Source organism: Schistocerca nitens, chromosome 5, assembly GCF_023898315.1.
Source record: "Schistocerca nitens isolate TAMUIC-IGC-003100 chromosome 5, iqSchNite1.1, whole genome shotgun sequence".
NCBI lineage: Eukaryota > Metazoa > Arthropoda > Insecta > Orthoptera > Acrididae > Schistocerca > Schistocerca nitens.
The window spans coordinates 325,606,893-325,751,071 of NC_064618.1; the positions used below are offsets into that span (position 1 = coordinate 325,606,893).

At 40.7% G+C, this 144,179-nt stretch overlaps 1 protein-coding gene across 2 annotated transcripts; it reads left to right on the plus strand.

Moving 5' to 3' along the window:
• Window positions 1-50,788: 50,788 nt before the first annotated feature.
• Window positions 50,789-99,269, plus strand: LOC126259470 (ATP-dependent Clp protease proteolytic subunit, mitochondrial). 2 transcript variants are annotated; one of them, XM_049956299.1, is made up of 6 exons: window positions 50,789-50,934; window positions 51,137-51,310; window positions 61,928-62,019; window positions 86,243-86,435; window positions 89,936-90,041; window positions 99,049-99,269. In XM_049956299.1, exons 1-6 carry the CDS (start codon window positions 50,899-50,901, stop codon window positions 99,174-99,176), a joined length of 729 nt encoding a protein of 242 aa, XP_049812256.1. In that variant the 5' UTR covers window positions 50,789-50,898; the 3' UTR covers window positions 99,177-99,269. The 2 variants fall into 2 exon arrangements, with proteins under 2 accessions (XP_049812256.1, XP_049812257.1); XM_049956300.1 differs by having other exon boundaries at window positions 50,836-50,969.
• The last annotated feature ends 44,910 nt before the right edge of the window (window positions 99,270-144,179 follow it).

The window sequence follows — 144,179 nt, forward strand, 5'->3', positions numbered from 1 at the left end:
ATACAGGGTGTCCCAGCTATCTTGTCCACCCAAAATATCTCTGGAACAATAACAGCTATTGGAAAACGACTTTCACCGGTATCAATTTAAGGCTGGGGCCCATGAATGTACATATTTGGAAACATTCTAAACCGAAAGCATATGTGTTTTTTAACACAAACTTATGTCTTTTTAAATGGACCTCCTATATTTTTTCTTCAGCAATCCATAGCATGACAAAGCACATACACAATGGCGTTGATTGCATCGCAATATTCCCATTACATCCCGAGATATTGAGACGCGAAGTTGACGCTTGAAACACCCGACATGCGCTGCTAGCGCACGTCCTGAGGCTCAGGCATGAACCCCATGCTGCCCGTAATCGCGATGTGATTGACATGCGTAATTACACTTCCATACTTATCAAGAGGTCCGAAACGAATAATACGGTCTGCTGCCATCCTGCATTAACGTCGTACGTTCCAGCAGGTATTTATCCCATAGGCTAGGGGTGATGCGGTTCTCTAACATATCTGTGTACCGGAACGTTAGTCCCAAAGTTAACTTCGCTTATCGTTAATCCGTTACTAAAAAGGTAATGCCGTTCAACGTTAAAACTTTACATTACTGTAGATCTAGCGCAAGTGACAGTTAATCATTCACTCGTAATAGTAAAATTCATGTTGATGGTTTTAGTGAAACGAGCAAGTGGACTAAAAGTTTTACCGTTGTTTAGGTAAAAATGTTTTGATTTGGGAAGTTCAGGTAGGACATAGAAGATGAATGTAAACATGTTTAACCAATTAGTTTTATTATCACATAATTATATAATTATTGAAACTGAAGAAACTGCAAAAAGGTGGGAATTTAAGGAGATGGGACCTGGATAAACTGAAGTACCAGAGGTTGTAGAGAGTTTCAGGGAGAGCATAAGGGAACAATTGACAGCAATGGGGGAAAGAAATACAGTAGAAGAAGAATAGGTAGCTCTGAGGGATGAAGTAGTGAAGGCAGCAGAGGATCAAGTAGGTAAAAAGACGAGGGCTAATAGAAATCCTTGGGTAACAGAAGAAATATTGAATTTAATTGATGAAAGGAGAAAATATAAAAATGCAGTAAATGAAGCAGGCAAAAAGGAATACAAACGTCTCAAAAATGAGATCGACAGGAAGTGCAAAATGGCTAAGCAGGGATGGCTAGAGGATAAATGTAAGGATGTAGAGGCTTGTCTCACTAGGGGTAAGATAGATACCGCCTACAGGAAAATTAAAGAGACCTTTGGAGAGAAGAGAACCACTTGTATGAATATCAATAACTCAGATGGCAACCCAGTTCTAAGCAAAGAAGGGAAGGCAGAAAGGTGGAAGGAGTATATAGAGAGTTTATACAAGGGCGATGTACTTGAGGACAATATTATGGAAATGGAAGAGGATGTAGATTAAAATGAAATGGGAGATAAGATACTGCGTGAAGAGTTTGACAGAGCACTGAAAGACCTGAGTCGAAACAAGGCCCCGGGAGTAGACAACATTCCATTAGAACTACTGATGGCCTTGGGAGAGCCAGTCATGACAAAACTCTACCATCTGGTGAGCAAGATGTATGAGACAGGCGAAATACCCACAGACTTCAAGAAGAATATAATAATTCCAATCCCAAAGAAAGCAGGTGTTGAAAGGTGTGAAAATTACCGAACTATCAGTTTAATAAGTCACAGCTGCAAAATACTAACGCGAATTCTTTACAGACGAATGGAAAAACTGGTAGAAGCGGACCTCGGGGAAGATCAGTTTGGATTCCATAGAAATGTTGGAACACGTGAGGCAATACTAACCTTACGACTTATCTTAGAAGAAAGATTAAGAAAAGGCAAACCTATGTTTCTAGCATTTGTAGACTTGGAGAAAGCTTTTGACAACGTTAACTGGAATACTCTCTTTCAAATTCTGAAGGTGGCAGGGGTAAAATACAGGGAGCGAAAGGCTATTTACAATTTGTACAGAAACCAGATGGCAGTTATAAGAGTCGAGGGGCATGAAAGGGAAGCAGTGGTTGGGAAAGGAGTGAGACAGGGTTGTAGCCTCTCCCCGATGTTATTCAATCTGTATATTGAGCAAGCAGTAAAGGAAACAAAAGAAAAATTCGGAGTGGGTATTAAAATTCATGGAGAAGAAGTAAAAACTTTGAGGTTCGCCGATGACATTGTAATTCTGTCAGAGACAGCAAAGGACTTGGAAGAGCAGTTGAACGGAATGGACAGTGTCTTGAAAGGAGGATATAAGATGAACATCAACAAAAGCAAAACGAGGATAATGGAATGTAGTCGAATTAAGTCGGGTGATGCTGAGGGAATTAGATTAGGAAATGAGACACTTAAAGTAGTGAAGGAGTTTTGCTATTTGGGGAGCAAAATAACTGATGATGGTCGAAGTAGAGAGGATATAAAATGTAGACTGGCAATGGCAAGGAAATCGTTTCTGAAGAAGATAAATTTGTTAACATCGAGTATAGATTTAAATGTCAGGAAGTCGTTTCTGAAAGTATTTGTATGGAGTGTAGCCATGTATGGAAGTGAAGCATGGACGATAACCAGTTTGGACAAGAAGAGAACAGAAGCTTTCGAAATGTGGTGCTACAGAAGAATGCTGAAGATAAGGTGGGTAGATCACGTAACTAATGAGGAGGTATTGGATAGGATTGGGGAGAAGAGAAGTTTGTGGCACAACTTGACTAGAAGAAGGGATCGGTTGGTAGGACATGTTTTGAGGCATCAAGGGATCACAAATTTAGTATTGGAGGGCAGCGTGGAGGGTAAAAAGCGTAGAGGGAGACCAAGAGATGAATATACTAAATAGATTCAGAAGGATGTAGGTTGCAGTAGGTACTGGGAGATGAAGAAGCTTGCACAGGATAGAGTAGCATGGAGAGTTGCATCAAACCAGTCTCAGGACTGAAGACCACAACAACAACAACATGTTTATCTAATGCGTTAAGTGACAAATTGTTGCAAACAAATGTTTCTTAACATCACTGGGTAAAATGGCTCTTTGTAGAAACTTCCACTGTGGTATCAGAACTACATACTAAACATAGCGTTCACATCTCATGCTCAAAGTGATGCCCATTGGCTTGCATACATAGGGTCACTCTGCGGCTGAAGGATGCCCTACTTCGTGCTACTGTTTCCTCTTTGGTGGCTGTACAAGCATCAATAATGCGTTGCTTCATGTCCTCTGGTGTTGTTGGTTCATGTTGGTAAACAGCATCCTTCACTGCTCCCCAAAGAAAATAATCCAGCGGTGTAAGGTCCGGAGATCGGGCAGGCCACCTAACTGGGCCACCTCGTCCAATCCACCTACCAGGGAACTTACGGTTCAGAAGTCGTCGTGCTCGTAAGGCGTTATGTGCAGGGCATCCGTCATGCTGATACCACATGACCATTCTCCGGTTCAGAGGTACGGTGTCCAAGAGAACAGGAAGATTGTATCGTACAAATCTGGAGTATTGTCTGCCATTTTGGATGCCATTTATAAAGAAAGGTTCGATAATGGTATCTCCAATAATCCCACACTAAGCATTAACTTTCCACGGACGTTGATGCTCTACCTGACGGAGCCATTTTGGATTGTCTGCGGACCAATAATGCATATTCCTCATATTGACAATTCCTTTGTTGGAGAATGATGCCTCGTCGGTAAAGAGAACATCTGCAAAAAAATTTGGATTAGTCAGAAGTTTTTGCTGAGCCCACCGGCAAAATGTTACCCTATTGCGGAAGTCATTTCCATGAAGATCCTGGTGTAAATGAAAGTGGTAAGGATGAAATTTATGACGTTTAAGAATACGCTGTGCACTTGATTTCGACACACCAACTTCACGTTCAATTTGACGTGTGCTGATTTGAGGATTCACAGCTATGGTAGCGAGCACAGAAACTTCAGCACGTTCATCTGTGCGTGTTCTAGGACGATGTCGAGGTCTTGGATTTAAGCTTCCCGTTTCACGTAGACGAGATGTGAGACGACCAAACATCAGGCGCGAAGGCGATGGCTTGTCAGGGAATCGTCTTCTGTACAGTCGTTCTGCCTGAACAGCATTTCGTCCACCTATAGCAGGGTACAGTACAGGTATGTAGAGAAGGGTAGAAAACAGACATATTAACTTAATAATCATAATGTTCGCTAACAGTACTATCAACAAACAAGCAATCTCATAACGTATTTCCCGTCAACGTACATTCTCCATAGATCAGCAGCATTTCTACCATATCTTCATGTGTGTACATTATACTGTACAGTATAAGTTCCACAACACAACGTTTATACACAATGTGTACTACCTCCGTGCCGTCACTAGATTACTCTGATGCACGACTACACTGGCAAGCGGTGTACTGCATACCAAAGCAACAACAAATGGGATGCACAGAGGGTGGTGGAGTACAGGAGTTTGCATGGGTCGCAAATCATAAACAAGGCGAAGTGGTAACTGTGGCAGTAGTGGGAACTACGTTGGACACTTGACTAGGTAGAGCCAGGCCCTGCGCGACAGGCACAATGGGTCATATAACGCATTAGATAAACCATATTTTGGGTGTGCAGCATAAATAAGACAACCTGACGGGTGTACACCGATCGGTACTGGTTCATATTGTGTACGTAGATACGTAAAACGTGCAAGAGGGAAACCATTATGTGCTTATGAGAGTTGATGGCAGCAGACCGTATTATTCGTTTCGGACCTCTTGATAAGTATGGAGGTGTGATTACACATGTCAATCACGTCGCGATTACGGGCAGCATGGGGTTCATGCCTGAGCCTCAGGAAGTGCGCTAGCAGCGCATGTCTGGTGTTTCAAGCGTCAACTTCGCGTCTCAATATCTCGGGATGTAATGGGAATATTGCGATGCAATCAACGCCATTGTGTATGTGCTTTGTCATGCTATGGATTGCTGAAGAAAACATATAGGAGGTTCATTTAAAAAGACATAAGTTTGTGTTAAAAAACACATATGCTTTCGGTTTAGAATGTTTCCAAATATGTACATTCATGGGCCCCAGCCCTACATTGATACCGGTGAAAGTCGTTTTCTAATAGCTGTTATTGTTCCAGAGATATTTTGGGTGGACAAGATAGCTTGTACACCCATATACACTCCTGGAAATGGAAAAAAGAACACATTGACACCGGTGTGTCAGACCCACCATACTTGCTCCGGACACTGCGAGAGGGCTGAACAAGCAATGATCACACGCACGGCACAGCGGACACACCAGGAACCGCGGTGTTGGCCGTCGAATGGCGCTAGCTGCGCAGCATTTGTGCACCGCCGCCGTCAGTGGCAGCCAGTTTGCCGTGGCATACGGAGCTCCATATCAGTCTTTAACACTGGTAGCATGCCGCGGCAGCGTGGACGTGAACCGTATGTGCAGTTGACGGACTTTGAGTGAGGGCGTATAGTGGGCATGCGGGAGGCCGGGTGGACGTACCGCCGAATTGCTCAACACGTGGGGCGTGAGGTCTCCACAGTACATCGATGTTGTCGCCAGTGGTCGGCGGAAGGTGCACGTGCCCGTCGACCTGGGACCGGACCGCAGCGACGCACGGATGCACGCCAAGACCGTAGGATCCTACGCAGTGCCGTAGGGGACCGCACCGCCACTTCCCAGCAAATTAGGGACACTGTTGCTCCTGGGGTATCGGCGAGGACCATTCGCAACCGTCTCCACGAAGCTGGGCTACGGTCCCGCACACCGTTAGGCCGTCTTCCGCTCACGCCCCAACATCGTGCAGCCCGCCTCCAGTGGTGTCGCGACAGGCGTGAATGGAGGGACGAATGGAGACGTGTCGTCTTCAGCGATGAGAGTCGCTTCTGCCTTGGTGCCAATGATGATCGTATGCGTGTTTGGCGCCGTGCAGGTGAGCGCCACAATCAGGACTGCATACGACCGAGGCACACAGGGCCAACACCCGGCATCATGGTGTGGGGAGCGATCTCCTACACTGGCCGTACACCACTGGTGATCGTCGAGGGGACACTGAATAGTGCACGGTACATCCAAACCGTCATCGAACCCATCGTTCTACCATTCCTAGACCGGCAAGGGAACTTGCTGTTCCAACAGGACAATGCACGTCCGCATGTATCCCGTGCCACCCAACGTGCTCTAGAAGGTGTAAGTCAACTACCCTGGTCAGCAAGATCTCCGGATCTGTCCCCCATTGAGCATGTTTGGGACTGGATGAAGCGTCGTCTCACGCGGTCTGCACGTCCAGCACGAACGCTGGTCCAACTGAGGCGCCAGGTGGAAATGGCATGGCAAGCCGTTCCACAGGACTACATCCAGCATCTCTACGATCGTCTCCATGGGAGAATAGCAGCCTGCATTGCTGCGAAAGGTGGATATACACTGTACTAGTGCCGACATTGTGCATGCTCTGTTGCCTGTGTCTATGTGCCTGTGGTTCTGTCAGTGTGATCATGTGATGTATCTGACCCCAGGAATGTGTCAATAAAGTTTCCCCTTCCTGGGACAATGAATTCACGGTGTTCTTATTTCAATTTCCAGGAGTGCATATACTATGTGATCAAAAGTATCCGGACATCTAGCTGAAAATGACTTACAAGTTGGTAGCTCCCTCCATCGGTAACTCAGGAATTCAATATGGTGTTGGTCCACCCTTAGCCTTGATGACAGCTTCCACTCTCGCAGGCATACGTCCAATCAGGTGCCGGAAGGTTTCTTGGTGAATGGCAGCCCATTATTCACGGAGTGCTGCACTGAGGAGAGGTATCGATGTTGGTCAGTGAGGCCTGGCACGAAGTCGGCGTTCCAAAACATCCCAAAGCTGTTCTATGGGATTCAGGTCAGGACTCTGTGCAGGCCAGTCCATTACAGGGATGTTATTGTCATGTAACCACTTCGCCACAGGCCGTGCATTATGAACAGGTGTTCGATCGTGTTGAAAGATGCAATCACAATCCCCGAATTACTCTTCAACAGTGGGAAGCAAGAAGGTGCTTAAAACATCAGTGTAGACCTGTGCTGTGATAGTGCCACGCAAAACAACAAGGGGTGCAAGCCCCCTCCATGAAAAGCACGATCACACCATAACACCACCACATCCAAATTTTACTGTTCGCATTACACTCGCTGGCAGATGACGTTCACCGTTGATTCGCCATACCCACACCCTGCCATCGGATCCCCACATTGTGTACCGTGATTCGTCACTCCACACAATGTTTTTCCACTGTTTAGTCGTCCAATGTTTACACTCCTTACACCACGCGAGGCGTCGTTTGGCATTTACCGGCGAGATGTGTGACTTATGAGCAGCTGCTCGACCAAGTTTTCTCGCCTCCCACCTGTCATAGGACTTGCAGTGGAACCTGATGCAGTTTGGAATTCTTGTGTGATGGCCTGGATAGATGTCTGCCTATTGCCGGCCGGAGTGGCCGAGCGGTTCTAGGCGCTACAGTCAGGAACCGCGCGACCGCTACGGTCGCAGGTTCGAATCCTGCCTCGAGCATGGATGTGTGTGATGTCCTTAGGTTAGTTAGGTTTAAGTAGTTCTAAGTTCTAGGGGATTGATGATCTCAGAAGTTAAGTCCCATAATGCTCAGAGCCATTTGAACCATTTGAACCATGTCTGCCTATTACACATTACGGCCCTCTTCAACTGTCGGTGGTCTCTGTCAGTCATCTGACGAGGTCGGCCTGTACGATTTTGTGCTGTACGTGTCCCTACACGCTTCCACTTCACTATCACATCGGCAACAGTGGACCTAGGGATGTTTAGGAGTGTGCAAATCTCGCGTACTTACCAATGACACAAGTGAACTGACCACATTCGAAGTCCGTGAGTTCCGCGGAGCGCCCCATTATGCTCTCTCACTATGTATGATGACTGCTGAGGTCGCTGATATGGAGGTCGCTGGCAGTAGGTGGCAGCACAATGCACCTAGCATGAAAGACGTATGTTTTGGGGGGTGTCCGGATACTTCAGATTAATATAGGGTGGTCCATTGATAGTGACCGGGCCAAATATGTCACGAAATAAGCATCAAACGAAAAAAACTACAAAGAACGAAACTCGTCTAGCTTGAAGGTGGAAACCAGATGGCGCTCTGGTTGGCCCGCTAGACGGCGCTGCCATAGGTCAAACGGATTCAACTGCGTTTTTTTAAATAGGTACCCCCATTTTTTATTACACATTCGTGTAGTACGTAAAGAAATATGAATGTTTTAGTTGAACCACTTTTTTCGTTTTGTGATGGATGGCGCTGTAACAGTCACAAACGTATAAGTACGTGGTATCATGTAACATTCCGCCAGTGCGGACGGTATTTGCTTCGTGATACATTACCCGTGTTAAAATGGATCGTTTACCAATTGCAGAAAAGTCGATATCGTGTTGATCTATGGCTATTGTGATCAAAATTCCCAACAGGCGTGTGCTATGTATGCTGCTCCGTATCCTGGACGACATCATCCAAGTGTCCGGACTGTTCGCCGGATAGTTCCGTTATTTAAGGAACAGGAAGTGTTCAGTCACAGGTGAAACGTCAACCACGACCTGCAACAAACGATGATGCCCAAGTAGGTGTTTTAGCTGCTGTCGCGGCTAATCCGCACATCAGTAGAAGATAAATTGCGCGAGGATCGGGAATCTCAAAAACGTCGGTGTTGAGAATGTTAAATCAACATCGATTGCAACCGTACCGTATCTCTATGCACCAGGAATGGCATGGCGACGACTCTGAACGTCGTGTACAGTTCTGCTACTGGGCACAAGAGAAATTACGGGACGATGGCAGATTTTTTGCATGCGTTCTATTTAGCGACGAAGCGTGATTCACCAACAGCGGTAATGTAAACCGGCATAATATGCACTATTGGGCAACGGAAAATCCACGATGGCTGCGACAAGTGGAACATCAGCGACCTTGGCGGGTTAATGTATGGTGTGACATTATGGGAGGAAGGATAATTGGCTCCCATTTTATCGATAGCAATCTAAATTGTGCAATGTATGATGATTTCCTACGTAATGTTCTACCGATGTTACAACAAGATGTTTCACTGCATGACAGAATGGCGATGTACTTTCACCATGATGGATGTCCGGCACGTAGCTCGCGTGCGGTTGAAGCGGTATTGAATAGCATATTTCATGACAGGTGGATTGGTCGTCGAAGCACCATGGCCCGCACGTTCACCGGACCTGACGTCCCCGGATTTCTTTCTGTGGGGAATGATATTTGTTATCGTGATCCGCCGACAACGCCTGACAACATGCGTCAGCGCATTGTCAATGTATGTGCGAACATTACGGAAGAAGAACTACTCGCTGTTGAGAGGAATGTCGTTACACGTATTGCCAAATTCAGTGAGGTTGACGGACTTCATTTTGAGCATTTATTGCATTAATGTGGTATTTACAGGTAATCACGCTGTAACAGCATGCGTTCGCGGAAATGATAAGTTCACAAAGGAACATGTATCACATTGGAACAACCGAAATAAAATGTTCAAACGTAACTACGTTCTGTATTTTAATTTTAAAAACCTACCTGTTACCAACTGTTCGTCTAAAATTGTGAGCCAGATGTTTGTGACTATTACAGCGCCATCTATCACAAAGCGAAAAAAGTGGTCCAACTAAAACATTCATATTTCTTTACGTACTACACGAATATGTCATAAAAAATAGGGCTTCCTATTTTTAAAAAAAACGCAGTTGATATCCGTTTTACCTATGGCAGCGCCATCTAGCAGGCCAACCATAGCGCCATTTGGTTTCCCCCTTCAAGCTAGACAAGTTTCGTTCTTTGCAGTTTTATCCTTTGACGCTTATTTCGTGAGATATTTTGCCCGGTCACGATCAATGGCTCACCCTGTATATATATTTGCAGTCTTTCCTTCTTTACTAAGTTCTGGCTGCCAGTAATATCAAATCGTTCGACTTCTATTGCCAAAATAATGAACACAAAGGTCGAACAGTTGTTTAACCGAGTGTACCTTGCTGTCTTTCGCTTTTAATCACTATTCATCCAATTAACGCAAAATATTTTCACTCATTTGTGGAGTTTACTTACAGGAGTTGGACAAAAATATGGAAACACCGTGAGAAATGCAAGCTTGAACATAAACACAGGCGCTAGCCAAGCCTGCAGGTTGCGTTGTTGTATTTTACCTCGTACGTCCTCAACACGCTGCAATTGTCAGTGGTGTTCAGAACAGTGTTCTGTGTAGTTGTGAGTGAGTGCTGTACGAATGTGTCGTAGCTGAGTGACATCGAAAGTGGGCAAATTGATGGTGCTCGTGTGGAGAGTGCTTCCGTAACCAAGTGAGCTGAAAGTGTTTGGTGTTTCAAGAAGCACCGTATAGAAGATTTGTATCGCATACGGAGAATGCGAAAAAACATCACCACGCCTACATTTACTTCTTCTGTCAATGATTCTCCCCATCCAAGAGAACATAATGCGGTCTGCCAAGGAGGAAAACCTTAACCCACTCACAAACATTGTTTGATATCCCTTGTTAATACGTTGGTGTGGTGTCGAGTAAATTTTTTTTCGGAAGTCATCAAACTGTTTTATTTCCTTGATCCATAGGGATTGGAAAAAAATGTGGAAACAGTAAAAACACAACACATTACCAGGCCTAGTGTGGTGTAGGAAAAGTGTTTGTGTGCACAATGGCTTCCAGTCGTCTCGGAATGGATAAATACAGGTCCTGTATGGGTTTCAAGGGGATCATACACCATTCTTTTTGCGAAAAGGGGAAAGTTCAGATAAGGGTAGTGATCACGCACCCTCTTTCTCAAAGCCTACCACAAAGCCTCAATAATACTAAGATTTGGTGACTGTGGTAGCCAGGAGAGATGCCACAATTCGTCCTTCTGCTCACAAGACAAGTCCTGCACGATGCGAGCTGTTTGAACAGGGATCCTGTTGTCTTGGAACACAACATTACTACTGAGGAACAAACATTATAGCACGGGACGGACCTGATCAGCTAAAATGATGACACAATCTTTGTCAGCAAGCGCTGTTGGGCTGGGCTAGCTCTTGAATGGATGACCATTCGGTCTGTCGGGCGCTGTTGGCAAACGGGGTGTACTCTACCCTTGTGAGGCGAGCTGAGGAGCTACTTGACTGAGAAGTAGCGACTCCGGTCTCGTAAACTGACATACAGCCAGGAGAGCTGTGTGCTGACCACATGCCACTCCATATCCGCATCGAGTGACGCCTGTGGGCTGAGAATGACACGGCGGCCGGTCGGTACCGTTGGGCCTTCATGGCCTGTTCGGGCGCAGTTTAGTTTAATTTAGTAATGGTATCTCACAGAGTAAATATGGGGGCCAAGCAATACTACGATATGTCTGCCCAAATAGTCATTGAACCCACGCAACATTGCACTCTTGGGACATAAACTCGGCCAGAAATTGGAAACAGCGTGGGACAACACTTTTTTCCATTGCTCCACGGGTCAGTTTTTCTGGCTTCGGTGCCAGTTTTCCTCTTGCGGGCATTTCTACATCTACATCTTCTTGGTTACTCTGCAATTCACACTTAAGTGCCTGGCAGAGGGTTCATCGAACCATTTTCATAGTACTTTTCTACCATTCCACTCTCGAATGGCGCGTGGGAAAAAGGAACACCTAAATCTTTCCGTTCGAGCTCTGATTTCTCTTATTTTATTATGAAGATCATTTCTCCTTACGTAGGTGGGTGTCAACAAAATATTTTCGCAATCGGAAGAGAAAGCTGGCGATTGAAATTTCGTAAATAGATCTCGCCGCAAAGAAAACCGCCTTTGTTTCAGTGACTGCCAGCCCAACTCGCGTATCATATGAGTGACACTCTCACCCTTATTGCGCGATAACACGAAACGAGCTGCCCTTCTTTGCACTTTTTCGATGTCCTCCGTCAATCCTACCTGGTAAGGACCCCACATCGCGCAGCAATATTCCAGCAGAGGACGGACAAGTGTAATGTAGGCTGTCTCTTTAGTGTGTTTGTCGCATCTTCTAAGTGTTCTGCCAACAAAGCGCAGTCTTTGTTTCGCTTTCCCCACAATATTATCTATGTGGTCTTTCCTATTTAACTTGCTCGTAATTGTAATTCCTAGGTATTTAGTCGAATTGACAGCCCTTAGATTTGTGCGATTTATCGTATACCCAAAATTTATCGGATTTCTTTTAGTACCTATGTGGATGACCTCGCACTTTTCTTTGTTTAGTGCCAATTGCCACTTTTCGCATCACACAGAAATTCTCTCTAGATCATTTTGTAATTGGAATTGATAGTCTGATGATTTTACTAGACGGTGAATTACAGCGTCATCTGTAAACAATCTAAGGGGGCTGCTCAGATTATCACCTAGATCATTTATGTAAATCAGGAACAACAGAGGGCCTATGACACTACCTTACGGAACGCCAGATATCACTTCTTTTCTACTCGATGATTTACCGTCCTCTCTGAGAGGAAATCACGAATCCAGTCACACAACTGAGACGATACTCCATATGCACGCAATTTGTTTAATAGTCGCTTGTGAGGAACGGTATCAAAAGCCTTCTGGAAATCTAGGAATATGGAATCGATCTGAGATCCCTTGTCGACAGCACTCATTACTTCATGGAAATAAAGAGCTAGCTGTCTTGCAAAAGAACGATATTTTCTGAATCCGTGTTGGTTATGTATCAATAAGTCATTTTCTTCATCGCCGATAAGTGGTTTTGGAACTTCAGCTCGCCCTGTTATGCCCTTCTTATGGAGCCCCCTTCATGTTTTCGTATTAATAGAGTTCGCGAGTGCGAGACTCTGGTCTGCACTGACTCTTGCCCCTGTCATCCTCTTATTTTTCGTCAGAATCCTCTTCAGTAAATGTCTGTCACGAACACACGACCCACATTCGTCCACGTTGTAACTTACCGGGCAGCGCAGCGGGTTTATAATCGCATATCTATAACCAGAGATTTTCTCCCCCCAGGGACTGGATGTTCTATTATCCTTAGGTTTGTATCGCCATACTGGACATATCACTATTGAGATGGCTATATGGACACGTCCATACATATACTACGTGATCAGAAGTATCCGCTTCGATGCGCTGCCTCTTGAAACGCCAAACACTTCGGCTCCCTTGGTTGCGGCGGAAACGCCCACCAATACGAGCACCAACAATCTGCCCACCGAATTCACTTGGATCCGACACAACGCACTCACACCTACACAGAAGCACTGTTTTGTTTACGACTAACACCTACAAGGTGTTGAGGACATAGTGCAGGTGCCGTTCGTCATCAAATACAGTATAACAGCACAACCTGCAGGTTTGGCTAGCAACTGCATTTTTGTTCAAGCGTGCATTTTTCGCGGTGTTTCCATATTTTTGTCCAACTCTTCTATACTGTTATGTGAAACGCTTCATTGGCAAATTGTTACAAACATTTTATTTTGTTTTGTAAATAAACTGCCTTTTCCTGCTGCTAGTTACTTTATTTATCCCATTCGCGTTTCGCCTTCCCCTGTTCTAAGGCATCATCAGTGGGATCTATAACGATACAGTTTTGTTAGTTTTAGATTATTAAACAGTTCACTTCGCGATTTTTTTTCTAAGAAAGTAATTACTTACGATTTGCTGATTTGCGTTTCTTCACATCTGGTATGGAGCTCTCACTACCACTTTCATCACTGCCACATAATAACGTAAATATTGCGATTCCATTAAGTGTTTCATCCTCTTTGGTATGTTTACCTATTTCTTGCCAACCTAAAGAAGTATATGTTCGAGACTAACTTCTGTTTATGATGTTTATACCGTGTGTCTGTATGAGTGAGAGATAGAGAGGGGGATACAGCCGACGAGGTTTTTTTTTTTTTTTGGGTGGTGGTGGTATACTAGCTGTTAGCGAGTGGTTGAAAACTTTGGTGGTGACAGCTGATTTGACTTTTCGTTTAAATATTCTGTGGAGGGGTTCATGGATGAGCGAGTGTAATTATATTAATACTTTGCCTGTTGGCGCTGACAACTCTACGCAAACGCCGCTATTCTCGTTCGTCAAGTGAAGGCCGTCGGGCATTGCTTTGTCCGCGGTGAGAGGTAATGTCTGAAATTTGTATTCTCGGCACTCTCTTGACTCTATGGATCTCGGTATATTGAATTCCGTAACGATTCCCATGCGTCTAGACCCAACTACCATATCGCGTTCAAAGTCATTTAATTCCCGTCGTGCGGCCATAATCACGTCGGAAACCTTTTCACATGAATCACCTGAGTACACATGACAATTTGGCCAATGTACTTCCGTTTTATACATTACGTACGCCTCTCGATAAAGATTCGTATTCTGTCGGTTATACGAGCGGAATTGGGGTAAGTCGATTTTCTGAGAGCCATTCAGTACACGGGATTGCATTTCACCGAGCACTAGCCCAGCATGTAGCACCTGCGCCACCTGACTGACTAAAGATTTGCCTCAAAGCTGACACACGGAAGAGGTATAAGTGCTACGCTGGAACACGTGCGTCTCGTGGGTATGCGAGCTTCACGTCGTAATGGCGAAACTTAAGCCCTGTGCTTCGTCATCCTGTTCTGGCAACACTTAGACGTCAGTGAAGCTGTAATGTTGAAGAATAGTCGGGCCAGGTGCTTATTCCTTTGTTTAAATGCTCGGGGATATGTATGTGGAAGTTTCCAAAAGCAGAACCTATATTTAGCTGCAGACGAGCGCAAGTGCAGAAAGAAAGTGGAATCTACAACAGCAAGAGAAGGACAGTGCTTTGCGACGATATGAAGTACCATTTTTGTCCCTCTGTAGGTCTAGTTGTGTAACTGCATTTCTAAGTTGTTTGATCGTATTTCGCCAACTGGCGGTTGTCTTCCCAAGAACAAAATTGGAAATTTGTGTTTAAGTTCTATGGGACCAAACGGCAGAGGTCATCGGTCCCTAGGCTTACACACTACTTAATCTAACTTACACTAACTTACGCTACGGACAACACACACCCATGCCCAAGGGAGGAGTCGAACCTCCGACGGGGGGAGCCGCATCCCGAGGACAGACGTCACGCAACAAGCAATGATGCTAAGGCTGATTTTCTACTGAAACAACATACACTGGCATTGTGTGAATTATACTGTTATTTCGATTTTTAGGTGGTTGTCTCTCGAAGCTGCCGTTATAAAAGTTATTATTTTACACTGAGGCGACAGAAGTCATGGCATAGCGATATGCACATATACAGATGGCGGTAGTGACGCGTGCACAAGATATAAAACGGCAGTGCATTGGCCAAACTGTCATTTGTACTCGGGTGATTCATGTGAATAGGTTTCCGACGTGATTATGGCCTCACTACGGGAATTGACAGACTTTGAACGCGGAATGATAGTTGAAGCTAGACGTATGGGACGTTCCATTTCGGGAATCGTTAGGCAATTCAATATTCCGAGATCCACTGTGTCAAGAGTGCGCTGAGAATAGCAAATTTGAGGCATTACCTCTGACCACAGTCAACACAGTGGCCGACGACCGAAGGCTGCAGCGGCTGCGTAGAGCTGTCAGTGCTAACAGACAAGCAACACTGCGTGAATTAACCACAGAAAGCAATGTGGGAAGTACGACCAACATACCCGATAGGAGAGTGCGGCGAAATTGAGGGTTAATGGACTGTGACAACAGACGACCGACCCGAGTCCCTACAGCACTACATCGACTGCAGCACCTCTCCTGGGCTCGTGACCATATCGGTTGGACTGTAGACGACTGGAAACATGTGGTCTGGTCAAATGAGTCCCAGTTTCAGTTGGTAAGACTTGTACGGTTTGAGGGTGCCGCAGACCTCATGAAGCCACGGACCCATGTTGTCGAAGGGCACTTTCCAAGCTGGTGGTGGCTCCTTAATGGTGTGGGGACTGTGCCCTGGTTATATTTAGCTATGCGTGCGGAGTGGCCGCGCGGTTTGAGGCGCCATGTCACGGATTGCGCGACCTCTCCCTCCGGAGGTTCTAGTCCTCCCTCGGGCATCGGTGTATGTGTTGTTCTTAGCATAAATTAGGTTAAGTAGTGTTAACTATAGACACCGATGACCTCAACAGTTTGGTCCCTTGGGAATTATTGGAGACCATTGTTCCCATCGATGGAAATTTTATGGATGACAATGCGCCATATCACCGGGCCACTATTGTTTGCGATTGTTGTGAAGAGCATTCTTGATAATTTGGTACCCAGAGTGCCCGTCATGAATCCTTTCAAACATTTATGGAATATAACCAAGAGGTGAGTTAGTGCACAAAGACCTGCACCGACAATACCTTCGCAATTATGGACTGCTGCAGAGGCAGCACGGCACAATATTTCTGCAGGGGCATCTAACGACATACTGACTCCATGCCACGTCGAGTTGCTGCATTAGGCTGGGCAAAAGGAGGTCCGATACGATATTGGGGGGTATCCCACGACTTTTTCACCTCAATGTATATACCGTAATTTGTCTTTAACAGTATTGTAGCGCTCTGTATTCCAGGTTTCTAATCACTTGTACTTATTTTAGAGCGATAGCTTCATTTTTCGCGTTTAAAAGTTTCAAACGGGGCTCTTCATGAAGACCTGGTGAGGCAGTCTTACCTGTGGGAGATGTAAAAGTCATTTGAGTCTTCGTGATGAACAAACTATAATGCCAAAAAATAACTGAATTTTGCAAAAAAATTATCAAAATTCCTCTATGTTGTCTGAATTTAATCACACACATATCGGCGCAACAGATTGGTTTACGGATACATTGGATACATGCGTTGGCAGATCCGGCGCCTTCGCCAGGCTACAATGAAAAATCACAGGTAAAACTTGTAAATCCTAAAGACTGAGTATTCGCTTTGAAATGCGTATAGGTAAATAAAGAACCAATATACATGCATGTGATGAACTCATATCCATAAAATACGAAAGTTATACTGTCTCTGAGTGCCGCTGAAACTATTATTCGTTCGTTATTTTTCTCGGCGGTGATAAATGTACTGTTATAACAGTTTTTTCCTGTCGTAAAACTTGCAAATTCAGAATGTTTTTATTTGTAAAGAATGCTCGGAGATAATGTTGTAAACATTATAAATACATATTCATTTTTCAAATTTTTCGCTTCCAGTTTATTTACATGTAGCTCCTTTATACAAGTTGCGATGACAACTGATTTTATCTTTTCATTGTAAGTGGTTGCTGGAGTCTAGCATGCATTGTACGTTCAAGATCACTCCTCCTCGGCTTTCAGATGCTTTTTTCTTCATTTACTGCCTGTGGTTTCAGTGTACACTTAACTTTTCGACTTGGCTTTGTGTTATGTATAATCTACAAAATTTCACGGTCGCTGTTCGAATTTTGACCTCGTCATGTGTAGTGTCTACAGATAGAGACTTTGACTGGCTATTAAAGCACGACCAGAGTGTCCCGAGTTCAATCTCAAGCACTGCTTCAATTTTGAATAAAAATCATTAGCAGCGTTGGCCAAAGACGTCCGCTATGATTCATCATCGTTGTGCGGATGAGCGGACGGGGAGGTTCGGGGCACCCTTGGGGTGGGAAACTACCCCTGAAAGGCGGAGGAATCAGCAGTGATCAATAGCATCACGATGCAGAAGGGAATGGAAGCCATTCCATTAAAGATACTTCACGTATACCCACAGGACGTATGGCGTGTAATTAAAAATGTCGCATGGTGGTCACTTCGTTGTCGAAATAGTCCAGATTAGTCCTCCGTTCGGATCTATGGGTGAGGATTGCCAAGGGGGAGGTGACCACGAGAAAAGGATTGAATTACCAACGAACAGGAAAAACTCTTCGAGTAGGAGCGTGGAATGTCAGAAGTCCAAATATGCTAGGGAAGATAGAAAGTTTGAAACTGAAACTACAAAGCTCAGTGTAGATGTAGCGGGTATCAGTGAAATGAAACCGACAAAAAATAAGGAATTCTTGTCAGACGAATATAGGTTAATACCAACAGCATCAGAAAATGGTGCAACTGGCCGCTGTGACCGAGCGGTTCTAGGCGCTTCAGTCCGGAAACGCGCTGCTGCTACGGTAGCAAGTTCGAATCCTGCTTCGGGCATAGATGTGTGTGACGTCCTTAGGTTAGTTAGGTTTAAGTAGTTCTAAGTCTAGAGGACTGATTACCTCAGATGTTAAGTCCCATAGTGCTTAGAGCCATTTGAACCATTTTTGAATGGTGCAACTAAGGCGGATTCGTTGTGAATAGGAAGATAGGGCAGAGAGTGAGTTACTGCGAACAGTTGAATGGTACGACTACTGTCATCAAAATCTGCAGGAAACCAATGCTAATAACAATATTTCAGGTTTGCATGCCGACATCACAACCAGAAAAGATAGAGAAAGTATATGAGGATATTGAACGGGTAACTCATTATGTAAAAACAGATGAAACTCAAATAATCATGGGTGATCTGTGCGCTGTAGCAAGGTAAGGAATAGAACAGAAAGTTACAGGAGAATATAGGCTCGGTATTACGAATCAGAGACGAGTTATGCAGTAAATTTCGGCTTGTAATAGGGAATAAGCTGTTAAAAATCACAAGAAGAGGATATAGATTTGGAACGGGCCTGCTGAAAACACGGACGATTCCAGCTGGATTACATCTTGGACAGACACATATTCCGAACGCAGATATTGCACTGTAAGGCGTATCCAGAAGCAGCTGTAGACTCAGATCACAATTTAGTAATGACGAAGAGAAAAAATTTGAAGAAATTGAAAAATAAATGGTCGTCGGAAGGATGGATCCAGCATACAGAAAACCCGAAACAATCTTTGATGAAATTAAAAGCGTAAACATTGACAGTACAAGTGGAATTTCACTGTTAGACGCAGAAGATAGAGCAGACAGATGGAAATGGTACCTTAAAGGCCTGTACGAGGGGAAGGAATTGGCTTATATGATAGAAGAAAGTGGGAGTCGATATGGAATACATAGGCGATCCATATTGGAGTCATAATTTTATAGAACTCTGGAAGAATTGCTTTCAAGTAAAGTGTAAGACATAGATATCATTCCAAAAGAATGGGGTAAACGACTATTCAAGATTGTTTGTAGAACTCATGAGTCTGGAGATATTTGAAAAAAGTGAGTGCGAGAACTATCAGACAATCAGCTTAAGAGCTCATGCATTCAAGTTGCTGACAACAATAATATATAGAAGGACTAGTTGTTACAAGCGGCTGTGCTCGCATATCAATTGTTTGGTTGTGATGAGTGATTGTGAATGAGTAAATAAGCTGTTGTACGTACAATAACATCAACTGCTTTCACGTTTCTGTCTGTTCAGGTAAGCATACCTCGTGATGTGCACTCTCCCTGTTACCTTACTCCCGCCACAGTAAATATACTTTAAACAATGAGTACATCAGATAGAATAATTTTTAACGTGTTTTGTGTTCATTGATGTAAAGAAAGAAAAGGTTTCAAGCTACCTAAATTTCATCGAAATCGGTTCAGTCGTGAAACTGTAACAGGCAGAGTTACTTGTGCATTTGTAATATGAGTATGGACGAAAACGAAAACTGAGATTCTGTTAGATGACGATCAGTTTAACCTTAGAAGAGTAGAGGGACCAGTGTGGCGGTTCTGACGTTGCGCTTGACAACAGAAGTAAGACCCAAGAAAAGTCAAGACACATGAATAGGTTTTGTCGGCCTACGTAAGCGATCGACAATGTAAAATGGTGGACGACGATATAATCATGTGGAAAATAGGTGTGAACTACATGGACAAACGAGTAATATAAATATGTACATGGACCAAGAACGAAAAATGAGAATTGAAGATCAAGAACGAAGTCCTCGGATTAAAAAGAGTGTAAGACAAGGACATACTTTTTCGCCCTGATTTTCAATCTATACATCGAAGTGTCAATGACGGAAATAAAAGAAAGGTTGGAGAGTGAGATTAAAATTCAGAGTGAAACACACACATCAATAAAAGTTTTGCATCACTCCGGTTCCCAGAACCTCCTGAAGATAGACGTTGACTGTGGATATTCTATCACAGACACAGTCGCTTTGACTGATCAGTGAAGTCACTAAATCTGCCCAAAGATGTAAACAACCATGGATGAGCAACGCCTATTAGACGGAGGGGGTCCGACAGCCGAACAGTTTCAGTCATTCCACCAAGAATGAGGTACACGGCTCGTGTTGTCTGTACTTCACCCATGCGTAGACGGTCAATACCGTGGTTTGATCGCGTCCGCATTGTTACTTTGTGCCAGGAAGGGCTCTCAACAAGGGAAGTGTCCAGGCGTCTCGGAGTGAACCAAAGCGATGTTGTTCGGACGTGGAGGAGATACAGAGAGACAGGAACTGTCGATGACATGTCTCGCTCAGGCCGCCCAAGTGCTAGTACTGCAGTGGATGACCGCTCCGTACGTACGGAGGGACGCTAACAGCAACGCCACCATGCTGAATAATGCTTTTCGTGCAGCCACAGGCCGGCCAGTGTGACCGAGCGGTTCTAGGAGCTTCAGTCTGGAACCGCGCGACCGCTACGGTCGCAGGTTCGAATCCTGCCTCGGGCATGGATGTGTGTGACGTCTTTAGGTTAGTTAGGTTTAAGTAGTTCTAGGGCACTGATGACCTCAGATGTTAAGTCCCATAGTGCTCACAGCCATTTGAACCATTTTTTTGCAGCCACAGGACGTCGGGTTACGACTCAAACTGTGCGCAGTAGGCTGCTTGATGCGCAACTTCACTCCCGACGTCCATGGCGAGGTCCATCTTTGCAACCACAACACAATGCAGCGCGGTACAGATGGGTCCAACAACATGCCGAATTGACCGTTCAGGATTGGCGTCACGTTCTCTTCACTAATGGGTGTCGCATATGCCTTCAACAAGACAATCGTCGGAGACATGTTTGGGGCAACCAGGTCAGGCTGAACTCCTTAGACACACTGTCCAGCGAGTGCAGCAACGTGGAGGTTCCGTGCTGTTTTCGGATGGAATTTTGTGGGCTGACGTACGCAGCTGGTGGCCATGGAAGGCGTCGTAACGGCTGTACGATACGTGAATGCCATCCTCCGACCGACAGTGCAACCATATCGGAAGCATATTGGCAAGGCATTCGTCTTTATGGACGACAGTTCGCGCCCCCATCGTGCACATCTTGTGAAAGACTTCCTTCAGGATAACGACATCGCTCGACTAGAGTGGCCAGCATGTTCTCCAGATATTAACCCTATCTAACATGCCTGGGATGGATTGAAAAGAGCTGTTTATGGTCCATGTCACCCACCAACCACTCTGAGGGACCTACGCCAAATCACCATTGAGGAGTGGGTCAATCTGGACCAACAGTGCCCTGATGAACTTGTGGGTAGTATGCCACGACGAGTACAGGCGAGAATAAATGCAAGAGCACGTGCTACTGGGTACTAGAGGTACAGCAGTCTGAACTACCACTTCTGAAGATCTCGCTATTGTTGATACAACATGCTCTGTGTGGTTTTCATGAGCAATAAAAAGGGCGGAAAATGATGTTTATGTTGATCTCTATTCCAATTTTCTGTACGGGTTCCGAAACTCTTCGAACCGAGGTGATGCAAAACTTTTTTGATGTGTGTAATATCAAAGAGAATATTCGCTGATGACATTGTTGTCCTCAGTGAAAGTGAAGAACAATTACATAACTTCTTGAATGGAATGAAAAGTATAATGAATATAAAATATGGGTTCGCGTTGACTTCCTTCGGCACGTCTCAATCATAATCCGATGAGATATGAGATAGTCGGGCGACGTCTCGCGAGCGTGTTTACGTTAACTTGCTTCCCGCTACGAGCTGTTTTTGTCATCGCATCCTTCTGCCTGCCGTGCAGCGAAATTCTCTACTCGTCTTGTTCTTCGCCACCTGCTGAGTCTCCGATCTCGAGGTAATCTGGGCTAGCTTTTCGTTAGGAAATGGCTAGCTTAAACAGGCTGTTACTACTGCCGTGCTCACGACGGCAAACAATGGAAATTCGAAATAACTACAATACTTGCTTCCAAAGACATTTCACACATGTTGATACGTGTCCCTCTTTGCGTTTACAATTATGTAATTCACTATTTAAAGACAAACAGCAACTTTTCGGTGATTTAATTGTGAAACTAAGTTCTATAAACGCAGATCGTAGACGATGTGCTAGGTCCACAACTTGCGTCGGCGATTTTTTCTCAAAGTTCGAGGCTTTGCTGTGAAAAACTTACAAAAAAAATACAATTCAAAGTAGTGGCCATCGCTGGTCACTACTTTCTCCCATCTTTCGCGCAGCAAACGAATCAAGTGGTGAAAGAAGTGGGCGTCTTTTGAGGAGATCCATATGTCGATTCAATTTTGCACTTGTTCATGTGACTGGAGGTACTTGTCAGCCAGGCTGTGTGCCATCGATCGAAAAAGGTGATAGTCAGAAGGAGCAATGTCTGGAGAATGCGACGGGTGGGGTAGGACTTCCCATTTCAACGTTTCCAAGTATGTTATGACGGGTTTTCTAACATGAGATCGAACACTGTTAGGCTGTAAAATTCCCTTGTCTTCTCTATCGCTATATAGTGGCCGTTTGTCTTTCAATGTTCGGCTGAAACGCATCAACTACTTTTGATAACGATCTCCCGGATTGTTTCCGTCGGTTTCAGTACTTCGAAAACCTTCTCTCTACCACGCCATACTGATCTTTGACGTCATAATCGCCGTTCTTGAAGCGTTGAAACCATTCTATGAACGTTCTCACCATAGTTCTTACCCAGCATTTTATGAGCTTCGGCCGCAGATTTCTTCGGGTTAAAGCAGAAAATTTAAATTTCCCGCTAATGACGAGAACTGGGCTCGTAAGTCGACTTATTAAATAGAGAATAACTTCATGATACAATTGCAAAGTGACTATTATTCTTATGGTGTTCAAAATGGTTCAAATGGCTCTGAGCACTATGGGACTCAACTGCTGAGGTCATAAGTCCCCTAGAACTTAGAACTACTTAAACCTAACTAACCTAAGGACAACACACACATCCATGCCCGAGGCAGGATTCGAACCTGCGACCGTAGCGGTCGCACGGTTCCAGACTGTAGCGCCAGAACCGCTCGGCCACCAGCGGCCGGCCTTATGGTGTTATGTTTACAAACGCCTAAGTTTATTGTCTGGCACGATCTACCACCTGAACCACCACTTGCTGCTACTGCTATCTATTGCAAAACGCTGGAAGCAAGGTTGTAAACCTAACATTAGAAAATCTCAAGACGAAACAATAAATTAACATCACGGCTGTCATTGTTTGATTACAAGATGATAAACATATACGGTTTCTGCTTTGATTAGTTATTTAATGGATGTCAGACAATTTTGGACATCATATTGTAGACAAAAACGTACAACTTCGAGTTTTAAGGTACAGCGAAGGTCTCTTTACAGTGTATTTTGAAAAACAAAGGAAGAAGGGATGTTCTGTTTTCTCGATGTTTCTCCAGTGTTTGCACACTTTCTGGACACATGTACCCCATGTAGGTTATATTTATCCATTTAATTAGTACTTAAATACTTTCGTTTATGACGCAGTTTACCGGGATAACTCACCACCATTGTACTTGCTGTTCGGCCTCTTAGCCCCGCGTGAATGACGTACCTTGGCGAGGATTGCGGACAGTCGGGTGACTCAGCGGCGATCTCTGACTCACGGCAGATAACGAGAAGATCCATTGACCTCTTGCATACTTGACTCGCCCCGTTCACTTCCGATGGACACTCAGAAGCGCGTACCTGACAACTCGTACCGTGCATTTATCTCCCTAGGTTTTCATTAACCTCCTCTCTCGGTGTACGAAGAAATGGAAGGCAGCTGATTCACTCCGGCACCGTTTTGATCTACCGAGCAATAAAAAGTGCCATCGTTTGCGAAATGGTTGGAGGGAGAGGAATCCCATTTACGCTTGTGACTCTCAGCGAGTTAATTAGCAGACAGAGAAAGAAATAGTCAACATTCTTCTGCACTGAGAATGCAGTCGAGGAAGTCGCCGTGACACAATTTGCTCACCTCCTGGATAACGGTACTGGTTTGTCTTCTTCATCTTTGACAAAGTCAAGGTTACTAGTATTTTGATTGTACAATACGCTGCATCTATTAAAAAAAAATCACCTACTTCATCACGAAAAGGAAGCAAGAATAAAACGGAACGTCACGTCGTTACCTGTATCAATAAAAGGCTAATCGCAAGCTCAGACTATATGAAACAAAAAATCTGCCTCACCTTTTCAAAGCAATCCTACCGCATTTATCTTAAATAATTGAGAGAATCCACCAAAAACCTAAATCTTGGATCTGAACATGTACATGATGAAGTGGTGATAATGACGACGAGAATCGTTACCTAGTTAGATTGAAATTCAGAGGACTGTCGCGTTAAACTGACGCTACGAAAGTTAACGCACCCCATTATAGCGGTTTCATTTATGAACGTACCTTGTGTTAGGTGGCGCATTGGTTGGACTTGTATTCGGCAGGAGCTATATTTAAACCTCATACCGTCATCTTGAAGTTTTCTTTGGTTTCAGTAAACTGATTTAGTCAAATGCTGGGACATTTCCCCAGATAAGGTCTGGGACGATTTCCTGCCTTCGTGACTGTTCAGTCCGAGATAATATTCCGCTTATTACAATGTCGATGTCAACGGGAGGCTGCAACTTCTTCCTTCGTTTCTTTGTATCTAGTTAAGTCACATTAGGCTACTTAAACAGAAATTCGAATAGTCGTGATTCGATCTCCACGTCGATTCAGAAGTTTTTCTGGCGCTCAACATATCTTTCAGGCCTGACAATGTTTTATGCCATTGTGACATATCATGTTTAAACTGTGAGTCCTCTATAATTGGGTAAGCAGTTCTATTTCTGTACTGGAAAAGCCAACGGAACACTGCCTCCAAAAGCAGCAAGCCAAACAATGATAAACATTACACTTTTTGCTCGACGAAATACGCTTCCTTATACTCCCCACGACACAACGTACACCTGAACTACAGGCTGAAAATTATTGAACTATATGGGAAAGAAACGTCAACTAGTTGCGAACTACATCGTGCACACACTTTATTCAACATGTAAACGTCACTGCAGATATTCGCATTTAGGTTATGACATGTTCGATATACCTGCCGTTATTGGCGATGATGTGGTGCAAACGAACAGCGAAATTCTGCATTACCCGCTGAAGTGTCGGAACATTGATGCTGTCGATGACCTCCTGAATCGCTGTTATCAGCTCAGTAATGGTATTGGGGCTATTGCTGAACACCTTGTTTTTAATATAGCCTCACAAATAGGAGTCGCATTTGTTTGGATCTGGAGAATATGGCGGCCAATCGGGGCCCATGCCAGTGGCTTCTGGATATCCCAGAGCCAGAATGCGGTCCCCAAACTGCTCCTCCGGGACATCAAACATTCTGGTGCCTCGATGGGGTCGAGCTCCGTCTTGCATGAATCACATCTTGTCGAAATCAGGGTCACTTTGGATAATGGGGTTAAAATTTTCTTTTGAAACTTTCATGTACCGTCCAGTAGTCACCGTGTCATCAAGGAATATCGCACCGATTATTCCGTGACTGGACAATGCGCGCAACATAGTCACCTGTTGAGGGTGAAGAGACTTGTCGATCGCGAAAAGCGGATTCTCAGTCCCCGAATGCACCAATTTTGCTTATTGACGGACCCAGCCAAATGAAAGTAGGCTTCGTCGGTAAACTACAGTATATCATATTCATAACAAGGTGCTGTTGGTAAATTCTGTGAACAATAGTGTTGGCGAAACACAGTCGCTGTTCCATGGCCTTGGAGTTTAATGGCTGATGGGTTTGAATTTTGTATAGGGAGAGATGCAGGTCTTCAACAACAACTTGTCGCAATGTCTCCCGGTTGATTCCCACCTGTTACGCAGCTCGCCTGATGGATTTCCTGGGGCTGGTTTGAAACACAGCGCGTGCGTCGTCGATTTTTTTCGGGCGTTTTCATCCTTTTTGGACGACCGACATTGTCAACACTGTCATCACGAACACTACCCGTTCTCTCAAACTTGCGAATCAAAATCTTCATTGTTAGCACACTTGGACCGGATCAGTTCAGCTTGAAAACGGTCGTAAACTTCCTTTGAGCCCAGTTGGGCTGTTATTGCTCACATACGCTCAGGCAGGCTGTACAGTGACATTTTCACGTGCAAATGCCCGACAACAGCAAGGTGCGTGCGCCTCCGCATACTGATTCCCATCACGCCCCGCGGACAACCATGCAATTTGAACGTCCTGCTAACACTTGGTTCAAGAATCATAAAAGAAGGTTGTATACCTGGAAGAATCCTGGAGATACTAATAGGTATCAGATAGATTATATAATGGTAAGACAGAGATTTAGGAACCAGGTTTTAAATTGTAAGACATTTCCAGGGGCAGATGTGGATTCTGACCACAATCTATTGGTTATGAACTGCAGATTGAAACTGAAGAAACTGCAAAAAGGTGGGAATTTAAGGAGATGGGACCTGGATAAACTGAAAGAACCAGAGGTTGTAGAGAGTTTCAGGGAGAGCATAAGGGAACAATTGACAGGAATGGGGGAAAGAAATACAGTAGAAGAAGAATGGGTAGCTCTGAGGGATGAAGTAGTGAAGGCAGCAGAGGATCAAGTAGGTAAAAAGACGACGGCTAATAGAAATCCTTGGGTAACAGAAGACATATTGAATTTAATTGATGAAAGGAGAAAATATAAAAATGCAGTAAATGAAGCAGGCAAAAGGGAATACAAACGTCTCAAAAATGAGATCGACAGAAAGTGCAAAATGGCTAAGCAGGGATGGCTAGAGGACAAATGTAAGGATGTAGAGGCTTGTCTCACTAGGGGTAAGATAGATACTGCCTACAGGAAAATTAAAGAGACCTTTGGAGAGAAGAGAACCACTTGTATGAATATCAAGAGCTCAGATGGCAACCCAGTTCTAAGCAAAGAAGGGAAGGCAGAAAGGTGGAAGGAGTATATAGAGGGTTTATACAAGGGCGATGTACTTGAAGACAATATTATGGAAATGGAAGAGGATGTAGATGAAGAGGAAATGGGAGATAAGATACTGCGTGAAGAGTTTGACAGAGCACTGAAAGACCTGAGTCGAAACAAGGCCCCGGGAGTAGACAACATTCCATTAGAACTACTGATGGCCTTGGGAGAGCCAGTCATGACAAAACTCTACCATCTGGTGAGCAAGATGTATGAGACAGGCGAAATACCCACAGACTTCAAGAAGAATATAATAATTCCAATACCAAAGAAAGCAGGTGTTGACAGATGTGAAAATTACCGAACTATCAGTTTAATAAATCACAGCTGCAAAATACTAACGCGAATTCTTTACAGACGAATGGAAAAACTGGTAGAAGCGGACCTCGGGGAAGATCAGTTTGGATTCCGTAGAAATGTTGGAACACGTGAGGCAATACTAACCGTACGACTTAACTTAGAAGAAAGACTAAGAAAAGGCAAACCTACGTTTCTAGCATTTGTAGACTTAGAGAAAGCTTTTGACAACGTTAACTGGAATACTCTCTTTCAAATTCTGAAGGTGGCAGGGGTAAAATACAGGGAGCGAAAGGCTATTTACAATTTGTACAGAAACCAGACGGCAGTTATAAGAGTCGAGGGGCATGAAAGGGAAGCAGTGGTTGGGAAAGGAGTGAGACAGGGTTGTAGCCTCTCCCCGATGATATTCAATCTGTATATTGAGCAAGCAGTAAAGGAAACAAAAGAAAAATTCGGAGTAGGTATTAAAATTCATGGAGAAGAAGTAAAAACTTTGAGGTTCGCCGATGACATTGTAATTCTGTCAGAGACAGCAAAGGACTTGGAAGAGCAGTTGAACGGAATGGACAGTGTCTTGAAAGGAGGATATAAGATGAACATCAACAAAAACAAAACGAGGATAATGGAATGTAGTCAAATTAAATCGGGTGATGCTGAGGGGATTAGATTAGGAAATGAGACACTTAAAGTAGTAAAGGAGTTTTGCTATTTAGGGAGTAAAATAACTGATGATGGTCGAAGTAGAGAGGATATAAAATGTAGACTGGCAATGGCAAGGAAAGCGTTTCTGAAGAAGAGAAATTTGTTAACATCGAGTATAGATTTAAGTGTCAGGAAGTCGTTTCTGAAAGTATTTGTATGGAGTGTAGCCATGTATGGAAGTGAAACATGGACGATAACCAGTTTGGACAAGAAGAGAATAGAAGCTTTCGAAATGTGGTGCTACAGAAGAATGCTGAAGATAAGGTGGGTAGATCACGTAACTAATGAGGAGGTATTGAATAGGATTGGGGAGAAGAGAAGTTTGTGGCACAACTTGACTAGAAGAAGGGATCGGTTGGTAGGACATGTTTTGAGGCATCAAGGGATCACAAATTTAGCATTGGAGGGCAGCGTGGAGGGTAAAAATCGTAGAGGGAGACCAAGAGATCAATACACTAAGCAGATTCAGAAGGATGTAGGTTGCAGTAGGTACTGGGAGATGAAGAAGCTTGCACAGGATAGAGTAGCATGGAGAGCTGCATCAAACCAGTCTCAGGACTGAAGACCACAACAACAACAACGTAAACCATTCAGAACTTATGACGATTTTATTTCATATAGGTCAATAACTGTCACCCTGTAAATAGTCTCATGGAAACTAGGACGTGTCAGTCCTCATCCTTCATAACAGGAAGTTGTACTATTTCATTTAAACCACAAGTTTCTACGAGGAAGAGAGAGACCAGAAAACACTTTGCATATTTCAAATGAAGCTACCCGTGCCGTACCTTCTAGTTAGATGATGCATAGGTGAAGTCCCCAGGAAGAGATGAAACAGAAAATGAGTTAACGTATGTGAACCTTTCTTCACAGAATCTGTTGATGGATAACGGTGACGACGACAGTCCCAGTACGCCTATGACTAACAATAAGATGTTGATTTACACGTAATGTAGTGAGACAGTCTTTTCATTATAATGAATTCTGCACAAACGATGGTGAATTAATGACACTCATGATAAATGCGTTTAACACACAGGTAACAGACGAACTGAGACGCAGTCGTCCATCAAGAAGCATTTGCGTGCCACAATGTAGCGTGAGTCATAGCTCACCATCAGCGCCCAGCTTTGTGAACAGGGATGCCCGTGCTCACGTCCAGGTTGGCAAGATGCCCTTTACTCTACTTCTTCACAAGTTTCGATTGTAAAGAAAAGCTTCGAGCTCTCTCCACAACACAACCTTCGCGGACTCACAACCTCTCGATATTCGCCAGTTTCCAGCTAATTTTAAAAATCTGTCCTGAAGCATAAAATTCATAACAGTTTTAGATTTCAGACCTAGTAGAAGTGACGGCGTCGTTTGGGTGCATGTTGCGGTCCTAGTTTACAGTCTGTCTATTGACGTCTGCTATTATTCATAGTACCAAGTTTCTTTCTTTGAATGCTGTATACGTCAACGTATTTCGGTGCCAGCGTTAGCAAATTTGGTTGGCTGGGAGACATACGGACTCTTACTGCTATATCAACATCCGTACGGTGTGCGGCGGAGAGCATTATGATTTACCAGGCCGGCCGCGGTGGTCTCGCGGTTCTAGGCGCGCAGTCCGGAACCGTGCGACTGCTACGGTCGCAGGTTCGAATCCTGCCTCGGGCATGGATGTGTGTGATGTCCTTAGGTTAGTTAGGTTTAAGTAGTTCTAAGTTCTAGGGGACTGATGACCACAGCAGTTGAGTCCCATAGTGCTCAGAGCCATTTGAACCATTTTGATTTACCAGTATCGTGTGCCCTCTCCCTCCAATTTCATTAGCGGAAACGAAGAATGTCGAAACTTGGCCTCCTGGTTATTACTCAAAATATAAGTTGGAGAGAATGACACGAAGTTCTAACCAAAATTTCTGAGAATTGAGTATTGCTCCCAAACAGTCAGCAGTACAAACTTCGGCTGTTAAGCACCACTAGTGGTCTTTCAGCCATCGAGAGTAGATGATAAAGACCGCAAATGACGTCATTATAGAGAAACTATGGCCAACGATAATTTCAGGCCTGAGTGCACGTCAGCAATGCAATGTTCGTGGCCAACGATGAAGACTTATCAAAGCCCTTTGTTTAAATTTTTGACGATTTAGTAGAAAAGCTTTAGCAAAGCACTTTGATAAAAGTTAGAGCGAGGGCCTAACTCTGATCAAAGTTCGCCATTGTCTACATGTGGTTTCGCTTTCTTTAGAGCATTTAAGCCATAAAATGACGGAGTATATTTGATATATGGCTACCACCACAGTGATCATTGCAAAGTATGAAAAATATGAAATTATTCACGATACAAAGCACGCTGACTACAAAAACCGTAATAAGGAGTTGGAATCTTACAAAGAAATAGCTGCAGCAATCAGCTGCTTTAGAACTGGCTACATTGTGGATGACGTTAAGCAAACATACAAAAAGAAAGGGTGTGGCAGGAGATGTGATAACCCAAGTGTGTTCAAAGTGTACATAAGTGCACTATATGTTTTATTTGCAATCTAAATAATCTAATTGACTTCCATAAATTCCTTCTTATGTGACTTATATATTGTTTCACACGTGTCTGAAATAATACGAAAAATGGTACACTGTGCGATGCGAGCACTATATTGCAAGCTGAAATAGCTTTCGCCTATCGCTAAAAATCTTAATCTAACCCTGAGACGATCTTTAGCAGAAACAGCCCTCATGGTTTAATAGTGAAGCGCATCATTAGTTACATATGCTTTGCGAGAACTTATTTTTGTGATCAAGTACAAATATTTACATAGGTATTTTATGTGATGTTTCGGAAAATCGGACAAAAGATCTTTGTCCGACTTCAGTAAACCATAAAAAGACAACTGCAGGAAAAGAATGGCAGAAAAACACACGTACAAGCCCTACACAAAATGCCTAAGTAAATGTTTCCTCTTGATAATGAGAATAAATTCCTGAAACGCGTCATATCAACCACAATAAAATATTTAACTAGTGACGGGTTTCATTATTTGAATCAGTTACAAGCTTTCCAAATACGTCGATGATAATGAATTAAAATAAACAATAGCATTTCTTAAATGAGTATCATGTGTGAAATATTCGGGGCCACTTTCATGAGGGTAAATTGAAATCCTTTTCCGCCCATTCTCAAATAATTTTCGTTGTTTATGTCCTCTCATGTAGCTCATGAAGCAAGTTGAGCTTCTTTTCTCGCCATTCATGATTTCAGTCACAATCGTTTTCATTTCTCTTTCTTTCCAAGTAGTGTGCTCATCACCAACAAATGCTGTTGCACAGGGATTAGCTGTTCGGCTTCCATTCCCGAACAATTACGACGAAAAATTTCAAGAGTGAAGTAGTTTAGTCAAAGAAATTTGACGAAATCTTCAACAAAGATCTTCTACAGGGTAGCAGGTCCCTAGCTTCATGTGTTTGAGTTGGTCGGCAGTAACATTACATCGCTGATGTCACACAGACGTGCTGAGCTCCTGCATTTATCATTGACCACGAGAGATGACCAGTGACGTCAACCATTTGTAGGAGATTCTGGAATACTGTGGGGACTGTTCCTTTATTAGAATAATTAGATCTCGTGCAGCATTTGGTTGCACCGAAAGACATGTGAAAGGAAGTAATATTTCGTTCCACAGGTAAAGTTGTTTAAAAAACACAACAAAAAAATTGCGAGCACATTTTTCGAGAGTAAGTCAGTGAGTTCACTGGCGGAAGCTTAGGAATGGTATTGTTGACAAGACGAAGCGAATGGTCTTCAGTAGCGAAGCAAATACTTTCTGGCTACGGAGTGACTTTTGACCTTTGGGTCAGCGGCAGGGGCAAATGCATGACGTCATCAGTGACGTTTGATTTTGACCACATACCGTCATCAGTGATGTTGAATGCGTTACGTAATCATACTCCCTTCTCCCTCTCCTCCCCTCCCCTACCCTCCGCTCACTGCCAAGTATTTTATCGGCAAGTAAAACAAAACCAGGCAATCACGATGTAGCCCCAAAGCCCCCATCTTGTCCATTTCAAAAGTATGTGACTATCTGAATTCTGCGTGAATTGGCGTCATATTCAAAAGTAACCAAATGCTATGTATTATGCATCAAACACACGTAATGATATCGCCAACACTGATGTAGCTTATAGAATCTCCACACCTAAAATGTCTGTATTAATTATAAAAATGCATGTGAGACTACAGCTAATCGGACTTGCAGGGTAAGCTGCACTTACAATTACAATGCACCGCAAATATTAAATATTTTCACATCTTAATTGCCTGTATTATTGTTCTACAACTACACTAAACAGGTACAAATGGTTCAAATGGCTCTGAGCACTATGGGACTCAACTGCTGAGGTTATTAGTCCCCTAGAACTTAGAACTAGTTAAACCTAACTAACCTAAGGACATCACAAACATCCATGCCCGAGGCAGGATTCGAACCTGCGACCGTAGCGGTCTTGCGGTTCCAGACTGCAGCGCCTTTAACCGCACGGCCACTTCGGCCGGCAAACAGGTACATTTGGCAAGGACTGACTAACACAGTCACACAGTCCAAACTACATGACACACTTTGATGAAGTAACATTCTGAACAGTTGTTGTTGTTGTTGTGGTCTTCAGTCCTGAGACTGGTTTGATGCAGCTCTCCATGCTACTCTATCCTGTGCAAGCTTCTTATCTCCCAGTACCTACTGCAACCTACATCCTTCTGAATCTGCTTAGTGTATTCATCTCTTGGTCTCCCTCTACGATTTTTACCCTCCACGCTGCCCTCCAATACTAAATTGGTGATCCCTTGATGCCTCAGAACATGTCCTACCAACCGATCCCTTCTTCTGATCAAGTTGTGCCACAAACTTCTCTTCTCCCCAATCCTATTCAATACTTCCTCATTAGTTATGTGATCTACCCATATAATCTTCAGCATTCTTCTGTAGCACCACATTTCGAAAGCTTCTATTCTCTTCTTGTCCAAACTATTTATCGTCCATGTTTCACTTCCATACATGGCTACACTCCATACAAATACTAACAGTAGTAATACATATTTATATAAGTAGGAAATGAGAATTGCTATCCTTTCAACTACTTTTCAACGTCGTCCGAACGTTATAGTTACTCGATTTAGTGCAGTTTTTGCACTGTCAACCACCCATTTTCAACTACCTTTCAAAGTCAGTCAATCATTATAGTGAGCTATGCTAGAGTAAAAAATCTCATCTTCCAGTACAAAACATTTGGCATCTTATACTGACAATGCTAACTTATTCTGCCATAGAGTGGAGACTACATGACACTTCAATAAAATAACATAATAACCAGTAGATGGTGACTACCATTACCATTATCGTGGTAACTATCATTACCCCAAATACATGGTGGTTACTATTTGGGGTAATTATGATCAACGGACATGGTGAAGGCCACTACCCCTCAGCATGGTATCTACCATTACTCCAAATCCGTGGTGGGTAGTAGGCAGTAATGATGGTCAGCTGACGTGGTTACTGCGATTACTTCTTGGTGACTACACATTATTCTGAATGTATGGTGAATACTACTGGGGATAATTATGGTCAGCTGACATGGCGACTGCCATTACTCCTCAGTCGTGGTGACTACTATTACCTTTAATGTGTGGTGGATACTATTGGAGGTAATGATAGTCAGATGATATGGTGACTGCCATTCCCTTGATCATGGTAGCTATAATTACCCTAAACACATGGTGCATACTGTTGGGACAACGATGGTGAGCTGACATCGTGATTGTGTGCCATAACTTGACAGTGGGTGTCGGTTACTGGATCTTAAAACTGTATTGTAAGACCAGCAGCTGCCAGTAACTTGATAGTTGGTATGAAATTGTAACATATTGTCCCATACATCACCATTGTTACAGACAGGAATCAAACGAAATTTTAACAAATTAGTTCATAGGTGTCATGTCTAGCTGATGAACTGAACATGATACGAATTCCAATTAAGTTCGTTCCCCGTCTTCTCAACGCCAATCAATGAGGCCGTCAGGTTCAGCTGTGTACTGAACTGTGAACAACAATTCTAGATAATCCAAATTTCTTGCCCTGGGTCGTAACTGTCAACGAATCTTGGGTGTTAAGCTATGAACCTGATACGAAACAACAATATTTGCAGTTGAAAACACCACCCTCTCCATAGCCTGAAAAAGCATGCCAAGTTCACAGCAATATCAGTTCCATGCTAACAACCATTTTAACATTTATGGAAGTGTCAAATGGGTCAAATGGCTCTGAGCACTATGGGACTTAACATCTATGGTCATCAGTCCCCTAGAACTTAGAACTACTTAAACCTAACTAACCTAAGGACAGCACACAACACCCAGCCATCACGAGGCAGAGAAAATCCCTGACCCCGCCGGGAATCGAACCCGGGAACCCGTGCATGGGAAGCGAGAACGCTACCGCACGACCACGAGATGCGGGCAATGGAAGTGTCCAGAAGGGATTTCTTCCACTTGGTCAGACAGTCACATGGCAATTCTACTTGATGTTATGAGGAGACTGAGGGACGATATTAGACATGAACGTCCTGAGAGATGGGAGAACTAAGTCTGGTTCCTGCATAACGACAAAACACCTCGGCCATTGTGAGCGAATTCCTGAAAAAAAAAAATTAACAGAATGACAACTGTCCGCCAACCACACTACTCCCCTGATCTAGCCCCTTGCGGTTTCTTTTTCTTCCCAAAAGTGAAATTAGAGTTGACAGGGTGGAGTTTTTACTCCATGGGAAAGATTCAAGCAGAATCACGATTCAGTCAACAGATTTCCAACACTGCTTCCAAAAATATGAAAATCGTTGGAAGCGTCGCTTTAAATGTGAGGAGACTGCTTTGAAGGTAACGGTGGAGAGTTTGGTGTAAGGTAAGTTTTTTATTTTTAATTTATGTCGGGATATTCTCAGAAATTTCTTGTATTTGTATTTCTTGACTGGTATTACAATTAGGCCCTTGTATTGTTTACATGGAAATAACAGCTCCACAGCTACACTTTTTATTGAAATTTTGTGAGTCTCCACACTACATATTGCCTTTCTTGCAGCATCTCCCGTTACGACTTGTTGAACGTTCCTGTGACTGGAGTGTGAACTTAAGTGGTGTGGATTTACACATCAAAGACTAATATATATATATATATATATATATATATATATATATATATATATATATATATCTGTGGGTATGTAAACGATTAGAACTGCAGGATCCCTGATGCCTAGAATGGTCACTAATACTCGTATATATTACAGTTGTCGCCACATGACCATCTTATCAGACTATAGACCAGAAGTTTTTAGTGGTTGAGAGATCTGGAGAACGTGCTGGTTAGGATAACTGTCGAGCACCCTCTGTACTGATGTAGGTCAGGACTGTAAGGGCAACATGCAGTCTTGTGTTATTTTGTTCCAAGATGATGTCAAGGGGACATCAGAGATAAGGCAAAGTCACCGGCCTAAACACGTCAGAAATGCAATGGCTGCTGCCCAAATTGGCGCCTGTGTAAATCATAAGTGTTCATGTTGTGTACCCAGTGGCATCCACACCATCACGTCAGATGGTGGGACCCTACGACAAAGACGAATTCAGTCTGACAATGTTCGTTCTCCTAGGAGCCTCAGAACACGGATACGTCCATCGTAATACTGTGCTCAGAACCAGGGTTCATATGATAAGATGGTGAGGTGCCACTCCAGTGTTGAGTGTTGTCGCAGGGTGTGCAACTGTCAGCCTGCCTCTCTCTGCTGTCACACCACTGGCAGCCGCGAAAACGATCGCCATACTGACAGTTCCTGTGGCTCCAGATGTCGTCGCACTGTCCATGTCGATACAAGTTCCTGAATTAAGGTATGTGGCATGGCTGTACAATCCTACATGGCTAAGTGAACAATACGTCTGCCACCTTTCACCAGTCGCTCTGGGTTGCTGAGCTCCTCTATGGCATTGAATATGGCCCTCCCGAACCCACTGATTCTATATTTGCGAGGCGGTCATGGTTTCCTGAGCAACGCGAGCAGCAATATCGTGGGACGATAAAATATAGTCTTGGTGGGCCATGGTCCTGCCATTGTCGAATGTAACACATGCTAGTCGACGTTTCTTCTTCTTACACGAAGCCTAAGACAGTCTTTCGCTCAGTCAAGAAACCTGCTGCCTAATTATGCCTTATATATAGAATGTAGATGGCGTCATTCCTAAGCGCGTTGTATTAGGTTGGTGCATAGGTTTGTAGCGTTTTTCCATAAGCTTAATGAACACAACAGACACACTTAGCAGACACTTTAGTCACCAATAACATGTTCTCCTTCACTATTTACAACAGTCAGTCAACGCTGTGGTAACTTTTTGATCCCGTGACTCTAGAAAGCAGGTGGTTTTGGGTCGAACAGTTCGTCGAGTCATGTTCGGAGCGCATTTAGATCCTAGAAGGACGTTCCTTGAAGGGACCGAGAGCAGAAAAGCTGAAAATCTTAAGACGCAACATCAAGTGAATAAGGTGGGTGCCGAATGACTTTACAACCCAACTCCTGCTTAGCTTTTCTTGTCGGCCTAGCAGAATGCAGGCTGACGTTATCGTGGGGCTACATCACTTCATGCAGTCTTCCTGGTCGTTACTTTTGGACTGTGTGTGCAAGACGTCTCAGTTGTTGACAATAAATGTCAGCACCGATGGTTACACCTCGGGGAAGCAATTTGTAGTACGCCACATCGTCGCTGTTCCACCAGATGGATAACATTATATTTTGTGGATGTGCGCAGGTCTTTGTACATCTGCATCTACATATATACTCCGCTAGCCACCAAGCGGTGTGTGACGGAGGGCACAGTTCGCGCCAAAGTCATATTCCCCGCCCCCTGTTCCACTCGCGGATCGCGCGAGGGAAAAACGACTGTCAGAACGCCTCAGTACGAGCTCTAATTTCCCTTATCTTTGAATGGTGATCATTGCGCAATTTGAAAGTTAGTGGTAATAATATATGCTCTACATCCTCGGTGAAGATCGGATTTCGGAATTTAGTGAGCAGCCCCTTCTGTTTAGCGCGCCGTCTATCTGCAAGTGTGTCCCACTTCAAACTTTCTATGAGATTTGTAACGCTCTCGCGATGGCTAAATGTACCAGTCACGAATCTTGCCGCTGTTCTTTGGACCTTCTCAATCTCTTGAATCAGACCCAACTGGTAAGGGTCCCATACAGAAGAACAATACGGGGAGTTGCTGCTTTGTTTGGGCTCAACCATTCCTTTCTTTTCCTTGTGTTGGAATGAAGACATGATTTCTCGCCACCAGTAACAATACGGGATAAGAATTCTCGTTGTTGTTGACAAACTGATTGATGACTAGCAAACAGAGGTGCACATATCACCAACCGCTATTTTTGTGATTTTGGCTTAGAACACTCGGTGCCCATAGAACGGATTTTTTAACCTTCCGCATTGCATTCAAATGTCGCACGATGCTGGAACGATCACAGTTCATCACATTTGCCAGCTCTCAAGTACACTGGATCATTATGGATTAATGCGTTTAAACAATCTTCATCCAACCCCGGAAATCTTCCTGAACGTGGAGAATCACTAAGGTCAAAATGATGCTCGTTAAAACGATAAGACCATTTTCTTGTCGTGCTCTGCCGGGTTGCATTAAACCCATGTACGGCGCAAATGTTTCTGGCTGCCTCCGCAGGTGTCACTCATCTATTGAACTCAGGCAGAAGAATACGTCGGAAATGTTCCGATTTCTCCACTTTGCACTCCTTTTCTAGCGTGCACAGCTCCACGGTCTTCAGTCCAGAGACTGGTTTGATGCAGCTCTCCATGCTACTCTATCCTGTGCAAGCTTCTTCATCTCCCAGTACCTACATCCTTCTGAATCTGTTTAGTGTATTCATCTCTTGGTCTCCCTCTGCGATTTTTACCCTCCACGCTGCCCTCCAATACTAAATTGGTGATCCCTTCATGCCTCAGAACATGTCCTACCAACCGATCGCTTCTTCTAATCAAGTTGTGCCACAAATTTCTCTTCTCCCCAATTCTATTCAATACCTACTCATTAGTTATGTGATCTACCCATGTAATCTTCAGCATTCTTCTGTAGCACCACATTTCGAAAGCTTCTATTCTCTTCTTGTCCAAACTATTTATCGTCCACGTTTCACTTCCATACATGGCTACACTCCATACAAATACTTTCAGAAACGACTTCCTGACACTTAAATCTATATTCGATTTTAACAAATTTCTCTTCTTCAGAAACGCTTTCTTTGCCATTGCCAGTCTACATTTTATATCCTCTCTACTTCGACCATCATCAGTTGTTTTGCTCCCCAAATAGCAAAACTCATTTTCTACTGTAATGTCTCGTTTCCTAATCTAATTCCCTCAGCGTCACCCGACTTAATTCGACTACATTCCATTATCCTTGTTTTGTTTTGTTGATGTTCATCTTATATCCTCCTTTCATGACATTGTCCATTCCGTGCAATTGCTCTTCTAAGTCCTAGATATCTACAATTAAAAAATGGCAGTCAATAAATAAACCGATAGCAACCAGAATACCAACACGCAAAACAAAAACGCTACATACTCATAAATCAACCTAATACAATTGCACAGAAATGCTAATTATTTTCGTATTCAATCCACGAAGTACACTCAATGCCAGTTTGATGTTTGTTGCATGCTGTTCCACAGTGTTCCTATTTTGATGGCTGCCGAGCATATATTGAAAAAGCGACGAACAAAGAGAGAGCAAAATTCAAATCAGCTTAGGTTCACATGAGAGACATGTTCTGTGGCCAAAAGTAATCAAAATTTAGAACTACTGACTGGAATGGAATGCACAGTAGATAAACAACGTTAATAAAAAAAAAGTTATCAAGTAATGAAGTAGTGAGGAGACTAGCGGCTTGCTTATCGTGAAAATGGATAAGATTTAGTAGTAGAAATGGAAGGATTTGTTGCGTAATTTTCATTTATCGCTATGCGATATTAACCCATTTACTTCCACTGTTTCGCGATTATTTCAGTAGTGATACTGGAGTGGTGTGTTTGGAATGGCAGTCTTCACATGCCACACTGGGTGATGCAACGCAGGAAGCTCCTACATGGCCTTTTTGTCGGCAGAAGGCCGTCTATGTATCTCATTAAATTAAGAGGATCTCCTTTGGGGATTTCGGAAGTTTCACTGAAGTTGGGAAGCAATCCACTCTAGACCGCCTGCACCCCCAATGGTGAGTAAAGGTTGTTGCTACTCCGCAGCTCCCGGAGAACAGTTGAGCACAAAATTTTTGCTTTTCTGCATGTAGTCCAAAGAGCTAGATGCTGCGGCACTGACCAGCATGAAAGTGTCAGTTGCAATGGCTCTAAACATTTGTCAAGTTACCTTCCATTAGGAATGTGGGTGCACTCAACGACTGTGACATGACTTTCAAATGATACAACACAGCGATCAGTCGTCCTTTTCTTTCGTGTTTTATTACGCAAATCTAGATTTCGGCTAGTGCCTTGCCATTATCAATGCACTATTTCATAATATCGGTGCATGTCCTAGCACTTCAGTCCCTGCTGTTCGGGCTTGTCACAGTTCTTTCAAGACTCTTGAACGAACTGTGACAGAACAGGGAACTGACGTACGGGGACATGCATTGATAATGCTAGGCACTAGAGACGAAATCTGGATTAGCCCAATAAAACCTGAAGCAAAAGGACGACTGATTGCCGTGCTCTGTCAGCTGAAAGTCTAAAAATTTGGTTCTGGCAATAGGATTGCGTCGCTCTGGACAGCATTCTCAACACGTAAGGTTGACCAATCATGAAGACAGAACATCGACTCAGTAGCAGCTTCGTGTTTAAAAATGTATATCTTGTGCTCAACAGAAAGGGAGTTAACGCGCACTTTCCCCTGCTTTTTCATGAATTTAGCGACTGTTCTGACCCATCACACTGACAACAGCATGAAGTCGTCGCCTCCACGTAGACGTTTGCTGTGAACTTAGATTATTTCTTCTCTGGGCCGTCGCTGAGAGGGTCATCTCCGGCCATCGTCTGGTGCTGCTCGGCGCGCGATAGCAGTATCCACATTCTGTGCAGCTCGTTACTTGCTTACTCTTTGCCATAAAACCTGTGTCTCTTAGTTTGGCTATAATTTATAGCTGCTTGTTTTAACGTTAACTTTGATTTTGTGAGCTGTCCAAATAAGCGTATCTTGTTGCGTTTGCTCCATAGTCTTCCATACTTCACTGTGTCGGTACTGTTCTTGTGCACAGAGGCCAACTACAAGAATAATTTGATTATTATTTTGTGAAAGCAACCTGCATTGCACTCGCTCGTAGTACGTCGGTACAATCTGGTTTTACGTGTAATCTAGAGACAGCAACGAGCATTGCACTCGCTCGTCTTGTAATACTATGAGTTGTTTTCATTAATTAGAGGCAAGAACTTTTCTGTCCAGGAAATTGGATGCACAGGGGGGATGCGGCAAAGAAGATATCAGAATCTGACTGACTCATGTGAGGGCTGCTTTCTTCTGCAAATAGCGCTCTCTTGGTATCAAATGTTGAAGTGGTATTTCCGAAGAATTTCCTGAAAATATGTTTCCAGAGAACAGAACTGGAAATCAAACTTAAAGCTATGGAAGGCCGTAGAAGGAGAAACTACCAGTACTGGTAGCTAAAAAGGAAATGGAAAAACCAAGCGGGCAGATGAAACACGAAATAAAGAAGTACCTATTAGAAAGAATCGTTTAGTACTGAAGCCTATGCAAAACTGGAGAGGAATTCCTCCTTGTGTAAGACACTGTTTTATAGTTTTATTATCACCCAAATATGTTTCAGCATTTTATGTCCTATCTTCTGTGGGATTTTTTGTTTATTTTGTTCTGAAAAATGGTGAAACCGTACATGTTGTTAACCTCTCGTGTAGATTATATGAATTTATTGGTTAAAATGTATTTACATGCACAAATGAGTGATAATACGGCGTCAAATATGTTAAATGGTTTACATACAATATACAGTTACAGACACATGTCACCAAATTGAGATATCATACGCTTTGCTAAAAAATTAGTACTATAATAATAATTTTGGAAATAATACGGTTATATGCTCGTTCATATACCTCCATAGTGCTACTAGTTATGTATGCTACTGGTTTTCATCTGCCATACATTCCACAGCTTGTCATTTGCAAAACAACAAAACGTTTTCTGGTTTTTTAGTTCTTCGTCCATTTCAGACTGTTAAATGCTATATACCGCGTTATTTAGCGTGTTACTTACGGTTTTTTGTTTAAAACGTGATAGTACTTATTTCTTGTTCTGTTGCACCTTGTCTACAACGTGATAGCACTTATTTGCGTTTCTGTTGCAATCACTTGATGTTACACATGCGTTTTGTATAATTTATCACCAAAGAAAAAAATGCTACCCATCCTAAAACATTTCTAAAGCGTGTGGGACGCACACCAAATAGAACTAACAGCGGATGAAACACAGAGAAGAGCAGCACGAACAGTCACAGGTTTGTTTGACCCATGGGAAAGTGTCACAGAAATGCTGAAGAAACTAAACTGACGGACACTTCAATATACACTCCTGGAAATTGAAATAAGAACACCGTGAATTCATTGTCCCAGGAAGGGGAAACTTTATTGACACATTCCTGGGGTCAGATACATCACATGATCACACTGACAGAACCACAGGCACATAGACACAGGCAACAGAGCATGCACAATGTCGGCACTAGTACAGTGTATATCCACCTTTCGCAGCAATGCAGGCTGCTATTCTCCCATGGAGACGATCGTAGAGATGCTGGATGTAGTCCTGCGGAACGGCTTGCCATGCCATTTCCACCTGGCGCCTCAGTTGGACCAGCGTTCGTGCTGGCCGTGCAGACCGCGTGAGACGACGCTTCATCCAGTCCCAAACATGCTCAATGGGGGACAGATCCGGAGATCTTGCTGGCCAGGGTAGTTGACTTACACCTTCTAGAGCACGTTGGGTGGCACGGGATACATGCGGACGTGCATTGTCCTGTTGGAACAGCAAGTTCCCTTGCCGGTCTAGGAATGGTAGAACGATGGGTTCGATGACGGTTTGGATGTACCGTGCACTATTCATTGTCCCCTCGACGATCACCAGTGGTGTACGGCCAGTGTAGGAGATCGCTCCCCACACCATGATGCCGGGTGTTGGCTCTGTGTGCCTCGGTCGTATGCAGTCCTGATTGTGGCGCTCACCTGCACGGCGCCAAACACGCATACGACCATCATTGGCACCAAGGCAGAAGCGACTCTCATCGCTGAAGACGACACGTCTCCATTCGTCCCTCCATTCACGCCTGTCGCGACACCACTGGAGGCGGGCTGCACGATGTTGGGGCGTGAGCGGAAGACGGCCTAACGGTGTGCGGGACCGTAGCCCAGCTTCATGGAGACGGTTGCGAATGGTCCTCGCCGATACCCCAGGAGCAACAGTGTCCCTAATTTGCTGGGAAGTGGCGGTGCGGTCCCCTACTGCACTGCGTAGGATCCTACGGTCTTGGCGTGCATCCGTGCGTCACTGCGGTCCGGTCCCAGGTCGACGGGCACGTGCACCTTCCGCCGACCACTGGCGACAACATCGATGTACTGTGGAGACCTCATGCCCCACGTGTTGAGCACTACGGCGGTACGTCCACCCGGCCTCCCGCATGCCCACTATACGCCCTCGCTCAAAGTCCGTCAACTGCACATACGGTTCACGTCCACGCTGTCGCGGCATGCTACCAGTGTTAAAGACTGCGATGGAGCTCCGTATGCCACGGCAAACTGGCTGACACTGACGGTGGCGGTGCACAAATGCTGCGCAGCTAGCGCCATTCGACGGCCAACACCGCGGTTCCTGGTGTGTCCGCTGTGCCGTGCGTGTGATCATTGCTTGTACAGCCCTCTCGCAGTGTCCGGAGCAAGTATGGTGGGTCTGACACACCGGTGTCAATGTGTTCTTTTTTCCATTTCCAGGAGTGTAAATACAAACTATCCTGAGAAAACCTACTTATAAAGTATGGTGAATCTAGGAATATCCTACAACCTTCAACATATCGCTCCCGTGTGGATCGCGAGGACAATATTAGATTAATTACTAGTCATTCTTCCCAAGTTCCATAAGTGAATGGAACGGATAAAGCTCTGAAGACTGAGACAATGAGAAGTACCCTCTGTCATGTACTTCACAGTGGTTTGCAGTGGACTGATGAAGGTGTCAAACACCAGCAATTCGCGGCGTCGCAGTGATGCAAACAACTCCATAATTAGCCTGTGAAGCGTCGAAAGAAGAATTTCATATATGGAGTGATCAGTTATAGCACATCCACTATCTGATCAAAGAATCCGGACGCCCCTATGTCATGCTTAATTGACCACTGGATGCCACGAAGGCAGACATATTCGTAGTTGCCGATATGAACAAAAATCAGCTGTATTATGGAACGACTACAATGAAAATTTGTGCCAGGCCGGGACTCGAACCCGGATTTCCCGCTTATCGGGAGCGGTCGGCTTTACTATTTTTTTTAATTTTTATTTTTTTTGGATACTAATGGATAAAGGAAAGCCGTTTCTCGTCGGCTACATAACCAGAATAATAAAAAGTCGTCCCGTTACGACGTAAGGATGCTCCATACTATAGCCCGCTGCGAATTTTTCGATGACTGTCGTCTCGTTGCTGTGTTGTCTCCGTTGTTTGTTCAATCTCATAAAAAAATAAACTGGAAAGAGCTGCGATGGTTATCTTTTCATGTCATTCTCTGCGAGGCGGATTATGGGATGCGCTCCAAAGAAAATTAGAAAAATATTGCCTGTATTTAGGGTTCTTGACGATCGCACAGTGTCGTTCGTTGAGGTAATACCAAAAATCGGGTGCTGTCTTTTCGCCATTACCGAAGAGGTAGTGAACAGCATGGCCGCTAATCCACGTCACAGAGTTCGTTTTTGCTCATGGGAAATACATCTCATCGGGGAAAAGAAGTGATCGGTTAGTTATGCTGTTGGGAGTCTTGCATGTGCGGAAAGCCAATATCTGACGCACCAAATACCAAACGTCCTTTACCGACCCGCATTCGAAACGATGTTCATCCGTGTCAATCACTAGGCATGTGGCACACAAGGGTGAGTCGGCGAGGTGGATGTGATGTAGGCGGGACTGGCACAACTGTTTCCCATTAACAGTTACGTACCATGCAGATTGCACGTCAGTATCAAGGGTGGTGGCATTCACTGCCTGCCACACAGCACGCCAACTTGTAGTGGGGTGTTTGCTTTTAATCATATTCGGCGTCCTGTTCAGTTACATGGCAGTATATATCGCCCTCGTCATCATCAAGCTTGTGGGTAGTAGTGCGGAGTGGCTGTAGCTTAATTCAAGGAAGAATTGGCTAATGTAGAAGAAAGGTGCTGGGATGTCCGATATCATCACCGGGGGTGCGAGTGAGGTTGGTCGTAAGGCCTCCAGTAATAGACTTGTGAGGCACGCCAGGCTTCGTCGCCACAGTTGCAGGTGACAGCAGACGAACAGGGCCGGCCGTAGTGGCCGTGCGGTTCTAGGCGCTACAGTCTGGAACCGCCATACCGCTACGGTCGCAGCTTCGAATCCTGCCTCGGGCATGGATGTGTGTGATGTCCTTAGGTTAGTTAGGTTTAAGTAGTTCTAAGTTCTAGGGGACTGATGACCTCAGAAGTTGAGTCCCATAGTGCTCAGAGCCATTTGAACCATTTGACGAACAGGGCCTTCGCTCTTTTCGGAACATAACAGAGGCCTAAACCACCTCTGCTCCTCAGGAGGGTTAGGGACTCGCAACGAATCTTAAATAACATGCCCGTACTAACAAAGGATCTCAAAACCGCCAACATGCGGTGAGCCAGAGTAGGTGGTATCGGAAGTATCTGTGCAAAATTGGGGAAGCGTGACGCCAAATAGACGTTAGCATATCGCGTCCGTTGCAGGAGGTCTAGATGTCTAAGACGGTGGTCACTTATTCCTGCTCTCTTCAAAAATTTTACAGTTCAGGTGAGTTTTTGAACTCACGACCCCCCATGAAACAGTCTAATACCATAACCAGTTACATTTGGCTATCCGAGAACGACTCACGGCCACACCCAAACTTTCATATGTCGTCAACCATGTGTCTACAATCTGCACTCGTACATCCATTATGCATATTCCCGTACAGGAGAGACTTTTTACTTGAAAAGTTGCTTACCCGATGTCGGCAGATAAATAAGATATTGCGGTGCCTGTGTTATTTTGAATACGAAGCAAAAAGAGTTCCTTTGGACACGCACGCGCCCAAGGAACTTTGCATCGCGCTTCGGAATAACACAGGCACTGCAATATCGTGTTGTAAAAGGAGGTGGGAAGCATTGTGATGTAAGTAGTGAAGCAGTAACTGTAGACTGGGTAGTGAAGAGAGCTCAGTGACTTCGAATGTGAACTATGTAGTCACATGAGTAACAAATCGATCAGGTACATTTCAACATTTCTAAAGCTGTCCAGGTCGACTGTTGGTGATACGATTATGAAGTGGAAACGCAGAGGAGCAACGACAACTGAACCAAGACCAGGCAGACCTCATGACTCTACTGATGGTAAGGGACTGTCGAGTTTCGCGTAGCGTCGTTGGCTACGTCGCATGAAATCAGTGGAAGGAACCTCTCATGGGTTCCAAAGTGCTACGAGCAGTCCAGCTAACACAATGACTGTTGTTAAAACAAGTTGAGTATAATGGTGGAGAAGCTCCTCAAAAACCACACATTTCTGTACTCAGTGCTAAGCGACACTTGAAGTGGTGCAAAGGGCGATGCCACTGGACAGTCGATGACTGCAAACGACAGATCTGGAGTGATGAATTACGTAGCACCATGTGGCAATCATACAGGGTGGCGCACGAAATGTGTCACCAATTGTTTCTTTCACAATTTAAGACGCACGTCAGATATCCCGCTGGGAACTCTACAGCACTACCAGCAGAGCTTGGAAAAACAAGTGAGTTACGAAATGACGTGTAATTCACGATACTGCCGCTAGGAGACTAGTAAGCAGCAATGGCTGACAATGGAAGACGGATGACACAGCAACGATCGGCAATTGTGTTACTTTTTCATGAAACGAAAAGCCTTGTTGTGACTCAGAGGCGCTTTCGACAACAGTTTAACACACGATGGGTCCCTTGCAAGAACACCATCCACAGGTTGTACGATAAATTTGTACAGGAAGGAACAGTATTGGAAGCGAAGCGACCTAGGCCTAAGCCTGTTCGTTCGCCGGAGAATACTGAAGCGGTACGAGTTGCTGTACATAGAAGTCCTGGGAAATCGTGTAGAAAGGCAGCAGTGCAACTGGGAATATCCAGACGCTCCGTTCAACGCATTCTTAAAAGTGACCTCCATATGTACCCATACAAGATGATCTGTGCACAAAAGCTCACTGAAGAACACAAGCAGCAGAGACTACTGTTTGCTCAGTGGGTGGAGGATAGGGAAGAAACTCTCAACAACGTTTGGTTTCCAGACGAGGCGCATTTTCATTTAGACGGTGTGGTTAACAAACACAATGTACGCTTTTGGGCCACTGAAAACCCACAAGTGCTTCATGAAGGACAACATTATGCTCCGAGGATTACAGCATGGGCAGCAGTTTCCAGTCACGGACTTATTGGACCCTTTTTCTTTGAAGAAACTGTGAACAGCGAGCGTTATTTAAGCATGCTTCGCAATAGCTTCATTCCATAGCTTCTTGCCACTGCCTTGCCCTTCAACAAGCAGTGGTTCATGCAAGATGGAGCAAGGTAATATACTGCAAACACTGTGTTGGAGATTTTACATGAGCATTCTGACATGCGGATCATTTCACTCAGGTTTCCAGGTCCCTTCAATGACGGACAAAATTGGCCCCCCAATAGTTCAGACCACAATCCACGTGACTTTTTTCTTTGGGAGTACCTAAAGGAAAAAATTTTCCCGAAACGTCCACGTGTTTTAATGTAGCTCAGAAGATTATTCTTCAAGCCTGCAGTGAAATTACAGAAGACATGTGCTGTAAGGTACTCACTAACTTCAGTGTTCGCTTGAAGGAAGTTAGGAAACGAAATGGTGGACATATTGAGCATGTGCTGAGTTAGAACAAATCTCCATGGACGGCTCTTCATTGTAGTATATGTTCCATTCAGAGTGTATTGACAATAAAGTTTATATTCAAAAACAAAATGGTAACACATTTTGTGCGCCACCCTGTATGTTAGGGTTTAAATTCGGCGAATGCCCGGAGAACTTTAACTCCCACCATGTGTAATGCCAGCAGTGAAGTACGGGGGAGGTGGAGTTATGGTACAGGGCTGGTATTGGTGCTTATGGTTAGGTCCCCTTATTGCGCTTATAAAACGCTAAATACGGAAGGTTATCAACACATTTTACAGCATTGTCTGCTGCGTGCAGTTGAAGAAGAGTTGGGAGACGATGACTGTATTAGCATGACAATGCACTCTGTCGCAAAGCAGCATCTATAAGGCAATGGTCTGCGGGCAACAACAATCCTGAAACGAACTAGCATATCCAGAGTACAGGCTCTAACTCGATGAAACACCTTTGGGATGAGTTAGAATGTCGATTTCGCTCCAGGACCAGCATCCAAAATCAGTCCCTTCCCTGGTTTCGACTCTGAAGGAAGAACAGGCTGCTGTTCCTTCACAGACATTCAGATATCTCATTGAAAGTGTCCTCAACAGAGTTCAAACTTATCGGCCCATAAAGGGGAAGGGTGAACGCACCCTATATAAATGTCCGCTTATAGGTGTCCGGATACTTTTGATGAGGTAGAGTAACGTGGCACTCAGATGATCGTATGTGGACCAGGAGGATAAAACATAGTGTGCAGTACTTGCGTCTGTTGTGACGACAGTGAAATACCATGGAGTTGATGTGCAGGTCAGGATCAGTTTGACTGGTTTTATTCGACTTACGACTATGTGCATTTGACACTGGAAGCTTTTCCAAAAATGAGCAACACTTTGCAGAATAGGGAACATCTCGTGGTGAAGAACGGAACTTCAATATGTATTTGGGTATGCCTACAGAGGAATATCGCTACTAGAGGTCGGATACAAGGTGCTGTCAAAACGCTTGCTCAAGAGAGTAGAAGAACAGGTAGAAAGTACAGTTGGCGATTACCAAGCGAGATTCGGGAAGAGGATGTATAGAACAGATACTTATCCTGAAGCAACTGATAGAACATAGGGCCTTAAAAAGCAAAAAGACAATAATAAACTTCGTAGACTTCACAAATGCATATGACTCCACTGACAGGCAGACTCTTGTTAGGACTAGATGGAACTACTCAAGAACTCATAAAAGAAATTCTGACAGACACAAAAGCAAGGGTGAGATTCAGAGGAGCACTGCCAGAAGAATTTCAGATCAAGACTGGTGTTAAACAGGGAGATGGATTGTGACCATTGTTGTTCAGTTTAGCACTGGACGAAGTGATCAAGCAGTGGGGAGCAATAAACGAGGAAATGGGAATGCCAGAGACCCATGTGGGGGACGAAAAGGGCAACATGGCTCAAGTGGACTGCCTAGCCTTTGCAGATGACATAGCAATAGTAAGTGAGTCGGAAGAAGACGCAAAGACACAAGTCGACAACTTAAGTAAGGTAGCCACAAAGGTGGGACTGAGGATCGCCTATAACAAGACAAAGACATTAAATACCACTGCAGAGTGGGAAACACTGGAAGGCACTGTGCAAATGGTGGACAAATTTAAATTTGGAAATTTGTGGTCAAGTCTTATGGGACCAAACTGCTGAGGTTATCGGTCCCTAGGCTTACGCACTACTTAATCTAACTTAAACTACCTTACGCTAAGGACAACACACACACCCATGATCGAGGAAGGACTCGAACCTCCGACGGGGGAGGCGCGCGGACCTGACAAGACGCCCTAGACCAAGCGGCTGCACCGCGCGATCCAAATTTAAATACCTGGGAGAATTTATAACAGGAAGGAACAGGAGCAAGGAAGGCATAACAGAAAGGATAAGGAAGATGAGGTCAGCCTTCTGTATGGCGAGTGAGAGATACAATAAAAAGAACATATCCACAAAGGCAAAGATAAGCCATTACAAAATGGCTCTGAGCACTATGCGACTTAACTTCTGAGGTCATCAGTCGCCTAGAACTTAGAACTAATTAAACCTAACTAACCTAACGACATCACACACATCCATGCCCGAGGCAGGATTCGAACCTGCGACCGTAGCGGCCGCTCGGTTCCAGCTTGTAGTGCCTAGAACCGAAGCCATTAAAAGGCAACGGTGAGGAATGCATTATTATATGCTGCTGAGACGATGACACTAAGAAGAAATGGGGCAGAACAACTAGAGAAAGAAGAGAGAAAAATACTAGGCCCCAAAAGAGGTGGAGAGAGATGGATGCGAAGACCTAGTGAAGAACTCTACCAGAACATGAGAACAATATCTGGGGAAATCAGACTCAAAAGGGCACGGTTTTCTCGACATGTAATTAGGATGAGTATGGACAGAATGACAAAAAGAGTGTGGGAAACAACAGGGAGGACAAGGGGAAAGACATGATCCAAGTGGGTTGTTGAACTTCGGAAGGACTGTTTAGAATTGGGGTTCAAGGTCGAAGTAAAGGAAAATTGAAGGAACAAATATCCAACGACCAATATGCCGGAGATCAACGACAGAGAAGAATACAGGAAAAGGTTAGAGTGCCACCCGGGAGCCGACATAAGAAAAGGTCATTGAAGATCTTGGAAGAAGAGCAGGAGAGAAGAAGAGAAATAATGAAGAAGTTTTGGGAGAAGAAGAGGAAAATGCAGTCCACGAAGAGGCTACCTGTGGTCCTACAGAGGCCGTAACGCAAGAAGAAGAAGTATGCCTACCGCCTTTGCGCTTAACCAAGGAGAGCACCAGTAGTAGTTCTTCATTTAACCTTTGAACGTTGGTAGCACAAGTAAAAAGCCATTAAAAATACTGGCAGGATGCAACCAGTGATTGGTAGCACAAATAAAAAACCATTAAAAATAATGGCAGGATGCAACCAGGGTCTACATAAGAGCGGGAGGGAAAAGGAACCTGGGGAGGTGCGTAGTTAAACCGACAGTATTCTGTTTAATAATTTTTGTCTACAACCCATTTGGTTTTGTCTGCAGTCAATACAAGGTACACAGACCAAATTCGGTGTGTGTATAGAAGACAAAATGCACATTAAACATCTAGTTTGATGATCGAGTTAATCAGTAAATTTGCAATGCAGGTGAATTTATTTTGAAATCATGTGGCAACGGACGGTTTCTTTTCGGAGCTATTTTTCTAGATTCGTGTGATTCTCAGTAAAAACGTAGGCATGTTGTTCTAATCATAGCTATAATTTATGCTTTGTAGAGAAATCTCGTCTGGTGGAATAAAGCATTGATTGAGATCACTGCGTTTTCGCAGTACAAGCAACGATAAAACGTTTCGTATGTAGAGCAAATAAATCCATAAATATCGGCAGTAAGTATTTGGAAATGATAATGTAAATCGAAAAATATGCTTGTATAACGTATCAACATTGTAATGGCGTACGAACCAAACGGATGGGCAACTGATGCAGAAGAATATTTATTGTAAACAAAGAATGCGTTTCGTAATCTCTGGATCACTGCTTCTTTCGAGAAGCCGAACATCTTTGCTTCAATGTGTCTTCATGCCGATTTATGTGGTTGTAAACAATGCTGACAGCCGGGAAATGTCTTGCTCGAATTCTGGTAATTAAAAGCCATAACGAACGTTTCGAGTCACAGTTGAGTTTTTTTAGTCATTCATACACAATAGTCTTCACATGTCGTACTGATTTGTCAGTAGTATACTTGGTAACTTGCTTCTGTTATAGTGGTTAAAATATAAATGTGACGCTGCCAGGGTGTTCATAACGTGCTCTTTGCATCAGATGATATTAACATTTTCCAGGTTCCTAGGCAGCCACTTTGGAGGACTTTGCTACTTGACCACAAGCTTCACACCAGTCTTAAACAAGCATTGCCGATGGTTCCTATAGTAATCGAACAAACTGGCCGAGGAGAAAGAGCGTACGATATATACTCAAGACTCTTGAAGGAAAGAATAATTTGTGTGATGGGGCCAGTAAGTAAAGCGTTGCTTTGCGTAATATGTCAACTATAATTGCCACTATGTAGCACACAAAATTGCCTTCTTTGTACACGATTTTCATGAGGTGTCAACTCACAATCAATCATGACTTGTGATTGTCCTATAAAATATTATATTTGGTTTATGTATACATAAAGCATGATTCATTTACATTTACCACTACTTTTGTTTTTATTAAATGCGAGTTGCTTGCAAAACAAGTTATTTGGAAATTAAAGCTTCGCTGTCAATGCCCCCACTGAACGTTGTACTGATTTTTCTTAAATGTGGTATCAGCTGTACAATACGCTGCACCTGCAGACATCTAAGAAACTTCAACCTTGTGCAACAAGTTCATCAGCTGTAAAATTCTTTTAGTTTTGCAGTGTATTTAAGGACAAGCATTGGTACACAGGAAATTTGTTTGTTCAAATCTTCATCTAAGATTATCAAGACTGAAAGCAGCCTACACTATCTTAATAGCCTCACAAACACTAAGTTACAGAAATCATGGTACCAAACACTCCATTACACAAGATGTGAAGCAAATATTGATATTTCTCAGTGGCTAACATTTGTTACTCAGTCTGCAGAGCCAAACATTAGCTATACACACAAATCAGTTGAATGTGGTTGCCCTTTGTGTTTCGTGGCTGCTATCGGCATCATAGTGTTTGGTGGCAATAGGTACAGTATTACAGTACGTTGGTAGGTATGGTACGGCAATTTAGAACAAGAGATTATTGTGAGCCAAGTTAAAGATATTTCCTTGGCAGTAGGCCATAACGTACATATGTGGTTTGGATGGTTTCTGAAATTATTTTGACAGAAACAGGAATGATCACAACATTTCATAGAAATGCATTTAATATGATGTTTGTGACCCAGAAAGCTCAGTCCACACTTAAATTTCAACTGGTTTTGTATTTCATGTTGTAAACTATCTGCATTAATTACCACCAGAGCAATGTCAACTTAGGTCTGTGGTGCATGCTCATCTGGAGATCTAAGGCAAGGTTACCTGCTGGTGCACATCTTGTTTGACGACCAGTGTGTATTGCTTCAGTTTTTCTGATTTCTCTGCAAATAACCAGAATTGAATTCGGTAACAAGATGCTAAGAAAACCTTTGCATTGAACAATCAGCTTATTTTTATTATTAATCATCAAGGCTCTTCTGTAAGGCAGTAAACTTTATTCATTATTAGTTTATTTTTGCCATTATTATTATTATTTTTATTTATTCGTTGGTGAGAGCTTTCCTATCTCTGTTTGGTACTGATGCACTTAACCAGTGAACCTGTGAGAATGCAATGTTGGATGTTTTGCCATGGAGAATACACACATTTACCTCTGTGTTTTGTGTTCAGGGCAATAAGAAAATTCTAATCAGATGACAGTGAGAAGAATGTGTAGTGTGGACTTTGCCACAGATACAGATAGATACAAATTTGTGACTGTGACAGTAGTATACCATTACCTATGATGTTGATTATAGAGTTACAATTGCAAATGGAAAGCTATGTTTGATGGCTTTGCTCAACTCCTGTTCAAATGACTTATCCCAGTGGATAAATTAGGGTTTCATCTAGCTTTTATTTACACTCGTATGGAAATTCTGGATAGTTACGGGTGTGTTCCACTTGTGACATTCGATGTCAAATACAGTTTGTAAACTTTGTGGCAACCTTGATCCACTACCTTGTGTGAACAGGGATAGTGCCCTGCTTCATGAACACAAAGCAACAGCACACAAAGTCACTGGAAAGATTAAAGAGAACCATCAGTAACAGGGATTTGGAGCCGTTTCAACATTTATAGACCAAACAAGAGGGAAACCTTACGAAAACAATGAAAGGCTCGTTAGTATTCATTATACACACCTGGAAATGGAAAAAAGAACACATTGACACCGGTGTGTCAGACCCACCATACTTGCTCCGGACACTGCGAGAGGGCTGTACAAGCAATGATCACACGCACGGCACAGCGGACACACCAGGAACCGCGGTGTTGGCCGTCGAATGGCGCTAGCTGCGCAGCATTTGTGCACCGCCACCGTCAGTGTCAGCCAGTTTGCCGTGGCATACGGAGCTCCATCGCAGTCTTTAACACTGGTAGCATGCCGCGACAGCGTGGACGTGAACCGTATGTGCAGTTGACGGACTTTGAGCGAGGGCGTATAGTGGGCATGCGGGAGGCCGGGTGGACGTACCGCCGTAGTGCTCAACACGTGGGGCATGAGGTCTCCACAGTACATCGATGTTGTCGCCAGTGGTCGGCGGAAGGTGCACGTGCCCGTCGACCTGGGACCGGACCGCAGTGACGCACGGATGCACGCCAAGACCGTAGGATCCTACGCAGTGCCGTAGGGGACCGCACCGCCACTTCCCAGCAAATTAGGGACACTGTTGCTCCTGGGGTATCGGCGAGGACCATTCGCAACCGTCTCCATGAAGCTGGGCTACGGTCCCGCACACCGTTAGGCCGTCTTCCGCTCACGCCCCAACATCGTGCAGCCCGCCTCCAGTGGTGTCGCGACAGGCGTGAATGGAGGGACGAATGGAGACGTGTCGTCTTCAGCGATGAGAGTCGCTTCTGCCTTGGTGCCAATGATGGTCGTATGCGTGTTTGGCGCCGTGCAGGTGAGCGCCACAATCAGGACTGCATACGACCGAGGCACACAGGGCCAACACCCGGCATCATGGTGTGGGGAGCGATCTCCTACACTGGCCGTACACCACTGGTGATCGTCGAGGGGACACTGAATAGTGCACGGTACATCCAAACCGTCATCGAACCCATCGTTCTACCATTCCTAGACCGGCAAGGGAACTTGCTGTTCCAACAGGACAATGCACGTCCGCATGTATCCCGTGCCACCCAACGTGCTCTAGAAGGTGTAAGTCAACTACCCTGGCCAGCAAGATCCCTGGATCTGTACCCCATTGAGCATGTTTGGGACTGGATGAAGCGTCGTCTCACGCGGTCTGCACGTCCAGCACGAACGCTGGTCCAACTGAGGCGCCAGGTGGAAATGGCATGGCAAGCCGTTCCACAGGACTACATCCAGCATCTCTACGATCGTCTCCATGGGAGAATAGCAGCCTGCATTGCTGCGAAAGGTGGATATACACTGTACTAGTGCCGACATTGTTCATGCTCTGTTGCCTGTGTCTATGTGCCTGTGGTTCTGTCAGTGTGATCATGTGATGTATCTGACCCCAGGAATGTGTCAATAAAGTTTCCCCTTCCTGGGACAATGAATTCACGGTGTTCTTATTTCAATTTCCAGGAGTGTATTTCATTGTCATATGTTTCAAGAGTGGAAACTGATATCACTAGCTTTGAACTCCTACATTGAAATTATATAACACTGGCATTAATAGCCCCCAACCACACTGGAAAACTTTAAAAAATGAGAAATTCTATATTAAATCTAATTCAATGCCATAAAAGTAGATAGCCTAAAAGTATCTAGAGATAATGCTGCATATAAACAAAATGTGCATATGTCTTCCCTCTGAATGCCCGTATAAGTTGAGCATGATAAGCATTTCATTTTCTAGCTACCTCTAGCACATCTAGGAATTGTGACATTACAGAAGCATCCGATTCCACCTATCTGCTTTGACCCATAACTTCATCAGTATGGCGGAAACGGCTAGTTCCGGTGTATATAATGGCGACAATGGCATCACTTCATATATACGCCAAGAAACACAAACAAAAATAAAAATGATACAATAATGTCTCACTGAAAAAAAGGGGGTTTAGAGTAGGGAAAAGCTGAATGTACAACAATAGAAAAAAGATCACACCATTCTAGAACAAATAATATAAAAATAATTTAAATTACAACAGTCCACTACATCAGCAAAACCACAGGCATCGGACATTTCCCTTGACCTGTATAGCTCAACCACACAAACACGCACATGCACACGCACATTAGCATGATGACAACCAAAACTCAGATTGACCCAGTACCACATGTTAAACTCAGCATGTCCACATCCACCACCAGAGGGCACCATGAAATACATGACATCTACAAACACAACCAACTCAAAAACACTGTGCCATAGTGACATCACACACTGCAACACCATTAAGCCACAGGTCAAAGCAGACAGGTTGAACCAGACACTTCCATTGACTTAGAATTGGCAACATCATTGCAGTTATTTGGCAACTTTGTGGTTGTCCATTTACTTGCTCGTGTGGTCCTGAATTATTCTGCTAAATTCTGATGGCATATGGTTTTCACTTCGATTAATTATGCTACATACTTCTCATGTAAGATGAGACCCTGGGAAAGAAAATTTGGTTTTAAGACTCCAGGAATGCACTTCACATACATAACAATTGTTCTTATATTTATTATATTTCGTTATGAGGCTCAGCGACCAATATTGCAATGAGAGAGCTCGTTAGCTCAGGGGTTCTGCTGTTGTGATTTAAGGGTTGTGTGTGTTTTCACATCCAGTCACTATGCTGACCAGTGCACTAAAGACTCATAGTTTTAGTTTTATTCAAGATAGCTTCAAATTGCTAGAAGAAATTCTTGAACTAAATATGAAAAAAAGAGACCTTTACTCTATAAGTATTCTCATAAACTCGACCCAGTAAGCTATGTTAATAGTCACAGATATCTGCTTTGTGAGTAACAAGCTGCTTCACTATACAAAACTGCTGAAGCTCTTTGAATTGACTGTAAATGATATAAATTTTTAGTTTTTGTTCATCACATAGCAACCGTAGGTCAGGGGAATAGTTATGAAGTGAAAAACTGATTAATATAGTTCATCTGTGCAAACTCTATGTAAAAGCAATTGGGCATCCCTTCAGAGTTCCTTTCACTCAAGTTAGCTTCAAATATGGGCAGTTTTGTCAGATTACATCTAATTCAAACTCTTACTACCTCTTTCAATCAGCATTAAGTTCTCCAAGAGTCTGTATGTGGACCTCAAATTGTGCAGTATGGCTGCATTGCTATAGAGCATGTGCGGCAAGATATTAATACAGTTTATTGCACACATTTACCATAAGGAATCAAGCAACAACAGTAAAACACATTACACCACAGTTGGTCTCCATGGCTTAATGAAAACATAAGAATTTCTGACCAAAACAAATGTGAAGAATCACCTTTAAAAGGAAAAGAAATGAGATATAAAACATTAATGACAACATTAAACATTATACTGAGGTATTTTAATTAGATCACAAACCATACAGTTAATTTTGAGCTGTATTCATGTCTTGCATTTAATGTAATACAACACTCATCATATTAAAACAGATTGTCTGTTTATATTGCTGTCAAGTGTGAAATGCAGATTGTAGATATTTTTGTGGAGCACCACCCAATGACAGTAAAGCATTTTATACTCTCCGAAGTAATGAGTGGAAGCTGGCACTTTCAACAAAGGACAAGAGACCACAGCAGCTGCTGCTGGCTACCAGCAAATGGGTCGTGGAGAGCTGTGGTGCATGTGACATTCAGAGGCAGAGAGTCTGCCAAGACATGTTGCGAAAAATGTTATTGGATGGAACTGTTATTACCAGTGTGCAGAAATTGAAACACATTGTAGCTGCACTACCATTACAATCGTGACTTTCAAAAAAACTTCAAGCAACAAGTAATCTTGACTGCCAGACGTTGCTTTCACTTGACATGTGGTCTACCACTTGACTATGAGCATAGACATAGAATAGCTTGAAAAGAAGACAAGACTTCCTTCAGAAACTGACACTGCCTACAATGTTGCCAGTATGTGCCAATAGCCAGATTTAAGGGGATTAACAGCATGGCCATGTTATTTATCCCATGTCGTCATTGGCGCAAACGTAGATTCTGCGGCAACCTGCCACCAGCCATGTCAAAGAGTGTACATACATATGATGCCACTGAACTCAAGCTAGTAGTGAATTCAAAACATCATCAAGAGGTTACATATTTGTATACTGAAATAAATGTAAGATATCTCTGAATATTCTTATTATAAAATCAAACAATGGAAAAAATCTGGAACGGTATAGCAACTGTCCAGAGTTGACAGTGAGTCTCTCTCTCTCTCTCTCTCTCTCTCTCTCTCTCTCTCTCTCTCTCTCTCTACAAACAAACACAATCATACACACAAAATTCTAGCTTTCGCAACCAACGGTTGCTTCATCAGGAAAGAGGGAAGGAGAGGGAAAGACGAAAGGATGTGGGTTTTAAGGGAGAGGGTAAGGAGTCATTCCAATCCTGGGAGCGGAAAGACTTACCTTAGGGGGAAAAAAGGACAGGTATACACTCACACACACACCCATATCCAACTTCACATACACAGACACTGCTTGTGTCTGTATATGTGTGGATGGATATGTGTGTGTGTGCGAGTGTATACCCGTCCTTTTTTCCCCCTAAGGTAAGTCTTTCCGCTCCCAGGATTGGAATGACTCCTTACCCTCTCCCTTAAAACCCACATCCTTTCGTCTTTCCCTCTCCTTCCCTCTTTCCTGATGAGGCAACAGTTTGTTGCGAAAGCTTGAATTTTGTGTGTATGTTTGTGTTTGTTTGTGTGTCTATCGACCTGCCAGTGCTTTCGTTTGGTAAGTCACATCATCTTTGTTTTTATACGAAAGTGCTGGCAGGTCGATAGACACACAAACAAACGCAAACATACACATGAAATTCAAGCTTTAGCAACAAACTGTTGCTTTGTTGCCTTGTGAGAACCATATCTTGTTGAAATCAGGGTCACTTTGGATAATGGGAATGAAATCATCGTCCAGAACCATCACGTACTGTTCGTTAGTCACCGTGTCATCAAGGAATATCACTGATTAATCTGTGACTGGACACTGCACACCACAAAGTCACCAGTTGTGGGTGAAGAGACTTCTCGATCGCGAAATGCAGTTTCTCAGTCCCACAAATGCACCAGTTTTGGTTATTGGTGAACCCATTCAAATGAAAGTGGGCTTCATTGCTAAACCAAACCATAATGCACATACTAATTCCCATCATGCCCTGCACCAATCATGCTGTTTGAAGGATCTAACGCAAACCGTTCAGTAGTTATATGATTTTATTTCATATAGTTCAATAATTGTCGCCCTGTATATGCAGAAGTTAATTAATGTAAATTAGTAAAACTTTTAAACCCTTTTGGTGTGGCCACAATGGTAAATGCAGCTACTAGAATATCATAAAATTTGGCATTGTCTTAAAACAAGTGATATAGTAGTGGCAAGGAAAGTTATAAAGTATTTATAAAAGATCTTGGCCCCTCTCATCATTGCTGTCAGCTAATAAAGCTAAAGACATGATTGGTAAAATCTACAAAACTGCAGAAACATAAAATACATATATTCTCTAGGGCATTGACAAATCAACCTTGATGAATTGTATATGGATAACCAGGTAGATGCTAAGTTCTCTAAAGTCTGTCCATTTTTGAGGAGGCTTTCCAAAAATATCCACTTCAGCAGATGGGCAACTTCGGGTATTAGAAAATTCTCCTGCGCTCTTGCTGACCATGGAAGTACCACAAAATCACACAGACCGTTCTTAGAGACATGTGCTATGTGGACGAGCAGTGTGCTATTGAAATGATATCGTGATACTGTCGCATGAGAGGTGACACCTGAGAACACAGAATATCTGTGATGTACCATTGTGCCATTAGAGTTCCCTCAATTACTACCAGCTGTGACAAGAAGTTACACCTGATGCCGCCCCACAATGTAATACCGGGAGTAACACAGGTACAGCTCTCCAAAACATTGGAAGAATGAGCCTTCTCTCCAGATCACTACCATGGTCGTGGGTAGTGCAAAACTGCGATTCATTGCTGAACACAATGTGATTCGATTCATCAGCAGCAGTCCATGCTGCCCAATCACTGCACCACTCGAAACATAGACATCAGTGTTGTGTAAGAATGCAGAGTCTTTGTTGTGGTGTTTATGACAGCCTACACATGGGACGATAATTCCCTAGTCCAGTTGCTGTTTGTTTGTTTATGCTTGTGTGTGTGTGTGTGTGTGTGTGTTTATTTCTAGGGTAGCAACATATTTTTAAAATAGTAAATTCTATCCAAAATGTTGTTCTTAAAAATGCATGAATGGATACTTAACATTGTGTATGTTGCTTACTTGAAAAGTGAGTGCACATAGCATAGATTAGCATTGACTTACCAGTGTCTACTTGGTGGGTAAGTTAATGAAACATCACTGTGAAACCTCCCAAAAATACAAATTTAAAAGGTCTTAATTGTTTCAGTTTATGATACTAAGATTTGCATTACCAGTTTTTACAGTAATAAAATATAACAACCTCAGAAATTAATATATGACTCGGCACAGTATAAAATTAAATTTGTCACCTTACTACAGCATATAAACAATGTTAAGGAGTGTACTTAACATTTCTGCCATCACACTGTCATATAAAACGGTGGTAAGGGATACAACTTAACATTGTTTACTTACTTAAATGATTACTCGCATTTACCTGTTCAGCAACAACTTTGAAGCACATTCATGTCAAGGAACATATTCAGGATCTTTATTTGAATTGTAGTCAGCCACATCAACCTAATTTGTACAAATCATCTTTGAAAAGCATTTCTTGGCATTAACACTGCACATGTTATGACTACTGGCAGCCATGGTTTTTTTCACTTACCACTATATACATGAACACATTCTGACAAACTAGTCATTAGTGAGAATCTGAAATTATGGCTAGAGCAGCCATGTCTCAGTTTATCAAGGAACTATCAATTAATATGAATAAAGCACATCACTTGCGCCACATTTTACATGAAACAATTCTGTTTCTCCACAACTGTCCCTTACCATTAGTTATGGGCTATGCTTGCTTCTGCTGTTTGGGGGGGGGGGGGGGGAGGGGGTGTTTGAATGCTAACTTTAAGAGGAGGGTGATGTGCAGACCAGTTCAGATTCTCACAGGAAGCAGTTTAGTAGGCTGGTGAACTGCACAATCACACAAGCAACATAGCTGTGTTTACTGTAGTTAAGAGGAAAAGTCTTGGAAGAAACTGGAACAGAACAGACTACAAGTAACCAAATATTTTCCAGAAAAGTATTGTTAGGTTTTGTAATAAGAACACTAAGGGAGTTTCACAACAGATAATGGCCATTGAGCCATAGTCTTCTACAGCAATTGTTCTCACAGGCTGCAGTGCTGTAGTTTGACTCACAGCTTGCCTTTACAACTTCAATTCTGGCAGTAGATTTCTTAATTTCTGTAGTTGACATTAGTTCTTCTGCAATTGAAGCTGGACTGTTGCTCTGTGGAAGAAACAGTAAAAAGTGAAGCTGTTGGTTTGGACTAGGCATGATCCTATTGGGGTCAGTATGCATTTACCACTCTCCAACCTTTCAGATAAATTACCCAGTTAGTTGTAAAGGTGTCTACAGTTCAAAGTGGCCTTCGAACGCTGGTTTAACTTTGTATTTTTCACAGTAACACATTGTTGCCAGAGGTGAAAGAAATCACAAGTGAACTGAATCTCAAGCCTTTGAATTTGCAGTATGGCATTTACCCACTAAACCAAAAAGGCATACCCTCATTGTCATGAAGTGATGTAGCTGGAGCCTATAAGTTGTTTCCATTATGAAACATTCACTCTCCTCCAGAGTGTGCACTATTGTGAAATTTTGTAACGGATTAAAACTGTTGTGCCGATCTCTGAATTTAACACAGATCCTTGCCTTTCTTGGACAATGGTGTTACTGGCATGGACTATCAAGTCATATCTCACAGCTCCAATTCTGATTGTACCACCCTCCACATTTTAAGTTTTCAGCTCATATCGTGAAAGGAATGGGTTCACATTAGACCTTCAGTGTGGCACAGATCTGTAATCATTATAATCTGATAGGAAGTTTCACCAACAGCACACACACCACTAAAAATGGAAGATTTGTAACAGAATTAAGGGGTTGGAAAAATCAACGTTAGCAATATTGTCATTTAAAGTGAAGCATAAAGTACAGATCTATAGCCATGATAAAATCCTTAAATATAGTCATTTTCCTGTAGCAGCTCTCTCTTCATTGAAAATTTTATTTTTGGTCAATTTTGATGGTGGTGCATGGTGTACGTTTCCATTGTAATTTGAAAGCATGCCACATGTTTCAAGCACTAGCATTCTAACACATATAATGAACAGCGTAATGAACTAAAATGATGCAGGCCCATCAGCAAGAATAATTCATAAATAACCCATCACAGTTTGAAAGAATGATATTCACAGCCACAACATTATCAGAATAATCTCATTACTTATCTCTAAGTCATTGAGGTGTTTTGAAGGTGGCGACATGTGTCTATTAAAATATTTATTTATTTGTGCAATAACGTTTTTTTATGTAGGTACCATAGCAAATTTTAATTCTAAAGTCACATTGTTTCTTTTAGTCATCTCCTAGTCTGTAGCACAATTTTTACTGAAAACAAATAAATACATAGTTAAAGCCACAGTTGTTTATTGTCATTGTTATATTTAAATATATCTTTATTCCATTAGTTGTATCATGCAACCAATTTATGCAACGTGGAACTAAGTAACTAAATATCTTTTTTCTGCAGGTAACGGATGACCTTTCTTCACTCGTTGTTGCACAGTTGCTTTTCTTACAATCTGAAAGCAGTAAAAAGCCAATTCACATGTATATCAATAGGTGAGCATTTGAAAATATTTCTGATTGACCCATTTTATTTGTACAAATAGTTAAATTCAAATGCTGTGATTTATCTGTGGCTTAAATTCAAATGCTGTGATTTATCTGTGGCTTAAATTCAAATGCTGTGCTTTATCTGTGGCTATATGCAACTAATTATTTAGTTTCTGATAACTTATAATCCATTGCATTTTGGAAAGTCATGTTTGTTCCATGTGAATGTGAACATTTTTAATTAATTACATTTGAGAATTTCATAAAAATTATAATCATGATGAAGAGGGTTGCCACCCAACATGAAACAAAATCATAATAGATGTGTTACGGAATCTAACCATAATAGTGTATTAGTCAGAGTTCAGTGTTCACCATTTTTTTTCTTTCTTTCCCCCCCCCCTCTTTTTTTAAAAAAATACACATGTAATGGAGAAAAATTAAAGATATCATTAATCTTGAAAAAAAAAAGGGCACTGCAAATCCTCATGAAATTGTGATGCATGAATGAGATTTGCAAGAGCTTAACATTTTATGTGCAGTGTCACAGACAAAGTTGCACAGGCCATTTTTCTTCTGTGAGAAGACTGTGGTGGCTACCTCTTACGTCAGTTTGTTGCAGTTACAGTTGATTCTGAGGATTTCATTTTCCAACAAGATGGGGCACCTCTCATTTTAGCATTGATGTTCACTGCTACCTAAATGACAAACTTCTGCATTGCTGGATTGGGCATAGTGATGATGATGATGATGATGATGATGATGATGATGATGATATAGCTCCATACCCTTGGCCTCCCAGGTCACATGACCTAACAAATTGTAATTTTCCTTTGGGAATACATTAAGGACCTTGGTTATGTACCCCCACTGTGAAGAGTGCTGGAACTGCTCAGAGAATGCATCAGTGCTGCTGAGATGACCATTGATATTATGTTGCTATATAAGGTACCCTCCCCCCATGAACCATGGACCTTGCCGTTGGTGGGGAGGCTTGCGTGCCTCAGCGATACAGATGGCCGTACTGTAGGTGCAACCACAACGGAGGGGTATCTGTTGAGAGCCAGACAAACATGTGGTTCCTGAAGAGGGGCAGCAGCCTTTTCAGTAGTTTCAGGGGCAACAGTCTGGATGATTGACTGATCTGGCCTTGTAACACTAACCAAAACGGCCTTGCTGTGCTGGTACTGTGAATGGCTGAAAGCAAGGGGAAACTACAGCCATAATTTTTCCCAAGGGTATGCAGCTTTAACGTATGGCGTCCTCTTGCGTAAAATATTCTGGAGGTAAAATAGTCCCCCATTCGGATCTCCGGGCGGGGACTACTCAAGAGGACATCGTTATCTGGAGAAATAAAACTGGTGTTCTATGGATCGGAGCGTGGGATGTCAGATCCATTAATCGGGCAGGTAGGTTAGAAAATTTAAAAAGGGAAATGGATAGGTTCAAGTTAGATATAGTGGGAATTTGTGAAGTTCGGTGGCGGGAGGAACAAGACTTCTGGTCAGGTGACTACAGGGTTATAAACACAAAATCAAATAGGGGTAATGCAGGAGTAGGTTTAATAATGAATAGGAAAATAGGAATGCGGGTAAGCTACTACAAACAGCATAGTGAACACATTATTGTGGCCAAGATAGATACGAAGCCCACACCTACTACAGTAGTACAAGTTTATATGCCAACTAGCTCTGCAGATGACGAAGAAATTGAAGAAATGTATGATGAAATAAAAGAAATTATTCAGATAGTGAAGGGTGACGAAAATTTAATAGTCATGGGTGACTGGAATTCGGTAGTAGGAAAAGGGAGAGAAGGAAACGTAGTAGGTGAATATGGATTGGGGCAAAGAAATGAAAGAGGAAGCCGCCTGGTAGAATTTTGCACAGAGCATAACTTAATCATAGGTAACACTTGGTTCAAGAATCATAAAAGAAGGCTGTATACATGGAAGAAGCCTGGAGATACTGACAGGTTTCAGATAGATTATATAATGGTAAGACAGAGATTTAGGAACCAGGTTTTAAATTGTAAGACATTTCCAGGGGCAGATGTGGACTCTGACCACAATCTATTGGTTATGAACTGTAGATTAAAACTGAAGAAACTGCAAAAAGGTGGGAATTTAAGGAGATGGGGCCTGGATAAACTGCCTAAACCAGAGGTTGTACGGATAAACTGCCTAAACCAGAGGTTGTACAGTGTTTCAGGGAGAGCATAAGGGAACGATTGACAGGAATGGGGGAAAGAAATACAGTAGAAGAAGAATGGGTAGCTTTGCGGGATGAAGTAGTGAAGGCAGCAGAGGATCAAGTAGGTAAAAAGATGAGGGCTAGTAGAAATCCTTGGGTAACAGAAGAATAGTGAATTTAATTGATGAAAGGAGAAAATACAAAAATGCAGCAAGTGAAACAGTCAAAAAGGAATACAAACGTCTCATTTTTGAGATCGACAGGAAGTGCAAAATGGCTAAGCAGGAATGGCTAGAGGACAAATGTAAGGATGTAGAGGCTTACCTCACTAGGGGTAAGATAGATACTGCCTACAGGAATATTAAAGAGACCTTTGGAGATAAGAGAACCACTTGTATGAACATCAAGAGCTCAGATGGAAACCCAGTTCTAAGCAAAGAAGGGAAAGCAGAAAGGTGGAAGGAGTATGTAGAGGGTCTATACAAGGGCGATGCACTTGAGGACAATATTATGGAAATGGAAGAGGATGTAGATGATGATGTAATGGGAGATACGATACTGCATGAAGAGTTTGACAGAACACTGAAAGACCTGAGTCGAAACAAGGCCCCCGGAATAGACAACATTCCATTAGAACTACTGACAGCCTTGGAAGAGCAAGTCCTGACAAAACTCTACCATATGGTGAGCAAGATGTATGAGACAGGCGAAATACCCTCAGACTTCAAGAAGGGTATAATAATTCAAATCCCAAAGAAAGCGGGTGTTGACAGGTGTGAAAATTACCAAAATATCAGTCTAATAAGTCACGGCTGCACAACACTAATGCGAATTCTTTACAGACGAATGGAAAAACTGGTAGAAGCTGACCTTGGGGAAGATCAGTTTGGATTACGTAAAAATATTGGAACACGTGAGGCAATACTGACCCTACGACTTATCTTAGAAGAAAGATTAAGGAAAGGCATTTGTAGACTTAGAGAAAGCTCTTGACAGTGTTGACTGGAATACTCTCTTTCAAATTCTGAAGGTTGCAGGGGTAAAATACAGGGAGCGAAAGGCTATTTACAATTTGTACAGAAACCAGATGGCAGTTTTAAGAGTCGAGGGGCATGAAAGGGAAGCAGTGGTTGGGAAGGGAGTGAGACAGGGTTGTAATCTCTCCCCGATGTTATTCAATCTGTATATTGAGCAAGCAGTGAAGGAAACAAAAGAAAAATTCGGAGCAGGTGTTAAAATCCATGGAGAAGAAATAAAAACTTTGAGGTTCGCCGATGACATCGTAATTCTGTCAGAGACAGCAAAGGACTTGGAAGAGCAGTTGAACGGAATGGATAGTGTCTTGAAAGGAGGATATAAGATGAACATCAACAAAAGCAAAACGAGGATAATGGAATGTAGTCGAATTAGGTCAGGTGATGCTGAGGGAATTAGATTAGGAAATGTGACACTTAAAGTAGTAAAGGAGTTTTGCTATTTGGGGAGCAAAATAACTGATGACGGTCGAAGTAGAGAGGATATAAAATGTAGACTGGCAATGGCTAGGAAAGAGTTTCTCAAGAAGAGAAAATTGTTAACATCGAGTATAGATTTAAGTGTCGGGAAGTCATTTCTGAAAGTATTTGTATGGAGTGTAGCCATGTATGGAAGTGAAACATGGACGATAAATAGTGTGGACAAGAAGAGAATAGAAGCTTTTGGAATGTGGTGCTACAGAAGAATGCTGAAGATAAGGTGGGTAGATCACGTAACTAATGAGGAGGTATTGAATAGGATTGGGGAGAAGAGAAGTTTGTGGCACAACTTGACTAGAAGAAGGGATCGGTTGGTAGGACATGTTCTGAGGCATCAAGGGATCACCAATTTAGTATTGGAGGGCAGCGTGGAGGGTAAAAATCGTAGAGGGAGACCAAGAGGTGAATACACTAAGCAGATTCAGAAGGATGTAGGTTGCAGTAGGTACTGGGAGATGAAGAAGCTTGCACAGGATAGAGTAGCATGGAGAGCTGCATCAAACCAGTCTCAGGACTGAAGACCACAACAACAATATAAAGTACAGAACAAACTTGACTACTGTTTGGCTTGGAGAATGTTATGTGACCAAACGGGCACTCATAGAATATTTATAGAGTGCAAAATGCAAATTTTCTGAGTTTATGGTTTTATTCTTACATTAGTTACATTTGTACATGTAACACTTTGGGAAATACATAATTCTGAAAATGAATGATCATTTATAGTAACTTTTATACTATTCTGATCTACATAATAATTCAACTACAAAGATGATGAAAGTTCATAGCGTGTTCTTTGAACAAAAACCACAATTTTTGTATGTGTCATCTTAAAAGATCTAATCACTATGTGTAAAAAGATGCAACTAGTGTGCAGATGAACTGCTTTCCAGAAACCACAACACATTTTATGAGCATCAGCTCATCTCTACATGAGTTAGCACATTATGCAAATGACACCGTGAGCCTGCAATTTGAATGCTGTGTCCATTGGACCCACAGACACTACTGTTTTTATTTATATTATAAAAATTGCTTGGTGTTAATTATTTCACTCAAAATATATTACCATGATTTTTACATTAGTAGCATGATATATTGCAACATTAATGTGCATTATTTCTGCTAAATAGTATGTATAATCTTCCGTAAAATACAGTCAACAAATATTTATAATTCAATTAACCGTAGAAAAGCTACTTTTGATTAGTTGTAATAATAGTTTAACTTTATACGTGGGTCAGTATCCAATCTAGTTGTGGCATAGTCAGTTTAAGACTGTATAACAGTCTAACATCTGATGGCTAAGAATCTTGGATGTTAGAATTAAAAGGTGTTTTGTGTATCTGCTTGACAACTACTATTACTCCATAGCTGAATTTCTGAATGTGAAGTAGTCTGGTTATGACACACACACACACACACACACACACACACACACACACACACAGAGAGAGAGAGAGAGAGAGAGAGAGAGAGAGAGAGAGAGAGAGAGTGAGAGGGGGGGGTGTTAATATAATAATGAAGTGTAAATCACTGCATGTATAGGGCATTTGGGGGTGGAGGGGGGTACTGTAAGAAATCGCGTAAATGGTCATAATGTTGTCATGTGTTTTGCTGACATAGTATATTATAATTATGGAACATACTCGTTCCAAAATTGTGATCTATGAAACATGCAGTTAATTAACTAACTGGCTCTGACCATAATAGAACCTATTCAGGAAACTCAGATGGTTAAATACTACATAAAAAATCTTCAGAGTAATTCCACCAAATTTCTTTGTATCATTCACATGGCATCCAAATTGGCAAATGAACTGAGTGGCTCAGTGGAAGATGCATACCACAAGATGAAAACCTGTATTCCTGAATCAGCTACAGAGGTTTTAGTAGGAAAAATAAACAAACATACTAGAAAAGAAAGTCCCGAGTGGAACAAATGGCTGAAGGGCTAGGTTGAATAGAAGCAGCTATCAAACGAAAAGAGACTAAACTCAAGACAGAGAAAAATATGAAGAAAGAAGAAGAAAAGTCAACAATGAGGTGAAAAAGGCAAATAATAAATGCCAGGAAAGATATTCATATGGAAGTAAATAGTTGTATTGAGAATACAAGAATGAATAAAGCTTGGGAAATTATCAAAAGGCTTAATGCTCAGAATAAGGATGCTGCAGGACTAAATCTAATTAATGTCCAGAAACAGAAAAAAGTCTTAATCTTTTGACTGAGAATAGAGCAGAATTACAGGACAAAAACACTATGATGAGCATCGAAGGTAGCCCCCTCCTGTTGAAGTTTTGTGGTTATCAGTTGGGTCTTCAGTTGTCTTTAACCTCCCATCATTTATTTATCTGTGCCTCTGATAGTTGTAGGGTGTCATACGTATGATGTGGACAGTGTCTCTGCGCTTTTGTTGTCTTAATGAATCCTTGACTTCAGATGTTAAGTTGGATAAGTGCTGAAGGATAAAGTAGTGCTTTAGTAACATCTCACTTTCCACAGAGGTGTAAAAATCCGTACTGAGGCTCCTTGGCTGTATCTCATCGATGGGTGCTTGGCATTGTAGGTTCTCTTTCTGTCCCTTGGACCTCCAGGGTCCAGTAGCAGGCTAGTTGCCTTTCTTCTTCAGTCCTTGTGATGATTTGTTTCACATATTCATCCTGAATATTATAGCTGAAACAGAACAGTGTAGACATTGTCATTTTGGCCTAATGACCATGGAGCAGAAAGAACTGTCTGAAGCCTGCAGTGTCTTGCTTCGCAGTGTTGTATGCAAATGTCACAATGGGCACCATTGTATTCCAATCTCTTTGTTGAGAATCAACATTCATTAACAACATGTCTGCCAATGTCTTATTAAATTCTATGAATTAAATTACCTCTGATACTAGTCTTGACTGGAAAGATTTTCCTGACGTCATCATAAGGGATGCTCCGTGCTTCAGAATGATGTCTTCTTTAAGGAATTTTGCAATTTTCAGAACTTCAGCAATCGGAACAGCTTTGGTTGTAGCTTAGCAGTTGAGGTAGTTAATGCTGACTATTATCCATCAATTCCATTTGCCAACCTTCCGAGCTTTCCTCCAAGGTCAATTCCAATATAGTGAAATGGCGGTGCTGGGGCAGGATTGATGTCTGATGCGCTGGAAGTAATTGTGGTTATGGACTTCCATTGTTTCCATTCCTTAAAGTGGCTCACGTAGTATGTAATGGGTTGGCAGAGACCTTGCCAGTGATACCTGGTGTCTCATTCTGTCTAGAGTCATCACGAATCCCAGGTGAACAGATGATGGAGCATCATCGGAATATTTCAGGATAGCTGGCCGTAGATGGGCTAGGATGACGAAAAACCATTTCTGCCCCACTGAATCATAATTCCTCTTATACAATGCTCCATTTATTAATAGGAATTCTCCTTTGGTCGTTTACTCTTCCTTCAAGGCTTCGGTTTTCAGCAGTGCGAGGTCTTCCCTCTGGTCATCGACAATTTCCCTCTGCTCATCAACAATGTGATGTAATCAACGATGACTGAGATTTTGTCTATGCTGCTGTCTTCCACAGAAGGATTGCTTAAAAGGCAGTCAGCATAATTGTGTTTGCATCCATTTATGAATACCACCGTGACATTGTACTCCTGAAGCCTCAGTGCCTATTTCACCAGTTGGCCCAATGGATCCTTCAGGCTAATCAGCCAGCATAGAGAATGGTGATACGTCACAACAATGAATGATTTTCCAAGTAAATACACTTGTAACGTATTCCTATTTGCTTGTGGAGTTGTTCATCTTGGGCTTGGTGAGAACTATGAAGGTGTAAGTCCCCACCATTTTAGCACCTTCCTGAATTTGCACTAGAACCGCACTTATCCGATAACTGTTAGTGTCAATGTGAAGTTGTGTCTCAGGATTCTCATTTTAGCGGTAGGTCTGGGGTCTGGAGATCATGCTTGTGATGCCGGTGAGAAGTGTCTTCTGAGAACAACGTTATGGCTACATACTGTTAAAAACAACAGATTCAAAGGGCAGTGTTCAGTCATGGATGTTTATTATTGTAATAGATGTCCCAGTCATCTGGATGTATTTCCAACTTTTGACTGTCAACACAACTGCTTTCACATCATAACATAGTCTTCTTAACTCAAAATGATAAGCATCCAACATTACAGAAAAGAAAGCTCCTGAATAGACTAGTGGCCGGACAATTTGGGCTTTGATATCAGTGAGATTTCCTGACATCTTGATGACTGTCTTCCATGGAGGAGTTTAATCTGTGGCAGTCTCACTTCCATAGTGATTATCTCATTTAGTTTTCCTGAAAAATTTGGCAGGTAGGTGAGTGGTTGTTGCCTGAGTACAGTGATGGGTAATGGCTGTGGCATATGTTAAGGACTGACCTCATGCAAGGAGGGGACTTCAACCTTCCCTCGATATGTTGGCAAAAATACTTGTTCAAAACCGGTGGTAGGCAGAAAACATCTTCCGAGATTGTCCTAAATGCTTTCTCCAAAAATTATTTCGAGCAGTTAGTCCACGAACCCACGCGAATTGTAAATGGTTGCGAAAACACACTGGACCTCTTAGCCACAAACAATCCAGAGCTGATAGAGAGCATCATGACTGATACAGGGATTAGTGATCACAAGGTCATTGTAGCTAGGCTCAATACCGTTTCTTCCAAATCCACCAGAAACAAACGCAAAATAATTTTATTTAAAAAAGCGGATAAAGTGTCACTAGAAGCCTTCCTAAGAGACAATCTCCATTCCTTCCGAACTGACTATGCAAATGTAGACTAGATGTGGCTCAAATTCAAAGATATAGTAGCAACAGCAATTGAGAGATTCATATCTCATAAATTGGTAAGAGATGGAACTGATTCCCCATGGTACACAAAACAGGTCCGAACGCTGTTGCAGAGGCAACGGAAAAAGCATGCGAAGTTCAGAAGAACGCAAAATCCCAAAGATTGGCTAAAATTTACAGACGCGCGAAATTTGGCACGGACTTTAATGCGAGATGCCTTTAATAGGTTCCACAACGAAACATTGTCTCGAAATTTGGTAGAAAATCCGAAGAAATTCTGGTCGTATGTAAAGTACACAAGCGGCAAGACGCAGTCAATACCTTCGCTGCGCAGTGCCGATGGTACTGTTACCGACGACTGTGCCGCTAAAGCGGAGTTATTGAATGTAGTTTTCTGAAATTCCTTCACCAGGGAAGACGAATGGAATATTCCAGAATTTAAAACACGAACAGCTGCTAGCATGAGTTTCTTAGAAGTAGATACCTTAGGGGTTGCGAAGCAACTCAAATCGCTTGATACGGGCAAGTCTTCAGGTCCAGATTGTATACCGATTAGGTTCCTTTCAGAGTACGCTGATACAATAGCTCCCTACTTAGCACTCATACACAACCGCTCGCTCACCGATAGATCTGTACCCACAGATTGGAAAATTGCGCAGGTCGCACCAGTGTTTAAGAAGGGTAGTAGGAGTAATCCATCGAACTACAGACCTATATCATTGACGTCCGTTTGCAGTAGGGTTTTGGAACATATACTGTATTCAAACATTATGAATCACCTCGAAGGGAACGATCTATTGATACGTAATCAGCATGGTTTCAGAAAACATCGTTCATGTGCAACGCAGTTAGCTCTATTCGTACGAAGTAATGGCTGCTATCGACAGGGGATCTCAAGTTGATTCCGTATTTCTAGATTTCCGGAAAGCTTTTGACACCGTTCCTCACAAGCGACTTCTAATCAAGCTGCGGGCCTATGGGGTATCGTCTCAGATGTGCGACTGGATTCGTGATTTCCTGTTAGGAAGGTCGCAGTTCGTAGTAATAGACGGCAAATCATCGAGTAAAACTGAAGTGATATCAGGTGTTCCCCAGGGAAGTGTCCTGGGACCTCTGCTGTTACTGATCTGTATAAATGACCTGGGTGACAATCTGAGCAGTTCTCTTAGGTTGTTCGCAGATGATGCTGTAATTTACCGTCTAGTAAGGTCATCCGAAGACCAGTATCAGTTGCAAAGCGATTTAGAAAAGATTGCTGTATGGTGTGGCAGGTGGCAGTTGACGCTAAATAATGAAAAATTTGAGGTGATTCACATGAGTTCCAAAAGAAATCTATTGGAATTCGATTACTCGATAAATAGTACAATTCTCAAGGATGTCAATTCAACTAAGTACCTGGGTGTTAAAAATTACAATCAACTTCAGTTGGAAAGACCACATAGATAATATTGTGGGGAAGGCGAGCCAAAGGTTGCGTTTTATTGGCAGGACACTTAGAAGATGCAACAAGTCCACTAAAGAGACAGCTTACACTACACTCGTTCGTCCTCTGTTAGAATATTGCTGAGGGTGATGTGGGATCCTTACCAGGTGGGATTGATGGAGGACATCGAAAGGGTGCAAAAAATGGCAGCTCGTTTTGTATTGTCACGTAATAGGGGAGAGAGTGTGGCAGATGTTGTTGTTGTTGTGGTCTTCAGTCCTGAGACTGGTTTGATGCAGCTCTCCATGCTACTCTATCCTGTGCAAGCTTCATCATCTCCCAGTACCTACTACAACCTACATCCTTCTGAATCTGCTTAGTGTATTGATCTCTTGGTCTCCCTCTACGATTTTTACCCTCCACGCTGCCCTCCAATGCTAAATTTGTGATCCCTTGATGCCTCAAAACACGTCCGACCAACTGATCCCTTCTTCTAGTCAAGTTGTGCCACAAACTTCTCTTCTCCCCAATCCTATTCAATACCTCCTCATTAGTTACGTGATCTACCCACCTTATCTTCAGCATTCTTCTGTAGCACCACATTTCGAAAGCTTCTATTCTCTTCTTGTCCAAACTGGTTATCGTCCATGTTTCACTTCCATACATGGCTACACTCCATACAAATACTTTCAGAAACGACTTCCTGACACTTAAATCTATATTCGATTTTAACAAATTTCTCTTCAGAAACGCTTTCTTTGCCGTTGCCAGTCTACATTTTATATCCTCTCTACTTCAACAATCATCAGTTGTTTTGCTCCCCAAATAGCAAAACTCATTTTCTACTGTAAGTGTCTCGTTTCCTAATCTAATTCCCTCAGCGTCACCCGACTTAATTCGACTACATTCCATTATCGTTGTTTTGTTTTGTTGATGTTCATCTTATATCCTCCTTTCAAGACACTGTCCATTCCGTTCAACTGCTCTTCCAAGTCCTTTGCTGTCTCTGACAGAATTACAATGTCATCGGCGAACCTCAAAGTTTTTACTTCTTCTCCATGAATTTTAATACCTACTCCGAATTTTTCTTTTGTTTCCTTTACTGCTTGCTCAATATACAGATTGAATAACATCGGGGAGAGGCTACAACCCTGTCTCACTCCCTTCCCAACCACTGCTTCCCTTTCATGCCCCTCGACTCTTATAACTGCCATCTGGTTTCTGTACAAATTGTAAATAGCCTTTCGCTCCCTGTATTTTACCCCTGCCACCTTCAGAATTTTAAAGAGAGTATTCCAGTTAACGTTGTCAAAAGCTTTCTCAAAGTCTACAAATGCTAGAAACGTAGATTTGCCTTTTCTTAATCTTTCTTCTAAGATAAGTCGTAAGGTTAGAATTGCCTCACGTGTTCCAACATTTCTACGGAATACAAACTGATCTTCCCCGAGGTCCGATTCTACCAGTTTTTCCATTCGTCTGTAAAGAATTCGCGTTAGTATTTTGCAGCTGTGACTTATTAAACTGATAGTTCGGTAATTTTCACATCTGTCAACACCTGATTTCTTTGTGATTGGAATTATTATATTCTTCCTGAAGTCTGTGGGTATTTCGCTTGTCTCATACATCTTGCTCACCAGATGGTAGAGTTTTGTCATGACTGGCTCTCCCAAGGCCATCAGTAGTTCTAATGGAATGTTGTCTACTCCCGGGGCCTTGTTTCGACTCAGGTCTTTCAGTGCTCTGTCAAACTCTTCACGCATTATCGTATCTCCCGTTTCATCTTCATCTACATCCTCTTCCATTTCCATAATATTGTCCTCAAGTACATCGCCCTTGTATAAACCCTCTATATACTCCTTCCACCTTTCTGCCTTCCCTTCTTTGCTTACAAGGGAACCTCCCCATCGCACCCCCCTCAGATTTAGTTATAAATTGGCACATTGGATAGGCCTTGAGAAACTGAACACAGATCAATCGAGAAAACAGGAAGAAGTTGTGTGGAACTATGTAAAAAATAAGCAAAATATACAAACTGAGTAGTCCATGAGGAAGATAAGCAACATCAAGGGGATGGTGGGGTCAGTTGCGCCGTGGTTAGCGTGAGCAACTGTGGAACGAGAGGTCCATGGTTCATGTCTTCCCTCGAGCAAAAATTTTTACTTTCTTAATTTTCGCAAAGTTATGATCTGTCCGTTCGTTCATTGACGTCTCTGTTCAGTGTAATAAGTTCAGTGTCTGTGTTTTGCCACCGCACCGTAAAACTGTGCGATTAGTAGACGAAAGGACGTGCCTCTCCAATGTAAACCGAAAACATTTGTTCGCAAGGTCATAGGTCAACCGATTCCTGCACAGGAAAACACGTCTGGTATATTCTATACGACACTGGTGACGGCATGTGAGTCACATGACAGGAATATGTTGTCGACCGACCTAACTTGTACACTTGGCGAATGGGTGAAAAGATTCTTCTACCTTGCCCGATTTAGGTTTTCTTGTGGATGTCATAATCACTCCCAAAAAGTGATGAAAACATAAGAGTTTGACGCATAAACTGCAACAAATGAATGCAACAGTTTCACAGTCGCACAGTTTTCCCTGTGCTCTGTCAAAACATATGTTTTTAACATTATCAAATTTTTCCGTGTGTAGACTGTCAAATCCGGCATATGTCCAAGCAAATCTGAACATGTCCTGGAATTTTGGAGAGCGAATTTGATTATGCGTGAGTACTTGAACTTTGATAATTGTCTGAAAATAAAAAATGAAACTTTTCACGCGAGGGAAGACTTGAACCAAGGACCTTTCGTTCCGCAGCTGCTCACGCTAACCACGGGACCACGGCGCGATGTTGCCTATCTTGCGCATGGACTACTCAGTTTGTATATTTGGCTTATTTTTTTCATAGTTCCACACAACTTCTTCCTGTTGTCCCGATTGATCTGTGTTCAGTTTTTCAAGGCCTATCCACTGTGCCAACTTATAACTAAATCTGAGGGGGGTGCGATGGGGAGGTTCCCTTGTTAGAACTGGGTTGCCATCTGAGCTCTTGATATTCATACAAGTGGTTCTCTTCTCTCCAAAGGTCTCTTTAATTTTCCTGTAGGCAGTATCTTACCCCTAGTGAGACAAGTCTCTACATCCTTACATTTGTCCTCTAGCCATCCCTGCTTAGCCATTTTGCACTTCCTGTCGATCTCATTTTTGAGACGTTTGTATTCCTTTTTGCCCGCTTCATTTACTGCATTTTTATATTTTCTCCTTTCATCAATTAAATTCAATATTTCTTCTGTTACCCAAGGTTTTCTATTAGCCCTCGTCTTTTTACCTACTTGATCCTCTGCTGCCTTCACTACTTCATTCCTCAGAGCTACCCATTCTTCTTCTACTGTATTTCTTTCCCCCATTCCTGTCAATTGTTCCCTTATGCTCTCCCTGAAACTCTCTACAACCTCTGGTTCTTTCAGTTTATCCAGGTCCCATCTCCTTAAATTCCCACCTTGTTGCAGTTTCTTCAGTTTCAATCTGCAGTTCATAACCAATAGATTGTGGTGAGAATCCACATCTGCCCCTGGAAATGTCTTACAATTTAAAACCTGGTTCCTAAATCTCTGTCTTACCATTATATAATCTATCTGATACCTGTGGCAGATATGATACGCGAATTGGGTTGGAAGTCATTACAGCAAAGACGTTTTTCGTCGCGGCGAGATCTATTTACGAAATTTCAGTCACCAACTTTCTCTTCCGAATGCGAAAATATTTTGTTGAGCCCAACCTACATAGGTAGGAATGGTCATGAAAATAAAATAAGAGAAATCAGAGCTCGAACAGAAAGGTTTAGGTGTTCGTTTTTCCCGCGCGCTGTTCGGGAGTGGAATGGTAGGGAGATAGTATGATTGTGGTTCGATGAACCCTCTGCCAAGCACTTAAATGTGAATTGCAGAGTAGTCATGTAGATGTAGATGAGGCAATGGATTCTGTCGTACAAGTCAACTATAATCATCTTCAGATGCCTGGGGTGAATAGGACTGTTATGGTAGTTGATGTCTTGTGGCATAATATTCATCGAACACTCGTCTTCTGCCTCTCTACAGAAGCGTACAATGTGTCCAGTGTGTCCATAGTGAAAACATACCAATGTGTTGTCCTCTGTTCTCCAGAGCATTGCACTTATATCTACTTCAAAATACGTACTCTGCAGGCCACCATATCATACTAGACGGAGGATATCTTGTGTCATTACTAGGTACTTCCTTTCCTGTTCCATTCACAAGTAGAGAGAGAGAAATGCTATTTATATACCTCCAAACAATCCCATGATTTCTCTTGACTTTGTGGTCCGTATGTGAAATTTTCATTGGCAGCAGGAGAATCCTTCTTGAGTCAACTGCAGGTGCTGGTTCTCTAAATTGTCTTGATAGTCACAAAAAGAATGTTATCTTCCCTCCAAGGGATTCCCATTTGAGTTCACAAATCATCTCTGTAATACTTGCATGTTGATCAACCCTATTGCATTTTTATCGAACTTACTGGTAACAAATGTAGCAGCTCAACTCTGAATTGCTTCAATGTTTTACTTTAGTCTGACATGGTGGAAATCCCAAACACTCAAGCGGTACTCAAGAATGGGTCACCCTAGTGTTCTGTATGTGGCCTCCTTTACAGAATATGACCAAACTTTTCTAAAATTCTTCCAATAAGCCAATGTCAATCATTTACCTTTCCTCCTACTCTCCTTATGTACGTGTTCCATTTCATATCGCTTAGTGGAGGAATTGGTTGTACCTGCATTTGTCAGATGCTAGGGTGCCGTTTCATGGTTGTGACATGAGTCCAATTTGGCAGTGTCCATTCATCATTGTGCATTTGGCTAGTAGTGGATATTAGTGCCAAGAATCGATACATCTCTTCTTCAACTTTCTCTATTAATTCCTGATGTGTGGGATCAACATTCATGGCTGGTATCTCTTGTGTACTTGGTCCGAGATTTCAGGCTGCCATACACTGTTATATCTCTCCAGTTACTGACGGGCATACGAGAGAGATGAGCTGATGGTGGTCATCCACAACTGCTGTAGGGACCACATTCGACAGTCGGGTGACACAGCGTTCAGCTTATTCTTTTCTGTTGCATTTCCTTGATTCACTGGTACCACTTGATAAATTCTTCTGTCATTGTGACATCTTGTACGAGAAGAGCTTGGTATAAATCTTCTGTTACTCCTTTCATAAAGTGAGAGATTTTGGCAGCTTGTGTCATATTTGGGTTCACAATGTGGCAAGAGCCAAAACCTTCTGTGTGTACAGGGTGTTTCAAAAATGACCGGTATATTTGAAACGGCAATAAAAACTAAACGAGCAGCGATAGAAATACACCGTTTGTTGCAATATGCTTGGGACAACAGTACATTTTCAGGCGGACAAACTTTCGAAATTACAGTAGTTACAATTTTCAACAACAGATGGCGGTGCAAGTGATGTGAAAGATATAGAAGACAACGCAGTCTGTAGGTGCGCCATTCTGTACGTCGTCTTTCTGCTGTAAGCGTGTGCTGTTCACAACGTGCAAGTGTGCTGTAGACAACATGGTTTATTCCTTAGAACAGAGGATTTTTCTGGTGTTGGAATTCCACCGCCTAGAACACAGTGTTGTTGCAACAAGACAAAGTTTTCAACGGAGGTTTAATGTAACCAAAGGACCGAAAAGCGATACAATAAAGGATCTGTTTGAAAAATTTCAACGGACTGGGAACGTGACGGATGAACGTGCTGGAAAGGTAGGGCGACCGCGTACGGCAACCACAGAGGGCAACACGCAGCTAGTGCAGCAGGTGATCCAACAGCGGCCTCGGGTTTCCGTTCGCCATGTTGCAGCTGCGGTCCAAATGACGCCAACGTCCACGTATCGTCTCATGCGCCAGAGTTTACACCTCTATCCATACAAAATTCAAACGCGGCAACCCCTCAGTGCCGCTACCATTGCTGCACGAGAGACATTCGCTAACGATATAGTGCACAGGATTGATGACGGCGATATGCATTTGTGCAGCATTTGGTTTACTGACGAAGCTTATTTTTACCTAGACGGCTTCGTCAATAAACAGAACTGGCGCATATGGGGAACCGAAAAGCCCCATGTTGCAGTCCCATCGTCCCTGCATCCTCAAAAAGTACTGGTCTGGGCCGCCATTTCTTCCAAAGGAATCATTGGCCCATTTTTCAGATCCGAAACGATTACTGCATCATGCTATCTGGACATTCTTCGTGAAGTTGTGGCGGTACAAACTGCCTTAGACGACACTGCGAACACCTCGTGGTTTATGCAAGATGGTGCCCGGCCACATCGCACGGCCGACATCTTTAATTTCCTGAATGAATATTTCGATGATCGTGTGATTGCTTTGGGCTATCCGAAACATACAGGAGGCGGCGTGGATTGGCCTCCCTATTCGCCAGACATGAACCCCTGTGACTTCTTTCTGTGGGGACACTTGAAAGACCAGGTGTACCGCCAGAATCCAGAAACAATTGAACAGCTGAAGCAGTACATCTCATCTGCATGTGAAGCCATTCCGCCAGACACGTTGTCAAAGGTTTCGGGTAATTTCATTCAGAGACTACGCCATATTATTGCTACGCATGGTGGATATGTGGAAAATATCGTACTATAGAGTTTCCCAGACCGCAGCGCCATCTGTTGTTGAAAATTGTAACTACTGTAATTTCGAAAGTTTGTCTGCCTGAAAATGTACTGTTGTCCCAAGCATATGGCAACAAACGGTGTATTTCTATCGCTGCTCGTTTAGTTTTTATTGCCGTTTCAAATATACCGGTCATTTTTGAAACACCCTGTATGACTGTATTTTTTCACCATGGCGTTGGGCTCTGTTCTACGGTTTTCCTTCCTCTAAGTTGGTGTTGTCACAAAGCATTCTCTTTAGTTTGTCCTGGAATTTGTTCCAGCTGTTGAGCTCCTCTTCATTGTTCTCAAACCACTGCTGGGCTGTGCTGTCCAAATAAAAGTACTCACGTGCCAAATACATCTTGGCATCCCGCCACTTGTAGTTAGTCAATCAGCCAAATCCATTGAGCCAGTTTTTGGATCCTGACCAGAGTCTCTGGAAAACATTATTGGATGTCTGACGAGCAGCTGACGTACAGCTATTTAGGAATCTGTATGTCTCCTGAATATATGGATCTTAGGAATGATGTACTGCTTGTATTCTTGTTTCTGTTGCCTAGTTGGAGCTATGGTGATGTGTGTGTTTTGAATTACCTCGCACCACCACCAAACAGTGTTATGTCAAAAACACAATCAAGTCCAAATCTGAAGGGTCATCAGTGAAATACAGTGCTTAGTACTGAAAAGCATGTTTATTACTGACACCAGTGAACAGCTAGAAAAGAACTGAACACCCGGGTGGAGAGTGCAGTCATTTATACAAATATCAAACATTCTAAATATAAAAACATAAGATATGTCAAGGACCTTACAGCAGTGATACATACAAAATAACAAATAATTGCTGGTGATCTGACTTACAGGTGCCCCACAGGATGCCAGCCAGCGGCACTAACCATTGCACCACACTGCTTCCACCAGAGCTCGCAGCAATGTAGTTTGAGCCTTATATTTGAGGTTCACCAGCGCAGTGAAAGTGGGCAGTTTGTTAGCAGAGGAATTCCAAATTGGCAAACAGCTTAGAGAGGGTTGTCCAATGATTCCTCCATTTAAAAATTTTCTTTAAGAAGTATTAAAGACAATGGGAAGTAAATATAGCCCAGTGATGATGTTGGTTGGTAGTGATTGACTGTACTCTCCCATTTGTTGATGACCAGGAAATAATTGCCAAAGATTCTGAGGAAGCTGTATGAAGAATATGACATGTGGTGTTTAAAAATAAACTGATTATATGATAATGGGTAGTCAAGAACAGCGTGATTTGGAGTGCTGGGAATTTTACTACTAGATGTTGTACTTTTAAATATGAAGGTGTAACTATACCTGTGAATGGTAAGAATGTAGAGTATATTAAAAATAAGATTGAACAAGGGAAATATGTTATTTGATAATTAAACTCAATGATTTGGATTAATAATACCACAAATAAAACTAAAAAGATTTTATAGAAAACAACAGAAAGCATTTGTATAAATGGGTCAGAATTTTGGGAGATAAGATAGGTGGGAAAAGGTCCACTGCTAGCGAAGGATATGGGTTGATGGAACAAAGTGTTGGAGTTTCAAGATTAGACCACATCATATACAAAGAAATCACAAAAAAAAAGAAATGGAAGCTATTAAAAGGAAGAGTTTGTTATGATATGGCCATTTAGAATGAATGGATGGTTATTGTTGTTAGAAGAAGGTATGGATGTTGTTCCTGGTGGTGGTGGTGGTGGTGGTGTTGGGGGGGGGGGGGGGGGGGAAGTGATGTCTATTTTGTAGAAGACTGGTGTTGTATGTCAAAGAAGCTGTGCATTTCAGAAAGCTGCAAGAGTGGGACTGAGAAGACCATAAACTGTGGAGGTTGACAAACAAGAAATGGCATCAGCTTAAAAAACAAAACAAAAAATCCACTTGCAAACATACATATTTATCTTCTTTAGCATTATTGATGGTGGTTAAATTAACAGGACAGATTCATGAACTAAGATAAAATTTAACAAATGAATAAACTTTTTAATGTGAGATGAAACTTCTTAGCAGATTAAAACTGTGTGTGTTGGATCAGGGCTTGGAACTGTTAACTTGCCTTTCATAGGCAGTGCTCTTAATGTTGCAGTAAGTGTCAAAATTGTGCATTATCTTTTGCAGAGTGAAAGATTCATTCAGGAAATAATCCCATGGCCATTTCTCTACAATTTATTTTCTTACACAGGTACTTGTTCAGCAACATATCCAAGAGAGTTTCTGTGAAGCATGGAAAGTAGGATAGAGGTGCTGGTGGAAGTGAAGCTGTAAGGCTGGGTTTTGAATCATGCTCAAGTAGCTCAGTTGTTAATGGCATTGCGCACAAAAGACAATGTTCTAGCTTCAGTTGTTGCTCCTGCATACAGTTCTAATCTTTCAGGAAGTTTCAAAATGACACAAACATTGCTTGAAAGTGGAAGACATCCTTGATTAAAATAATAATTCAGTAACTGAATTACCAGCACAACAAACATAGAATTGTTGTTTACAATTATTTAACTTATACCTGCATTGAACATCAAATATTGAAATGGAAATGAGATAGCTTAGGTGGCAATTCCTATTTAATAATTTGTAACTAACCAACATGTAAAGCAGATGCTCGGGATTCACTGAAGAATTTTCTTAATGGGATTTTTTTTTATGAAAACAGTCAGTATCATCACAGTAGACAATTCTTGATGCACTAGAAATGGGGAGAAATCCAGATGTGGTTATATATACTTATCATTCTGAACTTCTCTAAGAATGTTTTTATGTCTAAGTACCCCATGGGATCACAAGTTTGCAAGGAGAATTGAAAGATGGAGGAGTCTGAATCATGCTGAATATAATATATAATTACTAGGGCGAGTGACAAACTCGAGAAAATTTCTGCCTGTCAGCTTATGTTTAAACCATTTGTTATTCTCAGATACAACATGCTGGTTATATTTGTGTTAATATACGAGGGCCGTTCAGAAAGTAACCTCCGGTTGATTTAAAAAAATACACCAAGTTAAATAAAAATATTTTAATATATACATCTTACAACTACATCTTTGCACTATTTTTCTACATAGTCTCCATAGTGATTGAGGCACTTATCGTATCTCTTCACAAGCTTTGAAATTCCTTCTGCATAAAAATCACCCGCTTGTGCCTGGAGCCAGCCTGTGACCGCATCTTTGAGCTCTTCGTCGTCATCAAACCGCTGTGACCCGAGCCATTTCTTCAAATGCATGAAGAGGTGATAATCACTTGGCGCCAGGTCTGGGCTGTAAGGTGGATGGTTGATAACGTCCCACTTGAAGGACTCAAGAAGGGCCGTTGCTCTGCGAGCAGAGTGAGGACGGGCGTTATCGTGCAAAAAAACGATACCGGAAGTCAGCATACCACGGCGTTTGTTCTGTATAGCCCGTCGTAACTTTTTTATTGTTTCACAGTACACGTCTTGATTAATGGTCGTACCACGTTCCATGAATTCAACCAACAACACCCCTTTGGCATCCCAAAACACCGTTGCCATCAGTTTTCTGGCAGAAAAATCTTGCGAGGCTTTTCTTGGTTTGGTAGGCGAATTTGAATGTGCCCACATCTTTGATTGTTCTTTTGTCTCAGGGTTCACGTACTTAATCCAGGTTTCGTCACCGGTCACGATTCTGTTTAACAATGGTTCTCCTTCGTCCTCATAATGTGACAGAAAGTCTAATGCAGAGGCCATTCTTTGAGTTTTGTGGTGGTCGGTAAGAATTTTGGGCACCCATCGTGCACAGAACTTACGGTAACCCAATCTTGCTGTCACTATCTCGTACAAGAGAGTCTTAGAAATCTGTGGAAAACCAGTAGACAACTCCGACATTGAGAAACGTCGATTTTCACGAACTTTTGCATCAACTGTCTGAACGAGTTCGTCAGTCACCAATGATGGTCTACCACTCCTCTCTTCATCATGAACGTTTTCTCGTCCACTTTTAAATAAACGTACCCATTCACGGACAACTCCTTCACTCATAACTCTTGGTCCGTACACGGCACAAAGCTCACGATGAATAGCTGCTGCAGAATATCCTTTGGCTGTAAAAAACCTTATGACAGCACGCACTTCACATTTGGCGGGGTTTTCTATTGCAGCACACATTTCAAACTGCCACAAAAACTAAACTAGCGCAGGTACGACGTTCACTCGACCACGGCTTGATGCCGACTGACCTGTTGAGTGCGTGAACGCACAGATGGCGTCGCTACTCCCCCCACAACCCGCACTGTGACCAATCGGAGGTTACTTTCTGAACCGCCCTCGTATATATATATATATATATATATATATATATATATATATATATATATATATATATATATATATATATATATATATATATATAAAAAAACAAAGATGATGTGACTTACCGAACGAAAGCGCTGGCAGGTCGATAGACACACAAACAAACACAAACACACACACAAAATTCCAGCTTTCGCAACAAACTGTTGCCTCATCAGGAAAGAGGGAAGGAGAGGGAAAGATGAAAGGATGTGGGTTTTAGGGAGAGGGTAAGGAGTCATTCCAATCCCGGGAGCGGAAAGACTTACCTTGGGGGAAAAAAGGACGGGTATACATTCGCGCACACACACACATATCCATCCACACATATACCCATGTGTGGATAGATATCTTTCTTGATATGATATTTTAATAAAAAGTTGAATTCATGAAAATTTTCTTAATGCAGTGTATTTTGATTGTGGCGCATGTTACACATTTCAGCATAACGGTGTGAATTTTCTTTACCTTAACCTCTTCTTTTTGCCTTTTGTACTTGCCGATGTTATTCTGAAGGTATTGAATGAAGACCTGAACTTTGGTTACCATTTCCAAATCTGGATTTTTGAACTAGATAAAGCAGTCATTGTAAGAAAGATACCAAGGTAGATCCTGAGGAAGGCCACTGGATATTTGGCTGCAAGGTGGTTAAATTTAAATTCGTAGACACTATCCAGAGCATAGTGGACCATGTTTATAGCAAAATTCATCACACCTCTGAAGTATCCATCCTGCAGTCCTTGTGCAAATATAGCAAGCTGTGTTTCTCCTAGTCAGATGAACATTACAGCCCTGCAATCAATAACAGGCAACAGAATAGTAAAGGTGCAGTCCAGCTGTGAAAAAATTTGCCACATTTCAAGTTGCAAAGGCCAACTCAAGAGAGAGTGTACACTTAAAGAAAGCAAAAGTAAGCTATGACAGTAATCGCTGAGCTTTGTAAATAAGTCAACCAGTTCGACACAAGATGTGAGACTATACATTAGACATTTGGTTGAGACACTGTATCACACATTCCTGCAGTACTGAAGGAAAAAACAGAAATCCACAACATGACTGATGTACCTGCTTTCAGCAGCTCCATTGTAATGTTTGTCCTAACTAGGCTGTGAGTAATATATTGCTCAATGAGCCAAGATTCTTTTTCCAGGGGTTACCTGTACATGTGTTTGCGACACATTGATTATATTTTAACTCATTTTAAGAGCTGTGTTTTAGCCTTGGGCAAGAGGGCTGCTTTCACTGTCTACTTGCCCTGTTTAAATTTATACTTCATTTCCACTAGGTGTATGCACCTCATAGCTCCAAATTTCTCCATCTGCACCTTCTCCTCAAGGTTGCAAACAACAGCAGCAGCAGAGGCTTTGCTGACATGGCCTGCACAGATGGTAACACAAGTACTCTACAGATAAGACTTTTAAGAGTTCTGGTGCATCTTCATAATACACACAATTGTTTTATTTACTGAACTACTGAATATATCTTTGGGGGTGCGCTAACTTGCCACTTCCTTCTAGAACTGCACCTGTCTGACACAGAAAATAAAATTCATAACCACCCACTCAGTCTCATTACTTTCATGACCTGTGGACACCCTGGCCCACCTACAATGAGAGAAATCATCTAGTGTTTGTTTTTTCTACATACTGTTTGAGAGTGGAATGGCAGAGAAATAGTACGAAAGTGGTTCGATGAACCCTCTGAAGGCACTTAAGTATCCATCTGATTATTTTACACCCTCTCTCTACAATTTTCCTTGCACTTAGTAGTTTCAGGGTCTTTTTGTGTTCTTTATTATGTGTATTTCCAAACATTTCTGACTTGCCTACCGCCCCTTCTGCCACTTTTGTGTTGTAAAATGTTGTCTAATCTACCAGTAATCTCTCTTTTTCTTTCATGTCTGTCTTGTATAAAAGATCCTGAGTATCTCTTTCTATGCCTTCTTCTGAACACTAATCCTTAATAGTATTTTGCCCCTAACTCTCTCTTCTCCTTTGCTAGAAGATGGGGAACTTGTCCCAAAAGACGGCAGTTTTGCTTCTTTCTATGTGTTTTTGTCATCTGCCTCTTGGTGGGTGGGTTGTCTGTGTGCATAAAAATGAAGAAACAATATATAAGGAGGAAGTATGGCCCTTTCTTTGATATATCTTCCCTTTAATTTTTCATAATTCCTTGTCTCTCACCAAGCAAGGTGGCACAGTGGTTAGACACTGGACTCGCATTCGGGAGGACGATGGTTCAATCCCGCGTCTGGCCATCCTGATTTAGGTTGTCTGTGATTTCCCTAAATCGCTGCAGGCAAATGCCGGGATGGTTCCTTTCTCTCTCCTGTGTGTGGCTGTCTGTTATCCTTGGCGTAGTTGTAATTTTGATAATCATCAACTGCCTGCTCCTCTGGGATGTGCAGATTATTGTCATCTTGCAAACTGAATAAGCTGATTGCAGTCCTGGGTATCCAGTTAAAGTTTATGGTTATCCAAAGTAGAAATCTGTGGGGGGTTTCAATTGGCCACCTTGCACAGCAATAAGTTCAGGAATCCAATCTCTTCATCATTGCCACATGTTACATCTGAACATTGGAAACTGTTATAAGAAACTCATTACAACTACTTCCTAATTATTAGCAATTTTCTTTAAAGGAAAATGGTTGTATTTCCAGGCATTTCAAATGAACTTTTCTCTCTATCCTGCCCTCTTAAACTGTCTCAACAACATCCCAATTTTTCCATCCGTACCAACAATTCCACAGGAAGCTGATACAGTAAAAGAAACTAAAATATTGCACACATTACTGCAGATTTTTCATATATTACAACCAACAGCTATAAAATTGTGCTTCCAGATTGCCCAGATATTATCAAGAATTGATCAAACAGCAAATTCCTATGTTATTTCTCCACAACGATATACTTTAATCATTAAGTGTCACTCACAGGTGTCAGATAGTATGAATCATTACACAGTTTCTTCAGGTAAAAACCTGACCCAATGATTTATTTCGACTCTGATTCAATATTGTTGCTTAAGTGAAAATTGTAAGCAGTTTCCCCATACCTCGTGGACATGTCCTCGGGTCTGTTTCCAGTATGATTAGGAAATAGATACATTCTTATGAGTGGACCTGATATTTTAATAATAAATAGCGGCAGCATGAAAGCTAGTGACATGTGAGAGACGTGCTAAGGAAGCAAGTATGATTTTGCTATTGAAAGTAATAAATAAGTGAAAGGTGATTTTCATTTCTCTTAGTTTTCTAATGATGTTAGCTTATGTAAAATCCAGCTCTGTGTGTTTTACAGTCCTGGTGGAAGTGTGACAGCTGGTTTGGCTATTTATGATACAATGCAGTACATATTGCCACCCATTGCAACATGGTGTGTCGGACAGGCATGCAGTATGGCCAGCCTACTACTTGCTGCAGGTACTTGTGGAATGAGGCATTCCCTTCCCAATGCACGAATCATGATTCATCAACCATCTGGTGGAGTTCGGGTATGAATAAATAATGCTTTTTGTGTTAACTTAATAAATTTTGAGTTGATGTTTTTTTAAATTGTGTTGTTCAACACATTGAGAGGCACTTTCCTACAGCATTATTTCATGTGGCTGAAAATTATTTAATTAAATTTACCCTACTGTTGTAGTTGAGAAGTGAAGTTACAAATGTACTTAAAAGAAAGTACATAGATTTCATTAAATGCCAAGCATGATTAACAAATATTAGTAGCTTGCAGTTCACAAGTATTAAGAGCAACAAATATTGTTACTGACAGTGTTCTGTTCGTCATCAAACATATTTCTTATTGAAAGAAATTCTTTCAAAATTTATACCAAACACAAGCACACGTACAATATGAAATAAAAACCATGCATAAAAAATGTTTGTTTATTGGATAAAAGTAAATTTCTAAGTCTGCAGGAAAATGTTCAGAAGTTGTATCTATATTTGCTAACATTCAACATTTACATTCTGCTACAAACAGTTAAATTCAAACTTCATTTTCATTAAGAGAAAAAAGTTATCTCATTTGACATACTGTACAAACAGATTTCGTATTGAAAATTGTATCAACTGTTGTAGTTTCATGAAAGAATTATATAAAATCTTGAATAGTATCTGGACACCCATAATCTAATCAGTGGCTCTGCATGCTGCTAAAATAACAAGCAGAGGAGGAGGAAAGTGCAGTGACATGCATATTTAAAAACTACACATTAAAACAACTACATTTCCTTGGTGTCGCAGTCAGGGACCTTCTATACTTTGTTATAATACAGATACTAAACAGTGAATGTGTACATCTTTGAATGGCGGAGTATTTCTGTCTTCTGAATGTCCTATGTGATTCAATACATGCTGCTAGAACATCTTAAATGGTTTCACTAAATTCTTCTGTATTATTTTGGGTCCTTTGTACTGCATTTTGTAACCATGGGGTAACACAGATAACATTTTCAATTTTTGTTAAACTTCATGTATACATTTGCTTCTCACAACATACATGGAAATAAATAATAGACATATTTATCAGCACTTAGGCTTACCAATCTACCTTATAGCTGAAAGTTCATAAACTCTAAATTACTTCTCAAGTGTCAGCTTAACTCAAACAGTGGAAAATCCAGTATGAAATGTAACTATATTATGAAAAGGAAAGTTGCTACTCACCATACAGGGGAGATGTTGAGTTGCAGATAGGCACAACAACAACAAAATTTAGTGTCTTTTTGTTGTACCTATCAGTGACTCATCGTCTCCAGTATACCAGCTAACTCCTTTATTTGTATTTTATCAGCAATATCACCAAAAACAAAACAGATGGAGAATTATAAAAAGCATCGGAAGAACATTGAATCCAAGTGCTTTATTATGGCAAGTCCCACTTCCCTTGTTGACGGCATTACTTGCAGCTTATGCGTCAAAGCACTCGAAATGAGCATGTTCCTGTCTACATTCCATGCAGCTCTTTTTTGAAAGTGACATAGCAAAAGCTTGTGGATTGTAAAATACACTTAATTTCTCAACAAGAAATACTGAGAACTTGAAAAACCATTTTTTTATTATTATTTTTTTTTTTAAATACCTGAAAGATTACTGAAATTAGACCATAGGTTTACTGAAAGTTGGGCAGGACACCAAATCAATTAAAGCTTTTTTTATTGTGTGCTTTAAATATTGTCTCGTGATCAACAATAGTATTAAAAATGACTTTTTATCTTTAGGAAACAATTCCCTGTGGAGTCAGAGATAATGAAGGTTGGGTGTCACAAAGGGAAAAGCAAATCTTTCAAGATTTTATAGTGAGAGAGATACTATGAGAAGCCATATAGTCACTTCTTCTTTTCTGTGCTTTTTTTGTAATAATTTTTAAAGAACCAACACAATTTTTCTGGAAGTTTGAGGTTCAGTGTGTGTTATGACAATCTGCTATTTATGATCTTTACATTCATTGTTGTGGTGCTACATAATCATTTCATATGTTGCTAATACCTGAAATATATCATTTACTACTGAGAATACAAAACAAAACAGTCTTTGGAATTGATACATATTTAGAAGTGCATTGTATGTTAGAATATAATTTAATAAGAACTTTGTTGCTACCTTTCATTGTTATTAGACTGTTTCGGAATAGTGTGTTATATACACTGATGAGCCAAAACATTACGACCTTTGCCTACTGTGAAGCTGAATGCCTCCTGGTGGTGTTGCGGGCACATGACACAGTAAGGTAATAATGTAAGTGGAACAGAGATGAATGGGCAGTCATTATAGTGAAGATATGGGCTGCAGATGTGGAAATCCACTGATGTAAGTGGTTTTGACAAAGGTCACATTGTTGTGGTTCTGCGTCTGGAAATGAAAATCTGTGAAATGGGGAAACTGGTAACCTGTTGGCATACTACTGCTGTGAGCACCTATGGAAAGTGGTTGAAGGATGGTGAAATAATGAGTAGGCTGTGTGGTATTAGAAAATCATGTTTCATCACAGAACATAGTCGGATGATCCCCCACTGTGTAATCCAGGATAGGCAGCGATACGTGGCAGACTGACGACAGAGTACAGTGCTGGTGCAGGTGCATGTGTTTTGGACGCACTTCCGAAGGCCATTGTTGCGCATGGAGCTCCACATCACGTGACCCTAAGTGTCCCTGTGTTGACCCAGTGATAGTGTCAGTTACGGTTACAGTGGGCACAGCATCACTTATCTTTGTGGATCTATAGAAACTTTTCACCTGTCAAAAGAATCGCATCTATTGTTACACTAGGTTGATGGATGGGTCCTTACACACTGTCATCCAGGCAAATGGCTGCTCAAAACGTGCACCGCACCAGAGATGCAGGCCAGTGAGGGCAGAATTATGCTATGGGATACATTGAGTTTGGCTACTGTGGAATCTGGTGGTAATCAAAGGCATCATGGCAGCAGTTAACTACTTGAACATTATTGCGGACCATCTGCATCGCTTAAGGCTTGAAGTCTCCCCATATGAGGATGATATCTTCCTGCAGGATAACTGTCCATGTTGCAAGGTCAGAATTATGCTATAGTGGTTTGAGTATTACAGTGAACTCGCATTGATATCGTGGCCAGCAAGTGTGCCTGATCTGTACCGATTGGAACACACATCAGACGCCAGCTGCGCACCTGTAAACCACCATCCCATAATTCGTGGGAATTGTTTGATCTGTGCGTAGACATCTGGTGCCACATACTTCTTGAAACATGTCAAGGACTTGTAGAATCCATGTCAAGGAGCATCTCTATTGAAAAGTGGAACAACATGCTATTAAACAGCTGGTCATAATGTTTTAGCTCATCAGTGTACATCCCTTTTCAATTTACTTTTAGTTGTTTGTGTTATTAACTTTATTTAATTTACTATTTTTGTTAAACAAATATTTGACATTTCAAAATACAAAATTTTTAAACTGATTGTGTTTATTGTGTAGAAAATATGTCCAAATATAAAAATTATTTTTCTGCAGGGTCAAGCAACTGATATGCTTATTCATGTAGAAGAAATTTTAAAAATAAAGAAACAAATCAATAAACTCTATGTGAAGCATACAGGTCTTCCTATTGAGAAAATAGGTAAGAATTGTAGTGTAGTTCAGTTCTCTGTTCTCTGTGACTAATATTGTATTTCGTTCTACTTCTAAGCATAAGCCAACTGCCATTGCATTGAACTTCATGCTATTCACACAGGATTTTGTCCATGTTGTAATTCTACTTCAATAACACATTTTATTAAGTAGAAGTTTTTTATAATTAATTCACAGAAAGTAATAATTTTTAAGTGTTCTTGAAATACCTCACACTTCTGTGCTGGAGAATACTGTTTGTAAGTTTTATTGGTAAACAATTAGTTATGAACCACACTCTTTGGTGCCCCCATATGCCATCAGTTCAGTCACTAAAAATACTGTGGTCAGTTGGATGAGGATAACATACAGTCTCACATTAGGCAGAAAGGCATATCCTTGCACAAGCCAAACGTCATCAGTAGATAAAAATGAAGTTTTTATCACAGTCCAGGAGGAAACTACATAGCAAAGAATCATCATCAGCAAATACACAGCACTTGCTGTAAACATCGGTCAATGACAAGTGAGATGTGGCAGTTTGCAGGTGAATCTGCCACGGCTGTTTTGCCACGTGACCTGACTCGTACAATTGTCCCCTTGTTCACCAGGCCTTTAGTGACCTCACCAGACATATGCATAATCATATTGAGTGAACTGTAGATACATCCAGTGGGATAGCAAGAACTCAACCCCCTGGAATTGGCTCATAAGGGCAGAACCATCCTAATAAGCCATACCGTGGTATGGTGTGGGACAGTAGTTTGGACTTGAAGTTAGCTACTGGTTCTGAAGAAGGCTGTGGTGGGTGTTACATCATACCTGGTGCACACAGGGGGGTGGGGGGGAGGGGCTGTTGCATCTCATCAGAATCCAGATCCATAGAGGCAATGGATGATGAGAATCGCAGGCACTCACAGACAGGAATGTCTTTGCAGGAGGAGACTCCACATTTTCTGTTGTTGGTTTTTGGAGTGGGTGAGGCAGGTTGCACCCGCCAGTGTGGTAGATTCGGAGTCAGAGCTTACCCTGGATCACACATACAAATCTGATTGTGGTGCCTGCAAATGACGCTGTGAGATTTGGTCACCAGGACCAGCTGGCTGTCTTATTGGATGGTATGGAATCACCTATCCAGCCAGGCATGCATAAAAACATATGCGCACAGACAGGGATGCCCACCTTAAAAGGTGTGGCTGCTTCATCATCGTTGTAATCATCATCATCATTGATAAAAAGGAACAAAGTGCAAAATTAAACAATGGAAACTCTAGGTTAGAATATCAACAATGTTAGGAAAAGGATAGATTGCTACTCATAATAAGGATGACTCTTTGAGATGCAAACAGGCACAATGAAGAGACTGCCACACACTATCTTTTAGTTGTGCATTTTGTTGTGCTTTTCATTGTGGCTGTATGCAGCTCATCAGTTTATATTTAAAGTGAGTAGCAATGTGTCCATTTCCTAATATTGTTGACAGTGCAGAATTGATAGGCTTGGATGTTAATAGTTCTTCCATGTATGTTTTAAAAATTCATACAAAATTTTAGCCATGATATTAGAGGCAGGGTCAAACAAAGGTCCTTGACTCCATTCTGTGTGTAAAACCATTGAAAACTGTGAAAACTGGCAGAAGCAAACTGTGGTTCATTATTGGTGCCCAGAGCTCAAGTGGTTCCTTCAGTAAGGGAAAAAGTAATAATAATAAAAAAAAAAACAGTGGCCTTTACCTTTGTGATATTCTCTGGTGTTGTCAGGTGTCTGGGAAATGAGAATACGCATCTATAAAATTCAACTTCTTGTCCCCCATGGAATGGATTTACGAAGTCCGCATGCATCCAATCCTGTGGCTAGGGAGGTGTAGGCTATAGCTGGTACACTTGGTGTGATGCAGGTTGCTGTGTCTAGCAAGCTTGGTATTATTGAGCTCCCCACCCCCACACCCCGCGCACGCATGCATGCACGCGCGCGCACACACACACACACACACACACACACACACACACACACACACACACACACCTTGTACACACTTGACCACTCTCGCTGGCCACTTAGGCCAATGCACCTGTCATCTTGTGCAAAAGGAGCAATCCAGAATAGGGCAGGGGATCGGAGGGATACTTTACTATCTATTTCCAGACACACAATTACTTCTCCTTTGAAGGGAAGGTATACCAACAAAGCTGTGTAACACCCATCGGCACCTGTATGGTACATGGTACCGTCTAGAGGAAACCTTTGTAGCCTTCCAAAACCCAAACTCTTGGTCTGGATTAGGTTCGCTGATGACGTCTTCATGATCTGGACTTAGGGCCAGGAGACCCTATCCTGATCCCTTCACAACCCCAATACCTTCTGTCCCATCCACTTCACCTGGCCCTCCTCATCCCAACATGTGCTACCTTCCTGGATGACGAGCTGCCTTGCCCAGTATGTTGAAGGTCTCTCGATGGTCTTCACAGACAAGCAACGTCCCCAGAACCAGTCCACAAATGGATTTCCTGTGCCACATCCCCACACACCCTCAATCCTTCCACCACCCCAAGAATGAGCTATAAAGGAACATTCCCTTTGTCACCCAATATCACCCCAGACTGGAACAATGAACGACATTCTTCATCAGGGCCTTAATAGTCTGTCATCATGCCCTGAAATAAGGGACATCCTATCCAAGATCATTCCCACACCTTGTAAAGTGGTGTTCCGTCACACATGCAACCTCGACAACATCCTAGTCTGTCCTTATGCCAATCCCAATCCCTTACAGAGGGGTAACACCTGCTCAGTCCACCTAACCAGTACGTCCTATTCCAGTCCTGTCAAGCTTATCCTACCCGAATCAGAGGCTGGGACTCCTGTTAAAACTGCCATGTCATCCACCAGGTCTGCTGCAGTCATTGCATGGCTTTTTGTATTGGCATGACAACCAACCAGCTGTCCGCCAGGATGAATGGCCACTGCCACTCAGTGGAGTGAAGTGGACCACCCTATGTCACAACATGCAGCTAAATATTACACGATTGATTTCAATGGCTGCTTCACAACCAGGGGCATCTTGATCCTTCCTTCCACCAACAGCTTTTCTGTACTGTGCAGATTAGGTTACTGGTTGCATGTCATTTTTTTAGATGGATTTTTTCAGTTACATGCTATGTTAATACATGAGAAGTGCATACTGTCTGCTGGACTGGAACACACACATCTGGATACTTGCTATTCAGTTGATATTCAATGTTACTCCTCATTCTGTATCAGTCTGTCCCACATGTAAGTTTTAGACTTAGTTGAAGTTGTTTCTGGTAGTATGTAGGTTATTCTTCGATTAAGTAATGTTACCAACACTGTGAGTCTTTTGTTGTAAAAGAAGTGCATTGGAGAGCTTGTTAATAAACATTAAATGATCCAAGTTTGATGTTGGCACACAGTAATGTTAAGAGGCATATTCCTCTTGTAATAAAGTACTGCCTTAGACTAAATCTGCTTTCTGTTCAAATCCCCATCCAACTATTCAGATTTAGGATTTCCATGGTGTCCATAAACCAATTAACACAAACGCCAGCATAATGCCTTTGACATGGCAGATTTCCTTCCCCAGTCTGAGACTATGATGACATAATTGACAAAAGGATGTTAAACCATAATCTTCCTGGTACTGTGTAATAGTCATCAGAGATGTGATTGAGGTTATACTGTCCAATTAGCCGGCCGAAGTGACCGAGCGGTTCTAGGCGCTTCAGTCTGGAACCGTGCAACCGCTACGGTCACAGGTTCGAATCCTACCTCGGGCATGGATGTGTGTGATGTCCTTAGGTTAGTTAGGTTTACGTAGTTCTAAGTTCTAGGGGACTGATGACCTAAGATGTTAAGTCCCATAGTGCTCAGAGCCATTTGAACCATTTATACTGTCCAATTAAACTGCCAGTGCCAGTAATCCTTCGTGAAACTTTGAGAAACTGCCTGTTTCATTTAATATTTGTACAATAAAAATTGTAGGTCGTATGATATACCTAAACAGTGTTAATCATTGCATTATTGCAAGGGTTTTATATTCATTCAAGAGGCTGTGTTGTTAAAGTTAGCTTGCGCACCTGCCTAAAACCACTTCTATCTACCTGCCCCACTCCCCCCCTCCCCTTTCCCCCAGCATCTCATGCAGAACAAAGACTGACATATTCATACTCAAAATGATGAGACACGAGCTTGGTATAGCTTCTTGCAAATTTCTGAAGAAACATTGATGCAGCACATTGATAGAAATAAAAACTGTAACTGTATAAGTTGACATAGACAAGGCACACTGTCTTAAGGAAACACAGTGACCATCTTGAAAAGTTTTTTATTATGTATTTCAGCTTCAGAGCACTCAAATGGGATCATTACAAGTTTTGACTTATTATCAAGTCATTATCAAATGATCTGTTTAAAAAGAAAGTTGCAGGGAATAGTAATATTATACTAATTTCAAACTACATATCAAACTAACTTCTATACTTGAATATAGTGCATAGTTACTCATCAACTGCACAAGCACAACAAGTTATTATTTAACAGTTGAAGTGCATATAGTAGTATATAGAAGTTAATCTGATTTGTAATTTACTTTTTTAGTATTTTATGGCCCCTGTTTCTCTTTCTTTTTAAAAGGTCATTTTGATTGAAACTTGACAGTCATGTTGATGAAATGTGTAGGCATTATAACATATCATCTATTGTGTCAATGTCATTTGTTTATTTGAAAATGTAAATTGCAATTTCCACTACATATATAAAGAGTCATTGGAATTTTTTATTGCCAGTCAGTTGTTACTAATTGTAGCCCAATAAACAGAACTCGCCTGACAGCTCGATGCTCTTTAGAACTCTAGCGCTACTCCATGGAAAGTAAATTTCCTTGCCATTTTTCTGTAATGAAGAGACTCATTTTTGTCTTGAGATTTGATGATAGAATATGGGTATCAGTGTTAACCTCAATTTGTATGATAAGGGTATTGTTGCTAGCAGCCATTAAATGTTGTTAGAAGTTAATTCAGTTTTGGTGACACAAGTAGTGCTTGTTAGTTAATATTTCATCTGCAAACTGATGTAAAGGACTCAAGAATGTATTTCCTATGCAGCGGACTCAAGAATATATTTTCGTGGTGAAAACAGTATAAAAACACTTTATTTCTTTAAATAGTGACTGTTTTACTACTGTGGCCATATGCTGCACCCATAGAATTTTTGTAATGATGTTTGATGGATGCTTCAATGGCCAAATCTGCATGAATCTTTCAGAAAGATTATTGTTCTGTTTTCTGAATTATGAAATCCTATGCTGTCATAAAAGTCACCCGAATCTCATTCCAGAACTGTACTTGCACATACACAAACTCTGTTGATTTCTAGAATACAGGCAACCGAGGAAATTTTATTGGAGTTGCTGCTGAACTAAGGGATCAGAACCCAGCATTGTGATTTCTAGTACCCTCTGATATATGTTAGCTTGAAAGAAAGCAATTCGTCATTCATGATATCTATGTACTTTAACTAAAAGATAAAGGAAGACTTAAAAAATAAACTAAATTCTAGACACTCTAATAGATAATAATAAAATTTTAAATAATGTAATATTTTTTTAAATATTTTACTTTAGTGTAACAATATAAAGTGACATGAAATGGATCATGCACATAATGTTCATTGATGGAAGGCAAGTGGTCAATTTTGATTTATTCGGAGAATTCTAGGAAAGTGTTACTCATCTATAAAGAAGGTTGAGTACACAACACTTGTGTGTCTCATTCTTGTATAGTGCTTGTGTAACAGGAATCCCCACAACGTCGGATTAAAGGAAGACATTGAAGTAATTCAAAGGCATGCTGATAGATTTGTTACTGGTAGGTTTGATCGACATGTCCCTGTTAAGAAAATGTTCCATGAACTCAAATTGAAATCCCTGGATGGAAGAAGTCATTCTTTTTATGAAACACTATTGAGAAAGCTGAGAGAACTAGCATCTGTGACAGGCTGCAGCACAATCCTCCTCCCATCTACATAAGTCTCATGTGAGGCCCATGAAGACAAAATAAGACAGGGCTCATACAGAAGCATATACCATATTTACTCGAATCTAAGCCGCACTTTTTTTCCGCTTTTTGTAATCCAAAAAACTGCCTGCAGCTTAGAATCGAGAGCAAAGTAAGAGGAAGTTCTGAAAAATGTTGGTAGGTGCTACCACAACTAACTTCTGCCGTCGAATGTATGTAGTGTTACACAGGCAAGCTTTGCAGGCACGAATATAAATACTGGTGCAAAAACCTCTGTCAGTAAATAAATTTAAAAAAAAGGTGGAAGACGAGCTTCCACCACAAGTTTCGACCACTGCGTTTTCATACATTATCCAACGAAGTAAATACAAATTCCATATTGTTCATCTTCAAATGTAGCAGCATTTCAATGTACTATGAAAATGCGACTGGCAAGACTGGGATGTTTGTCAATACAGCCAACTCTACGCTCTGAAAATGTTTTCCTACCTGTGAGAAGAGATGGTTTCTAATAGGAACTTTTATGAATTGTGAATCACATGCAGTATTCTCTTCACTGTAAGAATAATATGAATATAAACATTTTGCCATGTATTCTTTCACGTTTACTGCTATCTCATTTAAATCCTGTCTGCCTAATAAACTACGAAACTAGAGTGAGACAACAGCAAACGCGGAAGAATATACATATCATGTCATGTTTATATTCGTATTATTCTTATGCCTAATAGTGATACAGTCAGAAATGAAGCATGGCAGTTGACTAGATTTTTAAATCTAAGATGACTCTAATTTCTGTGCAGAATGTAATGTACTAAAGAGGCGTCTGCATAGATTTTCAAACGGAGAAAAATTTTCGCTAAACTCTCGTTCAGAACATCTTCTATCATACGCAGTCTATTATTTGGTTCTTGTTGATCATTATCAAAGAAAGCAGCAGTGTAAGTAACAACAAATAGCAGTCTCTTGCCATTGTTTCGCTAATCAGACGATTCCTCTCTCTTTTTAATTGTAAGCGGTGGTAGCGTGCGCAAAAGCAAGCCGCGCCACGAGCCGCGACATGTTGTTAACACTCATTATCAGAATGCGACAATGCATGACACAGTACATTAATGCATTTTCAGCTTAGACTGATGTAAACACCTATAACAAAGAGAAAGGCACTTATCAGATCAAAGAAAAATAAGCAATCAATTCAAACTAGACGAAGCACGTGAAAAAGGAAGGGTACCCATATAAATACGGGCGGAGCGCCTGACGCATTGCAGTGGCTACCTGGTAAAGCTTAACTACTAAGCTTACGACTCCATCCAAACTACTGTAGCTGTATCGTCATTCATTCGACCTAAATTGTTTCTCATATTACAATGTATCAACTTTGTTTCGATTTGGAAGTGGGGCCTAAAACTTTTCTCTCCTCTTGAATTTCGAGTCTCAAATTTCAGGTGCGGCTTGGATTCGGGAAAAGTTTTTTTCCTTGATTTCGAGTCTCATTTTTCAGGTGCGGCTTAGATTCGAGTGCGGCTTAGATTCAAGTAAATACGGTAGACAATCATTCTTCCCCCACTCCATTTGTGACTGATATAAGAAAGGGAATGACTAGCAGTGGTACAAGGTACCCTCCACTGTGCACCGCATTGTGGCATGAAGAGTATGTATCTGGGTGTAGATAATAAGTCAGATCAAGTAATATGCCATTTGAATGACCTGAGGCTGAAAAATATTACTGACAACTTCTTATATGACAAAAGCACATCTGACCTCTTTTAAACATTTGTTTGCTTATGTGATGGCTATTATCTGGATTTCTTTCAGTTGTTGTAATGAATTAATGTGTATACTTTTAATATGTGTCAGTTTTACACTTGGTGTCTTACAATTGAGACTAAGTAAACAGCAATCCAGTGTTTAATCTTTTTCATGGCATGACGTTGCTGCATCACATGTGGATAGCTATGTTTCCTGTAAATAATCATTTTTGCCTTATTTATAGCTTTGCCAGGTATTTATTTCCACCCTTTTCATTCTGAGAATTGTAGAATTGTCCAATAAAATGTGTTCTCAGGTTTTTATACTGTGTGCATTACACAAGGGAATTAACATTTATGTAACTTCCTGGCAGATTAAAACTGTGTGCCCGACCGAGACTCGAACTCGGGACCTTTGCCTTTCGCGGGCAAGTGCTCTACCATCTGAGCTACCGAAGCACGACTCACGCCCGGTCTCACAGCTTTACTTCCGCCAGTATCTCGTCTCCTACCTTCCAAACTTTACAGAAGCTCTCCTGCGAACCATGCAGAACTAGCACTCCTGAAAGAAAGGATATAGCGGAGACATGGCTTAGCCACAGCCTGGGGGATGTTTCCAGAATGAGATTTTCACTCTGCAGCGGAGTGTGCGCTGATATGAAACTTCCTGGCAGATTAAAACTGTGTGCCCGACCGAGACTCGAACTCGGGACCTTTGCCTTTCGCGGGCAAGTGGTAGAGCACTTGCCCGCGAAAGGCAAAGGTCCCGAGTTCGAGTCTCGGTCGGGCACACAGTTTTAATCTGCCAGGAAGTTTCATATCAGCACACACTCCGCTGCAGAGTGAAAATCTCATTCTGGAAACATCCCCCAGGCTGTGGCTAAGTCATGTCTCCGCTATATCCTTTCTTTCAGGAGTGCTAGTTCTGCATGGTTCGCAGGAGAGCTTCTGTAAAGTTTGGAAGGTAGGAGACGAGATACTGGCGGAAGTAAAGCTGTGAGACCGGGCGTGAGTCGTGCTTCGGTAGCTCAGTTGGTAGAGCACTTGCCCGCGAAAGGCAAAGGTCCCGAGTTCGAGTCTCGGTCGGGCACACAGTTTTAATCTGCCAGGAAGTTTCATATCAGCGCACACTCCGCTGCAGAGTGAAAATCTCATTCTGGTAACATTTATGTGTTCACTTTAGTTATATTTACTCTTTTTATAATAATCACTAATGTACATATTCGGTTTTTTCCAGAGTTGAACATGGAGAGAGACAAATTTATGTCACCAACTGATGCCAAAGAATTTGGCATAATTGACAAAATTTTAGATCATCCACCAAAACCGGGGGATCAAAGCACAAATGAAAAATCAGAAGACTGACAGCACACACAAATTTAATGTTGTTATATATTTATACAATGATTTTCTCATGTTCTTTTGTAAATATAATGAACATTCGTTGTTTTCATTGATTATTCTAGTGCTTCCATCTCACCTCTATATCCCACTTTCAAATTATTGACAATTTTTTTAATGGCTGGAAACTGACTTTGTCTTTTGATAGTCCTATTAACTATACAATTAATGACTACATATTTGTATGGGTACAATGTGAGAAAATGATAAGACACAAAGGAAATCACATAGAACATGTGAATCATACATAATCTAAAAGTTCTTCAAAGTCTTTGAGGTGCCAGCAGATTTGTTCATGTGGTTATCTTCCGCAGCAGGCACAGAAATATTTGTTATGTAAATAAAAGCACCTTTTTCTTGCTGCAATGAATTTTATTTGTGCCAGGTGTGGTGTGCCTTCTACTTTAAGGGGACTTGATTGTGAATAACTATAAAAAAAATTGATTTTTTAATTTTTGTCTTAAAAAATTCACTGTGGTTTTCTGAATGAGAAAAAGTTTACTTCCAGGAAAATGGGCCACAGAAAGTACCCAAATTAGAGTTAAAAGTGGCTGCACGCACCACGATGTCTCCATGGCACACAGTCAGCTCTGTTACAAATAAAGCTTTGCTCTCATTTGTTTCATTTTTATGACATTTTAGTCCTATAAGTTGGCTAACCTACAAAAACTTTACAGTTGCTTATCTTTTTCAAAAAGGGGAGACTAGTCACTGTTTGCTGTTGTTTTGGCACAAATATTTTGCTTACAGCAAAGTAATTGTATGCGTGAGTTTCTTATCATGTGTGTGTGTTTCTTATTCCACTTGAAAACAGTGGGAAGAATTAAGTAGTTCAGTGTTAAACAATGTAAATTTTATGGAAATCGTTTCGCCAAATGTATTAACTCTGCTAATACAGAATTGCAACGTGATACAACATTTGAATCAGCTTCAACTACTCAAAGTGATTCAAAGCTGAAATTGAAATATTTGGACAATGGGCTTGACAGTATTAACGCTGATAATGTACACACACCAGCTATTGATTCAGTTTGGGTTATTGTCGAATTCTGTGCTCTATCTGAAGTAATACATAAAGCTTTGCAGTGTAAGGAATGTGGCAATAGTGGTGTAAAGGTAGTTGAGGAGATACGTGCTAGAAGAGGTTGTGCGTCAAAATTAAGAATTGTTTGTAATTTTTGTGATTTAAGCGAATGTTGTTATACTTGTGGCATAAATAAACCGAGAGTGTATAAGAAAATATTAAACTCACTTATGCTATGAGCTGTATAGGCAAAGGGTACAGAAGTGCACAAATTTTCTGTGCTCTTATGGACTTACTGGCCCCTACAAAGTTTGACAGGTACAATAAAATTATTCTACAGACTTTAGAAGCAGCAAATGATAGTATGAAAAATTCTGTTCAGGAAAGTCTAGATATGAATGAAAGCAATACATGTGTGTCTGCAGCCCTGGATGCATTGTGGCAACGAAGAAGCCATAGTTCCCTAAATGGTGTAGTGACAGCAACCTCCTTGGACAATGGTAAAGTCGTTGATGTGAAATGTGTTACCGAGCACGGTCATTTCTGTGCTAGTGGAACTGAAAAACATAAATGTTTGATTAATTTTAGTGGGTGTTGTGGAGGGATGGAATCTGAAGATGTTGTGAAGATATTTCGCAGAAATGGAGAAATATGGTGTGATGTACACATCTTACTTAGGAGATAGAGACTCAAAAGGGTACCAAAAAGTTTGTGAGTCCAAACCTTATGCTGACACAAAAACTTAAAAAAAAAAGAATGTGTTGGATATGTCCAGAATAGATGAATTTGAAGGGAAAGAAATTATCTGATGGTAAGTGCATTCGTGGACGTGGTTGGCTTACAGACGAAGAAATAGACAGGTTGCTGTATTATTATGGACAAGCCAAAAGACAAAATAAAAATGACCTTGAGGGAATGAAAAAGGCAGTATGTCCTACCTTCTTTCATAAATCCTCCACAGATGACAACGCATGTCATGCACTTTGCCCACCTGGCAGTGATTCATGGTGTGGCTACCAGAGGGCTGTTGCTCAAGGTGAGATCTACAACCATAAACATTCTTTGCCATTTGCTGTAATGAAAGTTATAAAACTTTTATTTAGGGATCTTAGTGATACAAGATTATTAGAGAAATGTTTACATGGTAGAACTCAAAATCCAAATGAAAGTTTCAACAGTTGTATATGGGAATGGATGCCAAAAACGGTTCTAGTAGGACTAAATACTTTGAAAATAGGTGTGCTCGATGCTGTTCTATGTTTCAATGATGGTGCTGTGTCAAGGCTTAATGTTACGGAACTGATGGGAATGCCTGGTGGACTAAATATGCATGGAGGTATAATAGCCATTGACCACAGAAGACTCCTTGAAGCAGAGAAATCAATGTTGGAAGCCACCAAAGAAGCAAGAATAAGTAGTAGTAGGAGGAAAAACAACACAGGAAACAAGATGACTATGGACCTGGGATGCACTGGTTCCATGCGAGTTTAATAGAAAAAGTAAGTTTCAACTTTAACTTGAATTTCCTGAAAGGTAAATTATCTCATGTTCTGGTATGCATTGGCTAAAAAATATATAAAGATATAGAAAATAAATTTTGTAAACTGTCTTAAAAGATGCTTAACAAAAAAGTAGACTACTCTTGTGACTTAACTTTGAAAATAAAATGCTTTTTTGAAGAAAAACCCTGAATTCATTTCCAGAATTTTTGATAATCATACTTTTTTTTGTACCACAAGTTAAGACATCAGCATCTTTTCAGTAGTTTGCTTTAAAGATAATACAGGGTGCCCCAAAAAGAATGACCCAATTTTAACTTGCAATAATATTGAGACAAATGTCACTAGGTAACTGAAACAGCACTAGATGTAATTGGCATGGTCTAGAGTTTCAGAAAAATCCTCTAGATGTTGCTACGAGCACTGACCTGTAGTGTGCAGCCAGTCTCGCACAATATGTCATCTGCGCAACAGAAGGCGTATTGTGTTATTGATTTAGTCACCGGCCATGGTGGCCAAGCGGCTCTAGGTGCTTCAGTCCGGAACCGTGCGACTGCTACGGTCGCAGGTTCGAATCCTGCCTCGAGAATGGATATGTGTGATGTCCTTAGGTTAGTTAGGTTTAAGTAGTTCTAAGTTTTAGGGGGCTGATGACCTCAGATGTTAAGTCCTATAGTGCTCAGAGCCATTTGAACCATTTTTGAATTTAGTCATACTCAATCAGTGATCGCAGTTCAGTGGGCGTTTCATATTCGATTTTGTGCTAAACCACCATCACCAAAGAACACATTGATGAACTAAAAACCAGAATATCAGCTGCTGTAGCTTCAGTGACAGAATACACCTTCACTCAGTTTGGGATAAATTCGGCTATCGGCTAGATGTCGTCCGTGCAGCCAGTGGAGGACATATTGAACATTTATGATGGATTTTTATAAACTTCTGTCTTTCCTGAGTAATTTAGTATGCAATTTGTTGGTGTTAAGCCCTTCTTCCTGATAAATAATTCTATTGTGGACACCCTGTAGTGTAAAGAACTTACAGGGGAAAAAAATAAACCTTATGTGTTGTTTGTATTTTGAGTAATGTGTACCTATGATGTACATAAATAATTAGCACGGTTTATTTGACTTGTAACAAAAAATACAATTAAAAAAAATGAGACAGCTAAAGCTGTGGTTCATACATAAAAATTTTCCCAAAAGATGGTAAGCATTATATGGACTTATAAATCTTATTCTTTGAGCTACACTGTTTAGGAAACTGACAATTTTTTCAAGGTTTCCCCTGGTATTCACAGACCAGTCCCCGTAAGGCACTTTCAGCAGATCTAGAATGATACGTTTTTGTTTTGATTTGCAATCTTTGTAGATAATAAAACATTTCACATCTTATTTTTTATGTAAATAAGTGACAGTTATTCCAGGTTTTGACTAGCATTGCGTTTCCTCTCATCTGGTCACGTGCTGAAGGTCACACTAACTTCACTTACAAAACATAAGCACATTTTCATGGTGCAGACTTTTTTCTTCGCAATTTTCATGTTTTCCCTCCTCACTAATCGTTGTGGAGCACTATTACTCTTGTCGCTAGCTGTAGATATTTTACTGAAACTTGTGATTTAAAGTCATAACTATTGTGTGTTCACTTTATGTCTCTTCCTACTTTGTTTTTATAAACAAATATATCTAAGGGTATACTCTCCTTGATTCCCCCCATCAAAAGTGACAGAACTAACATCCAGCTCCACTCAGAAAAAGAAACAACTCATCTAGGTTCTGCAGTTTATTTGATGGTTAAAGTTCGTTAATTTCTATTCTTTGCTATGTGCTAGTGGAAACTGTGTTAGATGTAAGGGGTGTTTCTTAAGACAAAGCTTTCTGTCATATTTGTATTATAGAGACCTTTTTCTTTTCCACTTGAAGGGTGAACTAACTAAGAAACAGCCTTTGAATGTGGAATCCCAATAATTTTGTGTGGACCTTGATAACAATGGAAAAAATTGCTGTTTTTTTTTTCTTTGATTGGAACTGTGATGAAATGCTTTCATTAGCACCACATTGTAACATTTAATATTAGGGACACAAACAGGTAAACACCATTCAAATGGGCCTTGAAGGCTCAACAGCACCGACTGGCTGTCATGTCATCCTCAGCCCTTAGGCATCACCAGATGCGGATACGGAGGGACAGGTGATCAGCACACCGCTCTCCCGACCATTGTCAGTTTTCGTGACCGGTGCTGCTACTTTTCTATCAAGTAGCTCCTTATGTGGCCTCTCAAGGACTGAGTGCACCCTGCTTGCCAACACCACTCAGCAGACCCGGTCGGTGACCCACTGAAGTGCTAGCCAATTCCGATAGTGCTTAACTTAAGTGATCTTATGGGAATTGCTGTTACCAGTGCAGCAAGGCTGTTGACAGTAGTATTAGAGACACTTACTTTTAATTATTTTGTTGCACCTGACATTGTGCATGTCTGTTTAAATTCCTTTGTACCTTTTCTTGTAATTCACTAGTCTGTACCTATTCTATTTGAGGCTAAGAAAAAAAAAGTTTTAACAGTGGTTCTCCTATGAACCTTTTATTCAACTCTTGTAGTGAGGAAAGTCCAGTTGACAAGCATAGTAATTCATTAAGGATAACTTGAAATTCTGGGATCATCTGTACCCAGTAGTGTGTTTCTTAGAACAATATGTGCAACAAATCTTCCTAGCTCTTTCACTGCTCTTTTGGATAACAATAAATAAATAATAATGAAGTCTTCACCCCTATGATTAAATAATCTCCTCATGATATCTGCATACAAAAAGTTGTAACAGGCATTGAGAACATCAAGCAACAGAATACTAAATTACCTGTTGTAACTGTAAAAGTTGCACCTACTAGCAAAAGAGCAAAAACACATGCTGTTTCATACCAGTTGTTTCCAGTCACTGGCACATATAAGAAATAAATTTTATTTTGGGTTTTGGAAGATTTGACAGGTAGAGGAGGAGAAGTGGTGGTGGCGGCAGCGGCAGTGGCAGTGGTGGTGGCGATAAAAAAGTCATTGGCCCATTTACTACACCATCACCTCCACAGCAAAAAGCAAAATCATGGGTGGAAATTAAGGCAGCTACTGTATCATTTCCAATTGTTGATGAAAGTTTTGCAGAAGGGGTAAAGCAGGTATTCTGACGAGTGCAGTGCCTACAACAAGTATGCATGCAAACTAAGGAAACTGCTTGAATACATGACTCGGTGACTATACAGAAGGTAAATGAGGCTTTGCACAGTGTGTGTGTGGGCGCGCGCGCGCACACACAGAGGCATCAGCTAGTAGTGCTGATTCCCCTGTCACAATCATAAGCAACACAGTTTGATGACATCATGGAGGAAATCGTGCTGTTTGACAATGCTCATTCAGTTCTTATGTGAAAATGAATAAAAAATCAATAAAATACATATTTGATGATGTTTTTCTTTTTCAGTTAGTTATCTTTACAAAATCATTCAGAACTTACACCAGTGATCATAGAATTCAGGTACTATTTAAAATATAGCTTGCTTGGAAAAGAGGTGTAAGTATGTACAGCCTGTTGCCAGAAGAATGGTGAGTAATGGCAACATTGCGTTGGCTGGTATTGCTTTTCTGAAAACTGTGTCTTAGAGAGAGAGAGAGAGAGAGAGAGAGAGAGAGAGAAATTGCTACAATAGTTACCAGAATTTTAGAATCAATGGGCGACAGCCTAGTGAAGTTTTAGAAACTAGTTCAGTCTTCCATTTTCAGCTCCCACAGCAAGTTATTCCTGCCCATTGTACTACAGAATGTTTTCATCCTCTGACGATGTGATGATGGTGATGATGATGATGATGCCTTCCATTTCATTTGCTTGAACCTTCAACTACTAATAGTGCATCACTACATGTCAATATATTGTCCTTATCACTAGATATAATGTAGCAGATGATGTGACTACTGTACAAGATATGGCTTTGCAGACAGCGCAAAGACCTTAAGAGAAATGTTTGCTACCAATGTGGATATAGACCTTAACAAAAAAAGTCACAGACTATTGTGAAATGTGGTAGGAAACATGATTCCATAGCCGTACGCTTGTGGCTTAGAAGAGAAATAAATCCCTTTTATAATGAGTACACTCACTGACATAATTATTAAGAGATAATCTTCCCAAGCATAAAGAATGAAAACAAATTCTCATATTGTTTTGGGAGACATCAAAATAGCTGAAAAGTAACTGCTTAAATTTGCTGGAAACCAGAATGTAGACAAGCTCTAAAATCATACTCTCCCAATTATTAAGATCACTGAAGCAGCACATTTCAATGAAACAAGTGCAAGGTGTAAGAAAGAAAACTGGAAGAATTCAATGGGCATATATCAAAGATGGCATCAACCAACAATTGAAGAAAACCTTTTGCCACAAGTCTGGCAGAATCTTAGAGTATCAAGATGGCATCAAAACTGAAATACAGCGTGTGTTAATCTGAGCCTACGGTGTACTTTTTTGGCATGCTAGTATATAAGGTGCACAAAGAAGCTAAGTAAATAAATCCATTCATTTTGCATGCTTATACAACCTGACTTCAGGATTTTTCATTTATATGAAGCCAAGTGTGCCAGTTCTGATTTGAAATTAGAGATTCTAATATTTTACTTTCTTGTGGCATAATCCTGTAATCTTTCAGTTATTATCATATATTGTGTATTTTTGAATATTTGTGAGTGCAGGGTAAAGTTTGCACCATATCATCAGTTAAAATAAATTTATGTTTCTTAAAAAAAAATTGCAACAGATTTTAATTAAAAAAAACAACCATTCCCTAATTTCACTGTGTACTTATATGAAAAAGGTATGTTTTTGAGAACTGTCAGACACTTTCAGTAGTTGGGATTAATGTATTTCATAGTTAATTGTTAGCTACAGTTGTATATTATGAAAACTTTGCAGCAATATTTTTTCAGAAAATAGTTTCCACTTAATGCAGTGTGGGCATTTCTGTGATTAGTCCAAAATTTCCAGTTTGTCTGCTCATTGACCTACTTCTTTTATCACAGAGTTTGAAATTTTAAACTTAGTTTTTACCAATTCAGCTTTTGCCTTGTAACATTGTTTTTTGTGCATATTATAACTGTCAATTTGTGTTCCACTTAGTTTCCTCCTTCAACATTAGAACATATTGTTGACACTATTAACACCTTTTTTGTTTTATGTTATTGCAAGAGTGTTAACAAGTGTAACCTCTACAAAAGTTCAAGACACAAAGTTATTTTGAAGGAATTTGTAAATTTTGTCCCAGGTTATTCTCTCATTACTTAGACAAATCACTTTCTTGGGTTTGTAATTTCGTATCTTAGGGGGAACTTGCATTCCTTGTTGTGTAACGAACACTGAAATTAATATGACATTAGTGAGGCTAATTTAAAGTCAGTTGTTTAGTATTCAGAGATGCAGCACCATTGTGAATGCCAATCTTTGGAACAGGATTAGTTAATTGCTGTTTCTAAGCAGTTAAAAATTGCTCTGATGATTATAATTGATTCAAAGCTACTTCGATTGGGTGTGATGGGTAAAATTCTGAGAGCCTTTTACCAGAGATATGGAAAGCACCTCAAGCACTATCCTCTGCAATGGACACTGTTTCCTTTGCATGAAGTAAAGGATGTATCAGAGCACATCCACTTGACTGTGAGTGTGGCATGTTAATGATTGGTCTATCAATGAAAGGGACTGGGGAGAACTCGGGAGTACAACAACAACAACAACAACAACAACAAGTTTGAAGTCCTTCCACGCAGCTGAAACTGTATCAGTGAGGCTCACTTCACTCATTGGAAACCTGCCATGTCCTGTGTCAATGAAGCAAGAGCAAAATAGGATTCATCTGTTCAAATGTAGGGTAAATAACAGTATCCTTAGGGAAACAGGAATAAGGGAAGGGAACAATCACCTTGTGCACTCAGTGTGCATGCCTGCAGGTCTCATTCAACATGTTGAAGAGGCTGCTCTGTCAGCCAACTGTTCTGTCAACCAGGGAACAATCATCTGGAAATTGTTACGTGTGTTGGAACAAATGGTCCTGTCACGTGGGGGTTTGAAATATTATTTGGATCATTACAGTGAGTGGCAGGGAGTGTTGAAAAGACCAATCTCGTTCGTGGAGTTTTAGCGAAGCTCACAATCTGTAACAATGATAAGGGCCCTTTGGTATCAAGTCAAGTACAAGGCATGCACCAAATACTTAGAAGGTTCTGTGACAAGCAAGGATGTGACTTCCTGGACTTACACCACAGGGCTGAAATTTGTAGGGTTTCTCAAAATGAAGTAGGTGCACTACATGTCAGAAGTTGTTGCTTAGGTGGCTACTTTGCATGGCATGTACACAAGGCTCTTTTAACTATCATGGCTCTGTCATCATATGTAAATAATGGTAGCTGTAGGAAACCTGAAATATTAATGTAAGACTCTAAGAAATGATAGGCATAGGCAAAACAAAATCCTAGTGATCACTTGCTGAAGTATTCACAAGAAAGTCCCAGAATTTGCAGCAATTTTAAAAAGCAGTGGACCTCAAATAGTACTTAGGAAAGAAAGTTAGCCAAAACCTTAAATTGATTCCAGTGAAATTTTTTGGGTAAATCTAAGTGTGTATCAAAAGGATAATCTATTGAGAAATGAGGATGGTGTATTTGTCTCGTTACGCAAGAAATTCAACTTCTCTAAGATTGATATTGAAGCTGCATGTAAGATTGTTTGGACAAGACTCAGTATCAAGGGTGGGCATAAACTTATATGTGGCTCTTTCTATTGACCACCAATCTCACTCCCAGATGTAACCAAAAACTTTAGAGAAAACAGCACCTTGCTAGCATGTATGGCCTCCAGTGATACTGTCATCATTGAAGGAGACTTTTATGGTCCAACATTTGACTGGGAAAACAAGTTTTGTTAGTGATGGATATGATAAGACATATTGCCAAACATACTAAATGCTTTCTCTGAAAACATATAGTCCTGGAGCCCCACTCATGATGGAAAATAATGAACATGATCCATTTGAATGTGTCCACACTGAAATTTATCAGTGACAATTAGCCAGTTGTAACAACCGTTACTACTAAAGTACCAAGGGTGGCTAAACCAAGTAGGAAGATTTACATTTTCAGTAAGCTAGATAAAGAGGCAGTCACATCACATCTCAAAAAGGAACTCAAAATATTTACCTCTGGGCAGGAGCTTGTAGAAAGCAGTGGCTCAACTGTTCTTTTGAATAGTTGACAATGAACTGAATAGATATATATTTAGCAGAACAGTTCATGACGGAACAAACCAACCACGGCATACAGTCACCTTAAAGAAACTTTTAAATAAATAACAACTCCTACATAATGGGCCTAAAACAAAATACAGATTTAGTGATAGATTCTGAATGAAACGTGTTTAATTGCCATCTCGTCAAAAGATTTTTCACAGAAACCAAAGAAATTCTGGTCAAACGTGTCCGTGGCACAAAAATTAGCAACCACGCATTCATGGGTGACATAGGAACTAATATTGAAGATAAGGCAAAAGCAGAAATGCTGAATGCCATTTTCAAATAGCCTGTTACTAAGTAACATACCTAAATACTGCCCACGTCATCTCTCGCACCTCTGCAAGGTTGAGTATGATAGTACCAGTGCTGTCAAGAAGCAGTTAAAACCACTGAAATTAAAGAAGACTACAGGACCTGATGGGCTCCAAGTCAGATTCATTTACATCTGAGTTAACTTCCATTTTAGCCATAATACACATTAGATTCAATGAATTAAAGACTCTGCCCTAGCCAAACTGTCTACAAGCAGGGTAGCAGAAGTGATCCACAAAACTGCCGCCCAGTTTCGTTGATGTCTGTGTGTCATAGAATCCTACAACTTATTCTTAGCTCAAACATAATGAGATATCTTGAACTGAATGATGTCCTCTGTGCATGGATTCAGAAAACATTGAACATGTGAAACCCAGCTTGTCATTTCCTCACATACCATGAAAACCCCATGGATCAGGGCAGTCAGGTGGATGAAGTATTTCTTGAGTTCTGAACAGAATTCATCGCATAAGGGGATCCACCATAGGTGGTGTCAACACTAAATAGTTACTGAGAAAATGATGGTGAAGAGTTCTAAGACATGTCATCAGCCCACTATGTGGCATGTAGTCCAGTTGTTCTACAGACGGTGAGGATTAAATCTAACCATTCTAGGTTGCTTTTGTCCCTCCATATAAGTACGGAAGTGTCTGTGTCCTATTACAATTTTTTAAGCTAAATAGATGTCCAGTGGTGTACTGCAGGAGAATAATGATAATGATGATGATAATAATAATAATAATAATAATAATAATAATAATATGAAAGTGAGTCTGTAGTAGGAACATCACAATCAGTTTTCCAGAGCAAATCAATTGGAAGATAAATAAATGATGATTTAAAAGTGTATGAAAGTGTGTTCCCAGAAGCAAGGGAGAAGAGAACCAGTGCAATGTTCTGTTGTATTGAACTATTGGAAAAATGAGCTTAATAAACGAAATGTGAACTGTGGTGATGTCTAACCAGCCCATAATCATTGTTCAAGAAATAGTGGAGAAAATCATCAACTTTATTAACATTACATAATTTTGTGAAGATACAGAGCTATGGACTGCAACACAAATGTGCATTGCAGATACTGTATATGCAGTGACAAACTTTGACTCCACTGAAACAGATACGGGGTGTTCTGATGCACCAAAGTACCAAATGAGCCTGAAAGATATTGTTTTCCATTTAAGTTGCTGGTAAATTTGAAGCAATATATTCAGAAATTAAAGAAAAAATTAAAATCGGCAAATATCTTGCAAAAAGAAAAAAAAAAGACACATGTGCAGTATAATGGGAGTTCTGTTTCTGATTGCAATTAAAAGCAAATAAGCCTTTGTGAACTCCATCCGAAGTGGTCACTGACATTGTCAGCAAACAGGAGTATGCACAAGCTTACAAGTACAAAATGCTATTATGATGAAGTAGCCAAGTGATAAGCATTGCACTGACTTGAGATAAAAATAAAATTATCAATTTTAGAGTCCACTTCACACTATTCAAGGACATTTTGCGATTTCGTATGTCCCATTCGGAAGGTGGTTGAATCAGCAAGAATTTACTGAATTCAGACATTGTAATGAGTGGTAGCACGGTGATTGAAGCTAAACACTGTACAACATTAAAACTTCATGATCACTTCAAGTTTGTTATAAAACCAATAACTGAACTATAAGTTTCCTTTCTAAAAATAATTAACACATTATTTCAAAATGATATTGAAGTACTGTGATTGTGTTGTGTGGATTATGTGTATGTGACACTTACAGTGAGGAAGAATCAATAGTAACCAGAAGTCAGACAAACGTCTTTTTAATACATCAAGAAGTTATCAAATGCTTCATATTTTGAACTTCAAACAATCTTACACTCATTAATATTACATTCAAAGAACACCTAAGAGTAAATTTTTCTTGTTGACAGTAACAAACAAGACATTGTCAAGAAATTCAGTGATGAGAGCAAACATTTATGACTATTGTTTTGTGATATTTAGCATTCAACATTAAATTCTGAGGAGATTTTCCGAAGACTGAATTTGATTCTGAATTATACCGAATAACGAAGAAAGTCAAGCTACACATGAAGATGTGGGCACTGGTTGTGCGACACACTTGTAGTTCAGTCTCTGGGAAGAACAGTTCATGACAGCAACAACAGGGACCTCAGTAGGCATTCTTAACCAGTCTACTGGCAATTAACACCCAGTGCATGCAGTGAGCAGTTCCACACAATAGAGGCAGCTAGCTAGCAACTGGCACTGTGGACTACCATTGACTGTCAAGCGACTGCATCACACTACCTCTAAGGTCAAGCAGTACACAGACTTTACACATGAGCAGTGGACGTGGCCGGTACAAATCTTAAGTGGGATTCATTTTATCAAAACGCAGTGGGTTGTATTTAATTCAAATACCATGTATTGTGCCATGGATATTAAATTTCAGTTAATACAGTATCTTTATAAGTGATTTCTTTGTTAGATGATTTTCAATTTCATTTGTGAACTTATTCCTTGAATTTCATTGGTTTATGAACAACGTACGTGAAAGAAACACACAGCAATGACTGTTAGTACCTAATTATTCTCAAAACCACTTGTGTGACTTTTTAAAAATTATTGTTTGTGATGAGAGTGATGAAAATCACTCTCAAAGAGGGAAAACTTACTTTAGAAAAAATTATACAGGGGATGTGGAACATAAACAGCAGTTTGTCCAAAATTAAAGAAAACTTTAATGGAGTACGTGAAATCTTTTATTAGTGGGAAGCAGGAGATTCAAATATAGATGATAAACATGGGCAAGATTTAAATTATGATTTAAATTTGGTCAAAGGAAAGTTGGAAAACAAAGTTAAATACTTAGATAGCAATAGTCAGCACAGGGTAATATTGTAAATAAAGAACAGATATTAGAAGAAGAAGTAATAATGACAATTTTTAATTTAGAACATGTTAAAATTAAGAAGGTCAAAATGCTTATAGTAATTACACATAAAATGGAACAACATTCAGGAAAATTAGAAGCTAGTATAGAAATCTCTTACAGTGGGGGAGTTGTCATAATAGAGATTTAATATTATGTAAACTGAAGGCATATGGGGAGAAGGAAAGGAAAGGAATGGAATTATTGATGTTAGTGTGTTTGGACTTTATGCAGAATCAATAGCGACAAGTGAAAATGTGTGCCGGACTGGGATTCAAAACAGGGATCTCCTGCTTACTCGACAGTTGCATTAATTGCATTAACCGCTGCTCCATACAAAAACAGTGTTTATCACAACTGCGTGGACTATCTTGGCTTGCCTTCCAGCTGACCCACACTCCCACCTAATGCCACTGATCCGCAGTCTCCCTCCACATCCTCCATGCCCACTACTTTGAGATTCTTGTAGGAGTTTGAAACGAAATTGTGCATCTGCATGTCCAAAAGAACAAACACCACACATTTATATAATCGATTCACCTCAATGGGCAATGTATCCACCACATTCAGTGTGGATGCACAATTACATTCGACTTCTGCGGAAATCTCATAATAGTGAGGATGGAGGACATGAACAGGGACTTATAAGATGGCACTAAGGGGGAATGTAGGTCAACTGAGGGGTGTGCTGAGATAGTCTGTGAAATTTCAATAAACTCTGTGTCTGGATGGTGCAGTGGTTAGTGCAAGTGCCTAGTAAGCAGGATATCCCAGTAGGCACACATTTTCACTTATCGCTGTTGATTTCACATAAAATCCTTATGCAGCTGATTCCAGTAGTTCCTTCCCTTTCTGTCTCTTCCACCTTCAACTTACATAATATGTATCACAGCTCTGGATTGTGTGTGGAATCTGTTCTTTTGAACATGTCCAAAAGAACGGACTCCACACATTCATGTAAGTGATTTAATAGGTGAGAAGTTACTATTTACTGTTACTGCTGATACTGTCTTCTGTTACTGCTGATAAGTTACTGTTTTCCTTTACAACTGTAAATGCTGAGGTTAAAATCTCTATATATAATGAAGAGGATAAAAGCTATACTACATAGAATTCACTTAACAGTAATTACTTTCAATTTGAATGTGACAGACATGAGATAAGCGTGCACTTACGTGATTTATACTTTGGTCACAAAAACTGTGAGCTGTGCATCAGAAAACAGTTACTTTAAGAATATATTTAATACAGTAAATAAAATACTTAGAACCTGTAGCAAACACCAGGAAGAGAAAATAGTTACTTCATATGTATATAACATTTTATATTTGCAATTTTGTTGCTGTGGACCACATTGGTCCACTGTCTCGAGATAGAAAAACAGACAGCAAATATTTTAGAACGTGACACAAGTATGTCTTGATGTAGAAAAACAGACAAAAATTAATATAGAATGTGACACATGTATTAAAAAGTGTTTACAAGGGAAACCGTGTGCTCAGTTTCAAAATTGGCATTTAAGTATCATAATGATCTTCAAACCATAGCTGACCACTTGAGAGAAATAAAGGTTTGGCAATGTAATGATTTGAGGGGATATTCTCACAGATAACCATGTTTGTTTTCAGTATTAACTGTGAAACATTGTTAGTGAATGAAAACTGAGTATGTAAATATAGTGCAAAGCGCAGAAAATCTGCATAGTGGATGTCTCCCACGGTGTGTAGGTGGCTGGCTCAGAAATGAGGTGGCAGCTAGCAATCAGATGGTGGTCATTGGTTTGTGGCTTGGAGATGGCAGTTGTGGATACATCATAAATATGGCAATGACTGATGTGGGCTGTGTGCCACAGTATGCCCCAGTTGTGATAATGATGATGGCCTGGACATGGGGGGTCTAAATACTGCTGTTAAGGGCTGATTCCATAAAAAAGACCATGTTTCTATGTTGCTTGGAAACATCTGGAACAGAGACTGATGACGGGTCCAACTCTAGTCATGTGGCAGTTAGTGACTGTGCTAGACTTGACTGATAGCTCACGTAAATTGACAACACAGAAGCAGTGGTGTCTATTGAGTTTGCTATGTAGGCAAGGATGCTGACCCCGGCAGGCTGCGACTGCAGCCTGATTGCGGTTCTCAGCTGTCTAGCTTGCTGCTCCAGCCACTTACTGGCTATGCAATGTGTAAAGGAGTATTGTCATTTATAATAACGGTTCTATCCACACATTCATGCTGTTAAAGGGCTGGAATGACACAGGTGCACAAAAGACTCTCATAGCATTTATCAGTGTTGGTACAGATAGCAGCATCTCCAGGACTCACTTCCTCAAAAAGCTATGGTTCTAAGTAAACGATGTCATCAACCCAGACCATACAGTCGCCTTTGCAGTATGAAGAGGTACTGGCTGATGTGTGTGCAGATTTTCTGTTGCCCATGTACTGCAGTTCTGTGTATTGACACATCGTTGGAGATGTAAATGGGCTTCATCTGTCCACAGAATATTCCGTGGCCACTCGTTGTCCACTTCCATGTGAGCAAGAAACTCTGGAGTGGACATTTGTCTTGCAGGCAGGTCAGCAAGAAGCAACTTCTGAATATGGCTGATGTTTTATGGATAGCAGTGCAGGAATTATTGTGGGTTGTATGCACCATGCTCACAGGCATGTCCAGTGTTTGTGCACTGCATGTTTGCCCATCACCTCTCAATTCCCCCCTTGCAGTGCAATGGCTACATCTTTGACAGACCTCAGACCAACTACTTTCCTCTCTCTACCACATTAAATTTCAAAACAACCTGTCTTTTTGAATTTTGTACTCTTTTTCTCCAGGCCCTTAGCGGACATTGGACCATTACCTTTTTTTCTTACCCTTGAATAATCGGAATTTCTGCAGGGCTAGTGGTGCACAGTCATCATAGAGACAGTCACATTGGGCATCTCAGATGTAAACTGAGGACAGCTGTGTGTCAGACAACTGTTGTTCATATTCAGGTGTCTACAGCACCATCTAGTGATCAAATTTTCATTAAATTATTATTTCTTTCCTTTCTCAGACGTTATGTCTGGTTAAAAATGGAAAGTGACGCGGACCTTGATCAAGCGTGACTTCCTTTTAACTGTATGGTATGTGTTACATTGCATTTAGAAACTTTCGGGTAATTGAACATGTATCAATAATTATAGATTTGTGTAGTTGTATATATGCATTTAGATGTAGCTGTATTGTGTTGATGTACTGGTGGATATTGTGTGGTATGACTCCTGTAGTTGATAGTATAATTGGTATAATGTCAACTTTATCCTGATGCCAAATGTCCTTGACTTCCTCAGCCAGTTGGATGTATTTTTCAATTTTTTCTCTTGTTTTCTTCTGTATATTTGTTGTATTGGGTATGGATATTTCGATTAGTTGTGTTAATTTCTCCTTTTTATTGATGAGTATGATGTCAGGTTTGTTATGTGGTGTTGTTTTATCTGTTATAATGGTTCTGTTCCAGTATAATTTGTATTCATCATTCTCCAGTACATTTTGTGGTGCATACTTGTATGTGGGAATGTGTTGTTTTATTAGTTTATGTTGTATGGCAAGTTGTTGATGTATTATTTGTGCTACATTGTCATATCTTATGGTGTATTCTGTATTTGCTAGTATTGTACATCTGCTTGTGATGTGATCTACTGTTTCTATTTGTTGTTTGCAAAGTCTGCATTTATCTGTTGTGGTATTGGGATCTTTAATAATATGCTTGCTGTTATATCTGGTTTTTATTGTTTGATCCTGTACTGCAATCATGAATCCTTGCATCTCTTCCATCTCACTGTATATATTGCCTTTTCTTAGCCATGTGTTGGATGCGTCTTGATCGATGTGTGGCTGTGTTAGATGATACGGGTGCTTGCCATGCAGTGTTTTCTTTTTCCAATTTACTTTCTTCATATCTGTTGACGTTAGGTGATCTAAAGGGTTGTAGAAGTGGTTATGAAATTGCAATGGTGTAGCCGATGTATTTATATGAGTGATTGCCTTGTGTATTTTTCTAGTTTCTGCTCGTTCTATAAAGAATTTTCTTAAATTGTCTACCTGTCCATAATGTAGGTTTTTTATGTCGATAAATCCCCTTCCTCCTTACTTTCCTCTTAATGTGAATCTTTCTGTTGCTGAGTGTATGTGATGTATTCTATATTTGTGGCATTGTGATTGTGTAAGTGTATTGAGTGCTTCTAGGTCTGTGTTACTCCATTTCACTACTCCAAATGAGTAGGTCAATATTGGTATAGCATAAGTATTTATAGCTTTTGTCTTGTTTCTTCAATTCTGTTTTCAGTATTTTTGTTAGTCTTTGTCTATATTTTTCTTTTAGTTCTTCTTTAATATTTGTGTTATCTATTCCTATTTTTTGTCTGTATCCTAGATATTTATAGGCATCTGTTTATTCCATCGCTTCTATGCAGTTGCTGTGGTTATCCAATATGTAATCTTCTTGTTTAGTGTGTTTTCCCTTGACTATGCTACTTTTATTACATTTGTCTGTTCCAAAAGCCATATTTATATCATTGCTGAATACTTCTGTTATCTTTAGTAATTGGTTGAGTTGTTGTTTTGTTGCTGCCAGTAGTTTTAGATCATGTGTGATTTTGTGTTGGTATGTTCCAGTAATATTATATCCATAATTTGTATTATTTAGCATGTTGGATAGTGGGTTCAGAGCAAGGCAGAACCAGAAAGGACTTAATAAGTCTCCTTGGTATATTCCGCGCTTAATCTGTATTGACTGTGATGCGATATTATTTGAATTTGTTTGGATATTAAGTGTGGTTTTCCAATTTTTCATTAATATATTTAGGAACTGTATCAATTTAGGATCTACTTTATATATTTCCAATATGTGTAGTAATCATGAGTGGGGTACACTATCAAAAGCTTTTTGGTAATCAATGTATGCATAGTGTAGTGACCTTTGTTTAGTTTTAGCTTGATATGTCACCTCTGTATCTGTTATCAGTTGCTCTTTACATCCTCGTGCTACTTTGCAGCAGCCTTTTTGTTCTTCATTTATAATTTTGTTCTGTGTTGTATGTGTCATTAATTTCTGTGTAATGACTGAAGTTAATATTTTGTATATTGTTGATAGGCATGTTATGGGGCAATATTTTTCTGGGTTTAGGTTCAGATAAGTCATTCCTTCCATAAGTGTACCAGGGACTGTGTATGGGTCTGCAATGTAACTGTTAAATAAATATGTCTGCTTGTGTCTGTATATGTGTGGATGGATATGTGTGTGTGTGCGAGTGTATACCCGTCCTTTTTTCCCCCTAAGGTAAGTCTTTCCGCTCCCGGGATTGGAATGACTCCTTACCCTCTCCCTTAAAACGCACATACTTTCGTCTTTCCCTCTTCTTCCCTCTTTCCTGATGAGGCAACAGTTTGTTGCGAAAGCTTGAATTTTGTGTGTATGTTTGTGTTCGTTTGTGTGTCTGTCGACCTGCCAGCACTTTCATTTGGTAAGTCACATCATCTTTGTTTTTAGATATTTTTCCTACGTGGAATGTTTCCCTCTATTATAACCATATTGTTAAATAATTTAGTTAGATGTGAATGTGTTGAGGTGAACTTCTTTAGCCAGAAATTTGCTATTTTATCTTTTCCAGGGGCTTTCCAATTGTGCGTAGAATTAATTGCTCGGGTGACTTCATGTTGCAAAATATCACATCAGGCATTTGTTGTATCATCTTGTATGTGTCTGTTTCTGCTTGTATCCACTGTGCATTGTGTTAGCTGTCCGATGTCTTTTCTCAGTTTTTCTATTCTGATCTGTAGCCTGTGTTGCCATGCTGGTTTTGTGGGTTTCTTCTGTGTGTTGGTTTGTTCTGATCTCTGCTTAGTGTGTATATTTAGTGTAGTGAGTGCTCCTATATAAACCAGTAGTTGTAACTCTTCCATAGTTGTATTTTCATTTATTTTGTTGTGTATGATTGTGTTGATAGTTGTTATTGTTGTTTCGACTTGTGGGTTATTTGGTGGTCTATGCAAGAATGGTCTAATGTCTGTATTTGTATCTTTGTATTCTATATATGTCAGCTGAAATTTTTCTTCTATATCTAACATGTGTGTCACTTCGTGTTCTATTTGTGCTTGTTCTGGTGGCTGTCTTAAGATTTTGTTTTCCTCTGATTGTTTAATTGATGCGTGTTGTTCTTTGTTTGTTTGCTCTGGGATGTTTGAGTCCATTACTGTATTTTCGTCTTCTGATTGCACATTATTTTGTTCCAGTATTTGTTGTACTTGTTGTTTGATGTTTTCTAATTCTGGCTGGGGTATCCTGTTATGTTTGATTATTACACGGATCTGATCAGCTAGTCATCGTTCTATTAAAAATTTTAATTCTGGGTATCTGGTAATAAATGTTGTGTATACTTGGTGGAATTCATTGAATTATTATTATTATTATTTACTTTTGATGTTACCATCTGCATCAGTTGTTGTTCAAATTTGATGTCATTCTCAGCAGTGGTTTTGTTCCCAAAGCATTTTGCAACTGGAAATTTAGTTATGGATGCCCGCTCTCTCTCTCTCTGTGTGTGTTTTGGGGGGGGGGGGGGGGGCAATTAGTAAAATTCCAACCAGAAAAATTGGTACTTCCTTAGGATATATATATAAAGTGTTGTACAAAAGGAATTAGTACTGTCTGTAATTTTCTGAACTATAATATGGTAGGCTTTATGTAATTTTCTGAACTATAATGTGGTTGGCTTTGTGTAATTTTCTAACGGTGGTTAGCTTAACAGTAATATGGATAGTCAAGCTTGCACTTTTTTGCCATACCTAATTAATTTAAAATATGCTACAAGTGTGGCTAATTTGAAACAATGTACAAATAGCGTTTGATTGAGATATATTTTTATGGTTTCACATCAAAAAGCTAATATATGGTTTTGTACCAAAAGGAATTTAACTTTTTTTCTAGTTAGCACATATGAATTTAATATTTGAAGTAGTAATGTCAAGAAAATGGATTATTTAAATACCCTGTGGTATTGTAATTGGAAGCTCAACAGAAATTTTTGTTGTAATAAGTGGAAGATTGTGTTATATCAGATGTGACAGGTCCCTTAAAGTAGAACCTGGTTGCACATAGTGAATGTTAAGTTTTATTTGTAAAGAAAAGATGATGATGAATGAATATAAAGAAATATTAAGACATTAACAGAACTGAAACCACTTAAAGTTTGTGTGGTCCTTTAACTTTGAAATAATAATAATAATCAAGAATAATGATATACTTACCTGATATAATTCATAAACTAGCAGCTTTCAAAAGCAACACAGAAATTGTACAACTATTTTTGGTAGCTTAATGAATGAAAAGAAAAAAAAGAAACATCATTAATTTTCAATATCAAATGATGGAAAATGCAGGATGGAATAACAACAATATTATGGACAGGATAGATTGCTACTCACTATGTAGAAGGGATGCTGACTCACCTCCTTGGAACATAGAAAACACACACACATTCACAAAAGCCTCCTATATCAAAGATGTCAACCATTTCCTCCACTGACTCTCCACAGTTCCTGTTCCTTTACCGTACAGCACCCTGCTCATCACTACTAATGGCACCTCCCTCTACACTAATATCCATAATACTCAAGGCCTTGCCACTATTGAATACTATCTTTCCCAATACTTAAGTGATTCCAGATCTACAACATCCTTCCTTGTCACCATGACATATCATCACCCACAATTGCTTCATCTTTGATGCCATCCAAAAATTCACAGCAATGGGCACCCACATGCCACCATCATGTGCTACACTACTCATGGGCGATGTAGTCAAATCTTTCCTAACCACGCAGAATCCCAAACCCCTCATCTGGTTCAGATTTATTGACGATATCTTCATGATTTTGACTGAGGGTGAGGACATCCTATCCACATTCCTGCAGAACCTCAACACTTTCCACCACTTTTGCTTCACCAGGTTCTCCTCAACACACAAAACTACCTTCCTCATAGTTGACCTCAACTACAAAGATGACTACATAAGTACCTCTGTTCATATCATACCTACCATCCACCAGAAAGCCTACAATTCAACAGCTGTGAGCCATTCCACACCAAGAAGTCCCTTCCATGCAGCCTAGTCAACCATGGCCCTCACACCTCTAATGATGAACCGTCCCTCTCCAAATAAACCTAGGGTCTTACTGAGGCCTTCACAGATCACAATTACCCTCAAAATATTGCACAGAAACAGATCTCTCATGCTTTGTCTCTCCAGGCACCACCAACTCGCACACTGCTACCATCTGGCCACAAAGGAGCACTCCCCTCATAACTCAGTACCACCAGAACTGGAGCAATTGATTCACATTCACCACCAGGGGTTTGTCTACCTCTCATCATGCCCTGAAATTAAGAATATCCTACCCACTATCCTTCCCACCCCTCCCACAGTGGTGTTTGGTCTTCCACCAAATCTACACAATATCCTAGTCCACCTCCACTCCTGCTCCCAGCCCTGTGCCTCATGACTCATCCCTTAATAGACCTGTCAGTTACATCCTCCCACTGCCACCTACTCCAGTCCAATCACAAGTATCACCTATCCTATCAAAGGCAGGGCTACCTGTGACAGCAGTCATGTGATCCACAACCTAAGGTGCAATCACCATGCTGCGTTTTGTGTGGGCATGTCAATCAACAAGCTGTCTGTTCACATGAATGGTCACTGACAAACTCTGGCCAAGTGGCAACTGGTCATCCCAGATGCTGAACATGCTTCACTTCAATGACTGCTTCACAGCCTGTGCCATCTGGATCCTTCCTACCAACACCAGCTTTTCTGAATTGTACAGGAGGGAACTCTCCCTGCAATATATCATACACTCCCATAAGCCCCTCACCCTTCACTAGTCTGTGTCCTCCACCTACATATCCCGTTCCCTGCTTCCACTCCAGCTCTGTACAGACTTCTATTCCCCCAATGGACCTCTCTCTCTCTCTCTCTCTCCCTCCCTCCCTCCCTCCCTCCCTCCCTCCCTCCCTCCCTCTCCCTCCCTCCCTCCCTCCCTCCATCCCTCCCTCTTCCTCTCTCTCCCTCTCCCCTCTACCTCTCTCCTTTTCTGCAACCTTCCCCACATACCTCAAACCACCTTATGGCACCCAGCAGCCCTATGCTAATCCCCCCTTGTTCCTACATGCTCTCACAAGCATCACTACTACATCATGCCCCAGCCCACTCTGCTATTCCTCTCTGTCCCTGCTCTGGAATCCTCCTTACCCCAACCACCCAGACTGCTTCTCCCATCAGGCGCAGAGGTGCAGTTGCTTATGGTCTGGCCTCAGTGGCCATAGACAGTGATCATACGTGTGTGAAATGTGCTAGCATGAATATGTGTATCTTTTATATATCAGAAGAAGGCCATTTAGCTGAAAACTAACATACATAACAGTCTTTCTTTGTGTCTGTGTACAGTACAACATTTACTCTATATGGTGAGTAGCAGTCTGTCCTTTTCATAATATTGTTGTAATTTTCAAGTATTTGTTATATAACTGAAAAGAATGATTCTTTTTGTAACATTTCATATCTGAATAGGATTACTTAGCAAACTGAAGCACACTTATTTATTTATATGGGGCAGCATGTGTGTGAGTATAGAATTTGGATGAATTAAATTCAGGAATTTTCCCATAAACATTAGAGATCTAAAATTTTCTGTAGCCCATCATCTATAAATACCAAGCTCGTCTACAACTAAAATTTTGTTTTTTTCTAAGATAGTTAAATAGTACAGAAAGCTGTCAAAAATCATGTAAAGGATAGAATGCTACTCACCGTAAAGATGACACATTGAGTCGCAGACAAGCATAATGGAAAGATTATTACAAAGTAAGCTTTCACCCAAAGCTTTCACCAGAAAAGAAAAACACACACACATCCACACAAGCATGCATACCGCACACAAACATCACTGCTATCTCTGGTTGCTCAGGCAAGACTGAAACTGAAACGCGTCAGTCAGGACCAACAGTCCGTAGTGGAATGGGGTGGGGGGAGAGACAGCAGAGCATCGATGGGGGAAGAGAAAACAGTTATGCCTGGAGAGCTTGAGAGGTGGCAAACAAAGCAACCTGGTGCAATGACGGGAGGCTGTGGGAAGGAGGGAAGGAGGAAAAAGGGGAGCAGAAAGGAAAGGAGCAGAGAAGAGGAAGAGATTGGTGGGTACACTGGTAGAGAGCAGTGAATAATCACAGTGATGGGACATGAAATGGGAGGAGGTGATAGGACACAGTAGGGATGGTGGGAACTGATGGGTGGAGGGAATGGGAACAGTAGGTTACTGTAAGTTGAGACCAGGATGATTCTGGGAGTGGAGAATATGTTCTAAGGGTAACTCCTATCTACACAGTTCAAGAAAGCTGGTAGTGTATGGAGGATGCAGATGGTCTGGGTTGTGAAGCAGCCATTGAAATGGAGCATGTTATGTTCAGTTGCATGTTGTGCAACAGGGGGTGCCATTTTCCTCTTGGCCACACTTCGGCAATGCTCTTTCATCCTGTTGGATAACTGGTTGGTAGTCATACCAATATAAAAAGCTGAGCAATAATAGCAGCAGAACTGGTACACAACACGGCTGCTTTCACAGATGGCCCAGCTTCTGATGGGGGCAGGATAGACCTGTGACAGGACTGGAATAGGAAGTAGTGGGTGGGTGGATTGAGGATGATCTTGCATATGGGTCTTCCACAGATATGATCCCTGTGGCAAGGTGCTGGGTTTAGGAGTGGTATAAGGATGGACTGGGATGTTGTGGAGGTCAGTTGAGTGAAGGAACACTACTTTAGAAGTGATGGGAAGGATCTTGGGTAGGATGCCCTTCATATCAGTGCATGATGATAGGTAATCAAAACCCTTACAAAGGATGTGGTTCAGCAGTTCCAGTCTGCAGTGATCTTCATCATTTGTGTGGCACACACATGCTGTACATGTATAATATGTAATGAATGTCACTGAATAAAACAAAAGTAAATTGTTTGAATATTAATTTAAAGATTTCTAATCCATTCTATAACCGTGGCATTGGCATTCATAAAATCATTCTGCATGCCATTACAACATTGTAGGATGCACTCCTCTTATATGTCTGATTGATTATTTCAGTGCACCACAGTCAAAACTCAGATTCCATAATACCACATTTAAAGTGTGAGTCAGAGAATCAACCACATCCAGTTGTATCACTGTTTCATTTCTTGAACCATTCCTGTTCTTGGTAATTTCCGATGTGTTGGCAGTTCTTGTTCCACAGATCTGTTGCTAAATGTGTTCTAAAATACATCCACTAATTCTATTGTTAATAAGTCTCTTCAGGAGCTTATATATACAGCTAAGCAGGGAAGTTGGTGAAAAGTCCTGGTGGGGGGGAATCCAGTTATTTGTTAGGTTTCAAGACTGCCATAATTTTTGTATTTTTCAGTTTCTTGGGAAGTGTTCCTGTCTTCAAAGTAAGAGAGAAGAAATGAGTCAGACAGTGTTTGGCGTTTCCCCCAAGATAAAAAGATAAAAATTCTGGATATATATTATCAGACTCTGGAATCTTACCACTTTTAACCTCTGTTAAAGCTATATCTATTTCAGCTGTGGTTAATGGGGAAGAGAATTTTAAGCATTTGGAGACATAGCTTTTAGATTTATTAGCTCTTTTTTGATCCTGGAGGCATGCTGTTTATGCATGGACAATCTGGAATTTTTCACTATATGGTTAGTAATATGATTAGCTGAAACAATGGGGTGGTATTGGGTAATTAAGCTGGTTCTCGAGGTGGTGGGAAGATTTGCAATGTGTGGGGATATGGCACGAAAAATCTTATTTATGGGTTGGGTTTGGTGGATAGTGCCTGTCTATGAAGGCCTTTGTGAGAAATTCAGCTTACTGAGTGATGGAATTCTTGTCACTGCAGAAATGCCATCCCCAGGTGGGAGGGATATTATGGTGTGAAAGGGATGGCAGATGTCAAAATTCAGGTACTGTTGGTGGTTGGTGGGTTTAATGTGGACAGAGAGTGTGTATGGACCCCTCACAGAGTTTGTCAACATACTGGAAGGTGGCACACTGGATTGAGAAGGACCAAGTGAAGTGGGTGGGAGAGGTGTTGAGGTTGTGAAGGAACACAAATAGGATGCCCTGGCCCTGAGTGCAGATCTTGAAGGTATCATCAATGAACCTGAACTAAATCAGGGATTTGACATTTCAGGAAGCTAGGAAGCTTTCCTTTAGATGGCCAATAAACAAGTTGGCGTAGCAGGGTGTAATGCGGGTGCCCATGGCTGTGCTGTGGATTTGTTTTTGTACCTTCCATTCAAAGGAGAAGTAGTTGTATGATGGGACATTGTTATTAAAGTGTATGAGGAATGAGGTAGTGGGTTTGGATTATGAAGGAAGTTGGGAGAGGAAGGTGTTCAAAAACATCAAGACCATGGGCATGAGGGATGATGTCGTATAGGGAAATGGCATCAACAGTGATGAATAGGGATCCAGGAGGTAAAGAGCTGGGCATGGTGGAGAGGTGATGAAGTTAGTTGGTGGTATCTTCGATGTGGACAGATGTTAACAATAAGTTGGAGTTCGTCAATGAGTGTCAAGATTTTTTCCATAGGAGCACAATAACCAGCTACAGTGGGGCATCTGGGATTGTAGGGTTTGTGGATTTTGGGGAGCATGTAGAAGGTGGGTGTTTGGGTTGTGATAGGGATGAGAAGGGAAATGCAGTCAGGGAAGAGGTTCTGGGAAGGTCCTAAGGCTTTAAGCAGGGATTACATGTTGTTTTGGACTTTTGGGATGGGATCACTCTGGCAGAACTTATAGGTGGAAGGGTCAAGACAATTGGTGGAGATCTTATACCAAGTAGTCACTGTTATTAGTGATGAGAAGGGTGCAACATTTCTCTGTATGTGGGATCATTAGATCAGGATCTGTCTTGAGGCTGTGTATGGCCTGCTGAGTGAATGGTGTTCTTAGGAAGGGACCTGGGGAAGGATAGTGAGGCCAAATTGGAGGTAAGAAATTCCTGAAAGGTGACCAACGGTTGGTTAGGTGGAAGGGGGAGGGGGTCCAAGGCTGGATTGTGGTATGAACTGTGAGAGGCAGGGTTCACTGTTGGGATTAGGTTGGCTTTGGTTGGAGGGATTGGTGGCAAAGAACTGTTTCCACTGCAGTAATAGGGAGGAGGACAGAAGGTCTTTGAGTAGTCCAACATCATTAAATCAGGATGTAGGGCTGAAAGTGTGGCCTTTGGATGGGACTGAAAGCTGTGTAGCTGATAATTTTGGTGGAAAGGTTAGCAACCATGTTCTGAGAGTGATTCAGCTGTGGCTTTAGTGGAGTGCTGGAAAGGAATTTTGGGAGATGTGGCAAGTTGAAAAGGTCAGCAAGGCAGGGTGCTATGAGATTTTGATGCGGAGGAACACAGTGGGTAGGATATTGATTGGCCTGTAGTGCCCCAAGTCAGCAGTAGGATGTCTGCAGGCTGGATAACTTATGGAGGTGGTGTCTTGAGTACTCTTTAAGGTGGTGGAGTGTAAGGGATTCAGTTTCAGAGATGTGATACATGTAGTAGGGACTGTGCCATAAACAGTATCTTGTGGAGAGAGCGGTGGTAGTTATGGGATGTATGTGCCATGGAAATGTGTTTTTGCAGTACCAGGTTTGTGAGGGACAGGAACTGAGAAGGTGAAAGTCATTGTGAAAGGAGTTTTTATGACTAGGCCATTGTGGGGGGGGGGGGGGGGATTCAGTAGTTTAGGCAGCATTTAAGAAACAGATTGTGGGGTTGGATCTTGGCTGGGGACAGGGATGTTTTTTTGAATAGGTGCAGAATGATGAAGCAGGGGTCCTTTCTGGCAAGGACTGCACTGTGGTAATGGGAAATGACATGAGAAATCAGCAAATGAAGGTATTACATGGATGTGAGGGGAGCCAGTTAACAGTAAAAGATGGAAAAGTATGTACAGACACACAAAAATATGTACAGATATGTACAAATACACAAAAATACATACAAACAAATACGTCAAAAAGCGTTCAAAAATGTGAAGAAAAGGATGGAATGGATGAGATATGGGAATGTGGACATGTTGGGATAAGAGAATAGAGGCAGGGTGGATTGTTTAGCTCAAGATTCACAATTTCATGGGGCACAGATAGGTATGGAAAATGATCCAAAAATATATGAGGATGAGGGAGGAAATGTGATGAACAAGAATAAATAAAATTATCAATGGAAAGAATTTACTACATGAGAAGCTGCACCAACAATCCATGCAGTCACATAACCATACATTGTGTGGGGCCAAGGTGGCTGATACACTGTGACTAGGAAGTCAGGGTGTATGTGTTTTGGAAGGCAATAGACAAACAGGAAAGATGAGATAGAACTGGCATTTAGAAGAGTAATGGTTTAGAGAATAGAGAAAAGAAAAACATCACAAGGTTGTTGGATGGTAGAAAATTTGTTAACAAAAACAAAAGATGGAAAGTCTAAGTTGGAATATTGACAGTTATGGAAAGGGTAATTGGTACTCACCATAAAGATGACAGCTTGAGTTGCAGACAGGCACAATGAAAAGACTGTTACACATGAGCTTTTAGCCAAGGCCCTCTTCACAAAGGAATATGCATACACATATACACATAAGCAAGTGCACATGACCACTATCTCTGACCACTCTGGCCAAATGCAACTGTCATGTTGAACAAATGCAGCTATCCAGAGTGGGGTGGGGAAGGATATGGATGGAGGGAGAGAAGAGTGCTGTCTGGCAGAGCATGCAGGGACTAGATGTTGACAGGACATGGCTACCAAGCACAGTGTCAAGTGGCTGTGGAGGAGGGAAGGGCAGTATAGGGAACAGAAAATGAGAGAACAGAGATGGGGAAAAGATGGATGGGTGCAATGGCAGGGAGCAGCACTCATTGAGGATGAAGGGACATGAAATGGGAGGATGTGATAGCTCTCTTAGTTAAAGCAGCCAGAATAATTAATACGGTCATAAGCTTCATTTCAAAAGAACTTGAAATAAAATCATAATTATAAATATAATTCCAACCACCAAAATTTAATATTCAAGCAATAGAAATTAGTATGGTATCATCACCAATCTGATTAGATAAAGCAGTTAATATACAAGTAGCTGCACTACAAGACTTTACATTTTGATAATAAATAACTAAACAATAAGTAACCAATCCCAAACCATCTCAACGTAGCAAAATACTAATCAAATTAGGACTAATAATTAAAAACCCTATTGAAACAATAAATGTCAAAACAATAATAATAAAATGATTTATATTCTTTTCATCTTATGTATAATCCTCTCTATTATAAATTACCAAAGAAGAAATATCTATTACAAAAGATATAAAAATAAGAGACAGTCAATCCAAAATCAGTCATCACAACCGTAGAACCACTTAAATTAAAAACCTATCATTCAACAAAAACTCTATAATCAATTATTAAATAATAAATACCAAAAATAAAAAAATTACATTTTTTGAAAAAATAAATAAAAAAATCTCATAAAACAAATAGAAAATAAATACACGTCTTAAGATGAAAAACTTCATAACATTGATTCCCCAAAACAATATTTTTAATTAAAATACTTAAGCAATTTAAACAAAGATATACTCACCCTTTATGCAAAGAATATTTAAAGTCAATCAGTGTAAAAGTAAAAGATGATATTCCCGAAAATAACCAAGAGAACAATATAAACCCCAGGATAATAATTACCATGCTGAGAATATAAAGTAGAAACAAGTCTAAAAAAGATAAAAAATCAGCACCAAAAATCTAAAAGAAGATCAAGATATAATTCTATTTAATAATCTCAACTCACCTACCAAATTTAATGATAGAGGAGCAGCCATATTTGATTATCTTAAAAGGAATCGCCACAAAGCCATTCTAGGTATTAAATTAATTATACCCTTGTTAATTAATAATCTTCATCCACCTAAATGCTTCTTAATAATAATAGATAAACAAAATAAACCAGAAGAACATAAAACATGATCAACCATTAAAGAAAGTGAACCTATACAACTTCATCAATTCATTGTTATTAAACCACCAATAACCATCCTCATATGACCAGCAGAAGAATAAGCAATCAAAGACTTTAAATCGGCCTGACAGAAACATATAAATCTAACAGTAACACCACCAGACAATCATAAAGATAACCAGAAATAATTAAACTTTAAACCTAAATAATAAACAACCTTTATCACACGGAAAATACCATAACCACCCAACTTTAATAAAACTGCCACAAGAATCATTCTACCAGAAATGGGGGCCTCTACATGAGCCTTTAGAAGTCATAGATGAACCACAAACATAGGCATCTTACCCAAAAAGGCCAAAATCGTAAAACATAAAATAATAAGAACCAAAATCAAACAACAAAGGAAAATGTAAAGTATTAGCAAAACCATAAACCTTAAACAAAACTAACAACAAAGGCAATCTAGCAACTAAAGCATAAAAAAATCAAATAAACCCCAGCCTGTAGATGCTCAGGTTGATATCCCCAAGCCAAAATTAAAAGTAAAGTAGGAGCCAATCTATCCTCAAGAAAAAAATATATAAAAAGAAAGAAGGCTTAATCTAGCAAATGAACAGTAAAGCACAATTATTAAAATAAAAAATATTTAAATGAAAAAATTAGAATGATAAGAAGTTAAATAAACTGAACCACTAGCAGTAATTATTAATGAACAAATCCAAAAATTCAACAAAATTAAACTAAAAGAAAAATAAGCAACACCAAAATTATATCTAATTATATCAGGATATGAATATACACAAATCATAAAAACAAAACTTGACAGAAACATCAAAGAATGAACCAACCATCAACAGTTATTTAATAAACAAAGAGGGATCAAAAAATCAGTCATGAATAAATATTGTAACATAAAGACAAAGCAAAAGAATTTAAAAAATCGTTACCATGAGATCCAATCATTGCAACCAAAACAGAAAGACCCAAAGCACCCTCACAAACAGAAAAAACTAAAAAACAGGGAAAAATAATTGCAATCAAACTCAATAAGAAAAATAAGAATCAATATATGTAAAGAAAGAACAATATATTCTAATCTTAACAAAACCATCAATAAATGTTTATGTTTAGAAGAAAAAACATAAACACCAGCAAAATAAATCAATATAAAAGTAAAAAAAGACAATATAAACATTAGTTTCAATAGTTTTAAAAAATGCCAGTCTTGTAAACTGGAAATAAGTCTAGCCCCCACTTTTAAAACTTCAAGGGTGGAAAAGCTTTCAATCATCAGTCCCCAAAACTGATATTTTAATAAACTAACCCCTGAAACGATTAAAATAATAATTATATCACTATCAAATATTATAAATATTGCTTTTATCAAATTAAGACATCCAATATCAATAACACTTCTTCAAACTTTCCTTGTTGGATCAATAACAGGACCAATAATGGAAAGTTATTCTCATACATTCTATTTTTAACATTTCTTAGTGGTATGTTAGTCCCATTTATTTATATCACAAGAATTGCATTAAATGAAATATTTCAACCTAAGTCAGTTACTAATTTTTACTTTAACAATGTGAACCTTCATTTTAGACATAATAATATTAAGACTTCTTCAAAAATACCAAAACTATGTTCTATTAAACACCATGTACATTAAGAGTAACAGAATATTCAAAATAACCATTTAAGCAGTGAATTTAAGCAAAATTCTGTCTAATTACTGACTTAAAATATTTATGTATATGATTAAATGTATCTTATATAGGTTATTGTATGAAAAGTGGATAATAAGTGGGCCACAAAAAATTAGCAGGTTTTGGGTACTATTTTTATATTTTCATCTTTGCAGCCAAAGGAAGTGGCGTTACATCCACCCCCTGGACGTTTATCAGTGCAGTCCTCTTTTTACTGTGGGGTGCATTGATGATTATACTTTGTCGTTTAACTCCCTATTACAGTATAGATACATTGCTAAAATATGCATTGGTATTTGTCAAGAATTTTAGCCTATGGACCTAACCCGATTGCCTGTTTAAAAATTTTATATTTTCTAGGATTAGTTACTTACGCATTTCACAATCAATGTTATGAAGGCCTAAGAATTTTGCCCGTTTAAAATCTCATTCCTTAATTATCTCAATGCTAAAGTACTTCAGGCTTAAGGAAAGTGCCCACTAAGCAATTCAGGTGTTAAATAATTCCAACTATGATTAGGTAATTTAAGAATGTCCTGTGTTATTTGCCGTGTATAACAATTTCATTATTAAATTAATTAGACTACACATAATAATGATGTTACAAAGTGTGTACAATAATCAGTTTCATATTCTTCTCTCTTGTGCAATGCTCGAAGAGTAGGCTGACAGTACGTCCTGTATTACTGTCTGCAATCAGCGCTCAGCTCCGCATCGGGTCGTTTTACTCACATGAGAGTGTGCAGGCTGGGATCACAGTCTGACCATCCGCTACCTCTGCTGTGTCTCAGTTGACTAGACAACAGGAACCCCAGGCGACGTGCAATCTTATCCTCTGCTACCTCTTGAATAGGCTAGTAGAAGGATGTGATCTTCTCATCTGCTACCTCTTGAACAGGGTAGTAGCAGGATCAGGCTGATCTTGGTTCATCTGCCACCTACTTGTTGGTGAGTGGCAGAAGTTGAAGTATCCTCTTTGTTGCTGCTTGCTAACTGGTAGAGCAGCAAACATCAGTAAGTTTTCAGCTCGCCCATCTTGAATAATTGCCGGCCAGAAATAGAAGGATTGAACATTGTTGTTAACTGTTGCCCTAAGTTTTTCTATCTGTGGCTGCTTCAGAAGTGTCACCATGGTGATTTTCTTATGTCATCTGTTTGTTTTCTTGGTTGACCAGCTGTGTCTACTTCATCTTCTGTTGGTGGTTACATTGATGGTTCCTTCAATGTGGAGCAATCGTGTCCTGGTTGCATCGTTCTTGATCTTGATGAAGCTCATGAAATTAGTGGCTGGATTTGTCAGATTATTGCACTATTTTGCTAATTATTCATCTGTTTCTTCAAGATGGATCCTCTTCTTGAGGAGCTGTCATCGTATTTATTGGTATTCTTTTGAGCTTCTTCTCCAATGATGACACCTTTTTGGAGAATGTTAGTTGAGTATGAAGTTAGGCTACTCAACAGCTACCTTGATGGCGATGGCATCTTCTTGAAGAATAGTATCTGCAGGTGATGACAGAAGGCTCAAGGTCTTCCATAGCAATATCATCTTCTTGACAAACAGTGACTGCAGTTGTAGGTAGACAGGCTGCTTGAAGTCTTGGATCCACTCATCATCTGGTGCTTACACTATCAGGTAACAGCAGTCTTCTTCTTCTATGGACAGCGGCTCATGTGGACGCCTCCCATCGGTTTTGCCTTCTTCATAGCTTGTGGTTGGCAAGCTGTAACAACATTAGCGGTCCACCACAAAGCTGCTAACTTCACTCTCGTGCAGGCATATGAAATAAAAGTATTATTAATATACCCAATTACAGAACGATACAAACACTCTTTATTCCATTGTTGATAGCATTTATGTGATTTGCTCATATAAGTCTATCAAAGGATACTTTGGTTCAGCTTTCTAAGTTTGTAAGTTTGTACTAGAATTCTTGTACAGTACATCATCTTGACTTGTCTTTTACCAAGTTCAAGAGAAAGTAATTATTCCCAGTTACTTGTATTTAGAAGTTTGCCTAACACTATTTTGTCACACGAAATCACACAAAACACTTTTCACTCATGTTTAACAGTGTTAAATTTCAGTTACCTTTATGTGAAAGAACTCAGCTTAGTCAGCTATTGTGTTCAAAATTTATCTATCGCTATAGTTCCTTGGTGGTAAAATAGTAACATGGAAATCATTGTACCATTTCCTATCTCTAAGCACATGGCTACAAATTACATGTAATTATTATTCACATAAGTTTCTTTCTTATGAATTTTTTTCATCTTTAGTCTCTTGAGTCCATTATTGCATAAATAGTTCATAGTATTCTGTGAGATACTTTAAATTGCATAATAGACTGAAACTTCTAAACCAGTACATCGTGCACATACGAAATTGTTTTTTAACATTTAATTGAAAATGCAAAGTTAATGCCATTCTGGCTCTGAAAAATTAAAGTACTTCACTTCACTTATTATAAGTACAAAATATAACCTTTAAATACTTATCCTAACAGCAAATATTCAAATTGAAATCAAATTTAATTGCTGAAAAATATTCTAGCCCTCATTCTTGTTGTTGCAAAATGCAGCTATGACTTAAATCCTTCCCCTTACTCTAAATAATCAAATCTGTAATTAAAGTACAGAAAATGAAAACAGTTAAAGCATTATTCATTATAGAATCTCTTATTCCACAAATTGTGAAGTGTCTTTACAATCAAGCTCAAGTTTCTTGCTTTTCTTCTTTTCACAATGTTGTTAAGCACACGAATTCTCTACTATAGGTGCACAACAGTTTATAATATTCTCAGGCTGTAGGTTCTTAGTCTGTCATTAGATTCTCAATAGTATATTCAAAGGTTTTCAGAAGAGGCTATTTTATCTATGAGTATTACTGAAGATCTTCTTCCCCATAGTTTCTCTCCGACAGACAAGTCCCCAGGTAAAATTACTTACTTATACATCGTCAGTTCAGTTCACAAACATAATAATATATTAAAATTACAAATATTTCTTTTCCTTTTAAATAAAGCTTAAATCTACTGCCAAAATCATTTTGAATCCGGGTGACTGTAGATTCCTTTGTTCTTTCCTTTACAATTCGATAAAATGTAACTTCCAGGATGCGGTATTCTAACTATTTTGAATGGACCTTCATATTTTAACTGACATTTCTTATTTAATTTCTTTATGGTGAAGGATTTAGGATGAGATGTTAATAGCACATGTTCTCCAACTCTGTAAGGAACAGGTTTAATTAGATGTTTATCTTAATAAGTTTTTCTCAAGTTTGGGTGATGCTGAAGCACAGCATGCACTTGGTTAAATAGGACAGATTTGTCTACATGTAATGGGTTACTGAATTTTAGTAGGTTTTCATTCCATTTGTTCACTTGACTAATACCAAACAAGATATTGTAAGGAGTAAAACTGGTAGATGAATGAGGCACTTCCTCGAATTTTTGCAGATACTCTATCCAGTGATAGTGCCGACTAGACATGTACATTCTCATGAATCGATTTAATTCTCCGAAAATGTACTCAATTGGACTACTTTTTGGGTTGAAATGAGAAATCTGGGTGTGACTAATGTGTCTCTCAGCAGACACTTTTTCCAGGATCTACACAAAAAGTATGAAGCATTGTTCGTCAACAAAGCTCTCGGTTTTCCCACTTGAACTATGTATTTCTCTATAAGAATCTTCACCATTGGCTTTACCCTAACTGATTTTAATGGATACACTTTTACGTTTCTGCTAAACAGATGGTAAAATGCAAGCACATATTTAAAATTACCCTTTGATGCTGGTGAAGGACCCATTATGTCACATGAAACTATATCAAGAACATTGTTGACTACAATAGCTCACAATCCTGTTTGTGTTGAGTAATTGATTGGTTTAGCTTTTTGGCAAATTACTCAAGTTTTTAAAATCCTTTGTGCAATACATTTCAAATTTGGATAATGTGCCTACGCCTTTATGAGTTTAGCACATGTATACCCACTTGCATGTCCCCATGAGATATGTGTATGCCACAAAAATTTGTACAAATAATGTAAGGGACTGCAAAATTTTCACTGTCAGAAAAAGTCACGGTCTTTGGAGAACAAAATATTGTCATGCAGGCAATATTTCGTGTTATGACAGCTACTGCTGTTTCCTATTAGTGATTGTCTGATAATTTTCCATTTAGAATTTTGTGCATCTTTATGCGTCTTTTTGCTTATCTAGCTCCTCTCACAACCATCAACATCTATTCTGCCCATTTCTGCATCATTTCCATTTCCTTTACACCATTCCTGCCACAATGGACACTTGCTCCATCTTTCTGCACCAGTTCAGGAAAGTATCCCTTTCCCTGGCTAAAACCCAGTCCCACATCCTGTTTCTCAAATGCTACCTAAACCATGGAATCCCTCCAAACTGCATAAACATGAAAACAGAATTGTGACCTATTGTAGTTGACAATGTTCTTGATCTAGTTTAGTGTGACATAATTTTCCATTTAGAATCTTTTTTCCTGAAGTTAAGTAATGTTTTTGCACATGAATTCAATGTCCTTTTCAAACAGAGAGTTTTGTATCAACATTACTCGAAAATTGTCACTTTTGTTTACTACAGCATTTGTTGCAATGATACCACTTGTTGACCTAGAGAAAGCATTAGCGATAACATTATCGTTGCCATGAATATGTCGTATTTCCAATGAATATTCCTGCAAGAGTAATGCCCATCTGGTTAGCTATGCATGTAACAATCTACATGTCATCAAAAAAGTCACAGGTTGGTTTTCGCAATACACTATTATTGGGTTTCCATATACAAAATACGTAAATTTCTTTAACGACCAAACCAACACCAATACTTCTAATTCCATAGTGGTATAAACTCTCTCACGGTTTGTGAGGGTGCGACTGGCAAAACTTATAATTTTGATAGTACTAAAGTCATCTGATATATCCAATTGAAAAGGTGTTGCTCCCAGACCAGTGTCTGAAGCATCTGTGGCTATGTAAAATTGCTTATCCATTTTCGGGTGGTGTAACAGCTGTCCAGTGCCATGAAACGTTCATTCTCAACAGGTTAAGTAAACAATCCTGGTTTATCATCTGATTAGGCAGGAATTTCCTGAAGAAAGATGCTAAACCAAGAAAATACTTTAGTTGTTTGTGAGTGCACAGGTATGGGCAATCACTTATAGCTTCCATCTTTTTTGGGTTAGGTGTGATACCCAAGGGAGAGAGATATGCCCGAGAAACTTAATTCTTTCTTTTCCAAATTTGTCCTTAGAAAGATTAATGCTTACTCCGTAATCTTGAAAATTATGGAACACTTGACGTAACAGTTCTATATGACACTCCCAGGTGTCGGTTACCACGAGGAGGTCATCGACATACAAGGTTACCTCGTTTAACAAGTCCAGGCCTAAAACCATGTGTAATGCTGAAATAAAAACTCCACCACTAATACTGAGACTGAGCAGCATGGCTTTGAAGTGAAAACTTCTTCCCATGAAAATAAAAGCCATATATTTCCGACACTCTTCATCCAACTTAATCTGCCAATAGGAGTTGCGGAGGTCAGTGGAAGTCAACTATTTTACGCCAAAGAATCACTGCAGTAGTTTGTCAAAGTTCTCTGACCTCGTCCAAACAGGTATTAAAATTTTATTGATGTTTTGATGATGTTTGTTGATGATGTTTGTGTCTGGGTCAAGCACAAGTCTTATATCACCATTAGCTTTTGCAACTGCTAGGAGTGGGCTCCTACACTCAGTTGTTTTGCAATATGTTTAGTGAGGCTGCACATGCATTTTATACTTAAACCCTTTGATGACACCAGGATTGTTGCCAAAAAATGGTGCATATTCAGTTAGTAAATTTGACATTTCTTGTCTCTGTACACTTGACAAATATTCAGACTTGGTTATTTTGTCTTTGATAACTTGCTCAAGATCTGAATTGGAATCAACTACAGGCAAACTAATCATGTTGGTTGACATTACATTATTATAATTACATAACAATGGCAGATTCCAACAGTATTTGTCAAGAATCCTTGTTTCCCTTAACAAAGACAATTCAACACATACCCCTTTCTGAAAATCAATGACTGCCCAGTTTTCGACTAAATAGTCCCAGCCCCAAATCCACGGTATGGATAAATTCTTGACTACCAGGTAGTGCCCTTAAGTTTTTCCTCCTGTACGATTAATTCTGCCAGCACTTGAGCTTTAATGGGTTGAATACCTGTGCCAAAAGCTCCAGAAATAGTACACCCTGTTACAGGCAAGGTAAGTACTTTTTCTATTTTACTAATACATTTAAACAGGTCAAACAACATCACATTAGTGGTAGCTCCTGTGTCTGTAAGGATGTGTACAGGTATACCATTTATATCTCCAGCTATTACAGCTTGCACATATTCTTTGGATTCAGGTTGGTGCAAAGTTGCCTGATTCAGTAATTCATCTCTAATGTCCACTCCAGAATTGTACCTTAGTAAACACACACACACACACACACACACACACACACACACACACACACACACACACACACACACAGATTATGTTGACCTTCCTTAAGCCCACCAGCCACCTGCAGAAGTCTAAGACTGGTTGGTCCTAGTTTGTTGCATTATTTTGTTCATGATGTGGCTACTCTACAATCTCCATGACATAGACATTGTGATTCTGTGGGTTGTAAATTCTGTTCCGAGCATCAGCTGCACTGTTTCTTAACAGAATCACTGCAGAAGTGTTTTGACATGGAAAGTTCAGTATATTGGTTTGGTTACTCTGGTTCTTCCAATGAGAATTTGTTGGAACCCACTGATATGACTGATTTCGATTCTCAGGATTGTTTTGTTCAGGTTAGAATATAGCCTTGTGTCACTGAATTTTCTCTTTCGATTTTGAACATTAGCCTCACCAAAATGTGTCTTATTTACATTCGGTGAAGCTGGTCCATGGCTGTGTGCATTTCTATAATTTTGAATGTTGTAATTTACGTTATGTAAGTTTTGATTATTGAAGGTCTTTCTACTTTGTGAATCTCTGTTATTCAATTGTTGAATACTGCTGCCATTAGGCAGAGAGTGGTTATTACTTATATTATGTCCATTACCCTTGTTGTAACGCACATCTCTGCCATTTAACTGATGGAAATCCCTTTGTATGATATCTATCGAATCAATTATGGACAGAAATTTTAATGGATGACAAAGAAGTTTTTTGAGTGAATGGCTCAGACTCAGGTAAAGAGTGTTCATCACTATCAATTCCAACAGTTCTATACTCATGATGTCTTTTCTTCTCTAGACTAGGGTCACGATGTTGATTTCTGACAGAAAATTCCTGTACAACTTGGTTACGATCCTTGATGCAATCATTCAGAACACAGCCAAAACTACTTGAATTCTCCATATCCTTAGGTATTTTGCTGTTTACTTTGTTTTTAATCATGCGAAATTCCTCTTTCAGTTGTTCAATATCTTCTGTATTGGCTATGTTTATTTTTGTCTCACTAGTTGAGTTTAAGTTCAACAGTGTCGTTTACTTGCTTCTTTATCTCCTTTGATTTTTCATCTATCCATATGGACATTTCCTTTTTCCATTGATTAGATGTTTCAAGCAGAAACAAATCAACATTTTGTTTAGTGCTTAACTTCAGTTGATTCATTTTGTCAGACAATTCTGAAACCTGCTGAACTATAGCGTTTTGAGTTGATTTTACTACAGCAGATTTTCTTCTAGTGTTTGTACAGCGCCAGAGATGTCATTGATCTCAGTCTGTACTTTTTCAATTTTATGACTATATCTAAGATCACAAACCTTCTGTAATTCTAACATTTCCTGTTTAACTTTCCTATTTTCCTCTTCCCTCATTCTAAAATATTCCTCTCTTTGTAACTCTTTCTGTGTGAGATATTCTTCTCTTTCTTTATCACATTTCACCATTTCAAGTCTAAATGCCTTATCTTTTTCTGCTTGACATGAATCATGTTCTTCCATACGGGACATAAAATTGAACAACAAGCTCATATCAAAGTGCTGCATAGAAGAAACATTCATTAACCCAAAAGTTTCTCTTTGATCATTAATTACTGTCACTTGAGCCTCCACGACATCAGGAATTTTTCTATCTCATCTTCAGAAGTTGCGAACACTTTTGGGTCATCCATTCTTTCTCTTGGCCCATTATCTGTGTCAAGAGAAAGAATGTTTTCTACAGTTTGATTCATTTCCTCTACCAATTCTTCTCTGGTTTCAGATTCATCTTCTTCATGTTCTAATTTACCCTTTCTTGTCTGCTTTGACATTTTTAAACGTTATATTAATTAACAACTTAATAAATCTCTCTGCACACTCAGTAAAAAGTTGTCTTTCTGCTTGTACTCACGATGGTACAAGGATTTTGGTGTTGGACCATGATGAAGAAAATTTAACTAGAACTCACTAACCTGGATTGAATTGTTCAGTTTATTACTTACTAATGTTTTGTTGAGTTGAGATGGCAGATGCGCAGTCAGCTTTGGCAGCAACAGCGTCCCCCAGTCTTCACAGTGTCAGAAGTTTGCTGGTAGTTGGGAGCTCCAACACTAGGCACATAATGGGGCCCCTTAGGAACATGGCTGCCAGGGAGGGGAAGGAAGCCAGTGTGCACTCCATGTGCATTCTGGGGGGCATCATTCCGGATGTGGAAAGGGTGCTTCCGGATGCCATGAAGAGTACAGGGTGCAGCCAACTGCAGGTGGTGGTTCACGTCGGTACCAATGACGTATGTTGCTTTGGATCGGAGCAGATCCTGTCTGGTTTCGGGCGGCTAGTGGAAATGGTAAAGACTGCCAGTCTTGCTTCCAAGATTAAGGTGAAGCTCACCATCTGCAGGATTGTCGATAGAACCGAATGTGGTCCTTTGGTGCAGAGCCAAGTGGAGGGTCTGAATCAGAGGCTCAGGTGGTTCTGTGACCGTGTAGGCTGCAGATTCCTTGACTTGCGCCATTAAGTGGTGGGTTTCCGGGTTCCGCTTAATAGGTCAGGAGTCCACAACACAGAGGAGGTGGCTACATGGATAGCGGGAGCTGTATGGAAGGGACTGGGCGTTTTTTTTAGGTTAGAGAGTCACAGGGAACCACAGAAGGGACATCCATCTACAAGTGGGCAGGTAAAACACAGTAAGATGGTTGTAGAAACGATTGGTATTGTAGTTGTAAATTGTCGTAGCTGTGTTGGGAAAGAACCAGAGCTCCAAGCCCTAATAGAAAGCACTGAAGCTCAAATAGTTGTAGATACAGAGAGCTGGCTAAATAAGTTCAGCCGAAACTTTTCAAATGATCTAACAGTGTTCAAAAAGGGTAGATTAAATACAGTTGGTGGTGGAGTATTTATTGCTGTCAGAGGTATTTTTCCTTGTAGTGAAATTGAAGAAGATAGTTTGTGTGAAATAGTATGGGTAGAAGTTATACCTGACAGTCGGACTAAACTATTAATTGGATTGTTTTACTGACCCCCGCCCCCCAACTCAGGAGATATAGTTGCTGAACTGCTCAAAGAAAACTTGAGTCTCATTTCAAATAAGTGCCCTGCTCATACAATTGTAGTCGATGGTGACTTTAATCTACCCCCGATATGCTGGAAAAATTATACGTTTAAAGCCGGCAGCAGGCATAAAATGTCATCCAAAATTGTACTGAATGCTTTCTCAGAAAATTATTTTGAACCATTAGGTCATGAGCCCACTCAAAGCGTAAATGGTTGCAAAAGCATACTTGACCTTTTAGCAACAAATAATCCTGGACAAATAGTGAGTATTGTGATGAATACAGGGATTAGCGACCACAAGGCAGTTGCTGCTAGGCTGAATACCGTAACACCTACAACCATCAAAAATAAATGCAAAGTATATCTATTTAAAAAAGCTGATAAAAATGCTCATAATGCCTTTTTAAGAGACAGTCTTCACTCCTTCCGATCTGATAATGTAAGTGTAGAAAAGTTGTGGAATGTTTTCAAAGAGATAGTATCGACAGCAATTAAGAGATATATACCACATAAATTGATAAGTGGTGGTACTGATCACCCATGGTACACAAAACGGGTCAGATTGTTGTTGCAGAAGCAACGACAAAAACATGAAAAATTAAAAAGAATGCCAACTCCCCAAGACTGGCAAAGTTTTACAGTAGTTCGAAACGTGGCGCAAACTTCAATGCCAGATGCTTTTAATCATTTCCACAACAAAATTCTGTCTGAAATCTGGCAGAAAACCAAAAGACATTCTGGTCATACATAAAGCACACCAGTGGCAAGATGCAATCAATACCTTCACTGCACGATAAAAACGGTGAATTCACTGATGACAGTGCCACTAAAGTAGAGTTATTAAACACAGATATCTGAAACATCTTCACCAAAGAAGATGAAGTAAATATTCATGAATTCCAATCAAGAACAACTGCCAAGATGAGAAACATAGAAGTAGATATCCTCCGAGTAACGAAGCAGCTTAAATCACTTAATAAAGGAAAGGTCTCCAGTCCAGATTGTATACCAGTCAGGTTCCTGTTAGAGTATGCTGATAAAATAGCTCCATACTTAGAAATTATATACAACCATTCGCTCACAGAAAGATCTGTACTTAAAGACTGGAAAATTGCTCAAGTCACACCAACACCCAAAAAGGGAAGTAGGAGTAATACGCTGCATTACAGGCCTATATCACTAACGTCAATTTGCAGTAGGGTTTTGGAACATATACTGTATTCAAACATTATGAAGTACCTCAAAGAAAATGATTTATTGACACATAGTCAGCAAGGTTTCAGAAAATATCATTCTTGTGAAACACAACTAGCTCTTTATACTCATGAAGTAATGAGTGCTATCAACAGGGGATGTCAAATTGGTTCCATATGTTTAGATTTCCAGAAGGCTTTCGTCACTGTTCCTCACAAGCATCTTCTAACCAAACTGTGTGCCTATGGAGTATCGCCTCAGTTGTGTGACTGGATTTGTGATTTCCTGTCAGAAGGATCACAGTTCATAGTAATAGATGGAAAGTCATCGAGTAAAACAGAAGTAATATACAGCGTTCCCCAAGGAAGTGTTGTAGTCCCTCTATTGTTCCTGATCTATATTAACAACATAGGAGACAATCTGAGTAGCCATCTTAGATTGTCTGCAGATGATGCTGTCATTTACCATCTTGTAAAGTGATCAGATGATCAAAACGACTTGGAAAAATGATTTAGATAAGATATCTGTATGGTGCAAAATGTGGCAATTGATCCTGAATAAGGAAAAGTGTGAAGTTATTCACATGAGTACTAAAAGAAATCAGCTAAATTTCGATTACGCAATAAGTCACAGAAATCTGAAGGCTGTAAATTCAACTAAATACTTAGGAATTACAATTACAAATAACCTAAATTGAAACATCACATAGATAATGTTGTGGATAGAGCAAACCAAAGACTGCGATTCATTGGCAGAACACTTAGAAGGGGCAACAGGTCTACTAAAGAGACTGCTTACGTGCACGCTTGTCCACCATATTCTGGAGTATTGCTGTGTGGTGTGGGATCTGCATCAGGTGAGACTGATGGATGACAACAAAAAAGTACAAAGAAGGGCAGCTCATTTTGTATTATCACGAAATAGGGGAGATAGTGTCACAGACATGATACTTGAATTGGAGTGGCAATCATTAAAACAAAGGCGTTTTTTGTTGCGACGGGATCTTCTCATAAAATTTCAATCATCAGTTTTCTCCTCTGATTGCGAAAACATTCTGTTGACACCCACCTACATAAGGAGAAAGGATCATCATGATAAAATAATTGAAATCAGGGCTCGCACAAAAAAATTTAAGTGTTCGTTTTTCTTGCGTGCCGTTCGAGAGTGGAACAGTGGAGAGACAGCTTGGAATTGGAACATTGTAACCTCTGCCAGGCACTTTATTGTGAATAGCAGAATAATCACGTAGAGGTAGATAGAAGTTGTCACTCTGAGCAGTTGGCCGCCTCCTCCCCCAACATTGACTCGAAGCTCTGCATAGTCGTGTGTGTGTGTGTGTGTGTGTGTGTGTGTGTGTGTGTGTGTGTGTGTGTGTGTGTGTGTGTGTGTGTGTGTGTGTGTGTGTGGTGCAAGGTGGTGCCTACTTGAAGTCCTAATGGAATCTGGCCCCACTTTAAGGGCACTAGTTTTGTAACTTGTGTCCTAAACATGGTATCATAGTTTTTCAATGGAATCGGGCCCCACGTTTGGCACCATTTCTTTGAAACTGCTCCTTCTATTGAAAATGTTTGTTGATGAAGTTCGTGCTCTGACCAGCTAGCAGTAGAAGGTCTGTATACTGTCTGATAAGGAACATTATGAAAGAAGTCTGTCCTGCTGCACTATATTCACGCCAAGTGCGTATTAATTATACCAGCCAGCTAAAATAATCATATGCTCCCCGATGTGTATAAGAACAGCTACACATAGATGTATACAAACTGCTATTATTGCACTAATAATCGTTACAGTCTATATACAGCAATAGTTTCTCCACCAAAGTTTTCAGTTGATGTAAGCTAAATAGTCTGAAGCAGTTTGATAACTTTTGTTAAGCACTCTGTTATTAACCTGTATTGTTGCACTGATGAAATGTTTTGTAAGCACGTGATATTATTTGGTTTGAAATAAATGTCAAACACGATAAATTCACATTATGCTGGTTTATTATAGTCTAAGCAGATTCTATCATTGTCTTAAAGAAGTAACCTTTCCCTAAGCTGTGTGGAATTAGTTATGTAAATTTCAGTCAAAGAGTTTGCAATAAGATCCAGATTTCTCCAATTGCTTTAATGAAATCTAAGTATTTTCCCACAATTTGATACCAATATTCACTTCCTCTTTCATAAAATTACTAACAGTCTATCACTTTAGGACAAAGTTCAGTCTTCCATTGATAATAATCAATTTAAGACAAATTTCGCTTCTTTTCCTATCTTGACTTTATGTAATGATATACTCAAAGTTGCTGATCTACCTATTTCAAGCTTAATGATTTCTAGCAGATCACAAATCTCCAAAATGTAAAAACAATCTTGCATCGCCTACGTTCAAGAGCACATGTTAAGTTACGACACAATCAATCAAGCACTAGAAACGCATTAACGATGTATAACTTTATCTTCTGTATTCGATGGTGTCCTCAAAGATTACTCACAAGGAATATTCTTTGAGGTCACTTGTTCTACTCCATGATCTATAAGTACACTACTTTGTGATCTACTTTTACTTTAATTTGATACAAAAGGGATTCTATTTTACTTTCTTTTGCAAAAATACTAAGTTACTTTATACTGGAGATCTTTTCTATTTCTTTTTACATTGTTTCTCTTCAGTATACTTGCTACTATTCATGTGATGCAATCACAGTGGGACTTTGTTTTCTTTTTTTATGAAATTTGGATCTTGGGTTTTGGGCTTGTATCAGGATTTGGGTACTATTTTTATATTTTCATCTATGCACCCAAAGGAAGTGGCGTTACAGTTAACCAGCTCTGCTACAATCTAGCACGGCTTTTTATGTTGGTGTGTCTACCAACGACCACCGCCAAACTGTGGTCAAGAGCAAACTAGACCACCCTGTAGCACAGCATGCAGCTGAACATAACACACTTGATTTCAATGGCTGCTTCACTACCCAAGCCATCTGGATCCTTCCCTCCTTCATGAGCTTTTCTGAACTGCACAATGGGTGTTATACTTACAACACATTCTCTGCTCCCATAACTATCCCAGCCTCAGTCTGTTTTAACATACTATCCACACAGCCTCCACCCAACCATTTTCACCACCTTTGTTCTATCATCTCCTACTCCTAATCTCCAATCCTGTTTATTTGCAAGCCTCTGACAATGGTTCTGTCAGTCTTTTCCTGCTTCTCTTCTCTTTTTGCTCCTTATTCCCTCACCACCCTGCTCCACAACCTCCTGACCCTGTGCCTTTTGGCAGTCTAGTCCCTGCTCACTCCACCAGACAGTGTTCGTCTCTTTTGCTACCTGTACGCTACTATCCCTTCCCCTTCCGTCTTCCTACCGCCTCCAGATTACAGCC

Excerpts from the sequence above, each read along its gene's own strand:
- LOC126259470 (XM_049956299.1), top strand. The coding sequence starts at position 50,899 with ATGCTGACAGCCGGGAAATGTCTTGCTCGAATTCTG. Across the intron at positions 86,436-89,935 it reads AACCATCTGGTGGAGTTCGG|GGTCAAGCAACTGATATGCT; the intron begins GTATGAATAAAT and ends ATTTTTCTGCAG. Across the intron at positions 90,042-99,048 it reads TCTTCCTATTGAGAAAATAG|AGTTGAACATGGAGAGAGAC; the intron begins GTAAGAATTGTA and ends GGTTTTTTCCAG.